Genomic DNA, 144179 nt, shown 5'->3' with positions numbered 1-144179 from the left:
CAATTAGCATGTTTGTGAGGCTAGATATTATTATTATTATTATTATTATTATTATTATATTTACACTTATTATATTCTAGATTTAAATTAAGCCTTGAACTTCTTAGAGAGACATTTTGTTACAAAGTTACATTTTCTATACGTACAGAAGAGGAAATAATTTAAATACATACGTAATGTTTATAAAATAAACCTTTGAGTAAACTTTTAGTAACTTTAAGGACTGCGTGTCCTCACTCACACTCTGTCTCTCTCACACACACACACACACACACACACACACACACACACACACACACACACACACACACACACACACACACACACACACACACACACACACACACACACACACACAGACAAATGTTAATATTTAAACACTGATACGTAGATTAGTTCAGCTAAAAACAGCTTTTCCACTGCTGCTCATGTACACACACACACGGGAGGGAGGGAGGGAGAGAGGTTATATTTGAATTAAACATGAAATATTCATTAATTTCATCACAACATTGTCAAATCATTTCAGCTTTTCAATCACTGTCAGGTGGAAACCTTGTATGTCCAAAACCACTTTCACTTAAAGTTAAAAGTATTCTTTTTATGTAGCAAAAATAGCAGATCTACAAGCTCCCATCGCATGATATTGTGACACATTGTGAGCTTGTAGATCTGCTATGCTATCTTTATATAACACTATAGTATGACAAAGTAGGACGTTCATTTACAAATAAAACAATTGTAAGAAGTTTAAATATGCATATTATATAAATATTATAGACACTGTATGGAGATTGATAGAATATGAACATTTAACCTCATAACCTCATGAGCTGTGTGTGAGTGTGAGTGTGAGTGTGTGTGTGTGTGTGTGTGTGTGTGTGTGTGTGTGTGTGTGTGTGTGTGTGTGTGTGTGTGTGTGTGTGTGTGTGTTTGTGTCTGTATTGTCGACTTTCCAAAGTGACACAAAGAAATAGCGATTTTCGCTATATTGAATATTTTGGGAAAATAATTTTATGAAATAAATTACAGACAATAAAATGAATTTTAAAATGTTGCCTGCAATGACATGCCCCCCCCTCTTCACACACACACACACACACACACACACACACACACACACACACACACACACACACACACACACACACACACACACACACACACACACACACACACACACACGTGTCAATCATTGACCTGCAGATGGTTTGACTTCTGGAGCACGATGCACAGATACAGCAGATCTACAAGCTCACATGGTGTTGTAATGTGACACGCTGTGAGCTTATAGATCTGCTATTTTTGCGGAATGTTCTCTCCAGACTAGTGAAGCTAGGGTTCAAGAGGTTAAAGCCCTCCCCTCCTTTTTTATATTTTATGAATAAATATTTTTAATTTAACTATAATACCTTTTATTTAATTTAACTATAATCCCTTTAATTTAACTATAATACCTTTAATTTAATTTAACTATAATCCCTTTAATTTAACTATAATACCTTTAATTTAATTTAACTATAATACCTTTAATTTAACTATAATACCTTTTATTTAATTTAACTATAATCCCTTTAATTTAACTATAATACCTTTAATTTAATTTAACTATAATCCCTTTAATTTAACTATAATACCTTTAATTTAATTTAACTATAATCCCTTTAATTTAACTATAATACCTTTAATTTAATTTAACTATAATACCTTTAATTTAACTATAATACCTTTAATTTAATTTAACTATAATACCTTTAATTTAACTATAATACCTTTTATTTAATTTAACTATAATACCCCTGAATGTCACTTGTCATTCATCGGTCAAATAGCAGGACTCTGTCTGTCTGTCATCCTGCGAGCCCGTCTGTCTGTCTGTCTTCCTGCGAGCCTGTCTGTCTGTCTGTCTTCCTGCGAGCCCGTCTGTCTGTCTGTCTTCCTGCGAGCCTGTCTGTCTGTCTGTCTTCCTGCGAGCCCGTCTGTCTATCTGTCTTCCTGCGAGTCTGTCTGTCTGTCTGTCGTCCTGCGAGCCTGTCTGTCTTCCTGCAAGCTTGTCTGTCTGTCTTCCTGCGAGCCTGTCTGCCTGTCTGTCTTCCTGCGAGCCTGTCTGCCTCTCTGTCTTCCTGCGAGCTCGTCTGTCTGTCTGTCTTCCTGCTTGCCTGTCTGTCTGCCTGTCTGTCTGTCTGCCTGCATAATATCTTCACCCAAAATAACTGATCTTACAACACTCACAACTTGTGGATCTGTTATGAATGAAGCTTGTAGATCTGATATTTTCACTGATGTGTGCAGAATGACATCATGTCCAGAACCAAGGATATCCTTACTGTCTTATCTCCATATTTTTATTTGTCATTATTATTTGTTTCATAAATTAATGTCTTACCTCGTCATCATAATACAGTGTCACACAAACGTAGCAACAATAGCCGATCTACAAGCTCAGGCTTGTAGATCGGCTATTGTTGAATTTTTGTTACATTTGAATTTGAATGCTGAAAAGTAACATGAGGTTTCCATACGACAGCAAGGATAAAAGGAGAGGACATGCTGCAGCATGCTCCATAGACACACTGGGAGGATATGTAAAGAAGGAGAGGACATACTGCAGCATGCACCATAGACACACTGGGAGGATATGTAAAGAAGGAGATGCCATACTGCAGCATGCTCCATAGACACACTGGGAGGATATGTAAAGAAGGAGAGGACATACTGCAGCATGCACCATAGACGTATGGGAGGATATGTAAAGAAGATCAACCCTAAAATGATTAACACAAAACCTGGGGGGAAAGAGCTGCCAAAGGCTCTCAATAAATAAATAGTAAACTCATATTTAAGATAAATGCTGGACTTGACACACAAGCACCTTTAAACAGAGAAAACAGAAAACATTTATACTTCATGTCTATTCAATGAATATCAAAGTATTTTAAAGTGATCATTAGAATAAATGTTAGTGTCATTTTGAGTGATCATTAGAATAAATATCAATCTATTATAAAGTGATCATTTGCTTCATGTGAACAACGTGTCAGTGAACACTCTAACCTCAGTGTCCTCACATGACAGCAGAAAAACAAGCCCACGCCGTTTATTGTAATAACAACAGCTGATTACCTTGAATATCTTCACAGCTGCTCTTTCCAGAGCCAGGGCGTACAGCCATGCCAGCTCTTATCGTGGACCACATGTTGGCGCTCTCAGACCTTGACTTTATTTAGGGTCCAGCTTGTAGATTAACTTTCCACTGGGCACCATGCCGTGTCCAATGCTAGTCTATGAGGAGGGAGAGTATAAAAGACGTGCTGGACCGTACAGTATTCAGTCACTCTGTTCCAGAATGAAGAGTGCTGGGGCTTTGCTTGTTCTACTGTTGTGTCTCTCTGAGGCTGGAGCTCAGGGGGAGAGAGGAGCGCTCAATGAGAGAGACAACAATGTAGAACCAGGTACCGTCTTAGAACCCAACATATGGGCTGAAATGAAGGAACTGAGGGACATGGTGGTAGTACAGGGAGAGAAGCTGAAGACCATGGAGGCCAAGGTGACAGCCAGCGAAGGAGAAGTCCAGGGGCTGAGAAACACAGTGGTAGAACAGCGACAGATGCTGAAGAACGTAGAGGAAGAAGCCATGGAGCAGAGAGACTTAGTGTCTGATCTTCGGGTGGAGTTGGCCATCAGCAAACGTGAGATGGAAGGTATGTTGAAACAAAATGCTGGTTAGAATGGTCAAGAGGCAACATGCTTGTTGTCCCAAAAATGGAGCTTGAAGAATGTGTAAAGGTAAAGGCTGAAATGTGTTTAAAATCTTTCTCTGTGATATGTTTTCCAGAAATGGCTGCCGAATTGACTGCCAGCCAGAACCAGGTTGAACTCTTCCAGACCAGACTCAGTACCAGTGAAGACCAGATCCAGAGCATCCAGACCAGACTCAGTACCACTGAAGACCAGGTTGAACTCCTCCAGACCAGACTCAGTACCACTGAAGACCAGGTTGAACTCCTCCAGACCAGACTCAGTACCAGTGAAGACCAGATCCAGAGCATCCAGCACAGACTCAGTACCACTGAAGACCAGGTCCAGAGCATCCAGACCAGACTCAGTACCACTGAAGACCAGGTTGAACTCCTCCAGACCAGACTCAGTACCAGTGAAGACCAGGTCCAGAGCATCCAGCACAGACTCAGTACCACTGAAGACCAGGTCCTGAGCATCCAGACCAGACTCAGTACCACTGAAGACCAGGTCCAGAGCATACAGACCAGACTCAGTACCACTGAAGACCAGGTCCAGAGCATACAGACCAGACTCAGTACCACTGAAGACCAGGTGGTGAACTTGAAGACAGAAAGTGAAGGTAATTAAACCAGAATGTTGTTCAGTCAATGCATGTATGAGAGGACAGTGTTGAAAAATGCCATACTTTACTTGTAATTCCTTCAGTTGATCTGATCATGTTTTCATCAAGTTATTTACTGTATGTTTGATCCATATAATCCACATGTAGGAGCATTTTTGATTGAATATGAATGTAGTATTGTTTTCATATTAATGTTGTATTGATTAGATATGAATTTTGAATTGATTTAATATTATTGTTTTATTAATGTTGTATTGATTTAATGTTAATGTTTTATTGATTTAATGTTAATGTTTTATTGATTTAATGTTAATGTTTTATTGATTTAATATTCATATTGTATTAATTTAATATTCATGTTGTATTGATTTCAGCTCATGATGCTCGGCTGTCCGCTGTAGAAACGAGGATGACTGTCATCGAGGACAAAGTATCGGAACTGTCCAGTAAGTATGTTTATCAAATATAAAAGTTGTAAATGTATTTCCCACCTGGTTATGTAATACCTGTTGTACCCGTCTGTCTGTCTGTCTGTCTGTCTGTCTGTCTGTCTGTCTGTCTGTCTGTCTGTCTGTCTGTCTGTCTGTCTGTTCCTTTTTATGCCCATATGGAGATCCATGATGTCATCACTATATGCCCATATATGGGTACACCCATATATGGTCATACCCAGTGTAAAGTAACTAAGTACTGAAGTACATTTACTCCAGTATTGTACTGTACCATTTTGAGGTATTCTTTTACTTCTACTCCACTACATCTCAGAGGCAAATATTGTACTTTTACTCCACTACAATTAATTGAAAACTTTAGTTAGCCTACTTGTTACTTTGCAGATATATAAATATATTACATTATAGAACATATATTAACCACTTTAGCCGTATTCTACCTAGGCTATTTGAAAAGAGCTGATCTACAAGCTCACAATGCGTCGCATTGTGACGCGTTGTGAGCGTGTAGATCTGCTATTTTCAAACATTTTAGTACTTTTACTTTTGGTACTTTAAGTACATTTTGTTACTTTTACTCAAGTACATTTTGAATTTCAGACTTTTATGTGTAACAGAGTACTTCTACATTGCAGTATTGATACTTTTACTTAAGAAAAACATTTGAGTACTTTTTCCACCACTGGTCATATGGGTGTGATCGGTGGTTCTAGACAAACGGTTCTTCATTTATGCATAAGACTGAATGAATGTTTATTTACTAAAAGTAAAACAAAAGTCCACAAACAACAAAAGTCCACACATAATGGACCTGTATATGGGCGTAGACCTATATATCAGTGGTTTTCAAAGTGGGGTCCGGGGACCCCCAGGGGTCCTTGAGGGGGTTCAAGGGGGTCCCCAGCAAAAGCAAACCTATCTACTATTGCTGGGGACCCCCTATAGCAATGGTTCTCAAACATATTTTGTGCCAGGGAATTTTTCAAAAATAGCAGATCTACAAGCACATAGTGAGCTTGTAGATCCACTTTAACATCTGTTAAAGTGGTTAAAATGATTGTGACGCTATATTAACTCATTTTGCTGGGGACCCCCTGGGGGTCCCTGGACCCCACTTTGAGAACCAATGCTCTATAGCATCACAATCATTTGAACCACTTTATCCATCTATACGTTAGCTATTCAAAAATAGCAGATCTACAAGCTCACAGTGTGTCTAAATAGTGAAAATAGCAGATCTACAAAGAGCTTATAGATATTTTCACTATTTTTGTGTGACACTCTTGTATGATAAAGTAAGGCATTCATTTAAAATATATATAAAAAGTCTAAATATGGAGATGCTTTTCTACCCGACAACAACGATATGTTAATATATAATGTGATAATTAATAGTATAATATAATGACTTTATAATTATTATAAATAAAGTGATAATAAATAGTAAAATATGCTTTTATCGTCACTGTCAGGTGTAAATGTATCCAAACCATTCCTTTTTTATTATTATTAAAATAATTTAGAATACTGAAAATACCAGATCTACAAGCTCACATTGCCACACACTGTGGGCTTGTAGATCTGCTATTTTCACTATTTTTGCAACACTCTTGTATGATGAAGTAGGGCATTAATTTGTCATAAAAAAACATAGAAAGTTGAAATATGGAGATATGAGGTTTCTGCCCGACAACAACTTTATAATTATATTAATAGTATCATAATTAATAGCATAATATATGCTTTTATTATCACATCATGTGATTATTAATAGTACAATATATGCTTTAACAATATCAATAATGTGATAATAGTATAATCTATGTTTTTATAATCATATAATAATGTGATAATGCTCCTGTGTTGACAGACCAACCAAAGGTGGCCTTCTCTGCTGCGTTGGGTATTAAAGGATATGTTGGACCATTTAGTTCTATAACCACTCTGGTTTATAAGAGAGTCTTCACTAACATCGGCAACGCCTACAATACATCTACAGGTAGGTGGTGATTATGTTAATTATGTTAATGAGCTGTACATTAAGTGATGAAGTTAATTATGTTAATGAGCTTTACATTAAGTGATGAAGTGAATTATGTTAATGAGCTTTACATTAAAGGACAACTTCACCACTTTTCAACATATCTTCATATAATAGGTCCTCACTAAATGCTCATGATAAAATGGTAAATTTTTTTGGGGCGGTGTAGCCGCCCCCTATAAGTGAGTTTTGGACACCGACCAAAAGATTTGTATACCCCCTAACCCTTCCATTGTTAATGCAAATCGATACTTTTGCAAAGTCAGCCAATCACATTACAGCTAGTGTCATCACCACTAACTGTAATGTGATTGGCTGACTTTGCAAATTCAGGACTGTGATTGGCTAGCGAAACACATGACACATGTGCAGCCCTATGAATAGCAGTATGGACTTTCAAAAAAGTCATTTATCCTTTTTTTAAAGTGAGTCACTTGTTGTGATGACCACACACCGCCCACTTCACACTGGGTGTGATTTTTTTCTAATCAGTCTGTGTCTCAGAGGAGGGCTGTAGACAGTTCAGAAACCCGTCTACCAGTGAACATCATCGATGGGGAATACAAGCTAATAGAAACTGCAGGCTTTGTATTCCTGGAAAGTTGCAATGCAATAATATATCCCATTGTTCTCGCCTTAATAAAAATCTGGGAAAAAAAAAAACTTTTTGGAAAAAAAAATCATGCCTAACGATGATGTCACTGGTAGACGGGTTTCTGGACTGTCCACAGCCCTCCTATGAGACACAGACCAAATAGAAAAAAATTGTATCATTTTATCATGAGCATTAGTGAGGACCTATTATATGAAGATAGGTTGAAAAGTGGTGAAGTCGTCCTTTAAGTGATGAAGTGAATTATGTTAATGAGCTTTACATTAAGTGATGAAGTGAATTATGTTAATGAGCTTTACATTAAGTGATGACATGAATTATGTTAACTAGCTTTACATTAAGTAATGAAGTTAATTATGTTAATGAGCTTTACATTAAGTGATGAAGTGAATTATGTTAATGAGCTACATTAAGTGATGACGTGAATTATGTTAATGAGCTTTACATTAAGTGATGAAGTGAATTATGTTAATGAGCTTTACATTAAGTGATGAAGTTAATTATGTTAAGTGATGAAGTTAATTATGTTAATGAGCTTTACATTAAGTGATGAAGTTAATTATGTTAATGAGCTTTACATTAAGTGATGAAGTTAATTATGTTAAGTGATGAAGTTAATTATGTTAATGAGCTTTACATTAAGTGATGAAGTTAATTATGTTAAGTGATGAAGTTAATTATGTTAATGAGCTTTACATTAAGTGATGAAGTCAATTATGTTAATGAGCTTTACATTAAGTGATGAAGTTAATTATGTTAATGAGCTTTACATTAAGTGATGAAGTTAATTATGTGAAGGGTCTGTGTCTCCTACCGGAGCCGCCGCCTACCGGTCCGCTGGTCATCAAATTGTTTTAATTAACTGCGTTTAAGCGTTATTGCGTGTGTGTGTGTGTGTGTGTGTGTGTGTGTGTGTGTGTGTGTGTGTGTGTGTGTGTGTGTGTGTGTGTGTGTGTGTGTGTGTGTGTGTGTGTGTGTGTGTGTGTGTGTGTGTGTGTCTCTTTGTTCTAGGTTTTTTTCGATCTCCAGTGAAAGGAGTTTATTACTTCAGATTCACTGCAGCTACCCTGGGATCATCAGAGTATATGCAGATCAGGATGCATAAAAATAATCAACAACTCATTGCTAACTCTGGACAGAATAATCATGGTGGTTATGAATACATGTCTAATGGAGTGATAGTAGAGATGGAGCAGGGAGACACAGTAGACATGAGGTTACCTGGTGGTCACAGGCTCTATGACTATGACTCAGAGAATCACAACACATTCAGTGGTTTTCTGCTCTATTCTATGTAACACTGCTCCTGACATGGCTGGAAACTCACTGAGTACATTTACTCAAATACTCTACTTAAGTACAATTTAGAGATACTTTTACTTTATTATTAATAATAATAATAATAACAATCACCACTATTTTATACTCACTATTCAGAAATAGCAGATCTACAAGTTCGCAGTGATGTGTTGTGAGCTTGTAGATCTGCTATTTAAAAATAATAATGTGTAATATTTTTTTAAATCTCAAATCTCCTCTTATGGGGGTCTCTGGCTCTAAATCTATTCAGATGGGGGTCTGCAGCCAAATACATATTAATGTGACAATCCATTACATCTCAGAGGCAAATATTATACTTTTTACTCCATTACAATTATCCAACTGCTTTATTTACTAGTTACTTTGTAGATTAACATTATCAATACAAATCATACATTAACCATTCAAGCCCTATTTTAGACTTTGGCTCTTCCAAAATAGCTACAATCTACAAGCTCACAACGTGTCGCAATGCATCGCGTTGTGATCTTGTAGATCTGCTATTTTTGAAAGATTTTCACACATTTTGACAAATGTGACAAAAAGTTAAATAGTCCATTCTGCATAATGAGTAATGTAAGTATTTTTTAATCACAATACTTTTGCATGTATTTAACTTGTAATAGAGTATTTCTACATTGTGGTTATACTTGTAAGTCATTGTGGATAAGAATGTAAATGTCTAAATTGTAACTTGTACTTGTAAATGGTATTTGTACTTTTACTCCAGTAAAAATGTGAGTACTTCTTCCACCACTGGTCCTGGTAGCATTACATTAAAGAGCTTCCATAATGCTCATATTCATGTTGTCAATAAAGACACATTCAAAAGCACCGTTGTGTGTCTATTGTATGTTTTTATTATTATTGTTATTATTATTATTATTATTATCATCATTATTATTATATTTTAAACTATTTGTATTCAGATTTTTAAGTTATTTTTCATAACAATCAACCACACAGACAACACATACTGTACACACTTAGATATGAAACAAAACACCATCGGCTTTGTTATATTATAACAAAGCCGAAAAACACAAGGAAAAAAAGAACATAGAAAAAGAAAATGAATTGCTTTGTAGGATGTATTATATTTTTGTATTGTATTATGTTTATTTTATATTATTTATTGTATTTTTACAGACACCTTGTATCTCCATATTTCTTCTTTATAAGTGTTACATTTTCTCTTGACTATTAATGTGGTTAAAATAGCCAATACAATAGCTGATCTATAAGCTTTTAATATTATAAAAACATTCATTAATATTGTCTAATATGATGGAATATTAATATGTAGATTATTAAATAATGTAGGTAGCAGAATATTAATGTAGATATTAATATTGTAGATATGTAGACCCTAGGGGTCCTTGAGTGGGCTCCAGGGGGTCCCCAGCAGAAGTAGTTAACTTAGCATCACAATCATGCTAACCACTTCATCCATTTATACGTTGACTATTCAAAAATATCAGATATACAAGCTCACAGCGCGTCACTTCGAAATTAGTAACCTGTTTTGGCCATAATTATCGTTGACATTTTCCACCAAACAATTTCATTAATTTGCTCTATTTTATTGCTTGAATGTTTATTGATGTATTCATGCATTCATTCATTATAAAATCTAAATAATACTGTTTTAAATTTGAATCACAATCCCAGAGTCAAAGGAACATTTGCAATGCAGGAGATGTGTTGTCCCATGGACTTGACCTTTATAGGGGGTCCTCAGAGTTACTACAGGGGTCCGCCAAATCGTTGTGTGATAGGAACTTTAATTTGTATTTTGTATTAACCAATAACCACTTGAACCCTAGCGTCCCTATTCTGGGGGCAACATTCACTGAAAACAGCTGATCTGTGGGCTTGTAGATCAGCTATATTTCGGCGAAGACGTTTGGTGCAGAGGGGAAAAAAGAGCGGGCCGGGAGCAGAGCCAAAGGTCAAGTTCACTATGAAGATTGAAGTGGTTAAATGTCTGAAAATATACATTAACATGAATCCAACACTTTAATAGAAAGGACAACATGTAAACAAACAAACATGAATGTACACAACACTGCTATCTACTGTATGAAATCTATGAACAAGTTGAATCTGCAACACAATTTGATACAATTTATGTTGTGGGGTCAGGCCCGGATCAACGCTCCTCAGCGCCGTGGGGGGCTACACCAAATCAAAGGGCCCCCCCCTCAACGTTAATCGGCGTTAGCACGCCCAGTGAATGAACGTGTGCGCTCGGTGCACGTGCCACCGCCAGCACGATCAGCGCTGACCATAGACTGTATAAAGAGATGGACAAAGCCAGACCACTGGTTTCTACAGACCGAAAATGAAGCCGATTGTTCAGGAATTTGAAACCCCCCCCCATCTTTAATATATGCCAAAGAGCAAGTCGGCAACAGGAAAACAATCCCCAAAGAATGCTATTGGTTGGGTAGCTTGTCAATCAAGAGAGGGGGCGGGGAATGAATGCTATTGGTTGTGTAGCTTGTCAATCAAATCATCCCCCCCCCCCCCCCCCCCCCGCGGAGCATAGACTACTTTATCGTCAATTTTAAAATAAATGGGACCATAATTTAGCAAAACGCATATCATGATGATTGAAAGGAGACTTGAAACTAACGACTGGAAGCATATAGTATTTATGACAATGTTTATTAAGGTAAGAAAATTTCGTTTAACGTCAAATCCGCTTACAATGAGAGAATATTCTTTCTGACACCAGCAGGGGTAAAACAGTGAAACTGCAGGCCATTCATATGAACTGTCGATGTAAAAATCTCAAGCTGGCCCCTTGGCGCTGACACAGGCACTGGGCACCAGTGGTTTTCAACCTTTTTCATGCCAAGGACCCCTAAATTGTTATACATTTGGCTGCGGACCACCACTTGATAATGTTTTGTGCCAGGGACCGCCAAAAGCAAAGATATCAGTTAATCTTTGCTTTAAAAAAATATAAATATTCAAAGATATGCACACTTTTTCAAGGTTTTTCCAAAATAGCAGATCTACAAGCTCATAGCGCGGCACTCGGTGCTTGTAGATCTGCTATTTTTGAATAGCCAAAGCTAAGCGGTTAAAATTATTGTGACGCTTATGTTAACTAATTTCGCTGGGGACCCCCTGTTACTCCCTCAAGGACCACTGGTGGTCCCCGGACCACTGGTTGAAAAAACAGCCTTTCCAACTTCAGTCTCTGCAGTGTCTATCATTTTACAAATGACATTTATTATTAAGGAGGTTACTTTATGGTTATTACAGTTGTAGGCCACAAGGAATATGGTGATGAGATGAGAAAACGCACAGCATATTGTACATACTGTATGAGCAACAAATGTACAAGCGGTGTATTGTTTTGTTTAAACTTTTTATTTATTTATATATATATATAACCCGAGTGCCGCGCCTCGGTGCCGAGTGCTGTGCTACGAGCTTGTAGATCTGTTCGTGAAAATGTGTGCAAATCTTTGAATATATAGTGTTTTAAAGAGAGCATTTTTAACTCAAATCTTTGGATGTTACACGGATGTTACATTTATGTACGGGCTCTCAGAAGTACCCATATCATCCGTATTGTTCAATAAAAAGCATTTTAATCTGATCGGTGGCCATTTTCTCCATATGCTTTCAACTGAGCGACCCTATCGGTTGGTAGGTCTATTGCACTCAAGTACATGAGAAAATGGCCACTGATTGTATTAAAATGCTTTTTATTGAACAATACAGAATATTCTGTGTTCAGTTGATCCATGACTGTAACAGGAGTTTTCATGTACCGCAGGGTAAGACTGCAGTAGCAGTTAATAAATAGACGAACAAATGAATTAATATACTTTAACGTGCGGAATCCGAAACAGGCAGCGCTGTGATTCTGAATTTTGTTACGATTACGGTGATTAGTAGCCTATTATTGACACCACCTGTGCGAGTGAGTCGTGTTGTGTAACTTTCCTGACGTTAAGCTGTGCATGTGTTCGACAACACAGCCATGCAGCCTTGAAGTCTAAGTGCAGATTTCAGCTTGGGAAAAGCAGCCTCCAACGGGTTTGGGTAGGCCTACGTGGTTCATAGTCACCATTGCGATATCGTGGTATTCCTATTCTTGCTATTATGTTGCAAATGATTGTGTGTGTGTGTGTGTGTGTGCGGGCGAAATAACATTGACAGCTATGGTAGGTGACGAAAGCTTGCCAGACCTATGCCAGGCTAACAACGGTTGCTAAGCTGGCATTGGACAATCGCTTTTGGGGTGGGGTTTAGCGAAGGGTCCATTGTGTGTTTGCCTCAGAAGGTTTTACAGGAGACAAAGATGTGAAAGTTGGTGAAGACTAAATGCAGAGATCTAAGGATACAAATGTAACCTCAGAGGATACACATGTAACCAAATGGACCCGACTCAGTGTTTTAGTTCATAGCATTTCTGACTCCCATGTGAACTATGCAGGTGCCCTTCCTATCAGTCTGTTTACAGTCTCTGCTAAGACCTCCATTCAACTATATTCATAACTATGTCTGATAGGACCCCCCCATTCAGCCACTCAGCCATATTCATAACTATGTCTGATAGGATGCCCCCATTCAACTATATTCATAACCATGTCTGATAGGACCCCCCCCATTCAGCCATATTCATAACAATGTGAACCTATAATGAACCAGTTCACAATGCAGTCTTATGAGAACAAAACAGAAATGAAACATGAATACATACAATAGGAAAATAAATGGTAGTATTCAGAATACGGTTCACAATTAAACTGAAATAAGATTAATAAATAAATAATAAAACAGGAATATAAATTGTACTGCCTTACAGATAGAAGTGAAAACTTTCAACAGTGTTTAAGTTAGTGATGCACATGTATTTTGTTACCACAATTTATAAATGAAGGCTTATTTAATCACTCTACCTCATTATAGATGCTTTATTTGTGTCACTGTGGTGATGGGCTAGTGTGGGAGAAAAGCAGAGGTTCCCTTCCTAATCCCCCCTTTTACCTTTCCTTGTATAGCTTTTAGCCTTTTAACTTGTTTTTCCTAATGAAGTTGTTTTTATTTCATTGCTGTTTTGTAAAGAGACTTTGAGTACTCAGAAAAGCACTATATAAAGTGTTTGTATTATTATTATTATTATTATTATTATCATCCAAATTTAAGAACATTCGACTATGAGAAAAACAAAGCGAACAAATAATGTAAAGTTTTTTTTTTTATTACAACAAACTTCAATATAGGAAAATTACATTTAACTGTAATTATACAAAAAAATAAAACAATGTAAAAACATGTAAACATAAAATACACAAAGTGAACACTTTCGGCATCAGCTGCAGGGGTTTGTGCTCATGGGTTTTGGCAGGTGCTGGTTCATGTAATCAATTCCCAACAGATCCCGTAAACCTCTCGTTTTAGGGAGTGCTGGTTTCATTCGATTCCACGTCCTCCTGGCTGGACAGGCGCTCTTTAGCGACACATATACTTAATACTGTAGCTGATATACAAGCTCACAAGGTGTTGCGAATGCGGCCACCGCTGTGAGCTTGGAGGTCTGCTATTCTCGTCCGTTATCTGCACCTGACACCTTTGTGCTACGGCCCATAAATTAGGCTTTAATGGCTGGGCTGCAGCTGTGCAAGCAGACAAGCTCTGCTGCCGTTATCATAGGGAGCGCTCCCTCTATTCTAATCAGGGACGTGCACAGATAGACTCTAGCTGGTGCTAGAGCACTTGCCTTTTGCCCTCTTGACCAGAAGTGCCCTTTTGAAAAAAAAGGGGAAAAAAAGTTGTTGTTTTTTTCAGTTTACAGCAGGGGTCTTCAACAGGGGGTCCGGGACCCCTAGGGGGTCCTCAGAGTTACTACAGGGGGTCCACCAAATCTTTTCTTTTTACCATAACTGTAATTCCCTCTAGGTAATGATCAGACAGCAACACGTTCTTTAATGCTACAGGTAGGATTTATTTAATCCGGACCGTGAGAACTGTGAGAAAAACATAAACAAATACAGAAAATCACAGATCAAACAATAAACAATAAATCAATACTTTACATAGTTTCATATGCTTCCAAATACTGTCAAAAACAAATAAACTTAATCACATACAAAACATTACCCTTAGCAAACTAAATAAGACAAATTACAACATCAACAACAATACACTTTGTAAACATTTAGTTAGCTCTTTAGCTTGGGTGAGTTAACATTACTTCACATAACATAACAACACAACACTAAAAACAAAGTAAAACTCTTTAAGCATAAACAACACACAAACATCAACAAACTGTACCTTATTGGCTGCATTACATATACATGAGGAAATTAAATAACTATGGCTCTTCTTCATCACAATGTCAACAGAAAACTGCGGAGAAATGGCATGTGTGTTACACCTTAAAACGCCCCCGTCTTTTTACCCCGTGTTTCGCGATAAAACGTCCCCGGAAACGGTGAATTAGAACAATTAGTTCCGCCCCATTCAAATTAGCAGCGCTGAACACAGAGGCAGTTACAATAACCACTCAAAACCTAGCATCCCTTTTCTGAGGAGAACTTTAGCCAAAAATAGCAGATCTACAAGCCCACAACGCCTCGCAGTGGGCTTGTAGATCGGCTATTTTTGGCAAAGAGGTATAGGTGTAGAGGGAAAAAAAGAGCAGACCAAGTAAACCAAAAAAAAGTGTAATTTACTTGAGCACCTGCCCCTCAAAATGTCTGTGCACGCCACCAGGGCCGTGTTAATGTCAGAATGGGACCTAGGCAAAGACGCATTTTCGGGCCCCCTCTGCAAGGACGCATGCACGGGCGTGCAAAAATGTGCGTTTTGTACCCGGGTTTGTTAACCGGGTACAAACAGGACATAGGCATTTGCCTACATTGCCTGTGCTTAAACACGGCCCTGCACGCCACTGATTCTAATGACAGCAAATGCAGGTGGGGTTTGGAGGACCACTGCTTTGAGAATGGCTATTATTGATTGCACACAACTGAAATCAAGGAGTATTTATTTCAAGAGTTACATCTCAGTAAACATCCTCAGCATTCTTCCTCCACACTGGGAGGAAAACAGCATTGCGAGTGCTGTGACCACTTTTCCATTACATCTGATGAGCGGTCAGGTTATTTAGGTTTCCCGCCTGTGCGCACATACTGGTTCTTATCAGTGTGACGTTGTCGGATAAGGCGTCTACACACACACACACAGACACACACACACACACACGCACGCACGCACGCACGCACGCACGCACGCACGCACGCACGCACACACACACACACACACACACACACACACACACACACACACACGCACAGTCACTTCTAGAAGTGGCTAGTAGTGCTCATTAACCACTTGAACCCCAGCTTCCATATTCTGGGGGGAACATTATCCCAAAATAGCTGATCAACAAGCTCACAACGCAATGCATTGTGAGATTGTAGAACGTTAGCGGATATAAGCGGTCAAAATGTAGCACACATGGGCAACATACAGACCGGAACCGGCCCTTTGACCATCTCAATCCGGCCCACAGTCCTCATGGAAAACCAAAATGAGGCCGCCACCCACCCAAAAAAACAAATAAAATAAGTAAAATAAAATCTGAAAGGCAGAATAATCTTACTGGCTTTCAGGCAAATTAATATAATGCAGCTAAAGATATAGGCCTACATCAATATATGAAATAAATACAACTAGGAGGGAAAAAAAACCTTATAATCCACTGAAATACAAATAAAAACAAGGCTTTACAAAAACTAACAAAAATTAACTGAAACTGTATCGTTTACAAAACTAAACTCAGAGATGGTTTTAGACTTTGTCAATATTTCTAGTATTTTGGATATAACATCTATCTTACTTTATACAATATTTTTGCTGTTCCCTTTATTTATTTATCTATCTTTATCCCACGACTTTTGCTTCTTATCACCTGACACGGGGGAGTTTCCCCCGGTAGGACGTAGCGCGTGGAAGGAACACGTTATTCCAACCAGTTCCGTTCCCCTCCATCAGGTGCCCGACTGACCAGGGGGAGGCAGTATAACATTACTGCATGTTTTTCGTGAGGCTACCTACCCTTGGGGACAAGGGGAGAAGCTTCTTGAACCAGAGTCACCTCCAAAGGAAAGAAGTCCTTCAAGTCAAAATAAATAAAGGCCTACTTCATTAAGAAATGGATCGTAAAAGTGTACAACCCCTCCTATGGAAAGCTCAACATGAGCAAAACCCCAGTCTGGGACCTCTGAGAGGAAGACCACCTTCTTTAGGAGCTCGGGCTAGTGGAGTGGGTTTAAAATCGTAAAAAGCAGCATCAGAGGATGTAACAGCCTCTTAGGAGGACTTTGACCATCTGACAAAATGAAGGACCCCAGACCGCTCCACGACAAATCCTATGTACAACAGCCCGTCAGGAGGTTGTGAGAGCTCCTCACAGAAAACGAGTACCCAGGAGGTGTGTCCACCAGAACCCCTCCAGGCCCCCCCTCCACCAAGGAGTTCCTCAAAACGTTTGAGTTCATTCACCAGCTGGTGGACCCAACTTTTGAGATGCCTAAATCCAAAGTGGAGGAGGAGGTACCTTGTTTGCTGAGAGACCTGGGATACTTTAACAATACCATGATATTTTACACTTGTATGAAAAGTATGGCATTCTTTGGACAATTGTTGTGAGGTAAAGGCTAAGAAGTGTTTGCATATATACACACCTCTATATTTGTATTGTTAAAGTACCAAAATTAAAAGTACTAAAATGTTTGAAAATAGCAGATCTACAAGCTCACAATCGCGACACGTTGTGAGCTTGTAGATCGGCTATTTTCAAATAGCCTATGTATAAAATAGGGCTTCAGTGGTTAATGTATATTTTATAATATAATAATTTATATCTGCAAAGTAATTAAAGTTTTCAAATAATTGTAGCTGAGTAAAAGTATAATATTTGCCTGCCTGCCTGCCTGCCTGTCTGTCTGTCTGTCTGTCTGTCTGTCTGTCTGTCTGATTGGGGTTAAAAAAAAAGCAAGTAGTGTCCAAATATAACACTGTGCGGTTTGTAAAACAGACCATGGCATGGAGGTCTGCTCTCATAGGCTTTAGTTTGTATTTATTTGACCAGAAGCAGAGACGTGTGTTTTAATGAGTCTATCAGGATTAAAATGGAGTTTTCGCTGTTAAGATGCCTCAATAAAATTACGTAGTGTGCTTGTGACGGTGGCCAGGTTGTCACATGTAACTTGCCACTTCTTTTTAGAATGCTGACACTCTTTACTTTGTCTCAATAATAAATAAATAACAATACACATTAAACTCACAACAATAAAATATCAGTTGCACGGTAAAGTGCGGGGTGCGTAATTACTGTGAGAATAATACTGTTTGTTAGGTACTGCAAGACTACGCCACCTTTTTATTTAAGAGGTAGGGTCCTCTGTAACACTCTTTCTTAGGCTATTCACAGGTTCGAGTTTACCCAGGTAAGTACAATACTTTTAAATGAGAACAACACTTCAACACATATCCCTTGGAGAAAGCTGGACGGAAACAGGTTTGTATAAAAAGGTAATCTATTTTATTAAGCTAATACAGTGGCGTCTATAAGCCATAAAATATTGAAAAGCATAAACAAAATATAACACTAATTCTAAAACCTCAACCTCCTAATGCGCCCACTAACTAACTAAAATACAGGAATACAGACAATCACCAAACACTAAAAACAGACAGGGCTTGTGCAAACTATAGCAAATAAATAAGGAATTTAGCGTTAAAGTGCCAACTATTACTGAAGCAGTAAAGTGCCAAGTGCCAATTCAATTGCTATATGTCATATACTCATCACGGTTCAATGCAAAAGGTGGGAATGTCCTTATATGGGGTTTAACTGGAGCGGGGGTTTAGGCCAGGAATCACTGTCTCTTCTTGTCTTCGTGCGTATTGCCTGCAATCATAGAAACTAGAACCAGTTCATCTGTTCAGGTATATTTCACATATGAGGTTTAGGACCGTGGGTTTATAAAGGTAACGTTGCATAGAATGACACTTACTCGCCCGCCAGACTGTACGTCTGGCTTTGAGGGTGTGAAGCGCGCAACGTTATCGCCACTGGACCTCTCCTCCGTTCCTTGGTTCGTCTGTCTGTCCTCCCCGTCTCTGCTGCTACTGCGCCGTCTGCTCACCGTCCGCTGCTGGTGGCTTGGTACGTGCCGCGATCACTGTATTCCCCACCTCTGCTCCGTGGTATGTCTGCTCCTCCTGTGCACAACCGTCCCTTCTGGCTGTCACTTCCACACTGCCCTGTATGCCTGTCTCTCTGCTGTCCAAGTGGCTCGCGCTCACTTTTGAATAAGGTGGGCCACACCCTACTCCGCCCTCATTCGCTCTGCCACCAGCGTGACCTGGGGACATTGGCCGTCCGCTGTCACAAGGCCAATGTCACACAGCCTATAGGGGAGTCCAATGTCAAGTGGCTCGGGGACCGGGGGGAAATACATTGTCAACCATAAAACATGCAGTGCAGAAATATAGTTAAGAGAATGATGTTTTTAAGTGCGTAATACAGGTTTTTCATCATCAATAAAAAATGTTACAATTTGGTTTCACCCCCCTGCTTTGACCCTGTCACATCCCCCCCCACTTTTCCGTTGCCAGTCCCTGCAACTGTCCCTAATCATGTCCATACCTCTGGGGTGGCTGGCCTATATTTGCTCTTCCCGAGCGCCGTGGCTCATCTGGTGCTCTCGGGACGGAGAGAAACCCATAATACTGCGGCGTTGTTGCTTCTACCTGCTCGGGCTGCACTACAGCTGGGGGGTCCTCGTGGGGCGACCTGGGGGCTACACACACTTTCAACGCATTTCTATGTATGGTCTTTTCTCGCCCCCCCTTCTCGGGTCTGACTCGGTACACCAACCCCGTAGCTCCCACCTGTTCCATCACTGCGTAAGGCTCGGGGTCCCACCACGTACTCAATTTCCCCTGGCCATCTCTCTTCCTATTTCGAATCCACACTCTCTCTCCTGGTAATAGGGGTGTAATACCGGCCCTACGGTCATAAACCTGCTTTCTCCTCTTGGCCGTTTCTCCCATCCTCTCCCCTGCGGTCCTATAAGCTGTCGCCATTCTCTGTTGGTGGTCCTGTACCCAGCCACCCACTCCCATGCGCTCTTGCGCTGACTGCACTCCTAACTGGACATCTATAGGGCGCCTCAAATGTCGGCCAAACATTAAGTAGGCGGGGGCATAACCCGTAGCACTATGGATCGTGTTGTTATAAGCATGAACTAACTCGGGTAAGTGCTCATTCCATCTTCCTTGTTTATCAGTGTCTAGTGATCGCAACATGTTCAGTAATGTCTGATTAAATCGTTCCACTCCACCGTTCCCAGCCGGGTGGTACGGAGTGGTGCGACTTTTTGCAATACCATAAGTCTGACATAAATGGTGCATTAACTCGGACTCGAAGTTGGGGCCTCGATCTGAGTGGAACCGGGCCGGACAGCCGAACGGCTGGATAATATGCGTCCATAACGCACGGACAGTGGTGTGCGCAGTCTGGTCTCGGGTGGCAATAGCCCAACTATAACGGGTGAATAAGTCAGTAGCTACCAGAATGTTTTGCCACGCATCAGCAGGCCTACCTAATGTGAGGAAATCAATGGCTATTACTTCTAGTGGATATGAGACTTCAAAGGGTTGTAAGGGGGCCCGAGGCTCTGACCTGTTCCTCTGCAGGCTGCAGGCGACACAACCCTGTTGTAACTGACGCACCGCTCCCTCCATGCCTGGCCAATAGAACCGACGTCGCAGCTGGGCCAAGGTCCTCTCCAACCCAGCATGCGCCGCGGCCGTGTGGATTCCTCTCCATACCTCCTCTCTGCGTGAACCTGGACAAATGATCTGTGAGTATTGTTCTTTGGTATAAGGATCGGTCACCTTCCTATATAACACATGATTTCGTATAATCAGTTTGTTCCACTGGCGTAACAGTTGCCGCGCTCCCCGAGTCCAATTCTTCCTCTCCACCATATTAGGGGCTCTCCCCCGTTCCACGCACCTCTTCACCACCTGCACATCTGGATCCCGATCCTGCGTCTCTCTCCACTCATCCTCCCGGGCTGCTGGCGTCGATTGTACAGCCGCCACATCTACAGGCTGCACTGGGAACCGCGATAGGGCATCAGCGTTGGCGTTGTTTTTGCCCGGTCGATACTTGATGTCGAAAGTAAACGACGCAAGTTGAGCAGCCCACCGTTGTTCCACAGCTCCCAATCTAGCCGTTTGGAGATGCGCAACAGGGTTATTGTCCGTGAATATTGTGAATCGAGCGCCAGTGAGATAATCTTTAAACTTCTCGGTCACGGCCCATTTAAGGGCCAAAAGCTCCAATTTGAACGAGCTATAATTTGCGTCATTCTGCTCGGTCGGGTGGAGACTGCGGCTTGCATAAGCTATTACACGTTCGTGACCGTCTTGGACCTGGGCTAGAACCGCTCCCAACCCACGGCCACTCGCATCAGTGTAAACCACAAAAGGCTGTGTATAATCCGCATACGCTAACACCGGGGCTTGTGTGAGGGCACTCTTTAACGCATCAAACGCCCGCTGGCACTCCGAAGTCCACTCGACTTTACACTGGTGGGATTTTACGTCATTTGGGATTCCTATCAATAAGTTGTTTAAGGGTCGTGCTATAGCAGCAAAAGAGGACACGAAACGCCTATAGTAACCCGCTAGACCTAGAAACGCGCGGACCTCGCGGACCGTTGAGGGTGGTGTCCAGTCCCGCACTGCCACCACTTTCTCCGGATCGGGCCGCACTCCCTCTTTGTCCACGACATGGCCCAGAAATTGCACTTCCCTCCGCAGAAGTTTGCATTTGTCTAACCGCAGCTTCAGTCCATGTCTCCACAGGCGTTGGAAGACGAGCTCGAGGTGCTGTAGATGAGAGGAGAAGTCAGGTGAATATACTATAATGTCATCAAGATATACCAGCAAGGATTCTGTCACCTGACCACTCAGACACTGCTGCATCAGCCTCTGGAACGTCGCGGGCGCATTACAAAGCCCGAACGGCATGCGTTGAAACTCGAACAGGCCCAGCGGGGTCGTAAAGGCGGTCTTCTCCCGGTCCCGGGGATCCATTCCTACTTGCCAATACCCGCTGGCCAGGTCTAACGTGGAGAACCATTGCGCCTTCGTCAGGCTGGTGAGCGTCTCTTCTATCCTGGGTAGGGGGAAGGCGTCCTTGTGCGTCACGGCGTTAAGTTTCCTGTAGTCGACGCAGAACCTCCAGCTGCCATCTTTCTTCTTGACCAGTACGATAGGTGCCGCCCACGGACTGCAACTCTCCTTGATGACTCCCTTCTCCAGCATCTCATTCAGGAGGGTCTTCATCTCCCGGTACATGGAGGGCGGCAACGGCCGGTGTCGCTCTCGTATGGGTGCCGCGTCTCCGGTCGGTATCTGGTGTTGCACGACGTCCGTCCGTCCGAAATCCTCGTCATGGATGGCGAACACCTTCTTCCACCGACACAACATCTCGTGTAACTCTCTCTTCTGCGCCTCCGGCAGGTCATCACGCTCCGTCAACACTTCCATCTCTTCGGGCAGGGTCTTCAGTGGTCCATCATCTTCCACACTGATTACGGCCACTTCCACCTCTCCGTCGGTCCCCAGGGACAGGCTCAGGTCCCTGCCGCCTCGGACATCCGCTTCTTCCACCGGGTACAGCCTCCCCAGCTTCTGGTGGCGGTCCAGGACCAGACTATATGCGTGTGGGTTGCACACTCGTATGGGAACACGTCCGTGGCGCACCGTGACGAGGGCACGGGCCACTCCCAAATCTTTTCCATCCGGCAAGGCTTCCATCAAGGCCTCGTAGTCCGCTCCATTTGGTCCTCTCCAAGCGCGGCCCCAGATCATCACTTCACTCTGCGCGGGGATTCGAATCTTCCGCCGGCCGACCGGCCACACATAACCGATGGACCCATCTTCGTTCGTCACTGCCTCCACCCTCCTACAGGTGGCGAATGCGTCCTTCCACAGCGTCCTTCCCTGCTGACATGGAAACACAGGCCTCCCAGGCCATTTAAAGAGGGCATGCCATACAGCGTTCACGACATTCATCCCAATAATCAGCGGTTGAGTACAATGTTCATCTTTCACGATTACAACTCCTCTCCCTGGGATCTTCATTCCCTCCAGCTCTAGGTCCAATATGGCATAGCCAGTGTACGGTAAGTCAAGACCATTAGCGGCGCGTAATTTAAAAACAAGGGGCCCATTTCCCAACGTTAGGTGTGAGAATTTTTCCTCAAATAAGCTTTGCTGCATTAATGTGACTTGTGACCCAGTATCCAGTAACCCCCTTAAGTGGACTCCTCCCATAGTGATCCCAATAGTCGGACAGTCCCCAATAAACACTTCATTAGCCCTTGATCTGGCGAGTGCGCGCTGCACCCCTGTCTCCCGGACCTCGGCGACAGGGCGTACTAGTTTAAATGATTGGGGTCAGATTTACAAAAGCGAGCAATGTGCCCAGACTGCCTACAGCTCCTACAGATCGGCCTACCTCCCTCATCCCACTCGTTGCGTTGGTACGGCTCCCGGCGTCGTTCAGATGGAGGCGAACCGCGAGGTCGTGTATCGGTGGTGTTGGGTCGAAGGAGCGGTCTGATCTCTTTCATGAGCTCCTGCGTAAACCCCTGCATTTGCGATTTGACGTCTTCCATAATCTCCTGTTTCAGTTTCTCTCTCCATTCAGATTCCTGTGAGGGTGTTGGGATAGAGACAGGTTTAACAGCATGGCACAAGATTTCAGCAGTCCCTTCTCTTCTATGTTCAGTGTCTAGTAGGAAGGCCTCATTTTTTAGGGCGGCGAAGTCTTCTGTGGGGTTTCGACGGGCATATATTCTTAAGGCTTGACCCAGAGGGCCTTCAGACAGTCCTACAAGTAACTGCTCTCGCAGAATGGCATCGGAGGGAGCGGTGTCTGGGTCGAGCCGCCGCAGCCCGCAGAACAACTCTCTAAGCCTCAAAATATAAGCCTGCACACTTTCGCCTGCGCGTTGCGCACAGCCATAGAACAAGGCACGAGCTTGGGAAGCAGAAACAGATGTTTTATACAACGTGTCTAAACATTTAAAGACTTTGGCCACTGTATTGCGATCTTCCTTGTCAATTACACTAATTTGTCGCTTAGCTTCCTCAGTAAGGGTCTGTACTACAAAAGCAACTTTTTTCTCCTCTGTTAAATCCTGAGTGCCCAATAATCCTTTAATCTGTTCTCTCCATTCCCTGTATTTCTCCTCACCTTCTATGCCCGAAAACTTAGGTAGCCACGGTGCCCCTGGATACACTGGCATCATCATCATTACTTTCTTGATTCAACCAAACAAAACAAAACAAAAAGCAGCAAAACAGCAAAATTTCAATACAGTTTCTCTTAGGGATTTTGTGTTGTTCTCTACCCAGTCCTGCCGCGCTACGCCAAATATGTGACGGTGGCCAGGTTGTCACATGTAACTTGCCACTTCTTTTTAGAATGCTGACACTCTTTACTTTGTCTCAATAATAAATAAATAACAATACACATTAAACTCACAACAATAAAATATCAGTTGCACGGTAAAGTGCGGGGTGCGTAATTACTGTGAGAATAATACTGTTTGTTAGGTACTGCAAGACTACGCCACCTTTTTATTTAAGAGGTAGGGTCCTCTGTAACACTCTTTCTTAGGCTATTCACAGGTTCGAGTTTACCCAGGTAAGTACAATACTTTTAAATGAGAACAACACTTCAACACATATCCCTTGGAGAAAGCTGGACGGAAACAGGTTTGTATAAAAAGGTAATCTATTTTATTAAGCTAATACAGTGGCGTCTATAAGCCATAAAATATTGAAAAGCATAAACAAAATATAACACTAATTCTAAAACCTCAACCTCCTAATGCGCCCACTAACTAACTAAAATACAGGAATACAGACAATCACCAAACACTAAAAACAGACAGGGCTTGTGCAAACTATAGCAAATAAATAATGAATTTAGCGTTAAAGTGCCAACTATTACTGAAGCAGTAAAGTGCCAAGTGCCAATTCAATTGCTATATGTCATATACTCATCACGGTTCAATGCAAAAGGTGGGAATGTCCTTATATGGGGTTTAACTGGAGCGGGGGTTTAGGCCAGGAATCACTGTCTCTTCTTGTCTTCGTGCGTATTGCCTGCAATCATAGAAACTAGAACCAGTTCATCTGTTCAGGTATATTTCACATATGAGGTTTAGGACCGTGGGTTTATAAAGGTAACGTTGCATAGAAGGACACTTACTCGCCCGCCAGACTGTACGTCTGGCTTTGAGGGTGTGAAGCGCGCAACGTTATCGCCACTGGACCTCTCCTCCGTTCCTTGGTTCGTCTGTCTGTCCTCCCCGTCTCTGCTGCTACTGCGCCGTCTGCTCACCGTCCGCTGCTGGTGGCTTGGTACGTGCCGCGATCACTGTATTCCCCACCTCTGCTCCGTGGTATGTCTGCTCCTCCTGTGCACAACCGTCCCTTCTGGCTGTCACTTCCACACTGCCCTGTATGCCTGTCTCTCTGCTGTCCAAGTGGCTCGCGCTCACTTTTGAATAAGGTGGGCCACACCCTACTCCGCCCTCATTCGCTCTGCCACCAGCGTGACCTGGGGACATTGGCCGTCCGCTGTCACAAGGCCAATGTCACACAGCCTATAGGGGAGTCCAATGTCAAGTGGCTCGGGGACCGGGGGGAAATACATTGTCAACCATAAAACATGCAGTGCAGAAATATAGTTAAGAGAATGATGTTTTTAAGTGCGTAATACAGGTTTTTCATCATCAATAAAAAATGTTACAATTTGGTTTCACCCCCCTGCTTTGACCCTGTCACACTTGTCAATTACACTAATTTGTCGCTTAGCTTCCTCAGTAAGGGTCTGTACTACAAAAGCAACTTTTTTCTCCTCTGTTAAATCCTGAGTGCCCAATAATCCTTTAATCTGTTCTCTCCATTCCCTGTATTTCTCCTCACCTTCTATGCCCGAAAACTTAGGTAGCCACGGTGCCCCTGGATACACTGGCATCATCATCATTACTTTCTTGATTCAACCAAACAAAACAAAACAAAAAGCAGCAAAACAGCAAAATTTCAATACAGTTTCTCTTAGGGATTTTGTGTTGTTCTCTACCCAGTCCTGCCGCGCTACGCCAAATATGTGACGGTGGCCAGGTTGTCACATGTAACTTGCCACTTCTTTTTAGAATGCTGACACTCTTTACTTTGTCTCAATAATAAATAAATAACAATACACATTAAACTCACAACAATAAAATATCAGTTGCACGGTAAAGTGCGGGGTGCGTAATTACTGTGAGAATAATACTGTTTGTTAGGTACTGCAAGACTACGCCACCTTTTTATTTAAGAGGTAGGGTCCTCTGTAACACTCTTTCTTAGGCTATTCACAGGTTCGAGTTTACCCAGGTAAGTACAATACTTTTAAATGAGAACAACACTTCAACACATATCCCTTGGAGAAAGCTGGACGGAAACAGGTTTGTATAAAAAGGTAATCTATTTTATTAAGCTAATACAGTGGCGTCTATAAGCCATAAAATATTGAAAAGCATAAACAAAATATAACACTAATTCTAAAACCTCAACCTCCTAATGCGCCCACTAACTAACTAAAATACAGGAATACAGACAATCACCAAACACTAAAAACAGACAGGGCTTGTGCAAACTATAGCAAATAAATAAGGAATTTAGCGTTAAAGTGCCAACTATTACTGAAGCAGTAAAGTGCCAAGTGCCAATTCAATTGCTATATGTCATATACTCATCACGGTTCAATGCAAAAGGTGGGAATGTCCTTATATGGGGTTTAACTGGAGCGGGGGTTTAGGCCAGGAATCACTGTCTCTTCTTGTCTTCGTGCGTATTGCCTGCAATCATAGAAACTAGAACCAGTTCATCTGTTCAGGTATATTTCACATATGAGGTTTAGGACCGTGGGTTTATAAAGGTAACGTTGCATAGAAGGACACTTACTCGCCCGCCAGACTGTACGTCTGGCTTTGAGGGTGTGAAGCGCGCAACGTTATCGCCACTGGACCTCTCCTCCGTTCCTTGGTTCGTCTGTCTGTCCTCCCCGTCTCTGCTGCTACTGCGCCGTCTGCTCACCGTCCGCTGCTGGTGGCTTGGTACGTGCCGCGATCACTGTATTCCCCACCTCTGCTCCGTGGTATGTCTGCTCCTCCTGTGCACAACCGTCCCTTCTGGCTGTCACTTCCACACTGCCCTGTATGCCTGTCTCTCTGCTGTCCAAGTGGCTCGCGCTCACTTTTGAATAAGGTGGGCCACACCCTACTCCGCCCTCATTCGCTCTGCCACCAGCGTGACCTGGGGACATTGGCCGTCCGCTGTCACAAGGCCAATGTCACACAGCCTATAGGGGAGTCCAATGTCAAGTGGCTCGGGGACCGGGGGGAAATACATTGTCAACCATAAAACATGCAGTGCAGAAATATAGTTAAGAGAATGATGTTTTTAAGTGCGTAATACAGGTTTTTCATCATCAATAAAAAATGTTACAATTTGGTTTCACCCCCCTGCTTTGACCCTGTCACATGCTCATCGAAAAGCCTGTGACTAGAAAACAACCTGTGATACAGTATGTCTTCTTTTATATTCCTGAACCGATTAACTGGCAAAGGACGTAATTGTTTTCAAAATAGTGTTTGTTCACAAGCCGGTCCAGCCACCTCTCATTTCACCAAACTTACGGATTCAGTTTACAGTTTGCCTCCCATGCGTATGTGAACTGGCCCATGGCCTGATCGTACCTTCATAAAAATACCTTGGGGTTGCTATGCTGAACAGTTTGCCATCGGGAAGCCGGTGTTTGTTGATCTAAACAGGTACTAGCTTCCCTGATTGGCCAACCCAACACACTCAGGGATTGGCCAGGATTCGTGTGATGTTTGTGCTGCTGGATATCTAAGTGGTACTGTGCATTGATACTCAATTCTCTTACAGGAGGCTATACCGGCCCGTTTTAAGCTATGGAGTCGCTGATATATAATATGTTACTTCAATCTCAAATCTACGGAGTTGCTGGTGTATAGAATGTTACTTTAATCTACTTGAATCTACAGAGTTCCTGGTGTACAGAATGCTCCACTGGGCGGTGCACCTGAGTCGTACTGGCACTCCAGTACGACCGTACAACAGCTCAGCAACTCTTGTGTTGGTGGGACACAACGTCTACTCCTTTGGGGGATATTTCAAGCACGACAACAGTGATGAAATTGCTGTGCACATCTTGAACACAGTGTCTTTGCGTTGGACGACGTTGCCCCCAGTGAAAACTGGGAGAGAACAATGTCCCCTTGAAGTTCCCCCCAGTCTCTTTGACCACACGGCTGTTCTGATAGAAGATACCGCCTACATCTGGGGGGGGCCACACCGGGGATCACGACTTTCCCTTCTCCAATGTACTCTACGTGTTTGATGTGGACACCCGCACATGGTTCAAGGCCAAGCATTCTGGGGTTGTTCAAGGGAGGATCTTTCACTCAGCCTGTGTCTTGGAGAAGGTCATGTATATCTGTGGAGGATTTGACACATTGAACACTTCTCAAAGTTATGTGCTCAGTAATGACATATGCAAGTTGGACACCAGTACAATGGTCTGGTCTTTAATTATTAGTAACACCGGAGCCACTCCACCACATATTCAAGATGGTCTCTCTACCACCATCATCGGGACAAAGATGTTTGTATTTGAGGGCAGGATGCTCTTTTTCAAAAGTAACATTGGCGTGTTCGACACAGAGACTAACTGCTGGCTGAGCATGTCTCCTGCAAATCCCTTTCCAGCAGTAATACATCATTCAGCCTTTGCCTACAATGGAGAGCTGTACATATTTTGTCGCAGAAGAGAGAAAGGGACCTGCATTGACCTGATTGATCCGATGGCGGACTTCAAAGGAGAGCCGCGCAGATATCCCGCTGACCCGATCATCAATGATCTGTGGAAATTCAATCTAGAGACCTTCTCCTGGAAGAAGGTTGAGCCCAAGGGGGACGGCCCGGGTCCAGGGTTTCATCATTTGTGCTGTTGTGTGGTGGGAGATCGTGTCATCCTCTTTGAAGGACATGACGAAGAGGCCGTAATCGCTGATGACTTGTACATCTTAGACTTTAATCCTGGTCTCAAGACGTTATGTAAACTAGCAGTCATTCAGCACGGTCTGGAGCAGTCAGGACTCACTCACGACGTCAGTTGGGAACTGGCAGCCATGATAAACAAACGGTGAGCCCATGAGGAACACGACGAAACAACACTCACATAAAGGTGTGAATGCTGAATGGGAGGAGTTGGGTTGCCAGATCTGCTTATCATAATTTCCCTGCAAGATTTTATTTGAAAATAGCCGATCTACAAGCTGGCAACACTGAGCCAGTAGCGTACAGCGGTACGTCCTCCCAGTGGGGGCTCCTCACTGGCAGGTGAGCCAGTAGGGTACAGTGGTACGTCCTCCCAGTGGGGGCTCCTCACTGGCAGGTGAGCCAGTAGGGTACAGCGGTACGTCCTCCCAGTGGGGTCTCCTCACTGGCAGGTGAGCCAGTAGGGTACAGCGGTACGTCCTCCCAGTGGGGGCTCCTCACTGGCAGGTGAGCCAGTAGGGTACAGCGGTAGGTCCTCCCAGTGGGGGCTCCTCACTGGCAGGTGAGCCAGTAGGGTACAGCGGTACGTCCTCCCAGTGGGGGCTCCTCACTGGCAGGTGGGCCAGTAGGGTACAGCGGTACGTCCTCCCAGTGGGGGCTCCTCACTGGGAGGTGAGCCAGTAGGGTACAGCGGTACGTCCTCCCAGTGGGGGCTCCTCACTGGCAGGTGAGCCAGTAGGGTAGAGTGGTACGTCCTCCCAGCGGGAGGGAGCCATTCTGCCTTGGTGCCTTTAAGCCTGGTGTGGGCGGGTTCACCTTGAGGGGGTTGTCCAGAAACCCGTCTACCAGAGACATCATCGTTAAGCATGATTTTTTTTTTAGGATTTCACATTTCTTATTTAGATTTTTATTAACACGAGAACAATGGCTTATTTTATTACATTGCAACTTTCCAGGAATAGAAAGCCTGCAGTTTCTATCAGCTTGGATTCCCCATTGATGATGTCACTGGTAGACGGGACTCTGAACTATCCACAGCCCTCCTCTGAGACACAGACCGAGTAGAAAAAAATTGTACCATTTTATCATGAGTATTAGTGAGGACCAATTATATGAAGATAGGTTGAAAATCGGTGAAGTCGTCCTTTAATGATGGCATGGTGGTTTGGGTACACAGGAGGAGATCACACGGTTTTTACCGTTCTTATTTTGCCTTCACACTGGACAAGTGGAGCGAGCGCCCTGGAAGAAGAGTTTTGATAGTTCCTGGACAACTTTGGGTCGCACCCACCGCCCCGCTGCCGCCGCTCCGCTCCACTGCTGGACCGCCGCCGCCCGCAAGCAACAGATTTCTGTGCTGGAAGGCAGGGATATTGGAGGAAAGGCCCATTCAAATGCAACAAGCTCTTATGTGAGCAAAGGACTTAGAAGGCAAGGCCTCACATTTAACCCAAAAGCACAGGAGTTTGTGCCAAAGGTGGACACCCTTATTTTAAATCAAGGCTCAACAGCGCCACCTTTTTCATCCACCCATGATGTGCGACCAAAAGTGAGAATGTACCCGCACACACAGGTTCAAGTGCAAGAACATGGGCCCTCAAATACAAAGGTTGCCACCCTCAGACAACAGCCACAACCAAACACTGGACTGCCCAGTTATGCCCAAAGATGGAGTCTATGATGTCAGTCTTGGATGTTTCGGTTAGCTCCATATATGGGTTTCCAGGACTGGTTCTCTGATGTCAGAGCTATAGGTATGTTAGTTATCTCCATGTATAGAAGTCTAGAAGAGAGTCTACGTCAGACTTGGGTATGTTGGTTTTCTCCATCTATGGGGATCTCTATTTATGGGATATATATTCAAACAGTCCTTGCTGCTGGAGGAAGTGAGGACAGGGGTACCCAGCCCGCCCGCTTCAGTCTCCTCAGGAAATACACACGTTGGTGGGCCTTCTTTATTAGGGAGGCTGAGTTGTACTTCCAGGTCAGGTCGTTTGCAATGTGCACTCCCAGGTACTTGAAACTAGAGACCAGCTCGACAGCATCTCCACCGATGAAGAGAGGGCTGAGGTGGTGCCACTCTTTCTGAAGTCCACAATCATCTCCTTTATTTTCTTAACATTGATGCAGAAGACATTTCTATCTCTCTGTCTGTAAAGTAATCGTCCTTTTTTGACACCGTCAGGGCATGACACCTCGACGCCCTGGGTAGGACAGTCAGGATCATGTTTATTGACTTATTGACAGACGAGGGAGACAGAAGAGAAGACGGCAAGGTAACATCGGAGAATGGACTCACTTGAAACTCAGTGAGGCAATGACTGTTGTGCCGCACGTCCCTGGGTCCCTCCCCTGCACGCCTTACAAGGGCATGGGCCGGGCGTCTCCCTCAGCCAGCAGCCAGCAGCCAGCTCAGGTGTGGCTGGTCCCAATCAGCCCAGCTGCACATCATCATCAACAGGAGCTGGCCAATATAAGCTGCTGAGAACCAACGCCTGACGCTTGCATATTGTCTACTGTGGTCAGTGTAACTGGCTGTTGTATACTGCGTCTCTACTAGCGTGCTGTAGAGAACTTCAATATTGTAGATCTGTGTAGATCTGAGAAGCGATGCGATGCATTGTGAGCTTGTAGATCTGCTATTTTCAAAAAAAATGTTATACATTTGAAAACTTGAAATGGGACATTCTGTGTAAGTCTTTTGCTTTCTACTTTTGATACTTTTAAGTACATTTTGATACCAATACTTTTGTACTTTTACTCAAGTACATTTAGAATTCCCGACTTTTACGTGTGTGAGTATTTCTACATAGCAGTATTGTTACTTTTACTTAGTAGTATTAGGATAATTTGGCCTCTCTTTGGGCAGCGTGGTCAACCTCTCCCTGAGTGCTTTACATACTATAGTGCATTGGTTCTCAAAGTGGAGTCCGGGGGCCCCCAGGGGTCCTTGAGGGAGTTCCAGGGGGTCCCCAGCTAAATGATAGTTTAGGCACCAAATGGACCCTTATGGGTCTTTAACTCTGAGAGTGTACAAATGGAACCAAATGGACCCTAACGGGTCCATTTGGTTCCATTTGTACACTCTCAGAGTTAAATTGACATAGATTTTACAATATAAATTGCGGTCCAAGTGATAGAAATGCCATCAAATGGGGGTCTGTAGCCCTAAAGCATGTCAAACTGGGGGTCCTTGAAATTAAAATGGTTGAGAATCACTGCTAGAGCCGTAAAAAAATCTTCTCTTATGGGGGTCCCTGGCATATCTTTTGAAATGGGGGTCCGTGGGCTAATAAGTGTCAATTTGGGGGTCCTTGACATGAAAAAGTTTGAGAACCCCTGGTGTAGGCCTACTGGTATAGGCTATATGAAACAAATGCAAAAGGCCAGATATGTGTAAGTCTGTCTGGTCTGTAGGCGCCTTTAGGCCTATTAGTTTTAAATTGAAATGAACAGGCTTGAAGCTGCTCTGGTCCTATACTTTAGGCTACTTCTAAAAGTTCCTCTGAATAAAGAGCCTCAGCTCTCAACATAGTACATTATATGTAATGGGTAAGGCAGAAAGTAACAAATGTGGGAACTGTGGGGAAATTGAGAATGTAGAACACATTCTATTGAAATGTGAAAGTTATATAGAGGAAAGGACAATATTTCGTGACAAAGTTCTTGAAGCAGGACGGGAATGGGATAGTATGGGGATTCTGGGAACAGAGGGAAAGGGAGTAGGTATGGCTATAAAAGGCACTGTTTACGTTTTTAAAGGACACTAGGTTGAGTAGCAGAATTTGAAGAGAGGGAGAAAAAAAGAAAAGAAAAAAAGGATGTGTGTGTGTGTATGTATGTATATATATATATGTATGTATGTATGTATGTATGTATGTATGTATGTATGTATGTATGTATGTATGTATGTATGTATGTATGTATGTATGTATGTATGTATGTATGTATGTATGTATGTATGTATGTATGTATATGTATATGTATATGTATATATATATATTACATGCCAGTAATGGGATATTTGATGTGATGCTACACACTCGTGTACAGTAGGTGGCGATATGCACCTTTAAGTTGGTTGCGAACGCCATTAAACAAGAGAAGAAGAAGAAGAAGAAGCAGCGGCTCTTTAAATCCTCAGGGTTTCGCGGGTCCCCCCCCCCCCCCCCCCAAACACACACACACACACACACACACACACACACACACACACACACACACACACACACACACACACACACAGAGTGGTTGATAGCTCCTTTACAAAGAAATAAACAACTTATAGCCTATAATGTAACGTTACACATAGGCTGCAGTGGAGTTGTCTCTTGTAAAACTACTATAAACCACAACTGTAACAGGCTGTTAGCTAACAGCTGAAAGACTATTGTCTTCACAACTAATGTCGTTTTCTGTCCAAATGAGGGGACATTCATATTCAGGTGAGTTTAGCTAAATACAGTTAGCTGCTTAGCATTAACATTAACATTTATATTAAAGCTGTTTATTACTTTGTGTGTTTTTTTTTTTTTACATTTTTCTATGGTAAAGCAAAAAAATAGTCAAGCTTATGCTACTATTATTTATGTGTTATGGGAATTGAATGTTATAAGAGCTGCTGTGTGTTTGATTGTGACGCAGCATACAGGGCTAAAGTGTGTGTGTGTGTGTGTGTGTGTGTGTGTGTGTTTCAGTTGTGGTTAAATCTGATGTGTAGGCCTACTGGTATAGGCTATGACGTTGGTTCTCAAAGTGGGGTCCGGGGACCCCCAGGGGTACTTGAGGGGGTTCCAGGGGGTCCCCAGCTAAATGATGGACAGGGACCAAATGGACCCTTATGGGTCTGTAACTCTGAAAGTGTACAAATGGAACCAAATGGACCCGTTAGGGTCCATTTGGTTCCATTTGTACACTCTCAGAGTTAAATTAACATTGATTTTACAATATGAATTGGGGTCCCAGAGACATAATGCCATTAAATGGGCGTAGCCTAATGCATGTCAAACTGGGGGTCCTTGAAATTAAAATGGTTGAAATCACTGCTAGAGCCGTAAAAATCTTCTATTATGGGGGTCCCTGGCTTATCTTTTCAAAAATAGCCAGTCTACAAGCTTTCTTAATTTGTGAATATACATTTTTCAAAAATATCCGATCTACAAACTCTTAACGTCTTGCATTGCTACAAGCTGGCTATTTTCTAATATCTGAAGTATGACATATATGGCTGAAGTGGTTAAATTGATCGCCATTTTGCTGGGGACCCTCTCGAACCCCGTCAAGGACCCCTGGGGGTCCCCTGACCCTACTTTGAGAACCATTGAAATAGATACAATGTTTCTACTGTATCCTGCCACAACCTCTGATAAAAAAAGACTCTGCTGCCACCTAGTGGAAACTGAAGTACAGTTCGTGAACAGACCAATATCCAAAGCCTACACAGGGCTCTATACTTTTTTCTGTATACACCAAATATCATGCAAGCTCATAACGCAGCAGGTTGTGAGCTTGTAGATCGACTATTTACGCTGAATGTTTGCTCTAGAACAGTGGTTTTCAACCTTTTTCATGCAAGGGACCCCTAAATTGATATACATTTGGCCGCGGACCACCATCTGAAAATGTTTTGTGCCAGGGACCCCCCCAGAAGCAAAGATTTGAGTTAATGTTCTCTTTGAAAACAATTTATATTCAAAGATTTGCACACATTTTCAAGATTAAAAAAAAAATAGCAGATCTACAAGCGCTATGAGCTTGTAGATCTGCTATTTTTGAATAGCCAAAGCTAACTGGTTAAAATGATTCTGAGGCTAGGTTAGCTAATTTAGCTGGGGACCCCCTGGTAGCCCCCCAAGGACCACTGGTGGTCCCCGGACCACTGGTTGAAAACCACTGCTCTAGAATAGGGTTCCTGTGGTTAAAGAGAAATGATTGAATATAAGATAGAAATATGTCAAACTACTTGTTATTGTGTCAGTAAATTAAACCATCATTGGTAACTTGATATTGGAGCTTTAATACAACCTAAGATTACAACCTATTTAATGTCAATGTACTTAGGTTACAGTATACCTAATACCTAGATGTCTAGTGTAGACATAAACAAATGTGTGCATGTTTAGAAGAAAGGGCAAAATAAAACAATATGTGTAGATTAGAGAATCATATTTACTATTATATTATTTACTATAGTTTCACATTCAACCCTTCTCACTTGAACGTCAAAGGACAAGTTACATGCTCAATCTCGGCATTATCACCTAGTTTTTTTTACAGTAATAAAAACATAGAAAGTAATACGATATTCTTGTAAAAATATTCAAAATATTTGATGAGAAATCTAAAGGATGTGCACACATCCCCCTGCACAATGTAGATGTATTTATTTTTTATTTTTGTTAGGGTCAATATCTCATTTGGTTTCTTCTTTCTTTCTTTTCTCAAGGCTTATGGTGTCTCTCCTAACCTACTCCGAACCGTAGGAGCCATGCACACGGGTACAGCAAGAGCCAAGGTGATGACCCCAGATGGCAACAGTGAGGACCAATACAATTTTGAGGTATTTTTTTTACTCTACTTGAGTATTTCCAATTTTCAGTACTTCTACTCCACTACGTCCAAGAGGCAAATATTGTACTTTTACTCCACTACAATTCATTGAAAACTTTAGTTGCTAGTTACTTTGCAGATATAAATTACTATATTATGAAACGTACATTAACCACTTTAGCCCTATTTTATACATGGGCTATTTGAAAATAGCCGATCTACAAGCTCACAACGCGTCGCGATGCGACGCGTTGTGAGCTTGTAGATCGGCTATTTTCAAACATGTTAATACTTTTACTTTTGGTGTATATTTTGATGCCAATACTTTTGCACTTTTACCCAAGTAACATTTTGAACACAGGCCTTTAACTTGTAACAGAGTATTTTTATAGTGTGGTTTCTGAGTACTTCTTCCACCACTGCACTTAGGAAGGCCATCGGTGGAGGGGAGAATGAAGCTTCACCATTACACCTAGGAGGTCTAGATGACTCCCTGCTGTAGCCCTAACAGACCTAGACTATATGCAGATGACACCTGCCTTGCTATCTGACCAGTGACCACACACATGGGTGCTCCTGACCAGAGTGGAGAGGGTGCCAACGTTGGTCACAACAAGACCAGATGGACATCTCAGGGTAGGAACATGCTTTACTTTTTCTTTGCTGCTGCTGCAGTTGCTGCTGATTGTGTTGTATGTTGTGTGCAGTGTTGCAATGCTGGATTGGAACGTGGTTGCACTGTATTTTAATGATGTGACGCGCGCACGTGGCTTAACACCTACACTACAGGTCACACAATGGACAATTGATATCCATCTAGGCTCATTTAGGGTGGCCATACGTCCTCTTTTACACAGACATGTCTTCTTTTGAGGGGCTGTCCGGCCTGTCTGGGGGTTTTTATAAAATCCTTCAAATTTCCGGGGTTTTGAGAGTTTGGGTGATATCCCCCACACTTCTGGGACGAAGAAAAAAGAAAAAAACTCGAGCCGGAGATTTCTACGGGTGGGAAACGGAACGCTCGTCCCAAAACACACTGCCCCATTTTTTCCGCAGGCAGAGACCGCCGAAATAAATCATGACTGATGACATGAAAGAAGACCCTTCACAGCTGATAGAGAATTTACATTTTTAAGAATCGGTTCAGAATTGAATGAGTACGGCTATAGTTAAATAGCGTGAAGTGTCCTCTTTTGGGGAATTCAGAATATGGTCTCATTCCTATGTTAATCCGCCTGGTGTGAGTCGGGAGCCTTTGTAAACTTTGTTGAGGTGTGAATTCTAAGTCGTTTTAAATCTATGCGTGTGCCTGCACGTGCTCCTGGTCAAATAGGTTCCTGCACGGCGCGCAAGGCCGTCCCATGAGCAATGCGACCCTGGTTGTGTGTATGTGATTCAAGCTGTTGCTGTATTGTTGTCAAAGTAGGACCCATTGACTGGGTGGCAATGAAACATCTACAGGAAGACTGATGTGAATCTGTAGTGTGTCAGTCGTCATTAAAGCATAATGAAACATTTGAAACACGTTTCCAATGTGGTCCTGCAACATACATACATAAATAGTCCAATAAAATGACATAGCATTGAGTAGGCCTGTCACAATTATTACATAATTGCCATTTTCTGGCTCTGGAATTGAAAGCTGATCTGGAACGTTGTGTTATGGTTATTGTTAGGTAAAGAGTTGAGACAGGGTACAGTGTACGTATAGGATGTTGTGTTGTTGAAAGTGAGTTGTGACATATTGTACGTATACTTGTATACAGTACATGTATGTGGGTCTTGGTCACTTCAATTAGCCCATGTGCGAGTTTACTATTTTCTTTCAAGTTGAAGCTAGAGTTTGTTTGGCCTCTGACCAGTGCAAAACATTTTAATTAAGCAAACATATACTAAGGCAGGCTATGGCAAATGTGCTTACATTTAGAGTGCCAGAACAACATTCAGCCACTAGATGTCGCTCTACACCTTCCCTCTCCACACTACTCTGTGATCTGTGACAGACAAGAGAGTTGCACAAGTGTACAATTTAGTCAAAACCAGCTATAGCTCTCTTCATACTCGTTTGGAAACATGCAATTAAGATTAATATTCAGAATCTGCACAAATAGCTTTACATCATTTAGAGTGCATCCTGTGTATGTCTTAAAAAAAAGAAGATATTCAAAGTAAACGTTTACGTGCATCTTTACATGTACACACAGAGAGCTCTTGTCTTGTCTGTCTGCATGACGTCTAATTTGTGCTAAGGACCCCCCTCGAAGATGAGATGGTGCATCTCAAGGGGTTTATTTATCCTTCTAATAAAGGTACTATGTATACAAGCTCTAAAACCCGCTGTTTGCTACTACTCAGATTTGGTCCAAAACTCACACAAATCGGTTACAAATGATCTCTGGGGTCACGTGATCAAGATGTATAACCCATTCAATCCGGAAACGCATCTCTGTTCAAAAATAGCAGATCTACAAGCTCATAGCGCGGCACAAGCGAACATTTTTAACTCATGTTACAACTTCTTGTGGGGTCCCTGGAACAACATATTTTGAGATGGGGGTCGGTGGCCATCATTTTGGGGGGTCCTTGACAGGTCCAAAACATTTGAGAACCACTGATATAGCAACATATGTTTTTTTAAATAACTGTTAGGACAGGGGTAGGCAATTGAGATAAGCCTAGGGCCAATATCACTCCCAGACATTCCATCGCGGGCCGGGCCTCCCCGCGCGTGCAAAATTTTTCGGGTCTAATTCGGGTCTAACTCGGTCTAATTCGGGTCTAATTTGGGTCTAATTCGGTTCTGTTTGACCAATATAAATCAACATTTTTTCCGGTTTAAATATCAGCACAGGCGATTTTTCTGGTGATTTTTTTTTTCTTCATTTTCCTCTAATCTAGCTATAAAATGTTATAAATCCTTTAAAATGCATCGTGTTTATGAGTGCATGATTTCAAAAGTGGGTTCAGGTTCTATGAAATAAGTATTTATAATTATTTTAACATTAATTTTTAATACTTTTTTTATAACACTTTTCAGTAAATCATTCATACTGTATCTTTCTGTATTTGGATATAATAGATATCGGTCTGATACTGTATAAAAATAAAATCCCTCTCCCCAAAAAAAAATCAAAAAATATAAAAAAAAAAAAAAAAAAAAAAAAAATCAAAATTATCTCACGGGCCAGATATTATTTCTGGGGGGCCAATTTCGGCCCGCGGGCCGCCTATTGCCGACCCCTGTGTTAGGATTTAGAAGACATTTGTAGAATCCCCAGAAGCAAAGATTTGAGTTACAAATGTTCGCTTTAAAAATATACATATTTGCAAAAAAAATCTTGTTTTTTTCAAAGAAATAGCAGATCTACAAGCTCCTATGAGCTTGTATATCTGCATTTATTTAATAGCCAAAGAAATCTAAAGTGACACAGATGCGTTCCTGGATTGAATGGGATAAGTCCGATTTTTCAGTTCCCATTCCAGTCGGCTATGACTGCCATCCAAAGTTTGTGGGCCCTGTAGTCAACCCAGCCTGGCAGAAACCTGTGCTCCTCGGAGCACACTTTTCTACTTACTAGTGAATTGATGTGCTTGTCGAACTGAAATGAGGCATCAAAGAGCACACCGTGATTTTTAACATGGGGCTCTAATGGGGCTTTTACAAGGGTGGACAGGTTGCCAAGAGCGTTTTGTATCATTGTCAAAAGGGACAAATAGTTCTACCTTGAACATGGTTTCATTCAGTATTGTGCAATGACATCCAGTGATGGAAGTACTCAAACGTGCTTTCATTTTAGTGTGTTCCCATGTTGTCATTTTTAGATTTGAGCTAAAAAGCATTATTTTACACTTTGGGCTATTCAAAAATAGCAGATCTACAAGCTCATAGCGCGGCACCGAGTGCCGCGCTACGAGCTTGTAGATCTGCTATTTTTTTTAAATTCGTGAAAATGTGTGCAGATCTTTGAATATATATATATATTTTTAAAGCGAACATTTTTAACTCAAATCTTTGCTTCTGGGGGGTCCCTGGAACAAAATATTTTGATGTGGGTCCGCGGCCAAATAGATATAATTTTTGGGGTCCTTGACATGAAAAAGATTGAGCACCACTGATATAGAAACATAACGTTTTTCAGAAAACTGTCGGGATTTAGGAGACGTGTAGAATCGGCTTCAGGTCTCAATGAGTCAGAAGATGAACACATGATGAACTTAAAACACATAGTTAGAGGATATTACAAAAAAACGAACCAGTTGCGGCTGCTGAAAGTTAGGGTACCCACAACTTGCAAACAAACAAATGTTGAAAATGTTTAATGTTGTGTTAAGTAGCATGTGAGGGGTTGTGAGGGGTCATAATTTGAGTCTTTCATGATTCTGAATCCATTGCAATCATTCATTTTGCACCAAAACCACTACTTGGGAGGAATAACGTCTACAGTATGCCCACATTTACCGCTCGTCGCAAACCCATTTTTATGTGTGAAACGATATATATTGCTGGGTGCATGCATTAACAAGACCGGGAGACCTGGTTCTGCCAGACCCAGAATAAATTCCTAGTACTTTATAAGGACTTCGTATGACGGACTTCGTATGACGTGTCAGCCTGTGTCCCTTTTATGCCCATGTATGGAGAAGAAAGGGTCCCTTTTATACAGCCGGTCTTTTTCGCCCATGTATGGACGAAAGGGGAGCCTCATGTAGGCCGACCCTGTGGGTCTGGCCAAAAGTGACTTTATTAGTTTCAGTTGTTGCAATACTGCGAGATACTGTCCGAGATACTGAGATAGAGGGGGGGGGGGGGTTATGGAGGACAGTGCAGTGCTGGGAAAACTCAAACATACCATGAAGGAATTTAAAGTTGCGTCCTGTGTATGTTTTAAATGTTGCCAAACTCATTGTTAAGTTAAATGTACTGATGTTTATGTATGATATTTTTGACAGATTAAATGCTTATTTTAATTTTAGGATTTGACTGATGGTGAATATGGTTATGATTACCGTAAATTTCGGACTATAAGCCGCGACTTTTTTCCCATTTTTCGACCCTGCGGCTTATATAACGGTGCGGCTTATCTATGGATTTTTATAGCTAACGGCCACTAGGGGACCTCCTAAATCTAGGGATTTTACACCCGCGGCTTATAGTCCAGTGCGGTTTATATATGTACAAATCATTCAATTTAGCTGCTGCGGCTTATATTCAGGTGCGGCTTATATTCAGGTGCGGCTTATAGTGTGAAAATTACGGTATTTTATGTGTTATTTTATGATTGTTATTTGTACTTTTTTAAAATTTGAATGAATATATAGAATGAATATAAAATGTTAAAAAAAATAAGCTACTAGGCTACATGGAGCTTCTGACAGATCTTCGTTCGGCTAATTCCCATCAGGGTTTAGGATCATCTGTTTCCATCTGCTTCTGCTCTCTGCATCTTCCCGGGTCACTCCAGCCAGGACCTGCATGTCCTCTCTCACCGCAGCCATGAACCTCCTCATTGGCCCTTCCTCTTACCTGGCATCTCCCAATGTCGCCCTCCTCATCCCTCCTCTGCACACGTCCTTGCCTTTCATGTTTTATCCCTAAACCTTCTAACCGTGGCTGATCCTCTAATGTATGGGGCGGCAGTGGCTCGGGGGTAGAGTGGCCGGGTAGAGTGAACTGGAAACTGCAATGTTCCCAGTTCGATCCCGGGCTGGGGCGCCCCCCCAGAGTTGGTGTCGGAAGTGTCCTTGAGCAAGACACTGAACCCCTAATTGCTCCCGATGAGCAGGTTGGTGCCTTGCATGGTTTCCTCCGCCATCGGTGTATGAATGTGTGTGTGAATGGGGTGAATGTAATGCACAATCTATGTAAAGCGCTTTGGATAAAAGCGCTATATAAATGCACCATTTACCATTTAGTGTAGTCATTTCTGATATTGTCCTTCCCTGTCACTCCTAATGAGAATCATAGCACCCTCAATTCTGCCATCTCCAGCTGCGCCTCCTGTCTTTTCGTCAGTGCCACCGTTTCCAAGCTGTATCACTCCTGACACTTTCCTCCATCCGTTCCACCCTGCGTGCACTTTGTTCTTCAACTCTCTTCTACAAGCTCACAAGCTTGTAGATCTGCTATTTTAGGTGTGTGACACCTTTGTACGACGTTTGTTTGTTTGTTTTTTGTGTCGCCAATTCATTTCTTTCTCCATTTACCTGCTCTAGCTCTTCCCTCCCTCCGTATAGGCTCTATGCAAAGCAGCCACATTGGAAAGAAATTGGGCCTATTCCTTACTTCCTTCACAGGTTTTTACCAATTGATACTAATTAAGGCTCTGTTCCATTTAGTGTAGCACAGTGGACCCCCATAACTCTGAGAGTGTACAAATGGAACCAAATGGACCCGTAACAGACTAACTGGCACCAGCACCCTCCATCACCTCTTGGGCCTGGTTCTGTCCCATGCAGAACTTTGCTACAGACTGGAGCAGCTTTTCAATCTCGGGGGCACAGTGCACAAAGTCATGGCTCCAGAACTTGAAGGCAGGATTCTTGAGCAACTCAATTAAGGTGATGAGGAGTCCCCAGGGGTGTGGCCTATTCACTATCAGCCTCTCTAACAGAACCCTGGTGATCTGCTCCTGAATAGCTTCAGCGTTCGCCTTGGCAAACAGGAAAAGCATGGTGCAGCTGAAGTAGTGGGTGTGACTGTTGGGGTAGCGCAGCTGATTGGCTATTGCGTTCAAGAACAGGTAGCGCCCCTCCGTGTCCAGTTCCACGGCCAGATGGTGGAAGATGTCCATGTGAGCAGAGTGGGTGATGGAGCTCATAGAGCGGCTGCTGGCCTTTTTGTTAATGTGATCAATGGCCTGCATCCCCACGTGCAGCACTAGCGCGTTGATCAGCTTGATGTTGTAACGGTTACCTGAGTCCTGTGAAACCTGCAGGCTGCTGTGCAGCTCCGAGAAGAAGGTGACCGGTGAGCGTGTCTTCAGATACGAGTCCAGGTCCTTCTTAAACTGGGAGGGCATGACTCCAGTGAAGTTGTCGATTATACGGGGAGAAATGTTGATGTCACTCAGCATGTCCACCTTCAGGTTGGGTGTGAAGGGGTCAGGCAGCCTCATTTTGCGCGGACACGCACTGAGGATGAGGTTGCGGAGCTGGATGCAGTTGGGCGGGATGACGTCGCAGAACAGATAATGGTAGTCACACAGGAACTCTGGGAAGTCATGCAACAGCACCAGGAGGACACGTAGGGTGCCCTTATAGAGCATTTGCATTGGTTTATTGAGCTCTACATTCCTTAGGAAGGGGGCCTGGTACTTAAAGAGCGCGTTAAGCAGATGAGCGTACATGGGCCAACCCTTCTGTTGTGGAGTGCGTGCCAGTATCCTGGCAATGAATATACGGTGGGAGATGAGCTCCAGCCAAGCATAGACAAAGCCAGGTACTTTAGTGGGCCGCAGGCTGTGGAAGGTGTTACAGAAGGCGGTGAGTGTGTGGAAGTTGATGTTCTCCAGGATGTGTTCTGGGGCATTGAGCTCCAGCATTAGCATGATAAAGATGCGATGGTAAGGCAGTTGCTGGAACTCAGTTTGACGCACTTCATGGTCCTTAATCAACACCCCTAGCACAATTCCCAGCACCTTGTTGAGCAGGTTGATCTTAGTAACCGTGTTGTTGGATTCTCCAGATTGTTTCACCAGCAGGGCAATGAGCCTGACAAAAGCATCCAGAACATGGTAGCACTTGGCCCTGATGGTGGCTGCACTGGCAGCGGGGTTGTGCTGCTGCTCTGCCTGGGCGCGGTAGCTGATCTCCACGCACATCTCTGTACAACGGCGGAAGAACCGTGAAATCAGGTCATCCGTTTTCAGGATACCTTGTCGGTGCATCTTTACAACAAAGGCAGAAAAGGCCTTGGTGCTGTCCCTGCCAGCAGCAGCAGAGTGGTACTGGTTAACCCACTCTCGCAGCAGGTACTCTGCATTCTCCTTTAGTCCTGGTGGGTCATCATACTCTGAAGCCTGTGAGATCCCGGAGTGCATCATGAAGTTGGGTCCACTATGAGCTTCGATCATGGCCTCATGGTTGGAGCGAACAACATCCATAAGCTGGGGACGACCTTCAGGTGCATTTGCCTTAGAGTGAGCAATGTTCCTCATCAGGGCCTTGATGGTGTGGGAGAGGTCTTCCGCGGTGATGTGGCTGACATTGCGCACATCCACCACCAGCAGCACATTCACCAACTGCATGGCAAACGCTACTGCCATGTCGTGCCCGTTCTCCATTGACTGTGCCAGGTGGCGGTCATACTGCTGCATGTTGACCAGATTGTTTCTGATCAGCAGCTCCACTGCTTCCACGTTGTACTTGTAATCATCATGGCACTCGATCAGACACCTTGTGATCTGCTTGTTGCACGACCGTGGTCCATAGGCATGTTCATCCTGCAGGGCTTTCAGGACCAACAGATGACTCTCTCTGTAGTGCTGCAGCAGGTCACTGTCAGACACATGTGTGGCATTCAAAAGACCCTTCACTGCTTTTTGCAGCAGGTCCAAAGCAGCAATTCCATCCTTGGAGTTCCTGGCCAAGGTCACAGTCTCCAGCAGGGTATGCAGGGCCTCGGTCCGGGGGTTCATGGCCAGGGCTGGAGGGATGGCATGGAGGTGTTGCTCCAAATCTGCGATGCACTTGTCAAAGATCTGAGGCATACGTTCAGCCTGATAATTCAACATCGTAGGGCAACGACGAGTCTCCTGTTGTGCATGCTTCCTTTTGTCAAACTCCATTGCCAGTCTCTTATCCATTTCTGGGCCAGCCTTCTCCATCGCTGTCTTCTGAATATAGCAGCAAGCTAGCTCACAGTTGTCCTGGGCGATCCTGGCTGCAGCCTCCTCCATCATCTCGCTCAGTTGGGGCGTTGGTGGTGCCCTAAGTGCAGCAGCAAAGCCCTCCTTGAGGTTGGTGGCGATGCTCGAGTTCAGCAGCTCGCGGAAGGTGATCTGGGCCAGATTGGGGATCATGTCGTGGACGGCAACGCGCATGCCGTCCACCGAGTCCGGAGTGCAGTCCTTCCTCTGCTCACAGGTCGTCATGGCAATTCTGATGGCGTGATCGACAACAGGATGAACCAGCTCCTGCACGGCCCGCTCCACTGCCTGACGCACACATTGCTTCAGCTGAGGGTGGGCTTGAAGCAGGGGGATATTAACGTTGATATTGATGTGTGGGGCCAGGCCTGCCAGGGCATACGCTTTGATGTCATGGTAACTGAACTGTGGCGTGGGGGTCCCAGTGGTTCTACAAGTGGTGGTGGTGGTGGTGGTGGCAGCAGGGCTGGATGGGGAAACTGTAGTAACTATAGAAAGCGTCTCTTCTGGAGGCTTTACCTCCTTCTTTGGTACAGAGAGCTGCTCCTCCAGGCTCTTCAGTTTGTCCTTGTCCTTCAGCAGGTTGCCAGGTTTGAGATCATTGATGTCCAGAGAGAGGTTCTTACATAGAAGTTCAATTTCAAATTTCAAGTTCAACTTGAGGTTGTGCAACTGATGCAACTCAGCCAGAACATTCATGATGTCCATGCTCCAGCGGCTCTGGGGGCTGAAGCTCAAGCTACGCAAACTGGACTCCAGGACTTTGGCCACAAAAGGAACCACATATATCAGCTCCTGCTGGCCTTTCACATAGGCCTCCAACAGAAGAGACTTCACTTCCAGGCCTGGGCAGAGGATAGGTTTGTTTTTAGCCAGGGTGATCATGCCCAGCCAGTTTCCCAGGTTTCTCAGCAGGGAGCGATTGGCAGCTGCCTTCTCTGAGGTCAATAGAACCTTGATGTGCCTATAGGTCTCAGTGAGGACCAACTTGAAAAACTCAGGGTTCCTGAGTGTGTCCAGGAAGTTGGAGTAGAGACCGTGGAAGTTGGGTTCAAGGAGGACACGCTTCACCAGGTACTGAGCCACCCAGGGCATGAATTCCTCATTCTCAACTGCTTTCAGCGCCACTGCATTGTGTGTCACGTTTGACTGAGATAGGTTGTTGAAGATGAAGGCAATCTTCTCCTGGACATTCTCAGGAGGCTCCACAATTCGTTTGGCCTGGTCTGTGGTCATGTTGGTCTTGTTCATTGAGAGTGGCAGATCTTTCTTGAAGATGCTGGGTGTGGGCCTGGTGATGATGGTGGTCTTGGCGGCAGTGGTGGTAGTTGTACTGGTGGTGACCAGGGTACTTGGGGGACCTTGCTGTGGGGCTTTGGGCACACTGGGCTCCCGAGACTGGACCCGGCATTGAACATTGGCCAGAGACAGGCTGTCAGGGGTGGTGATGGAGCCCTGTATCTTCCCCGGAGGATCCCTGGACTGCCGACCGCACTCGATAAACTCTTGTAAATGATGGGGAAATTGCAAGAAGTGACCGATTGAGGCCAAGTGTTGACAATACTGGGAATGGTCAGTTAGCTTGTTTTTAAATCTATCTAGAGCAGCAATGCCGAAATGATACATTTTGGATCCAAAAGGTTTTTGCAAGCATTCAAGGACATATCCAAGGACTGGGGCTAGGTGTTTGTCGCTGACCAGGTCCTTCTCAACAATACTGCCGAACAGGCAGGCGGTAATGTGAAGCGTCTCATCTGGGTGCTCAGGGAAAAAGCGGTGCTCTTCAAACAGGTTGTGCAACATGCAGTTGAACACCTCCCGCTCTTGTTTGATGGTTGAATCCTTAAACCCCTGCAGCATTTCAACCACGTCATCCACAGACATGGTGGGGCACATTGGAGGATTGTAGATACATTGGAAATAGTTGCTAGCTGCATCTTCTATCTCCTTACTAAAGTGCTGGTTTGCCCACACCTGAGAGAGGTCAGTCTGCTGAAAGGTGTCCGGATTCAGGCCTGGTATGCTCTTCTCCCTTGTGTCAGAAGGGTCACTGCTTAGTGCGGGCATCTCCGGACCAGAACCAATACCAGAGCCAGTGGCCAAACCTAGAGGACTAGGGAGGTTTGAGGAAAGGCTGCCGATGCCCCCAAGCGGTGTGCTGGGGTTGAGGTTGGGGTTGGAGAGAGGTGGGAAGGCCTTGCCATGAGAGACGCCTTTGAGGCTGCTGGTAATGGGAGCACGTCCCTTTGGCATCACTCCTAGTGATGGCTGAATGACTTTGTTCATTACATTACAAACACTCCCTGCACAAGACTGGTGCAAGCAGGCCAGCATTGTGTTCAACGTCTCATGGGGCAATTGGGTTCTTTTAGGCAGGTCCTTGTCTGGAGCCAGGCCCCCCATGATGGATGGGCAACGCCTCATTAGGAACATCACACAGGCTTGGAAAAAGGGCTTCCCATGCTCTCTAATTTTGTCAGTCAGCCATTTGTCAAGTTTGAGGTATTCACGGCAAGAGGAAAGTGCAGCGAGGTCAATAACAAAGGGAAGATTAGTACCATTCAGCAGCATGGATAGGGACTTCAAGTCCTGGGTCACATCCAGGATGCGAGACAGCTTGGCCTGGTCATACTGCTCCCCTCTCATGTACCACTCAGCCATTGAGTGCATGATTAGCTGGCGAATGGATTGGGACTGGCCCTGTCCGTACCAGGCATAGTGCAGGATGATGGAAGAGTTTGGATGGTTGCCCAGGAAGATGGGCATGAGGGTGGAGAGGAGCTCATGGCGGAGAGCGTGCCAGGAGGTGGAGATCTGCAGCAGTGCCAGCGCGAGCATGTCTGGACAATGCTTGATGGGAAAGCTGAACAACTGTTTGACCTGTTCATACTGCCCCAACTCAGACAGTCGCAACAGACTTTCCACCAGGTCCAGGCTCTTCCAGGCGGAAATCTCCCTATTATCGACTTCCGGTGGGGCCTTGAGTATGTCGATGGCCACTCTATGACAGGGGTAATCGGCAAAGCAAAACACCTCTGGGCTCATCAGGGAGTGCTGGATGAATAACAGCTGCCCCTCAGCATATTTCCATGGCCGATAAATGAGGTCAACAGGGAAAACCTCCATGCCCAGACCCCGTTGGATTCCACAGACCACCATCTTTAAACCCTTACTGTCCTGGATAATGAAACCAGGGTGATCCAACTCATAAGTCACCTCCTTGAAATTCAGATTGGGGTTCACTTCTCGAAACACATCAATGAGAACTTCAACATTCCAGGTGTGTGCCTGTGAGCTATCGTTGTTGTCCTTCCCATCACTCCAGATACAGCTTCCTGGAGCAGAGATGGACTGTAGTGGGATGCCATCAGCCAGTCCAGAGTGTGTGCGAGCCATCATGCTCAGAACTCTGGCCACCTGGCTAGCCGTCACCTCTCTCGCCCCATACTGAAGGATTATGTTTCGGCACTCGTCTAGACTTGCACAGAAACCATAGCCAACTTCCTGCATGAACTCTGCAAGAGAACCGTCCTCCTCGATCATTATGTTCTTAGCTAACTCTCCAGAGTCTGGCAGGATCCTTTCTATTAGAATGTCCCGTTTTTCAGGGTATAAAAGTGGTGCTAGCATCACGGGACAACGCTCCTGGGGAAGATATTTGCACAGTGTCATGAGAAAGATGTCAATCTGCTCTTGGTCTACACCACTGGCTCCCTTCTGGCCAAAGAGTAGGAGCGAGAGGAACAGGTGCAAGATCTCTATGGAAATGTCCAGGAAGCCACCTTCCCGGTTGCCAAGATCTGCGTTGTCCACGTACGACTGCAGGAGAGCCGGGAGGTTCCGCTTTATGAATTGCAACGCGAAACCTCGTAGGTCTCTGTCGCAAGAATTCAACAAAGAAAGGCCAAACATCACCTCTTGGACCTTGCTGAACTTAAGAATTTTACTTAGCTGAGTAAATAAGTGTGCCGATGGCTTCAAACTCTTCTGGTAGCACAATGGATTGTCGATGGCGTAGCAGAGGGTAGAGATCAGATTTGGCTTTGAGATCAGCGACACACACTCCTGGATCAAAAACTGTATTTGATGGAAATCCTTGCCACTGTTTATGCGATCGTCACTAAAATCCACCTGTGAGAAGAGACAGCGTAGTAGATGCCTGTCTGCCTCAGGACCGTGCCAGTTCACAATATGCTGTATTTCCTGCTGACTGCCCGTGTAGTTTTTCTTTGTTAAATTGTCCACCAGGTAGCTGATATGAGACAAAGCCAGGGAGAGCGAGTCAAGAGTCATTTGCTTGGTTGGGGTGGAAGCAGGCGACCGAGCCTGGCACAGAATCACCCTTTAGGTCACTTCAGTGATAGGTTATTTCTGATTCCCCCCCAAAGGTGTGGAAAATGTTCTAATTTCCAAATGTCAACTCCCAGGTATAGCTTCTGGTGAAGTTCTAGTTCCTCAAGTTTAATATTACAAACTCAGCATGCTGCTTCCAAGAAAGTCATTTAGTTGCTCATTCATCCCTTCATGCAATCATGGGGTCAAAACCACGGGTCGCTGATGTATCTGGACTATTATTGACCATATGTGGCGATCCTCCAACTCTCCCAAGCTGATTGGTTTAAATACTTGCCCATATATAGCGATCCCCGAACTCTCACGGCGATTGGTCAAAACACTTTACCATATATGGAGATTCCCGTCAGCCAATCTGCTTCACAATCTCTGTGCGTGGATGTGTGTGTCTGTGTCCCTTTTATGGTCATATACGTCATTAATATGACGACATCGTACTGATATCATGCTTCAGACTACTGAACTCTTGATGTCAAAACCACACCACCAGGATTATGAAGATGTTTCCCCCTTTTCTTTGAATATCACATAATATATGAACTGTGTTCCAAAAATAATGTTTTTTTCCCCACGTTTTTGAAATATTTCACTTAAATTTAATATAATATATAATATTGTTTATGTCGGGTGGAAACCTCACATGTCCAAAACTGTTTCTTTTCAGGATTCAAATTCAAAAGTAGCAAAAGTAGCAGATCTACACGCTCAAAACACGTCACTTCACGCCACGCTTCGAGCTTGTGGTTCTGCTACTTTTGATGTTTTCTTGTGACGCTGTAAGTGTGATCAAGTACGGCATTAATTTACGAAAAAAGAAATATGGATATAGGAGGTAATCGAAAAAATACGGCCCCATCACGTATTAGGAGGGCAGGATGAGTCACCAGAACCAAGGACGGGTGTTTTTGGTGAATCTAACATGGTTAAAATGGAGTTTTAAGTTATAATGGGTTTGTATAGGAAGGGGGCGTGTCTGATAAAATGAATATCAAATATCTAAATACTGAATCAAGCAACTTAAAAACTGTCTGGGGGGCTCACAAAAGCCTGAGTGGACGCTAAAATGACCCAATTTCATTTTTTAAAGTGAAATATCCCTGGTTAATGATCTATAATTATAGCCCAATGGTGAGCATATGATTCTGAAAAGGGCCATCATGCATAATGAGTACTTTTACTTTTACTACTTTAAGCATATTTAAGACATTAAGGTGGCCCATTAAGACCTAGAACGCATCTGTGTCACTTTGGATTTCTTTGGCTATTCAAAAATAGCAGATATACTAGCTCATGAGTGCCGCGCTATGAGCTTGTAGATCTGCTATTTTTGAAAAATCTTGGCCTTTTTTTTTTTTTTTCAAAAAAACGTTAGGATTTAGAAAACATTTTTAAGAATCGCCTCAGGTCTTAATGGGTTAAGTAGGTTTTTCGTATGCAGGACTTTTACTTGTATTGCTAAGTTGCATTTTTTTTTTTTTTTAACTCTGTGACTGTCGTATTGCTACTTTCACTACAAACATGAGTACTTCTTCCACCACTGTATGGGAGAGCCGTGCAGTTCTGAGACCCCCATCTTGTTTGAATTGACCCCCTGTAAAGCGGTGTGGCATTGCTGTTGATGTGTGACTGTGTGTGATGGTGATATTTATGAGCGCTGACAGGCACCAGATTCCGTTCCCATCTGCCCAGCATCCAGGGTTAAGCTGGGGATGTCCAGAGGCTCTCACCAGGGAATCTTGCACTGACCATCACTTATACTTGAGGGCCATGATGACGCAACCTTTTAAAAAAAAATGTTATTAAGTAAAAGTATCAATACTGCAATGCAGAAATACTCTGTTACAAGTAAAAGACAGAAATTGAAGATCTACTTAAAGTACCAAAAGTTGAAAGTACTCATTATGCAGAATGTCCCATTTCAAACGTCCCATTTTCAAACTTATGAAATGTATAAAAAAAATCTTTAGAAAATAGCAGATCTACAAGCTCGCGATGCGACGCGTTGCTCGCGATGCGACGCGTTGCGTGAGCTTGTAGATTGTCTATTTTCAAATGGCTGAAATGTGTACAGGGATGAAGTGTTTAATGTATGATTTGTAATAATAATCAAAATCCACAAGTTTTCAAATAATTGTAGTGGTTAAAGGAACAACATTTGCCTTTGAGATGTAGTGGAGTAGAAGTAAAAGTACTGAAAATTGGAAATACTCCAGTAAAGTAAAACAATACCTCAAAATTGTACTTACTTGAGTAAATGTACTTAGTTACTTTACACCACTGCCCATCTGTCTTGCTGTGCTGTGGTCAAACTCCACTGTTTTCACACAGCAGGACGGCCTGTAAAGTCTGTGTCTCTCTGGAGAAGAACAATGATTTACTTTTTGCACGAATCGGGGAAGTTTCGTGTCCTCTGTTGTTGCCCTGCACTTTATGACAACCCTGTTCCGTTAAATGTTTTTATTTTTCTTTAAATAACTGTTAAAAAAAAGCTCTGCATTCCCACAGTAATAATTGCTATTGTGTCTATAGAGTGTTTGTTCAGTAACAGAGGTCTCTACTAATATAGACTGAAGTCATTAAAGCGGGTCATGTTTGCTGCGTGTCTGGAATTATAACAGCTGAAATCTATAATATATCAGTATTCCCATATTAACCTGCGGGCCGCATTAAAGGAGACATCCGGGCATTTTCAGTGTTATCTTTAATGTGTTGCTTAGCACTCACCAACATTGAAAGGGTCGATGCGTTAATCTCATTGAGTCCGTTTCGTCCCGTCTAACGACCCCCTCCGTCGGCATAATGGAGGCGCGACGATAGCCCAAATTCGCCTATTTTAACAAATGCAAAGTCTGTTTTTTTTCTCCTAGTAGTCATTGTGGAGTCTCATGATACCCTAACAGGCGCTGAAAGTCCCGACGAGCTAACTGCTAATGCTAGTTGCTTATTTCCCTGCCTGGCAACACGAGTTGCCAGGTACTGGCAGGCAGTGGTTTTCAACCAGTGGTCCGGGGACCACCAGTGGTCCTTGAGGGAGTTCCAGGGGGTCCTCAGCTAAATCATGGATAGGAACCAAATGGACCCTTATTGGTCTGTCACTCTGAAAGTGTACAAATGGAACCAAATGGACCCTAACGGGTCCATTTGGTTCCATTTGTACACTTTCAGAGTTAAGTTAACATTGATTTTACAATATAAATTGGGGTCCCAGAGATAGAGATGCCAATAAATGGGGGTCTGTAGCCCTAATGCATGTTAAACTGGGGGTCCTTGAAATTAAAATGGTTGAAAATCACTGCTAGAGCCGTAAAAATAGTCTCTTATTGCGGGTCCCTGGCTTATCTTTTCAAATGGGGGTCCGTGGGCTAATGTGTGTCAATTTGGGGGTCCTTGACGCAAAAAAAGGTTGAAAACCACTGTCTTAGAGGATACAGGATAAACAAGTGAAATTGGAGGTGATGATACAAAGAAATGAGCAGACACAATTGGAAATGGAACACTATAAAATTTAAGCTGATGAATGGGTACTCTCTGCCGATTGGCACAAATTGCAGACCCACCCGAAAGTGCCTTTTCTGTTTGCTTTAAAGAGACGGAGAGACGAGGAGGGCCCGGCAGATTTGAAAACCGTCCCATGTGTTTCCATTTCAAATAGGCTGCTGGAGCCAATCGAAACAAAGCTAGGGGACAATGGCCCCGATTCACTAAGAAATGTACGACCATATTTTGATCTTACCGGCATTTAAGACAACAATTTGCATGAAGAAAATTGTCTTAAATGCCGGTAAGATCAAAATGTGGTTGTAAATTGCTTAGTGAATCGGGGCCATTGACTGGAAAATGAAACATCTATATGCCGTCTTCTGGAAACCCAGGATCATGTACATCAGTGGTTCTCAAACTTTTTCGTGCCAAGGACCCCCAAATAGACACTTATTAGACCGCGGACCCCCATTTGAAAAGATAAGCCAGGGACCCCCATAAGAGAAGATTTTTACGGCTCTCTAGCAGTGATTTCAACCATTTTAATTTCAAGGACCCCCAGTTTAACATGCATTAGGGCTACGGACCCCCATTTAATGACATGTATGTCTCTGGGACCCCAATTCATATTGTAAAATCAATGTTAATTTAACTCTGAGAGTGTGGGTCCATTTGGTTCCATTTGTACACTCTCAGAGTTACAGACCCATAAGGGTCCATTTGGTCCCTGTCCATCATTTAGCCGGGGACCCCCTGGAACCCCCTCAAGTACCCCTGGGGGTCCTCGGACCCCACTTTGAGAACCAATGATGTACATGATCAGACTGTTATGTCGCAGTCACAGCCAATTTTGCCTGCCGTGTATTTGCTGCACTTTACACTAACTACCTCCGGGGGGCAGTGACAAACAAACAAACAAACAAACAAACAAACAAACAAACAAACAATTTGAGACATTTCTACACTACATCAAACCAAAGCTAGACTCCAGTTCATACGTGATGAAGCGCTATCTTCTGATGCTTCTACAATCAAATTGATAGATCTGGATACTTTAACCACTTAAACCCCAGCATCCTTATTGTTGGCAAAGCTGATAAACTGCACAGCGTCACACACGGTTCCAAGTGCAGCCACAATGACGGCCTTTAACCCTTTAAGACCTGAGGTTGATTCTAAAAATGCTTTCCAAATCAATCGTTCTCAAAGTGTTTCGTGTCAAGGACCCCCAAAATGATATAGATTTGGCCGCGGACCCCCATCTGAAAATGTTTTGTGCCAGGGTCCATTAGGCAGAGTAGGCAATTGCCTATGGCGCCATTAGGCTGGGGGGGGGGCACCCACCAAGCCTAGATGTTGTTTTTAAGAATTGAAAAATATATATTTGTGTATTTTTTAATAGAACACAAAATATTAAAAAGAACTCTCAAATGTGTAGGTTTTAAGTATTTAAAAAACTAAAAGTTTAGGTGCGCCCAAACAATGCACCCCTCTCTTTCATACGTTTTTGGTTTCACCCAGCCATGTGTATCTAGACGGCTATGCTTTCAGTCTCAACAGTGTGGCAGGACTCACGGAGGATTCAAAAATAGCAGATGTACAAGCTCGCGGTGCGTCACTTCGTGCCGTACTGTGAGCTTGTATATCAGCTATGTTTGAATATAGCCAACGCTGAAATTTAAAAAGGACTCAGATACTTTCCCCGTTTTAATGGGTTAAATGCCTTGCTCAGGGACATCTGGATGGTAATTGTTGTGGGAAACTAAGGTTTTATTGACTCTCACACACCCCCCCCCCCCCCCAAAAAAAAATCAAACTGACATAAACATTCATGCCACCCACGTGTGTCTTAAAGTAAACTGTAGTTATTAGTTATTATTAGTAACATTTCATCACACATTACACACACACACACACACACACACACACACACACACACACACACACACACACACACACACACACACACACACACACACACACACACACACACACACACACACACATCATTCCTTCCAACTAGCATTAGGAATTCCCATGCATTCCCATGCATCTCATTCACATACTGTAACTCCCCACGCTGCCAGCTGTCAGCTCGTAGGGCTATTTTGGGCTCTAGAGTCGGGGTGAAAAATGGTAAATAATAGTAAAAGTGCCATTCATGAAGTGTGTGTGTGCGTGTGTGTGTGTGTTTGTATTACTATACTTGCGAGGACCAAGTATAGTAGAATTTGAAAAAATATACATTGTGAGGACAGTTTTCCTGGTCCTCACAAGACAAATGGTTGTTTTATAGTTAAAAAAAACATTTTTAGAGATTCGTTTACAATTAGAAAAACATTCAGGTCAGGATTAGACATTTAGGTGTCTTAGAGGTTAGGTTTAGGGATTGGAATTAGAGTTAAAGTTCAACATGATTTATACTTAGTTGCGCGCCAGTGTCATGCACCGAAAAACAGCCGATCTATAAGCCCACAACGCGTCGCAGCGCGACGCGTTGTGGGCTTGTAGATCTGCTGTTTTTCGGCTTTAGGCTTACGGTTAAAATTATTATTTTTAAATGGCATTCATAACATGGCTGTCCTAAAGTGTTGATGTCCTCACAAGTATAGTAATGCAAACATGTGTGTGTGTGTGTGTGTGTGTGTGTGTGTGTGTGTGTGTGTGTGTGTGTGTGTGTGTGTGTGTGTGTGTGTGTGTGTGTGTGTGTGTGTGTGTGTGTGTGTGTGTGTGTGTGTGTGTGTGTGTGTGTGTGTGTGTGTGTGTGGACGTTTGAGGGTGTGCGTGCACGGAAAAAGTCTCTCTCATTTTGTACTTACGTGAAAGTATCACTACTGTAGAAATACTCTGTTACAGGTAGAAGTCCGGCAATCAACATTTCCTTGAGTAAAAGTACAAAAGCATTGGCATAAAAAATATACTTCAAGTACCAAAAGTAAACATACTCATTTAGCAGAATGGCCCATTTTACAAGTTTTCAAATCTATAAAAATCATTTGAAAATGGCAGATCTACAAGCTCACAAAGTATTGTGAGCTTGTTGATCGGCTATTTTCAAATGCCAGAAATGTATATAGGGCTGAAGTGGTTAATGTATGTTTTGTGATAATAATAAAAATATACAAAGTAACTAGTAACTAAAGTTACTTTCAAATAATTGTAGTGGAGTAAAAGTACAATATCTGCCTCTGAGATGTAGTGGAGTAAGTAAGTAAAAGCACTGAAAATTGGAAATACTCCAGTAAAGTAAAAAAGACCTAAATAAAATTGTACTTAGTACAGTACTTGAGTAAATGTACTTAGTTACTTTACACCACTCTGTGTGTGTGTGTGTGTGTGTGTGTGTGTGTGTGTGTGTGTGTGTGTGTGTGTGTGTGTGTGTGTGTGTGTGTGTGTGTGTGTGTGTGTGTGTGTGTGTGTGTGTGTGTGTGTGTGTGTGTGTGTGTGTGTGTGTGAACATAATATGCATTAACTGCAGTCATCTGGGTGAAATCACGTCGTCAGGCATTTGGAAATGAGCCAGCCAGTCCAAACAACAGGATACAGAGTTGACAAGTGTATTTTCAGAGCTCAAAACAAGTCAGATGTTATTTGCATACAGTAGCACTTATTCACTGGAAAACGCCATTTTGTGGCTGTCGGCCAGAAACCTCTATTCTAACTGTTTGTGTGTTTTATCGTAAATTAATGACCTACTTGATCATAGTTGTAGATCTGCTGCTTTTGATGCTTTTGAATTTGAATCCTGAAAAGTAACGGTTTTGGACATATAAGGTGAAGTGTCTCTTTATAAGTTGCAATTGAGATGTAGTGGCGTAGAAGTTAAAGTATTGGAAATACTCAAGTAAAGTACAAATAGCTCAAAAGTGTACTTAAAGGTATAGGGTAAGTGATATTTTTTGGTTAAAACAAAAAGTATTTTGTTAAAAGGTTAAAGCACTATATTCTGATAGTAATCATTGCTATAGAGTGTTTGTTCAGTAACAGGAGTCTCCTCGTCTCTCCAGCTATTTAATAAACAGAAAATACATTTTCCGGTAGGTGTCAAAATCTCAGCCAATCAGGAGAAAGTACCCATTTTTAAGCTTAATTTGTATAGTGTTCCAGTTCCAATTTTGCCTGCTCATTTCTTTGTGTCATCACTTCCAATTTCACTTGTTTAATCTGTATCCTGATTGAGTTCTCTGTCCTGATTGGATAAAATTGGAAATGAAACTGAAACTGAAACGAAAATGCATTTTCTGTTTAATAAAGAGCTGGAGAGACAAGGAGACTCCTTTTACCGAACAAACACTCTATAGCAATGATTACTATCAGAATATAGAGCTATTTAACACTTATTTTAACCAAAGAAAATCACTTACCCTACCTTTAAAATAAACATTACAAAAATATATAGAACATACATTTAAAAAGTCATGGAAAATCATGGCCCCCTCATACATTAGAAGGACATTCTAATGTCTGAGGGGGCCATGATTATTCCATTACTTTTTTTAAATATAATTTTTCATATATTTTTTTAATGTTTATTTAATTTGAAAGTGAAATATCCCTTTAACCCTGCAAGGCCCAGATTATTTTCAAGTTGTGATGATTCCTGGCTCTGTGGGGGGTATTTATATGCAAATATCCTGGCCAAAGGCATTGTAAGACTAAACAATAGGACCCAATGAGGATTTAGAGGTGAAAAAAATAGAAAATAACAGAAAAGAAAAATGATTTAAACTCATTTCTTTATAAAATATACATGTGATCGTGCGATCACACTGGGCCTTGCAGGGTTAAGTACAGTCAGTCCTTGAGTAAATGTACTTAGTTACTTTCCATCACTGGGATTGAGAACCACTTTGCGAAATGCTTAAATTGTAAATTGATACTTTAACTTAAGTAAAAAAAAAAACTCTTCCATCACCAGTTGTTTTCTGGTCCTCAGGTGAGGACGACCGACAGGGGCCAATCCGGTCCGATCTGGTACCGATTTGTAATAGGCTCAATCTTCCTCACGATTCTACAGCTTTGATGTGACCGTCCTGAACTCAGTGGAACTCAATCCACCGCATCCACAGGACACCTGGCTCTGTCATCACACACACACACACACACACACACACACACACACACACACACACACACACACACACACACACACACACATCAAAGGCTCCTTTTAAGATTAATGAAACCTTCTCACTCTTTTGGAGGGAAAAAAAAGCTCTATCAAGAACACCTACATCCACATATAACCTATAAACAACATGACCTGAGCCACCGCGCTATATTAGCCGGCTGTCAGGAGCGCTTTGATGGATGATTACAGCCCGTTTTCAATCTAAATGTGTGTGTGGTTGGTTGTGAAACAGTGGTGGAAAGTAACTAAGTACATGTATTCAACATGTATACATGTATTCAAAATTGTACTTAAGTACAATGTTGAGGTGGTTGTACTTTACTTAGTATTTCCAATTTCCAATGCTTTTACTTCTACTCCACTACATCTCAGAGGCAAATATTGTACTTTTACTACAATTATTTGAAAACTTTAGTTATTAGTTACTTTGTAGATTTTGATTATTATTACAAAACATACATTACAGCCCTATACATCCCGGCCATTTGAAAATAGCCGATCTACAAGCTCACAATGCGTCGTGATGCGACGCATTGTGAGCTTGTAGATCTGCTATTTTCAAAAGATTGTTATACATTTGAAAACTTGAAATGGGACATTATGCATAATGAGTGCTTTTTTATACCAATACTTTTGTACTTTTACGTAAATTACGCAAGTACATTTTGAATTCCGGACTTTTACTTGTAACAGAGTATTTCTATATTGCAGCATTGATACTTTTACTTAAGTAAAAACATTTGAGTACCTTTTCCACCACTGGTTGTGAAACACCAGCTGCTCTTCATTTATCAACCTGTTTAGCCAGTGGTGGATTCTTTTTTTTTTTTTACTTAAAGTAGCAATATCACAAGTACCAGCGGTGAAAAGTAACTATGTACATTTACTCAAATAATACAAATCTACAAAGTAACTAAACTATCAAATAATTGCAGTGGAGTATTTACTCCACTGCAATTATTTGCAGTGGACACTCTGTTTAAAGGAGAATTTTGGACTAAGGTTTTCTTACCTTACATATTTTAATAGCTTTTTTTTCGCTTTTTTTTTGTGAGATCTGACGTTCATAGTGACAGAACAATATGCAATAAATAAATAAAAAAATAATAAATCCCCATGTCTCGCTAGACGAGATTTCAATCTCGTCTAGCGAGACTTATTTTTTTATTATTTTTTTTTGGGGGGGGGGTTGCATAGTGTTCTGTCACTATGAACGTCAGATCTCACAGAAAAAAAAAAAAAAGCTATTAAAATATGCAATCTAGCGCAAGGCCTATCCGCACACGTTTTACGCTGTGGCGGACCCGGGATGGAGTTATGACATTTTTCTACTGTACCATTCATCCTAAGATATATCATGACATCATAGAAAAGGTAAGAAAACTTTAGTCCAAAATTCTCCTTTAACAAACGGCGCCTTATGCCTAAACTTCTTAGCCCTTTTTCCATTACTTTGCAAAAGATTTTAAAACAGTGAAAATAGACGATCTACATCTACGCGTTGTGAGCTTGTAGATCGGATATTTTCCACTATTTTAAGATGTTTTGCGAAATGATAAAACATGCCTAAGAAGTGTAGGCATAAGGTACTGTATGAAGTGTCAAAAAAAGGAAATAATCAAGTAAAGAAAAAGTACCTCAAAATGGTATTTAAGTACAGTGCCTTGAGTAAATGTACTCAGTTACTTTCCATCACTGCCTACACACTACACTATCTCACCAGAAGCAGCAGCAGCTGTATGTCATTGGATTCAGTTCAACATTTCATTCCAGGAAAGTTCAGCCTTCCAGGAATTCAGACCCCATGCAGGGTTTCTAGGAAACCACAATGTATGGATGTGGCGTACATGTATAAGCCTCACTCCAGTGGTGGAAGAAGTACTCAAGATATGTTACTTAAGTAAAAGTACTCAATACCACAATATTAAAATACTCTGTTACAAGTCTAAAAGGCTTGTGTTCAAAATGTTTCTTGAGTAAAAAAAGTACAAAAGTATTGGCATCAAAATATACTTAAAGTACCAAAAATAAAAGTACTAAAATGTTTGAAAATATCAGATCTACAAGAGCTTGTAGATCTGATATTTTCAAATAGCCTATGTATAAAATAGGGGTTAATGTATGTTTTATAATATAATAGTTTATATCTACAAAGTAACTAGTAACTAAAGTTTTCAAATAATTGTAGTGGAGTAAAAGTACAATATTTGCCTCTGAGATGTACTGGAGTAGAAGTAAAAGTACAGAAAATTGGAAGTACTCCAGTAAAGTAAAAATACCTCCAAATTGTGCTTAAGTACATGTACTTAGTTACTTTACACCATTGCGTGCATGTAAGCCTCACTCAAACAAATATAGCATGCTGCCGCTTGGGGAATTTGGGAAACCACAAACTTGTGTGTGTGTGTGTGTGTGTGTGTGTGTGTGTGTGTGTGTGTGTGTGTGTGTGTGTGTGTGTGTGTGTGTGTGTGTGTGTGTGTGTGTGTGTGTGCACTGCATATGTGAAACAGCTGGTGAAAAAAAGCACGCTCAGCAGCAGACCTCCTTTAAACAATAGATAAAAATATGCTGCTAAGCTCTAAAGATATCCGTGTGGAGGTTGTTAATGTTTCCTCAGGGGACTCGTATTAAAAATGAGCAGTAAGTGATATTTGTTGTTAAAAGAAGTGATAAATAGCTCTATATATTCTGCTATATCATTGCTATAGAGTGTTTGTTCGGTAACAGAGGACTATAGTAGCCTCTCTCTCTCCAGCTCTTTAGTAAACAGAAAATACATTTTCAGGTTGGGATACCACTTTTATCCAGTCATGAGAGAGAACTTATGCAGAATATAGGATAAACAGGTGAAATTGGAAGTGATGTAACAATGAAATGAGGGAGGGAAACAATTTAACTGAAAATTGGTGAGCCACCTAAATGTTTTATATTTACACCTCACACTTAAGTTCAGACTTAGCCTAGTTATAGCTATAAACACAATCAATCCGGGAAAGTATTTCTGTCATTTTAGATTTCTTTGGCTATTCTTAAATAGCAGATCTACAAGCTCATAGCACGGCACCGAGTGCCGCGCTATGAGCTTGTAGATCTGCTATTTTTTGAAAAATCGTGAAAATGAGTGCAAATCTTTGAATATATATATATAAAAGAAAAAAGAAAAAAAAAAATATATATATAAAGATTTGCACAAATTTTCACATAAAAAAACTAAAAAATAGCAGATCTACAAGCTCATAGCGCGGCACTCGGTGCCGCGCTATGAGCTTGTAGATCTGCTATTTTTGAATAGCCAAAGAAATCTAAAAATGACACAGATACTTTCCCAGCTATATGGTTTAAATGGCTTTTTTTTAAAGCCATTTAAGCTATAACTAGGCTAAGTTTGAACTTAGTGTGGGGTGGTGCCACTGGCCCCCCAGGAGAGACTTTGTGACCCCTTACTAAACAAACTAACAAAGTAACAAAGTAACTAAAGTTGTCAAATAATTGTAGTGGAGTAAAAGTACAATATTTGCCTCTGAGATGTAGTGGAGTAGAAGTAAAAGTATTGGAAATGGGAAATACTCCAGTAAAGTAAAAAATAAAATCCTCAAAAGTGTACTTAAGTACAGTAGTTGAGTAAATGTACTTAGTTACTTTACACCACTGCTGACACGATGAGTTTCGATTCTGATTTCTGCTGTCTCATCCGTTATATTATTCACACAAGCCTGTTTGTTTATGCCACTGTACTGTACTGTACTGTACTGTACTGTACTGTACTGTACTGTACTGTACTGTACTGTACTGTACACACAGAAAAAAAAAGGTTCTTTGGTTCTTTAAAATGGTTCTTTAAAACCCTATATGGTTCTTTGAAGAACCATCACCTGCTAAAGAACCATTTTATATAGCAAATGGTTCTTTAGATTCTTAAATGGTTCTTTAAAACGCTATATGGTTCTTTGAAGAACCATCACCTAATAGAGAACCATTTTATAGAGCAAATGGTTCTCCAGATTCCTCATATGATTCTCAAGATTTAAAAGGTTCAAGGAAGGGGGAATTATTTTCCAAACCATTTTATATTACAAATAGTTCTTCATATTCCTCATATGGTTCTATGGGATTTGAAAGGTTCTTATTGGTAGGGGATTTTGCAACTGTAAATTATAACCTGTATAAAACAATTACAAATTATTATTTTAGTAGACGCTCTTATTTCAGAGTTATTCACAAAAAGCAAGGGTAATACATCAAATGCATTACATGGAGATTGTAGTTTTAGGATAGGTAACCCGAGAGTCTATTGTCAGTCTAATCATATTATATAATATGGGGGGAAACAAGCCTTATCTCTGATGTCAAATTCAGCCTTAAAGGACAACTTTAGTTTTTTACAACCAAGGTTTATATTTTAGCTTGTAATTAAAGTAAATAAAAGATGAGCGTAATTTTTTTTTAATTTACTGCTTTCTATAGTTTTAACAATTTTTGCGATATTTTTTACAGTGGGCGGGGGCATTCTGTCCGGTGGCTAAATATGCCTTTTTTACACAATAAAAAAGGTCCTGTGGTCTTTGATGGCCAGATGTGAGTTATTGGGGGCTAGAAGAGCTACTGTAAATAATATTAAAGAAAACACCGGGTTACTGTGTAAAGAAAATCCTATTTAGCCACCGGACAGAATGCCCCCGCCCACTGTAAAAAAGATCACGAAAATTGCTAAAACTATAGAAAGCAGTACATTTTAAAATTTTAACACTCATCTTTTATTTACTTTAATTACAATCTAAAACATAAACCTTGGTTGTAAAAAACTAAAGTTGTCCTTTAACCACCCTGCTGAAAAAAACAGCACAAACCAGCTTATGAAGGTTGCTGGTTTTAGCTGGTATGAGCTGGTCTTGGCTGGTCTTAAGCTGGTTTAGATGGCATACCAGGCTGGACAAGCTGGTCAGGCTGGTCAGGCTGGTTTGCCAGTGTAGTTGGTTAGCTGGTCACTAAGCTGGATTCTGCTGGTCTTTGCTGGTCAGCCAGCTGGCTGGCTGGACTGACCAGCAAAGCCAAGCTGGTAGCTGGTCTTTGCTGGTCAAATGGGTGGACAGACCAGCAAAGACCAGCTTAGCAGCTGGTAAAGTTTGGTTAGATCAGTGGTTCTCAACATGTGGATCGGGACTCCCAGGGGGGTCCCCACGTGATTTGGGGGTGGTCCCCAGATGACAGTGAAGTGACAATTTAAGGACCTTTAAGACCTGTTTAGTACCAAAAAAAACCCCACCATTACTGCATCAAAAGCTATATCAACAAACTATACTATAAAAACATTGAAAATAGCAGATCTACAAGCTCACAACACCTTCCTTGCGAGGCGTTGTGAGCTTGAAGATCTGCTATTTTCACAATAGAGTCAAACTAAACGTAAATGCATCAACTCCTACATTCCAAGTGCTTATCAGGGTGGGGGGTCCCCAGCTCAAATATGATTATATAAAAATCTAAAATATATAATATAATATTATATTATATTATATATAATATTTTTAAAAAAATATTCCATCAATTAATAAAAAAAAACAGCAGATCTACAAGAGTTGTGAGCTTGCAGATCTGCTATTTTAACTAGTTTGGATCCCGGGGAGACATCTTACCTGCCATTAGACTGTGAAGATTTTCACAGTCTAATGGTCTAATTGCCCCCCCCCCCCCCCAGTATATACAGTATATTTTACATTACATCTTGTTGCATTCGACGCGTTGTGAGCTTTGTGATCTGTTTTTACAGAGAAGTGGGCCCTTTATGGGCCCTGAGTAGTGTTGCCATATCTGCTTATTATAAGCGACTTTGGGCTTGTTTTTTTTTTTATTCTTTTTGAAAATAGCAGATCTACAAGCTCACAATGCGTTGCAAATGCGACGCACTGTGAGCTTGTAGATAAAGCTCTATAAACCTATGTAGGTGTCGCTTCTTTTGGGCTTAATTGTTTTCACAGACCTGGCTGCTTATTTCTCTCACAAAATCTGGCAACAATGTCTCAGCTGGCTCGCGACCCTTGAACTCTATGCTCCCGACCGCTCGCGACGCGCGGGGAGAATGAATGCTGTCTCGAGTCAAGCTGCCTGCTCTCACTTCATAGAAAGTTAAATCAATTGCATTGCTTTAGATTCATAAAAAATAATTATAAACCGGCTTCAGAGAAGATAAAAGAAAGAAGAAGAAGCGGCGGACATTTTAGGTGAGTGTTGACACACAGAAATACTGTTTATGTAGGCTTTTTAGCCTACTATTACTGACTGTATTTATAAGTGCGTAGGCTGCTGTGTTCTAAGTCAATCACAAGTCATGACCCAACATTGTTTAGTTATATAATGTGTCTTGATAAAGGGATTATGACAATAATTACAAGAAATTACAGTGGGAATATACAATATAATTTTTAATATAGGCCACTATCTGTACTGCTTGCCTGTGTGCTGCTCAAAACTAAATTCAAAATCTGGCGTGTGTGTGTGTGTGTGTGTGTGTGGCTTTCAGTGATGAAGCTACAGAGTGTTTTAATATCCTGTGAACTCTGAACATTAATGATTCGCTTGTCTGTCTGTCTGTCTGTCTGTCTGTCTGTCTGTCTGTCTGTCTGTGTGTGTGTGTGTGTGTGTGTGTGTGTGTGTGTGTGTGTTATTATTACACATTTCTTTGGCTGCAGTGGCCAAAACGAATGGTTTGCAGGCAGCCCTACTAAAACAGAAAAAGGAACCCAAGAAGAGAGAACCATTATGTGTTATGCCCCCCCCCCCCCCCTCCCCTCCCACAAAGAAAAGAAAACAGTTTGAAGGTAAAGTGATATTGTTTTGTGTAATATTAAAGTAATCATTGCTTCAAACTGTTCAGTAACAGGGGTCTCCCAGACTCTCCACCTCTTTAGTAAGCCGAAAATGCATTTCCAGGAATACCAAATTTAATCAGAACTCTGGATACAGGATAAATAAGTGCAATTGGAAGTGATGACACAAAGAAGTGGGCATGCAACATTGGAACAGGAACACTTAACATTGAAGCTAATGAATAGGTACTCTCTCCTGAAATTGGCAACCCATCTGAAACTGAATTGTCTACTTATTAAAGAGATTGAGAGACCCCTGCTTATTAAGACCGGGAACGCATCTGTGTCATTTTTTTTTATTTCTTTGGCCATTCAAAAACTTGGCCATTTCTTTGGCCATTCAAAAACAGCAGATCTACAAGCTCATAGCGCGGCACTCGGTGTCACGCTATGAGCTTGTAGATTGCTATTTTTGAAAATCTTTGAATATATATTTTTTAAAGCGAACATTTGTACCTCAAATCTTTTTCCTTTTATTTTCAAAAAACTTTTAGGATTTAGAGAACATTTTTAGAATCGGCCTCAGGTCTTAATGGGTTAAAGCTGCACTATGTAACTTTCCTCTTCTCCCCCGGATTTGAACCCGGTTTCCTGAGCAAGTGCTTTTACCATTGAGCTAATAGAGCGTGCCAACGACTCGTCACCATGGGGCGCGTGGCATAGTAGCTGCAGACATACTTGAGGGGGGCAATGTTAAGTCAACCTGTTTTATACCCCTCAAAGATGTCCGCCGCTACCAAATGACACTTGTTGACGCCCCCTTCAGGATTTTTGGCACGCTCTATAGAGCCTGCCTGCTTGCTCAGGTGATACATTGAACCTTGACCATCAGATCAAAATTCATGTCAGATCCTGTGTCTAGGTGAGACATGACCTTTGACACTAAATGTCTCAATAGAAGAGCAGGCGAGACGAAATGCAACCACCCCAATTATATAAGTTATATAGTATTATTTGTATTAACATACTCTAACATACAGATTGTATAAGTTATTGTATTAATATACTCTACGATACAGATTGCATAAAATTACATTTTATTCCACTTTAACTTTATAACAAAAAATATCTTGTTTTATCCAAAATATATCACTTGCACTACCTTTAGACTCTGACTCGTCTGAATATGGTGGAGATGCTGTTGTACCCCAAGCTATCCACGACGAAATGTCAAGTACAGTCGTACCCAGAAGAAGGCCAAAGAGTTGGAGCTGGACCTACAGCACCTTAAAACTAAGTAAGCAATGACTAATTTTAACGAAACAGTTGCATGAGGTTGCTCTTCTCAAGTATATATCTATATGTTGGTTAATTGTTCTCATGTTCTTTTTTACTTAGATCTTGACCACAAATGTTAAAAAAAACATTATATAGAAAGCATGTTATATGGAGTGGACAGATGCTAGGTTCATTATTAAACTGTTATCCTACTAACGCATACATCAATTCATTTGTTTTTTCTTTTTTTTCTCCGTACCCTGTTCATGCTTTAAGATGCAACAAATTAGAGATTGCAAAACAGAAACTGGAGGAAGGGCCCCAATATAGCTCTGCAGCAAAGCCTGACATCCCTGCTGCAGATAAGCAAACCAGTGACAGCATAGGTTTGTTTAGACAGTCATACTGTTCTACGGAAAATGGTGACAATGTGTACAATATAAGTACTGTGATACTGCCAAAAGGAGCTTAAATGTGATTCTCTACATTTTCAGTTGCAACTTCCTCCATTTCCTCTTCCCCCCGAGTCAGACGATTTGGCATCGACACCTGGGATGTTTGACACCAACGGTGACAAGGTATTGAAGAAACATACTGTGTAGGACAGTGGTTCATAAAAGTGGGGTCCCCAGGGGGTTCCACAGTGTCCCCAGCTAAATAAGAAACAGTTAAGCACAAAAGCACTATTTCAAAAATAGGCAACGGGTCATGATGCATCGTGAGCTTGTAGATCAGCTAGGTTTTGCTATTTCTGAACTATTTTTGAACAGTTTTGCCTATAGATACACACGGAGATAGACGGGAACGCCCATTCGATTTTGGCTCGGGGGAAAACACAACGATCTGCCTCATAGAGTTACATCATACACGATCGTTTGGATAACTTTCAGAGCTATTTTATGGACGATAGAAACATTGTCAGCCAAGAAAAAATCTTATTTTTAAGATATATGTGACTAAAAAGACCAAACATTGACAATCTATGAGCTCACAGCGCGTCGGAACGCGACGCGTTGTAACTGTGAGCTAGATTGGCAATGTTTGGTTTATGTTCCCCCCAGAATACGTAAACTGGGGTTCATGTGGTTTATCACTGATCAGATTATCCTTATATTTTATTGCATTAGTCAAGTTTCAGCACAAGCACCACCTAGACCGGAGATGTTTCCCTCTTTACATCTCCGTCTGAATACTAAAACACTCGCCCCAAAACACAGTCGCCCCGGGGCAAACCCGCCGGTATTCACCTGGTATTCCTAAACATAACCTCAGTAAAACTATGTCTAACCCTGAACTTATTTCAAACCGTAATACAGATGCAAGAATACAAGAACCGCTGGTCGGTGGAAATGGGGGCGAGCGTGTTTTGGGGCGAGTTTTCTGGTTACCACCCGTCTCCCTCCGTGTTGCCAAACATGTTTACATATGCACAGTGTTTAATCGCCTGGTAGAGACACTATTACAAGATATGATCAATTAAACTTACCATTATATCGAAACCCAACAGCCATTAAGTCATCAATAATGTTTATAGTGAATTTGAAGTACAATTTAGAGACTGTTTTGTGAACGGCACGTACCGACACCATTATCATTTGGCGACATGCATCATTTGATATCATGCAGGATTTACACACTGCTTTAGCTCCGTGTTCATTGCCAGATTAACAATTGTGTTTTCTGTAGGTTTTTAAACGAGGATAGGTTAGGGTTTGGCTTGTTTTGTGTGTAAATCGCTGCATGTTGCGTTTCCAAACTGTAATGGCGTCGATGTCTCCTGTACTAGGAATTCACTAAAACGTGTTCTATAAACATCATTGATGAATGAATGACTTTTGCTTTTTGATATTATGATAAGTTTAATTGATCATATCTATAGAAAATGTAATAGTGTCTCTTACCAGGCGATTAAATCAGATAACCTCGGGCCATTGTGTTGTGTTGGATCCTCTGTCCAGTCAGGACAACATTCCAATCGGACTCTTGTTTAATTTGCTAATGTAACGTTCCTTGTCGAGTGGCAACAAGGTTCTGTGCCTGTGATCTGGCAAGCCATGACGCCTGCTTTTTAAATTGGTATACTTTTACAGCATGTGAGTTTGAAAACCCCACATCCCTCTGTCTATACCAGCTGGGGGAAATTTGTGTTTTCCCCCGAGCGCGCCTCCGCCTCCGTAGGTACGGCCCACTGATGATGACACTACCCCGTGTGGATGTATGGCATGCACAATATAGGGATGCCAGGCACAAAGGGTTATTTCACTACTGTTTTACCAGCTAGTATGTAATCCAATGACATTGTACTGTATAATAATTACTTTAACTCTCCCCACCTACAGTATAGACAGTTGTAGAATTCTGTACTAAATTTAATCCAACAATTAACATCTTCTCTATTGGAGGTCCATGGCACCAACTCTTTTCCAAATAGGGTCCACATTTGGGGGTCCTTGACATGAAAATGTCATTTCTTTACAGTAGACTGTTTGAAGTGTGCCTGCTTTTGTCCAAAATGAAAGTCTGGGAAATGTCATGGTAAAATGTGTTTTCATTTCTAAAACATGTCTTGCTTTCTTCTGTTTCAGGTCCACATTGGCTCTGGTGTGTGGCTCCAAAAGGAGATCTGGAAGATGGTGGCAGCAAACACCAAGGACTCCCTGTTCATGAATGAGCTTGCTGTTGCCATTTGGGGGACAAGAACCCTGAAGACCATGAGCCTTACAGACAAAGAATGCCCCCACTAGCCCCCCAAAAGTTTCTAAAGATTTAAATCTAAATGTGTTAAGTTCATGTTTAATGTTCAAATATGGAGATATGTGGGCTTATTTATTAATAAATTCAAATGATAAAATCTTGTGTCCATCTTTTCCAGTAAATCTAATATATTTTAATGTGTAATGAAACATTTATTATCCAAAGAACCTTTTTTTTCTGAAGAACCATTATAAAACGGTTCTTTATTGAATTAATTGGATCCTCAAAGAACCACTTTAGAAAAGGTTCTTCAGAGAACCATTTTTTTACATGGTTCTTTGAGGAACCAGAAACGGTTCCTCAAAGAACCATTTTTTGATGGTTCTTTAATGCACCTTTAATGGTTCCTTATTGAACCATTCGAATAAATGGTTCTTTAAAGAACCTTAGTGTAAAAGGTTCTTTCTGGAACCAAATATGGTTCTTCTATGGAATCACTCTGAAGAACCATTTTTGGTTCCAGATCGAACCGTTATTTTTCTGTGTGTACTGTACTGTGAGCCAGGGTTCCCACGGTCATGAAATTCCTGGAAATATTTTGAAATTAGAAAAACAGTTTTCCAGGCCCAGGAAAAGGTTTGGAATTAATCAAATGTTTTGGAAAATGTTCAAAACTGTTAGTTTTCAGGATTCAAATTCTAAAAGGGCAAAAGTAGCAGATCTACAAGCTCGAAACGCGTCGCTTCGCGCCGCGTTTCGAGCTTGTAGATCTGCTACTTTTGACGCTTTTGTGTGACGCTGTAGATGAGAGGTTTCTCCCCGACAGCAACAAAATACATTGTTTTTGTCAAACATTACGTGAAAGACAGGTAAAATGTGGTAAAATGCAGTGCTACTTGATACGTTGTTAGCTTGTAGATCTGTTCTTTTTGTCACGTGACACCTTCGCTCGAGTCCGTCTTGGGGCATTGATGGCAGACTGGTTTAAGAGTCTCATTATTGCACTGTATGATTTCTATAGTCCTGGAAATGGGGTAAAATACTTTGGAAAAGTTATGGAAAAGCTTTGAAAATTCATTGTTAAAAATGTGTGGGAACCCTGTGTGAGCACTGAGCAGGAATGAAAAGTTATAATGTTGACTAGGTTGACATGTTATTGTGAGGATGATTCACAGAGAACAATAGGACAGGAAGAGCGTGGAGGCAGGGTGATGTGGAAGCGGAACCTCAGACCACTTCCAGCCATCATAAGACCAACAGGCCACTGGCATTTCCTCTATTAATCTAATGGACTCGCTGTTGTCCAGTAGTGGAAAGTAATTATACATTTACTCAAGTATTGCCAGTGCAATTTTGATGTACTTTTACTTTACTTGATACTGTTCTACTCCACTACGTCTCAGAATCCAATCCTGTGCTTTTTTATTTTTACTCCACTACATTTATTTGACAGCTTTAGTTACTTTACAGATTTAGATTATTCATAATTAAAGGTAGGGTGATGTTTTTTGGTTAAAACAAAAAGTATTCTGTTAAAAGGTTAAAGCACTATATTCTGATAGTAATCATTGCTATAGAGTGTGTGTTCAGTAACAGGAGTCTCCCCGTCTCTCCAGCTCTTTAATAAACAGAAAATACATTCCGGTAGGTGTCAAAATCTCAGCCAATCAGGAGAAAGTACCCATTTTTAAGCTTCATTTTTATAGTGTTCCAGTTCCAATTTTGCCTGCTCATTTCTTAGTGTCATCATTTCACATTTCACTTGTTTAATCTATATCCTGATTGAGTTCTCTATCCTGATTGGATAAAATTGGAAATGAAACTGAAACTGAAACGAAAATGCATTTTCTGTTAAATAAAGAGGTGGAGAGACAAGGAGACTCCTAATACTGAACAAACACTCTATAGCAATGATTACTATCACAATATAGAGCTATTTAACACTTATTTTAACCAAAGAAAATCACTTACCCTACCTTTAATTACATTATTTATCAAAAAAAAATAATATATATATATTGTATATGGTATATGATTCTGAAATGGCCATTCTGCATAATCAGTACTTTTACTTTTGCTACTTCAAGTATGTCTTGATGCTAATATGTTGGTATGCAGGACTTTTACTTGTAAAAAAATGATTTTTTTTGTTGTTGGTATTGCTAAGTCCAAAAGTTCTTCTTCCAGCACGGCCAATCACAACAAGCCAGCAGAATGTTGAGTCTGTGTGTCTGGTCTGCTTTCCTCTCTGTCTGTGTCTGAGAGACTGATCACAAATACAACCCTTTATCTAGCTGCAGGAAAACAGTGTGCTATTGTTAGAATTAGGAAATTATAAATATACAATAATACTAGAAACAAAATTTCTTAGACATTTTAAGTGTGCCTGCAGCACGCTAAGTCTGTGCAACCTAGTGTTGGAGAGGTACTGTAGGGTGAAATAAATGTCTTGTTTTAACCAAGATCGTACAAACCTAGCTCTACAGACCTAGCTAAAGCAAAGCAAAGTTTGTTGTTTACCCAGGGTGTCGGACTAAGCACGAAGCTTGTTTCCAGCCGGACCCTGCATGGAAGCCTTGCTCAAGGGCTATTCAGCGGTGATTCATGATTGATGTGATGAATTGGGGAATCGAACTAGGGACCTTCCGGTATCAAGGCCGCCCCTCTAACCACTAGGCCACCGCTGCCACTAAAGCTTATTCCCTAGCTCAGTGAAATGTTATGGACCCAAAATAGTGTCACTACAAAGTACCACCAATCGACTCCAAATGGCCTGAAACGTGCTCCTAACGTTTTTTTTGGGTGGTCAATTTTGGCAGGGTAAAAAAAAAGCAGGAAAAATGAATTTAAAAATTAATTTAAAAAAATTACCGAACGGTGATAAAAGAAAATGTCTGTTTAGTTGACAACTTAAAGGAGTAGTTCACCCCAAAAAAATCTTATTTTCTATCAATTACACACCCCATAAAGCCTTGAATTCATGGATATTTTTTTTTTGTCACATTCCTGAGCCAATAATTTGATGACCGGGTCATCAATCAGTAGGAGACTCAGTGCTACCGGACTTCGCCAGTCATCAAATTATTGACTTAGGAATGCGACCAAAAACGAGAAAATATTCATGACCCACCACTACATATTGTACTCATTTAACCCCTCTAGACCTCTAGTCAACTGGACCTGAGTTGGCTCTGTACTTGGACTGTTTAATTTCAGTCTACTCCAAATCTCTCTTGTAAAAAATAGCCTGTACAATACTGCAGTGGTGCTCAAACGTTTTCATGCCAAGGACCCCCAAATTGATATGTATGTGGCCCGCGGACCCCCACCTGAAAATATGTTGTGCCCAGGGACCCCCAGAAGCAAAGATTTGTGCTAAAAATGTTCGGCATTTAATACAAATTAAAAAAAGATATCCATACATTTTCATGTTTTTTCAAAAATAGCAGATCTACAAGCTCGCTACAAGTTTGTGTATCCGCTATTTTTGAATAGCCAAAGTAAAAAAATATGGATACATGGGTTAAAATGATTGTGACTCTTTATTTATTAACACATTTTGCTGGGGAAATTGTAAATTGTGTTGCAGATTAAACTTTTCCATAGATTTCATAGATAGCTTGAGCTTAATGTGTATTTTCAGATATTTAACCAAACCGTCAATACTTAGTAAACTTGACCTTTCACTCTGTACTTGGTCTGCTCTTTTCTTCCCTCTACACCACCAAACCTCCTGGCAGATCTGCAAGATAGATAGATCTGCTATTTTTGCCTAAAGTTCTCCTCAGAATAGGGACGCTAGGGTTAATGATCCTATCACACAAATATTTGGCGCCCCCCCTGCAATAACTCTGAAGGACCCCCTAGGGGCCTCGGACCCCCTGCCGTACAGTACAAAGGGCTTTGGTTCCTGAGGAAGTTGGACTGCCTCACACACCTTTTGTCAGAAGCATGCGTCTTTGTTCTTGCTTTCATCTGACTTCCTCATTGATCATGTTTCTATGAATGAGAGATGACATCATATGATGGAGCGGCCAAACCTCAGAACCTGAGTACATGTCTCTGTGTTTGTCATGGAAAAAGAACCAGTGTTCCGCAGTGTTGATTTTGACAGCAAAAACGTTTTTTTCGTCATAGTTTTAGTCGACGAAAACAACACTGTGCCGCAGTGGATGCAACAAGTACTCAGATTTGTTACGTAAGTAAAAGTAGCAATACCGTAAGGTAGAAATACTCCGTCACTAGTTGAAGATCATGTATTGAAAATGTTACTTGAGTAAAAGTGAGAAAGTAGTTGCGTCAAAATGTACTTAAAGTAGGCTTAGCGTCAAAGTAGTCATACACACATTTATTTTTTAAGATAATTTCAAAATTTGTCAAATTTCCTTTTAAGAAAAAAAAATCAGTGGAGTAGAAGTATAAAGCAGGGGTCCTCACTCAACGTTTTTCGGCCCAAGGACCCCCTAGCTGAGAGAGCAGGGACCCCCACTACATATTGTACTACATTGTGTTGCAGATTAAACTTTTTCATATTTCATATAGCTTTGTTTGCCAGCACTGTCATCAGTGTATGTTGGATTCATGTCCATGTCCTGACATTTAACCACTTAAACCATCAATACCTAGTAAACGTGACCTTTCACCCTGTACTTGGCCTGCTCTCCCCCCCCCCCCTCTACACCAAGCCTCTTTACCGCAAATAGCCGATCTACAAGCTCACACAGATCTGCTATTTTTGGCTAAAGTTCTCTTCAGAATAGGGACTATACAGTATATAGGGACGAAGTATCCGATCACACAAAGATTTGGCGCCTCCCCTGTAGTAACTCTGAGGACCCCCTAAAGGGGTCCCGGACCCCCTGTTGAAGACCCATGGTACTATAAACTATCAAAAAAAAAAGTAAAAGTACCTCAAAGTTGTACTGTACAGTATATATACTTAGTTACTTTCCACAACATAGTTTGCATATTATCTAAAAATCCCACCTCCCACGTTGGCAGGTATTCCAGTGTGTTGCGTTGGTATTTGATTTCTAAATCACTATTTGAACGTTGCACACGTGTTTGTTTTCTTAATCTATTCAGTCTGTTCACCAAACCTCTGCACGGTGTTGTAATTGTGCTCACGGCTCGACTCCATCCCAGCATCTGTATAACATCTGCATCATAATCACTCTTATTAGGCTGTGTTTGTGTATGGAGTCGTCCTTATCACATTATGTGTGTGTGTGTCCAGCGATACAGTTACGTACCACACACCTGTCCTGTCCTTTATCTCGATAACTTCTGACTCACATTAACCCTATAGAATGGCTGATATTCCACACCGTTGCATGCATGGAATATCAGCCATTCTATAGGGCTAGACTTGCATTATCTTCCGGCCACTTAACCCATTAAGACCGGGAACGCACCTGTGTCATTTTTAGATTTCTTTGGCTATTCAAAAATAGCCAGATACACAAGCTCATAGTGCGGCACTCGGTGAGATCTGCTATTTTTGAAAAATCTTGACAATTTGTCCAAATCTTTTTTTTTAAAGCAAACATTTGTAACTCAAATCTTTGCTTCTATATCAGTGGTTCTCAAACCTTTTCATGTCAAGGACCACCAAAATGTATTTGGCCGCGGACCCCCATCTCAAAATGTTTTGTTCCAGGGACCCCCAGAAGCAAAGATTGTATTTTGATACCAATACCTTTGCACGTATTACTCAAGTAAAATTGTGTATATAGGCCTTTTACTTATAACAGTATAGTATATTGAGTATATTGAGCGGTATTGCTACTTTTACTAACTGTATGTAAAAGAATCTGAGTATTTCTTCCATCGCCCACATCACATTCCTCCTCCATCTAGAATGTTTTAGTCATATAGATTTTTGAGCTATAGTTTCTCATACTTCTCTTTTATCAGCTGGTTTATCATCATCTGATTATTATTCACGTCACGGTCAAACGGGTCCCTGTAGGGGGAACTTAAAGCAGGCGATATCTTATCTTATCTTATCTGCCCTTTGGAAAATGTCTGCTCCTTCTCCTAAATAAACCTTAAGAGAAACCAGCATGGAATCTTCAAAGACAAGAGGGCAAGGGGTGCCATCTCTGGGGGGGGGCGGGGCGTGTCCCTCAGGGCTTACACCCTGACCCCTTCACACTTTGTCACAGTGCTGCAGGAGGAAATACTCGCATTGTGTAAGTAATTGAAAAGTATAGGTAAAAGTATAGCTACGATGCTGTAGCTGTGCTGTCCAAAACTGCTACTTTTCAGGATACAAATTCGAAAGCATCAAAAGTAGCAGATCTACAAGCTCGAAACGCGGCGCGAAGCGACGCGTTTCGAGCTTGTAGATCTGCTACTTTTGATGCTTTTGTGTGACACTGTAGTGTGATCAAGTAGGGCGTTAATTTACGAAAAAACTCAAAAAATAAGAGATTTTTTAAGAGGTTTCCCGACGGCAACAATATAAAAATGTATTAATTAGTAAAATGATACGAGTAAAAGTACAAAAATACTGGCATCAAAATATACTTAAAGTGTCAAAGTAAAAGTACTAAAATGTTTCAAAAATGGACGATCTGCAAGCTCACAATGCTGTCAAACAACTGCAGTGGGAGTTTAAAAAAGTACGATATTTGTTTTACGTATATATTTCAAGTATAAAAGTGCCTCAAACTTGTACGAGTAAAGGTACTTAGTTACTTAGTTTCCACCGCTGCGTGGTCAAGGTCTGCTTATCTTGTCGTTTCCTCCTTCTCAGGTTCACTTCTCAGTGAGGTTGGATTGAGTCCGGAGTCATGTGGCGACTTTAGTTTACATAAGTAATTAATCTATACACAAATTATGTGTATATTTTTACATAAGACGATAAGAAAGATAACATGGAGTGGTGAGGGAAAACATGCCTTGTGAAACCCTTCAACTACATGAACCCTAGAGTACCGGTTCTCAAACTTTATATTAATAACTTTGTATTTGGCCCCCGGACCCCCCCATCTGATTTTTTTTTTGACCCCCAGAAGAGAAGATTTGGGGGGGGGGGGAAAGAAAGTAGAAAAAGAGTTCAAAAATAGCAGATGTATCTGATATTTTTGAACAGCCAACGTATAAAATATGGTAAAGGAGTTAGAATGATTGTGATGCTGTAATAACACATTTCGCTGGGGGACCCCCTGGTACCCCTCAAGGACCCCTGGGGGTCCCCGGACCCCACTTTGAGAACCACTGCCCCAGAGTCCCTATTCTGGGCATATAACAGGCCAACACGTTCGCCCAATAGAGCCGATCTACACAAGCTCAAAACCCATCATAACGAGATAGCTTGTGAGCTGGTTAGTTGGCTATTTTCAATAGATTTGGTGGGAAAACAACGAGGGGGGCCCTGTACAAACCCTTAGGGGACCCCGGTCAACGAAACAGTAGTATTCAGAATTCTGGCTTAACAAGTCTCAAATGAGCATATCTTCTAATAATAGTTTCAGATTTTCAATGAATGACATCACGTGGCACAAAGCATTGAACTGGATCACATACCGTATAGGGGTTTTCACAAGGTTAACTTCAAGCTATGAAAAATCAAGAGGCCAGCACCTTGTACGGTCACCTCTCACCAATGGGAGAAGATTTCAACACGTCATGTGATGCCGCGCGTGAGACCAAGGGGTCTGTTTGTGAGAAAAAAACACTTTTAAAACTCAGCACAATTCCTTCCGATCACACCCTCCCCCCAAACACAATGTTTGACATCCACTCCTGATTAATGGCACACACATACTGGAGCTATACAATCTGCTGTTTCCTCTGCACAGGAACTGATAGTGGATTGTGCACGACAACAAACACATACTGGGGTTTGGTTTGACGTTCCATTATTCTCATAGAAACTACAAATAAATATGGAACAGTTTATGTTGACAGTAAGCTCTTAATTTGGAGCAGGATCGGCCGAGTTTGAAGTCGATCTGTCGGGCGGTTCTTCCGATACGGGAAGGACAGGTGCACTGACGCGCACCTACACAGAGATTATGTGAATTTATTGAAGGCCATTAGCTGTGAACTGGGACTTTTTTAATGTGGCAGCTTGATCAAAAGCTGAGACAAATCTGTGGAGCTTCCTACGGAAGTCTGGTTCTGCCACTGAGAAGAAATCATAAAAATATCTAAATTGTGATTTATTTTTTTGTCACAATTCCAACTTCATACATGCACAATTATTTTTTCCCAAGACTAAAGGCAATATAGTTGGAATTGTAAGAAAAAGCCTTCAGAATGATAAAACCTTCTCTTTTTTGACAAGAAATAATTCTGAAGTCTGCAACGATCACTGACTCACCATCTACTGTACCTGTAAAAATCACTGCCAGTCAAAGTTTATTAACGAAGAAACTATTTTCATTTATTTGAAGGAAGAAAATGGCTCAGAATCAGAAGTTCAGTCAGTGGGTGTTTGTAATGGGATTTGAGTATCAAACACACTTCCTTCAGAATCAACACATATGGTTGACCGGAGTCGCTCAGGGCTCTATACCAGTGTCTTTTCTGTTATGGTGGGGGAAAGCTTTCGCTGAAATTAGCCGATCGACAAGGTCACAACGCGTCGCATTGCGACGCGTTGTGAGCTTGTCGATCGGCTATTTTCAGCAAAAGCTTTCTCCACAATAACGGAAAACAGAAAGGACACTATAGCATAGAGCGCTGAGGGGGTTTAAGTGGTTAGAATAATAGTATCAAGTGGGGGTTGCCTAATAATGCATGTCACACTGGGGGGTGCTTGAAATGGAAAAAGGCTTGGGGTATCAGTGACGTACATGCGTTTACGCAGGACCCTCCAACCTTCCCATGTTATCATTAAAGTGAATTCCAACTAAACGAGGACAGTGACCTCTGTCTTAACCCATTACGACCGGGAACGCATCTCTGTCATTTTAGATGCACTTTGGCTATTAATATACAAGCTCATAGCGCAGCACTCGGTGCCGATTTTGAAAAATCGTGAAAATGTGTGCAAATCTTTGAATATATATATATATTTTAAACATTTCTAAAATATGTTGTTCCAGGGGACCCCCCAGAAGCACAAGATTTGAGTTACAAATGTTCGCTTAGAAATATATATATTCAAAGATTTGCACATATTGTTAACGATTTTTCAAAAATAGCACAAGTTCCAAGAGCCGCGCTATGAACTTGTGCTATTTTTGATGAGCTTGTATATCTGCTAATTTTAAATATATTTTTGATGAGCTTGTATATCCGCTATTTTTGAATATATTTTTGATGAGCTTGTATATCTGCTATTTTTGAATATATTTTTGATGAGCTTGTATATCTGCTATTTTTGAATATATTTTTGATGAGCTTGTATATCTGCTATTTTTAAATATATTTTTGATGAGCTTGTATATCTGCTATTTTTGCATATATTTTTGATGAGCTTGTATATCTGCTATTTTTGCATATATTTTTGATGAGCTTGTATATCTGCTATTTTTGAATATATATTTTGATGAGCTTGTATATCTGCTATTTTTGAATATATTTTTGATGAGCTTGTATATCTGCTATTTTTAAATATATTTTTGATGAGCTTGCATATCCGCTATATTTGAATAGCCAAAAATAAATCTAAAATGACACAGATGCGTTTCGTGGACTGAATGGGTTAAAGTCTGCACCGCCATGGTCCCTGCGCGCTCATACACAGGACATCACATGCAGGATGTGGGATTGTCTTTCCAATTAATTAGGATGCATTCTGTGCCAGAGGGGGGAGGGGGGGGGGGGGGCTACGTCAAAGCTGAGTGGGTAAGAGAGAGGATGTCTGGGAAACGGGAAGGTCACCAGTTTAGTTTGACCCTCAGCTCACCACGTCTTCGTGTGGAAGTGTCCCTGATGCCGTGGCCTCCTCACTCTCAGAACACATTTCGGGGGTGTTCTCGCATCCCGCCGAGATGTTGTAGCTGTATGGGGACGATAATGTAATCGTATCGCGGAGATTTAAATTTATCGTGAAATATAGGCTCTATATGCACAGCAGCCATATTGGAAAGAAATTGGGCCTCTTCTTACTTCCTTCACAGGTGTTACCAATGATACTAATGAAGGCTCTGTTCCATTCTGGTCAGGGTGCTGATATCGTGCATGTTGGCTCACTAGAAACACTACATTTTGCTTCCCAAATGGCCCCTTAAGGTGGGTGTGTAACTCTGAGAGTGTACAAATGGAACCAAATGGACCCTTACGGGTCCATTTGGTTCCATTTGTACACTCTCAGAGTTATGGGGGTCCTTGAAAATAAGACAACCACTATGCCACACTAAATGGAACAGAGCCTTAATTAGTATCATTAAGTAACACCTGTGAAGGAAGTAAGGAAGGGGCCCAATTCATTCCCAATATGGCTGCTGTGCATAGAGCCTATTGTCCTCCGTCATACACTATAGTAATCAGCTTTTTGTTGAGCTGCAAATTCAGCACCACTTAAACCCGTGTTATAAAACAGACCTAGTAAAGAGCACACTCTTATTTCACTCTACACTCTTCCGGGGACCACCAGTGGTCCTTGGGGGGGTATCAGGGGGTCCCCAGCAAAATTAGTTAACATAGCCTCAGAATCATTTTAACCACTTAGCCTTGGCTATTCAAAAATAGCAGATATACAAGCTCATAGCGCGGCACCGAGTGCCTACTGTAGATCGCCTATTTTTGACAACGTTCCCCCCAGAATAGGGATGCTGGGTGTTTGTCCAGGTTGACAAAAGTGGCATTTTAAGCTTTAAGCTTATTTTGATTATTGCGATAATATCGTTAATCGCAATTATTTTTGCCACAATAATCGTGACATGTCATTTTCATATTGTCCAGTTGTAACTGCTCGCCTGGTCTCAACCGGCCAAAATATTCACGTCTCCCCACTTCTCCACTCCCTCCATTGACTTTGACTCCCAGTACAAAACACTGATGTTGGCCTACAAAGCAACCAGTGTTAATTTTGACAGCAAATTTTGATTTAGTCTTAGTCTTAGTCTTTTGAATAACACACCATTTAGTTTTAGTCCTATTTTAGTCTTCTGAAAATTGTCATAGTCTAGTCGACTAAATATCAAAAACCTTAGTTTTTTTTGTCTTAGTCATAGTCGACAAAATTAACACTGAAAGCAAACCCCCCCCCCCCCCCCCCCCCCCCAATACCTTTAAACCCCTCCCCGGCCCACCACAGGGGCAGCTGTACATGTTTGGAGGAGACAGACCCAGGATATCTTTGTACTTATCTGGTTTCACTAAACCCTAACGACCACAATCACACTTAATCGCTCACACCAACTCCAACTCGCGCTTATCAACTCATTAAGATAACAACCCAGGTTTTCCCAAGCTTATTACTACAGTAGTGTATTCACAATTTAAACGGAGGCACAGTGGTTGTTGTATAAACGACCACATCGCAAACATGGACAATTCTACTGGCGGCAGATTTCACAGACAAAGAACAAACTAGTATTGTAGATAAATATTGACAATTCAAAGGCATGTTCCAGACTAAAAACAACACCGTTGGATAGCAGGACAGCTGGCAAAAATAAGAACCACTGACAGTGAGCATGCATAAGTTCTCTAGTCTAGACCGGGAGTTTTCAACGTTTTCAGGCCAAGGACCCCCTAGCTGAGAGAGAGAGATGAAGCAGGGACCCCCTACTCTATATTGTATAAAATTGTGTTTCATATTAAAGTTTTTTTTTACTTAGTCTGCTATTTTTTCCCTCTACACCTATAGCATCTTTGCCAAAAATAGCCGATCTACAAGCTCTCAACGCCTCGCAGCGCGAGGCGTTGAGAGCTTGTAGATCTGCTATTTTCGGCTAATGTTCCCCTCAGAAAAGGAATTCTAGGGTTGAAGTGGTTAATGTAAAAAAAACTAAATCCTATCACACAAAGATTTGGCGGACCCCCTATAGTAGCTCTGAGGACCCCCTAGGGGTCCCGGACCCCCTGTCGAAGACCCCTGGTCTAGACTCTAATGACCGTCGCCCCAATCAAGTTAAGCCAACCTGGCGTCCCTGGACATTTAAAAGAAAACATGAGATCACGTAGATAAGGTTTCATAAGCTTTCTTAGACATACAGTAACGACGCATTCTGACAGTAAGTACCACATGATTGGCACGTCTAATGCTAAACAGAGCGGTTGCTAGGTAGAGTAACCTGAGACGTCCATCAAAGCCTGCGGCGTAATTGCCTCCAAACACCCAATCACAGCGCCCGATCAAAGGACCCCAACGGTCCAGTGTCTGTCAAGTGCACCCCATCACCCCCCCCGCACCCCTTACCCCCCTCACCCCCCTCACCCCTCGTCACGTTTTCTCTCAGAGGATGACAACGCTGTGGTTCTCAAAGTGGAGTATGGGGGCCCCCCAGGGGTCCTTAAGTGGATACCCAGATGGTCCCCAGCAAAATGAGGAACAGTTTACCAGTGGTGTAAAGTAACTAAGTACATTTACTGTACTTCAGTACAATTTTGAGGTACTTTTACTTTAATGGAGTATTTCCAATCGTCTATACTTTTACTTCTACTCCACTGCATCTCAGAGGCAAATATTGTACTTTTACTCCACTACAATTATTTGAAAGCTTTGCAGTTTTTTTTCCCCATAAATCAGTGCTGTTGAACACCCTTTACGTCTTAGCCTGGTAAACCCTCCCTCCGGAAATCTCATTTCCATGTTCCATGTTCCTCTAGGAGTGAGTCTGGCCTGATTGCCCATTGTGGGAGTTTCTAGCGGAATTAAAAACTAACCGAGCCAATCAGCGTCCTCGCTCATTGTTTTGTGATTGACAGCGGGGGTAGGCCAATCAGGTGGAACCAGAGTGGTTCACACGTCATTAATCAATACACCTTTCATACAAGCTGCTCATTAATATCAAAGACAAACCAATTACTCCTGGTGATAATCACTGCAGCCTAAAGTGGCTTAATTGGACATCAAAGGCCCACTTGGACATCAAAGCTACATTACTCGCGCCCATCTCCAGCCCACAGCCAAATTGCCCATATAGGTCTGCAGGCCAGACTCACTCATGAAATAAAATACAATTGAGATTTCTGGACGGAGGGTTTACCAGGCTATTTACGTCTGTGTGTTGATTAAAAACATATTGAACCAATGAAAAGTATTAAAGAGCGCTTCTGACAAAAGCAGCTAACTCCATTGGATCCAGCTAACTCCACCCTTTGGTGGAGTTAGCTGGTTTAGCAGAACGTTTGAGCTTGGAGGTCCATTCAGCTGTTCTTATCATAAGGATGAACACTGAACCACTGAGCCACTGCACCGGGCTAATCTGATAAGGCTAATTAAGGTCTTGTTCAGCCTCATTTAACACACAATCACACAAAAAAATGTCCGCTCCACCCATGTGTTTTTTATGATCTATAGCTGCCATGAAGCACGTCCGCTTGCTCCTTTCTTTCTGCCTGGTAGTAGAGGGCGAAGCAGTGGTGTAAAGTAACTAAGTACATTTACTCAAGTACTGTACTCAAGTACACTTTTGAGGATTTTTTTTACAATTTTCTGTACTTTTACTTCTACTCCACTACATCTCAGAGGCAAATATTATACTTTTACTCCACTACAATTATTTGACAGCTTTAGTTACTATATTATCACAAAACATACATTAACCACTTCAGCCCTATATGTATATATATATATATTTCGGCCATTTGAAAATAGCAGATCTACAAGCTCACAATGAGCTTGTAGATCTGCTATTTCCAAAAGATTTTGTATACATTTTGAACTTGTGAAATGAGACATTCTGCACAATGAGTACTTTTACTTTTGGTACATTAAGTATATTTTGATGCCAATACTTTTGTACTTTTACTCAAGCAAATTTTGATTACCGGACTTTTACTTGTAACAGAGTATTTCTACACTGCAGTATTGATACTTTTACTTAAGTAAAAGATGTGCGTATACTTTTTCCACCACTGGGGCGGAGGTGGGGGGGGTTAGTGTCAGAGGTCACAGATAAGGGCCGCAGTAGTGGACGGGAAATGGGGGTGGGGGGGTCAAAGTTGTTGTGAGAACCTCAGCGGGACCCCTTCCTCACTGTGTGTGTGTGTGTGTGTGTGTGTGTGTGTGTGTGTGTGTGTGTGTGTGTGTGTGTGTGTGTGTGTGTGTGTGTGTGTGTGTGTGTGTGTGTGTGTGTGTGTGTGTGTGTGTGCGTGCGTGCGTGCGTGCGTGCGTGCGTGCGTGCGTGCGTGCGAGTGTGTGTGTGTGTGTGTGTGTGTGTGTGCCATGGTCTTTGTGTCCACTTAGCTGGGGTCAGGGTTTCCAGGAATGACTTGTTTTTCCACTCACTGTAATTACTCTCCATGTTTAGCCTGATTCATACCTCAACGTGTACACACACACACACACACACACACACACACACACACACACACACACACACACACACACACACACACACACACACACACACACACACACACAGTGTGTTTATATATCGTTGCCGTCGGGCAGAACCCTCTTATCTCCACAATCTCCATTTTTGTGTTTTCTTCGTAAATTAACGTTCTACTCGATCATACTACAGAGTCACACACAAGCATCAACAGTAGCAGATCTACAAGCTCTCGAGCATTGTAGATCTGCTACTGTTGATGCTTGTGTTTTGTTTTTAATCCTGAAAAGTAACAGTTGTGACACACACACACACACACACACACACACACACACACACACACACACACACACACACGCAATAAAAGCCACACAGTCACAAGAACAAGATTTACATAAATCACTTATATTTACAGATATATTCGCCATCAAAAAAGTGCCTTTCTATGTACAGTACGAGTAGGATGTGTGTATTATATATACTTATAAACCTATACACGTATGCATAAACAACTTATGAACAACTTATAAACAAATACCTTTTCTCCCCACAATACAAATGTATTGTGTATTGTGTTCACTGTAATGTATTCACCATGTTGTGGTGTTTTCTTTGTATTGCCACTAGTGCAGCTTGACACATATTTGTTTATATTTACAGTTTGCGTGTTACTGCACAGCACATACTCTGGCACAGTGGTTCTCAATCTTTTCAGGTTGCGACCCCCCCCCCCCCCCCCCCCCCAAAAAATAATCATATTTAAACTGGGGAGTGGGGACCCCCAACCCTGACAAGCACTTGGAATTGTAGGAATCGAGGCGTTTACATTTAGTTTGACTCGGTTCCCACAGATTAAATATTGTGGAAAATAGCCGATCTACAAGCTCACAACGCGAGGCGTTGTGAGCTTGTAGATCGGCTATTTTCACAATGTTTGCCTCTTTCTTATATGACTTGACAATTTGGCCAATGTTTGACCAGCTTTTATAATATTGTTTGTTGACCACTTTTGATGCAGTAATGGTCATTTTCCCCCTTTTTGTAGGGGTATTAAAAAGGTCTTAAAAGTCCTGAAATTCTCACTTCACTGTCATTCTGGGGGACCCCCCTGGGTCGGTCCCGACCCACAGGTTGAGAACCACTGCTCTAGCATTAAAAGATCACAGGGGTCAGTTGCACCACCTCACACTTAAGTTCAAACTTAGCCTGGTTATAGTTTAAACACATTCAATCCGGGAAAGTATCTGTGTCATTTTAGATTTATTTGGCTATTCAAAAATAGCAGATATACAAGCTCATAGCGCGGCACCGAGTGCCGCGCTATGAGCTTGTAGATCTGCTATTTTTGTAAAATCGTGAAAATGAGTGCAAATCTTTGAATATATATTAAAAAAATACATATATATATTTAAAGATTTGCAAAAATGTTAACATAAAAAACAAAAAAATTGCAGATCTACAAGCTCATAGCACGGCACTCGGTGCCGTGCTATGAGCTTGTATGTCTGCTATTTTTTAATAGCCAAAGAAATCTAAAAATGACACAGATACTTTCCCGACTAAATGGGTTAAACGGCTTTTTTAAAAGCCATTTAAGCTATAACTATAGGCCAAGTTTGACCTTAGTGTGAGGTGGTGCAACTGACTCCTGGTGTAGACAGATGGAGGTTACAGCGGTAACTCGGGTCGTTCATACAGGAATAGAGGGGTTTTAAGTGGTTTAATGTACAACAAGGTCTTCAGCTTCTGGAGTCCCTCATGAAGTCAAAACACACACAGCCTCCACTGAGCAGGAACCTCAGGAAGCGCTTTGACGCAGTGTGTGTGGAATGTGAGGGCTTTTCCCCCTGCGTACTGTGTGTGTGTGTGTGTGTGTGTGTGTGTGTGTGTGTGTAACCTTGCATTACTATTTTTGCGAGGGCCAAATAAAGGGGGGGGGGCGCCGAGACTGATCGGACTGATTCCTATAAAGATACGTATGGATACGCGGCACGCAATGTACACATTTATATACAGCATCGCTGTTGTCGGGCAGAAACCTTGTATCTCTACATTTAAACTATTCATCCTTTCTGTCGGGTGTAAACCTCATATGTCCAAAACGGTATACTTTTCAGGATTCAAATTCAAAAACGGCAAAAGTAGCAGATCTACTAGTTTCGAGCTTGTAGATCTGCTACTTTTGATGCTTTTGTGTGAGGCTGTAGGGTGATCAAGCGGGGTGTTCATTTACAACAAAAAAAACTAACCCAAACAAAATAGAATATGGAGATAATTTCTGCCCGACAGCAACAATATGTTTTTTGTTGTAGATCAGTGGTTTTCAACCTTTTTCATGCCAAGGACCCCTAAATTGATATGTATTTGGCTGCGGACCCTCATCTGAAAATGTTTTGTGCCAGGGGACCCCCATAAGCAGAGATTTGAGTTAAAAAATGTTCACTTTAAAAACATATATATAATCAAAGATATACACTAATTTTCAAGAATTTCAAGACTATTCAAAAATAGCAGATCTACAAGCTCATAGCGCGGCACTCGGTGCCGCGCTATGAGCTTGTATATCTGCTATTTTTTAATAGCCAAAGCTAAGTGGTTAAAAATTATTATGACACTATGTTAACTAATTTAGCTGGGGACCCCCTGGTACCCCCTCAAGGACCACTGGTGGTCCCCGGACCACTGGTTGAAAACCACTGTTGTAGATGAATGTCCTACTTCCACGTTCAAGAGTGTCTCAGCAAAGTAGCAAAAAACGCTGATCTACAAGCTTGTAGATCACGCACTCACGCACACGTACACACTTCCCATGCTTGCTGATTTATGGGAATTTAGTAAATCTTTCAAATTGGGGGCTGGGTTCAGAGTGATTTCAGCAATAGGAACTCCCAAATGAAATCCATTTGGCTACAGCCCTGGTTTCGGCTATTAATCTAAACCAGTGATTCCCAAACGTTTTAGCTCGAGACCCAAAAGAGAAACTTGATGTCTCCCTGGGACCCAAACTAGTGATAATAGTGATCGTGTAGATCGGCTATTATCACAAGTATTTTTCTTTCCACGGAATTTCTTAGATTTAGACCCAAACATGGGGTCCCAGTGCTTGGGAAACACTGATCTAAACTGATTGCAGAAACTTAAACGATCAACATAAAGAGACGGATGTAGAAGAAAAATATCCGCAAACAACATATATTTGCTGTGGCAATATATATATATATATATATACAGTATGTTAAAACACATTAACATTCCTCATAACAGCTTTTCAGTGTTCACATATTGTCCTTAAACTTTGTTACATTTTAGGTGTGTGTGTGTGTGTGTGTGTGTGTGTGTGTGTGTGTGTGTGTGTGTGTGTGAGTGTGAGTGTGTGTGTGTGCTCGCACGCTCACACATCTGAGTCACTTTCAGTAGTGTCCATTTTTAACCACTTGAACCTATAAGCATCCATATTCTGGGGGTTAAGATTAGCCGATTTAGAGCTTGTAGATCGGTTATTTTTCATTCCATTCCATTTTGCTTACATTCCAAAGTCTTAAAGAGCCAGCCATTGGGCACATCAGTGGATTGTCCATGCATTGTTACAGAGAAACTCGCCTTTAGCCAAGCGTGAAATGGTTCCAGGTGTGAATTGGCCTCTTTTCACACCTGGCAAATCTGGTACAACAATGGGGGTGGGGGGGGGGGGGGCATACTTTACAGCATTGGTTCTTAAAGTGGGGACCCCCAGGGGTCCTTGAGGGAGTTCCAGGGGGTCCCCAGCTAAATGATGGATAGTTAGGAACCGAATGGACCCTTATGGGTCTGTAAATCTGAGAGTGTACAAATGAGTACACAGAGTTAAATTAACATTGATTTTACAATATAAATTGAGGTGCTAGAGATAGAAATGTCATTAAATGGGGGGTCCGTAGCCTATAATGCATGTCAAACTGTAGATCCTTGAAATTAAAATGGTTGAGAATCACTGCTAGAGCCGTATGGGGGGGGGTCCATGGCATTATCTTTTCAAATGGTGGTCCGCGCGGGCTACTAAGTGTCAATTTCGGGGTCTTTGACATGAAAAAGTTTGACAACCACTGCTTTTACAGGGAAAAGATCAGGAAAAGTGAAGAAAAGAGGTCAGATTGTCATAGTGGCGTGCACAGACATTTTGAGGGGCAGGTGCTCAAGTAAATTATACTTTTTTTTGTTGACTTGGTCTGCTCTTTTTTCCCTCTACACCTATACCTCTTTGCCAAAAATAGCAGATCTACAAGCCCACAACGCCTCGCAGCGCGAGGCGTTGTGAGCTTGTAGATCTGCTATTTTTGGCTAAAGTTCTCCTCAGAAAAGGAATGCTAGGTTTCGAGTGGTTATGGTAAAAAGAAAAATCATATCACATAAAGATTTGGCGGACCCCCTGTAGTAACTCTGAGGACCCCCTAGGGGTCCCGGACCCCCTGTTGAAGACCCCTGCTGTAAACTGAAGAAAAAAACGTTTTTTTCCTTTTTTTCAAAAGGGCACTTCTGGTCAAGAGGGCAAAGGGCAGGTACTCTAGCACCACCTAGAGTCTATCTGTGCACGTCCCTGGTGTCCCGTACAGTATATATTCCCGTTTCAAAGTTTTCACTCATTCCGCCTGTATGGACGGAATGGAGGACTTGGGAGAGTGATTGTCCAGCTCTCTCCAGGTGCCCGAGGAGCACGTGGGGCTGGTCCGGTTCGTGGTCATTCTGGTCAACAGCGTGGTCCTCCTGAGGCTGCTGTCCGAGTCCTCCTTCTTGTTGAAGTCCTGGTTGATGCGACGGCAGCACAGGTGGAGGCAGTGGGTGAAGTCCTGGAGGAGGTGGCCGCTGAAGATCATGTAGATCCAGGGGTTGCAGCAGCTGTTGAGGCTGGCCAGCAGCGCGGAGAGAGTGACCGCCGTGTTCTCTGACTCTGAGATGGAGAGAGAGAGAGAGAGGAAGAGGTGTCATTTTAAGGATAAAAAAAATAAATAGCAGATCTACAAGCTCGTAGCGCGGCACTCGGTGCCGCGCTACGAGCTTGTAGATCTGCTATTTTTGAATAGCCCAAACATCCAAAGTTTCTGGAGAAAAAATAAATAAAAATCAAACGCTTTCAAGATTTTTCTAAAATGTTCAAAAATAGCAGATATACAAGCTTGTCGATCTGCTATTTTTTACGTATAAATGGATGAAGTAGATAAAATGATTGTGATGCTACGTTAACTACTTTAGCTGGGGGACCCCTGGTACACCCCCCCCCCCCCCTTGGACTTCACTTTGAGAACCACTGAAATAGGGCTGCAAAAATAACTTTTTATTTTTTTATGAAATTCAAGTTAAAATTATTGTGACGCTATGTTAACTAATTTTGCTGGGGACCCCCTGGTACCCCCCAAGGGACCACTGGTGGTCCCCGGACCACTGGTTGAGAACCGCTGTTATAGTAGGTATACGCACAGAAAGGGGAGGAGTCAAACCAAGTTCCTGTTTCTATACACCTGAGGACGCATCTGTGTGTCATTTTTTGATTTGAGCTAAAAAAGCACTATTTTACACTTTGGGCTATTCAAAAATAGCAGATCTACAAGCTTGTAGATCTGCTATTTTTGAAAAATCGTGAAAATATGTGCAAATCTTTGAATACATATATTTTTAAAGCGAACATTTTTAACTCAAATCGTTGCTTTTGGGGGGTCCCTGGAACAAAAATATTTTGATGGGGGTCCGCGGCCAAATACATATCATTTTGGGGGTCCTTGACATGAAAAAGATTGAACACCACTGATATAGAAGCATACGTTTTTCAGAATACTGTTGAGATTTAGGAGACATGTAGAATCGGCTTCAGGTCTCAATGGGTTAAACCTCCAGTTTATTTGCCAACAATCATACCCAACCACTCACCATCCCACTGGAAGTTGTCATCCCACACCGACCACATCTGCACGATAAAGAACGGCGCCCAGCACACGATGTACGCCAGGACGATCACGACGGTCATCTTGACCGTCCTCAGCTTGGCTCTGGATATGGTGGTGACGCTGCTGACCGAATTCTTCCCGATCAGCCGGTTCTTGGCGGCTCCGGCGGCGGCAGCGGCTCCTCCTCCCGCCCCCGCGGGCGTTTTCCTGGTCTTGTACTTGATGTTCTTCCAGATGCTGTGGCAGATGAAGCCGTAGCACAGCATCAGGACGGCCACGGGGACGAGGAAGATGCCCACGGTGATCCAGGTGATGTAGGCCTTCACCCCCCACGGCCCCACGAAGTGGCCCCAGCAGTCGTAGACCTCGGAGCCGTGCTTGACCTCGCTGAGGGAGAAGATGAAGTACTGGGGCGTGCTGAGCGCCAGGCTGCACAGCCAGGTGGAGATGATCATGATGTAGGAGCGCCTGGTGGACTGCTGCAGGGTCTTCAGAGGGTGGCAGATGGCGATGTAGCGGTCCAGCGTCATCATCACCATCATGTAGGTGGAGGCGAACATCCCCATCACCTGCAGAGGGTGTGTGTGTGTGGAGGACGGTTACTCAGGTCGTGCGACATTGTGCAATAATACAGGTTGGTCTTCCCTCTCAGAGAGGAGAAATAGGCACTGGTATAAGTTTATTTTTAAAGACTGGGTGCCGTGATTTTCAGTGATTCCCCCCCCTAAAATGTTTTTATGTGGACACGCCTCCAGTTCATTAAGTATACCTGGTTCTCACCTTAGCAACTCCTCCACCACCTTAGCACCACTCACCTGTCCTAGTCCCTCCTCCCCCTCATGCCCACACCTGTTGTGTTATGATAATGAGGGGGAGGGTATATTTTTTACTATGTCACTAAAGGGCTGTTTTTCTATTGGCACGTTGGACCCTCAAGGTTTCAGCCTCCAGGTAGAAACTCAAAATAGTCAGAGAAGACATAAAACACCATAAAAACACCACCAGGGGGCTTAATGAAGTTGTATCAACCTCATAGACACATGAAAAACAGAAAAGGTGCAAAACCATGGCACCACCTCTTTAAGGATATATTGATGGGAAGTTACCACCATGTATCACACTGCTGTTAAAGAGTGGGAAAATAGCACAACAGCACAGTAGAAAGTACTCATTATGCAGGAGGTCCCATTTCACAAGTTTTCAAATGTATACAAATCTTTTGAAAATAGCAGATCTACAAGCTCACAATGTGTCGCATCGCGACGCATTGTGAGCTTGTAGATCGGCTATTTTCAAATGGCCGAAATGTATATATAGGGCTGAAGTGGTTAATGTATGTTTTGATATTAATCAAAATCTACAAAGTAACTAGTAACTAAAGTTTTCAAATAATTGTAGTGGAGTAAAAGCCTCTGATATGTAGTGGAGTAGAAGTAAAAGTACTGAAAATTGGAAATATTAACACTCCTCATTAACAAAATAAATATCACTTACCCTCCCGTTTAAGATTGAGTTGTAGTGATCAGTTCTAAATCAATTATATTCCAGGTTAATAGTAATAGCCCATGCAGTCAGTCCTACTACTGATGTACCCAACCTTTAAGATTGAGTTGGTGATTATAGTTCTAAATCGATATATTCCAGGTTAATTGCCCATGCAGTCCTAGTGGTTTTCAACCAGTGGTCTGTGGACCATCAGTGGTCCTTGGGGGGGGGGGGGTACCAGGGGGTCCCCAGCAAAATCAGTTAACATTGCGTCAGAATCATTTTAACCACTTAGTTTTGGCTATTCAAAAATAGCAGATATACAAGCTCATAGCGCGGCACTCGGTGCTTGTAGATCTGCTATTTTTTTTTAAAAACCTTGAAAAAGTGTGCATAATCTTTGAATATTAATATTTTTTTAAAGCAAAAATTAACTGATATCTTTGCTTCTGGCGGTCCCTGGCACAAAACATTTTCAAATGGTGGTCCGCAGCCTAAATGTATATCAATTTAAGGGGTCCTTGGCATGAAAAAAGGTTGAAAACCACTGCTATAGGCTACACTGACGCAGACAAGCCTATACCTGCAGGTGTTTGACTATCCTGCAGAGGAAGTCCGGTCCATAGAAGCGGTAGGTGATCTCCCAGCACAGCTGGGGCAGAACCTGGAAGAAGGCGACCACCAGGTCGGCCAGGCTGAGGTGTTTGATGAACAGATGCATGCGGGAAGCCTTCTTCTTGGTGTGATACATGGCGAGCAGCACGCTCACGTTCCCCACCACGGCCACCACGAAGCTGACGCTGAGCACGGTGATCTCCAGCTTGGCCACCTCCTCGTTCCGGGCGAACGGGTCCGTCGTGGTGGCGGCACTGCTGGCGTTGGAGTTGGAGTTGTTGACCAACTCGGCCTGGAGGACGGTGTAGTTGTTGTCGTCGGCGGGAGGAGAAGTCCACGTCGTCATGGTGACCGTGGTGGGGCTGAACATCACGGACTGGTTGAGGAGTCCGTTTAGGAGCAGAGCGCGCGGTTAGGAGGACTGCTGTGCATGGCGCGGCAACAATCCTCCCTTTTACGCGCTGCGGTAACGTGAGCCGTCTCTCGCGAAACCCCCCCGCGCCAGCAGCAGCGCCGTGCTCCAAGCGCTGTGTTGTCTCTCTCTCTTATCTCTCTCTTTCTCTGTGTGTCCGTGTGTGTGTGTGTGTGTGTGTGTGTGTGAGACGTGTGTGTGTGTGTGTGTGTGGGGGGAAACAACCTGCCTTAAACACACAGGAGACCCAGCTCTCTCTCCTCTCTCTCTGTCTGCTGTAGAGACTGTGTCACAGCCTTTTAAAGTCGAGTCAGATTTCACAGAGCGTGTGTGCGTAATGTGGACACACGGCCAGAGCCAGCCGGCGTTGCCATGTCGGGCTTATTATAAGTGACTTTGGGGCTGCTTTTTCTTTGATCGATTGAATACTTTATTTAGAAGTTTGCAGAGAGAAAAAGCACATGGATGTAGGCTACAGTTTAAAATACACGGTCAGCTGAAAAGGAAGAAAAGACAAAAAACAAAGAAGCCTTTTGGCTTGATTCAATAGGGGTCCTCACATACTCAATTCATAAGAAGAAGTTAAGTTGCTGTAAAGTTGCTTGTAAATATTGGTGGTTGCAGGGTTTTTTTTTGGGGGGGGGGATTTTACAGTGTAGTTGCTTATTTAGGGCTTGCTTCCACATTTTTTTTAAATTATTATTTAAACCGGTGGGTCCTCAAATATTTTTCATGAAAGTGTTTTGTGCTGGGGCTAATTTGTGTTGTTAGAATGTTTTGAAAAAAAATCCAAATATCCATATTTTATTACAAGGGTTTTTGAAAATAGCAGATCTACAAGCTCACGACGCGTTGTGAGCTTGTAGAGCGGCTATTTTCAAATAGCCGATGCATATAATGTTTAAAGTGCCCAATAAGTTACTTCTTTTGGGCTTGTTTTCCTAGACCTTGCTGCTTATTTCTCTCACAAGATATGGCAACGCTGAAGCCAGCCCCCTAGTACTCAAACAGCCAGTGAGGATGTGTGAAGCGGACCCAACCCCCCCCCCAATCACACACACACACACACACACACACACACACACACACACACACCACCACCACCATGACTACACTGTCAACATAGTAATTTCCCCCACCCCCCCTGCTAAATAAACATAAGACAGTTATCTTTAAATGGTCTAGACAAGGAGGACCCCTTAGCTGAGAGAGAGAGATGAAGCAGGGGCCCCCAACCCCACTACATATTGGATGTTAAATGTGTGTTTTCAGACATTTAAGACTTAAACCCTCAATGCTTTGTAAACTTGCCCTTTTAGCTCAGTACTTGGTCCGCTCTTTTTCCCTTCTAAACCAAACACCTCTTTGCCGAAAATAGCCGATATACAAGCTCACAACAACCACAATGTTCCCCCCAGAATAAGGATGCGAGGGTTCAAGTGGTTAATGTAAAAAATAAAAAATAAAAAAGTCCCTATGGCGGCCCCCCTGCAGTATCTCTGAGAACCCCCTAGGGGCCCGGACCCCCTGTTGAAGACCCCTGAGTCTAGAGACCATTGGTTCTCAAACTTTTTCATGTCATGACCCACAAATTAATGTTTTTGGCCACAGACAGGACCCCCATCCTAAAATTTGTTGTGCCAGGGACCTCCATACAACACTTGTGTTGTTTCAAAAATATTCATAATTTTTCATTTTACATTTCTTTGGCTATTCAAAAATAGCAGTGCCGCGCTATGAGCTTGTAGATCTGCTATTTCTGAAAAATCGTGAAAATTATTTTTTTTATACTGTTTTCCGAAAAACTGTTAGGATTTAGATTTTTTTTTAGAAGCGGCCTCAGGTCTTAATGGGTTAATCTTTCGCAGACACCTTCATGTTCTGTATATTGTGGATTTTGCATTCCTTAGGGTTTACCGAACACATTAATGAAGTAGTTGTCATGGGCCTAACTTTTGCTGCTGTATTAGCTTCAAAGTTTCTAAAATTTCTATGAAAATAATTTGAAAATTCTACGACATGCCCAAAATTAGCATGCCAGGTTGAAAGTGGTTACTGAATGTGTCTATATCAGTGGCTCTCAAAGTGGGGACCTCTAGGGGTCCTTGAGGGGGTTCCAGGGGGTCCCCAGCAAAAGTAGTTAACATAGCATCACAGTCATTTGAACCACTTTATCTATTTATACGTTGGCTGTTGAAGATAGATGGGGGTCCGTGGCCAAAAACATATCAATTTGGTGGTCGTTGACATGAAAAAGTTTGAGAACCACTGCTCTATATAACATGTGTGTCACATGTTGAAGAAACAGCCATGGATTGAGATTCACTCCTCTGCGATTTGCAAAAAAAAAAAAAAAACAAGTTGAGTGGTGGAGAAAATAAATGATGTCTAAAATAACTGCATTGTGACTGCTAGCGGGTGGCAATTGCCACATCCCCTGGGACAAAGAATGTCCCCCCTGCTGCTGACAGAGTTTCTGTGCAAATTGAAAGTCTGTCTTGAGAGATCAAACTAATAATAACATTCAGACAAAATTAATGTGTGTAATTTTGTTTGTCTGTTATCTCAAGACAGACTTTCAATTTGCTCTGCAGACCTGTCAGCAACATGGCTGTTTAGTTGTGCCTTATCAGCAGTCACTGAAGTGACATGTAAAATACCCAAACGCAACAAAAACCATGTTAGAGACGCACGCACGCACACACACACGCACGCACGCACGCACGGCTCTACACAAAACAAGAGAATTGCTGTAAACAAAACACACAACACTGCCTATTAAGTTGTTCATCAAAGCCACTTTTTTTTTGTCTCATCAGTGTGAGGGTTATTCACTTTATTATTTTCTTGTCCAACACACCGAAACTACAAACACTTTTATGTAAGGGATAATTGTCGCCGCGCCGGTAGTTGTTGAGAAATAACACAATGAAAACGCTGAGGAGTTTAATGATCCTGCTTATTACACGGCAACTTAATAAATACATTAATACATTGACCCAAAAGTAACAACAAAACAAAGTATTTCCTTGCTTACGGCAATGAAAGTGTTCCATATTGCGCTGGCCGTCCGGCCATGCAGCGCAACACGGTCGCCTCGGAAAACAAGGAAGTGTTGATTAAATAGAATACATTTTCGGTTATTGCATCGTCTATTTCTCGCTTAAAACGTTTTAAAAAACCTTATTGAGAGCAACGTTTAGTTGTAAATGACATGGTGTGTTTGTTTACATGGTTGTCATGTCGGATACAGCATACATTTCAAGCAGTGCAGCGGGTGCTCTGTAGCCGTGTGTAGCCAGACTATATCACTGTGTGGATATGAGTCTGGTGCCTCTATGAGGAAGTTTTTTTTTTCCAAGGGGGCGGGATCAACACAATGGCTCTGTACGCAATTGGTTAGACCTACAACCAACTACCAATCACAGTCTCCCATATTTTAATACTGGGCCCTGATTGGTTACCCACGTCTTCTGGAGCAGGAAATGGATTCTCTATGGAGACCCAAATCTCAGAGTGCAATTTATTTTTGCACTCGCAGATTCGTCTGGTCCCAGGCTAGGTGCTCTGAGTCTTTGATTAGACAGCGGTCTGTTATTGAGCTCATTGGTCGTTATTAAAAAATAACACACAGCTTAATTCAGCGACCGATCGATCAGAATCAAGCATTCAGCCAAGCCGTGTAATAAATCAAAATAAAACATCTGAAAAATATCTTCCAACACCAAGTTTGCACTGAGGTGAGAGAGTGACGATCAACAACTGTCTGTGTGGCGCGCAGCATTCTGCATTCTCTATCTGTTACACTGAAAGTACAACTCCCTGCAACTGTGATGTCACATGACGTTTATGACGTTGGTGTAAGTAGCAATACCACAATGTACTGTACATAATACTCTGTTACACATGTTTCAACTATAATGACCAATACAGGGGGACTTCAAGTTGTTGAAATATAAGTCTATCAAACTTTTGGAGAAAAAACAAATGGGTCAAAACGTGGGTAATCTGTGGTCTAGTACTCTTCAAGATTGTGATTGCATCTGGCACAAAAAATCAGGCATACTGTAGTAGGTCAGGCTCTTATAGATAACAGTATCTTACACTGCCATGAGGAGGGACATTTAGCTCTCTCTCTCTCTCTCTCTCTCTCTCTCTCTCTCTCTCTCTCTCTCTCTCTCTCTCTCTCTCTCTCTCTCTCTCTCTCTCTCTCTCATTATGCATATATTCGCATTCATATAAACATCTACTATACCAGGGGTCTTCAACGGGGGGTCCGGGACCCCTAGGGGGTCCTCAGAGTTACTACAGGGGGTCGGCCAAATCTTTGTGTGATAGGATTTTGTATTTTACCTTAACCACTTGAACCCTAGCATCCCTTTTCTGAGGAGAACTTTGGCCAAAAAATAGCAGATCTACAAGCTCACAACGCCTCGCGCTGCGAGGCGTTGAGAGCTTGTAGATCGGCTATTTTTTGGCAAAGAGGCTATAGGTGTAGAGGGGAAAAAAGAGCAGACCACGTAAACAAAAAATGTTGAATCTGAAACACAATTTTATACGATATTGAGGGGGTCCCTGCTTCATCTCTCTCTCAGTTAGGGGGTCCTTGGCCTGAAAACTCTCTCTGTCTCTCTCTCTCTCTCTCTCTCTCTCTCTCTCTCTCTCTCTGCTAGCTCGGCCGTCCCTCCAGTGTCCTCCATTGGACATTATTTGCTAGTCCAGACATGTCCGAAGTCCGTCCCGGGGGCCACTCGTGGCACAAGGGCACATGTTATATGGCCCCTCCGGCTTCTGTCCTAAAATGTATTATTTATGGCCCAGTGGCCCACCAGTATAGTCATGTGACATTCATACATTGAAGTTTCGGAGTGACTCGGAATGAACCTGCACAGATAGGCTATTTCTCAGGCCTGGCTCTCACAGTTAAAACAATCGTTTTTGTGCCTTACGTGAGGCATAAGGCTGTTTCAATTCATTCCCTATGGAAGTCACATGGTTTGCTGTTTTATGCGTGCCTCACGGCTCTCTGGCTTTACCCCCCCCCTCCTCCTCTAAGGCAAGTCAGCCTTATCAAACCACGTGACTTCCATAGGGAACTAGAAACAGTGCTCCTCGGAGCACAGGTCTCCGCCAGGTCAGGTACGTTATTGTGGCCTCCTGGTGGCGCTATAATAGGGCAATGTGAAAAGGGTGCCATTTATTCTTAGGCCTTTCTCGGCAATCGGACGCTGCATTCATGATTTGAGGCTTTTTCTTCCAAAAATGTGTTTTGCTAAATTAGACCTGCTGGTGGCGCTATAACAGGCCAATGTGAAAAGGGTGGCATTTCTTCCTGGGCCTAGTGGGAATGTGCGTGTGAAATTTCACGGAAATTGCAAGCTGCGTGCATAATTTGGGGCATTTTGTTCAAAACGGACCAATCCTGCAAACTTTAGAAGCCAACCTTAGCCAATCAGGATGGAATATGGGAAATTGGGCAGATCTGTGTTGATCACATGACTAAAGAGATACTGTGTACCAATTTGCATGACGTTTGGAGGACGGACGGACGGACGGACAGGGGGTAAAACATACTGTCTCGCCATGCCTTTCGGCCTGGCGGAGACAATGAGTTGAAACGGCCTCATGCCTCACGTAAGGCATAAGGCAGTGACAAAACGATCGTTTTAACTGTGTGAGCCAGGCCTCAGTACAATTTGTAACGATTCTTAACTGCTTGTTCCTGTGTCGTTTCATTCTCGACATGCAGTGTAGTAAAAAGTAGTCGTAAAAAATGTCAGTCAGGACCTGGTCAAGTGTGTCTTACGTGTAAAAAAAAAAAAAATCATTATTCCAAAACGGCAGTTGGAAGCCAGCAGCTGTTGAGCTAATTGGAAGCATGTGGTGATTGTAAGAATAGCGTTATCTTTATTGGTCATCAGTGCGACACTGTCCTGGACTCTGGTCCATCCTCAGTCATATCGGATGCCCTGCAGATAGACCAGGCCAAACAGGAAGTTAAGCCCCAAATATCCTGCTGAGGACTACTACTGGATGTAATTATAGGAGTTTTTTCCCCTGTTTTTCCACTGTCATCAGCTGGCTGCTAGGTAGAAGTACTCAGATTGTGGACTTTTTGTCTCTGCGATGTAGTGGAGAATAAGTATAAAACATTACAATACTTGAGTAAATGTACTTATATCATAAGAGCTGCAGACTTCTGATGAGTAGCAGTTAACGTCATGACCTGCGACCTTACTGTTTCTACCCATCAGGGGGCAAGCAAGCATGAGAAACAGGAAATGGTTTTAGTGTCTGTTTTTGTTATAATAGTGTGTTGTGTGTGAGGGTTTGTACCAATACAAGAACAGTCCATACAACAACCTAGTCGGACCCGGGCAAATCCGGCGACCTCGAAGCGGTCGGCACCAGGTATTTCCCAAACTTAACCTACGTAAAACTATGGCTACGCGAGGCTACATTTGACCGCTCTCAGTCGTTGTTCTAGTTAAAGGGATCATTTGCATTTCACTGTCAGCTCGAAACCTGGCAAAGCGAACTCCCTCTAAATAAAATAAAAATGACAACTGTGTTTATAATAACTCCAACCCGAACCCAAAAACCCAACCTCTAAATGTCGTGTTTCGTCTGAGTCAGGCGAGTGTTCACGGACCACAATGGAAATGAGCCTTTGGCTATTTTTTTTCCTCGTCCATTTGCCTCGTATTGTTTTTTTTACTTGTTGTACTTCTGTACTTACAAAAGAATTGTCAATAAAATATTCGATCAATCAATGAAAATGTTTGGAAAAAATACAATAGGGTTTAAAGGGTTTAAACTGTCCTTTTGGTCCAACGCGATGCGACGCGTTGTGAGCCTGTAGGTTTACTGTTAAAAATGGCAAAAAATAAAATGCCATTCATAAAGTCGCCGACCGAAAATGTTTGTCCTCTCAAATCAGACTGTGTGTGTGTGTGTGTGTGTGTGTGTGTGTGGTGTGTGTGTGTGTGTGTGTGTGTGTGTGTGTGTGTGTGGTGTGCGTGTGTGTGTGGTGTGTGGTGTGTGGTGTGTGGTGTGTGGTGTGTGGTGTGTGTGTGTGTGTGTGTGTGTGTGTGTGGGTGTGCGCGCGTCGAGCTAATCTCACAAACCAGACAGTGGACCGATATCAGCCCCAAATATCTTGCACAGCGACAGCATGACTTACTGTAGTACCTCCCCCGTTTCACCACATATGTTTGATATATTTCAAATCTATCTATCTATCCATTTTTCCTAATGGAAGTCACTGGCGCTCAGACTGGGCTGAAACACACATTTAGAGTCATACGTCATTATGACGTCATCATTATTTACCGGTGTACTTTAACCCATTAAGACCTGAGGCGATTCTTTAAAATGTTTTCTAAATCCTACAGTTTTTTGAAAAAAAAAAATCACGATTTTTCAAAAATAGCAGATCTACAAGCTCATAGCGCGGCACTCGGTGCCGCGCTATGAGCTTGTAGATCTGCTATTTTTGAATAGCCAAAGAAATCTAAAGTGACACGGATGCGTTCCAACTTCCAGGTCTTAATGGGTTAATGTCTATAAAGTTTAATAAAAGAATATAATTGAATATTGATGGGAAAGACTTTGTACCAATCACAGCCCTGCCTGCAGTACATCTGAAACGGCAGTGAGTCAAATCGATTGATGAAATATGTTGAATCCATCCAATTTATATGCATCGAGCTGCATATAAATTGCAAATTAACGAGCGCTCTGGGGGAAACGGAGGAGGAGGCACTTAACTCCTCTCTAACCACCTGTAATGATCAGTTGTGGACAACAAAAGAGCTGTGTTGCAAAAATGATGACTTTTAAAGGACAACTTTGGTTTTTTACAACCAATGTTTATGTTTTAGATTGTAATTAAAGTAAATAAAAGATGAGTGTTAAAAATTTTAAATTTACTGCTTTCTATAGTTTTAGCAATTTTCACAATTTTTTTTTACAGTGTTTTCACAGTGGGCGGGGGCATTCTGTCCGGTGGCTAAATATGCATTTTTTTAACACATTAACCCGGCGTTTTCTTTATTATTATTTACAGTAGCTCTTCTAGCCCCCAATAACTCACATCTGGCCATCTCAGACAGCCGGACCTTTTTTATTGTGTAAAAAAGGCATATTTAGCCACCGGACAGAATGCCCCCGCCCACTGTAAAAAATATCGCAAAAAATGCTAAAACTATAGAAAGCAGTAAATGAAAAAAAAATTACACTCATCATTTATTTACTTTAATTACAAGCTAAAATATAAACCTTGGTTGTAAAAAACCAAAGTTGTCCTTTAAGTTGTGCAAGCATGAAAAGTAGATCGCATAAGAGAAGACACATCCTCCTTTGCTGTGGAGAGGACTATACTTTCCAAGGTCTGCTTACTACTTTTAGTATATCTTAGGTAAAACCTTACCTTATCTTGACCTTATCTTAGTTGTTTTTGCACAATAGATTGACCTCACAAAATTGCATTTTGGCTTCTTGTACCTTCAATGTAAATATGTCAGGCTGGCCCCTTGGTCCCAAACTGATACTTTTCAGGAAATGGAGAAAAAAAAAGAACCTAGAGTGTCTATTCGAAAATAGCAGATCTACTTGTAGATCTGCTATTTTCGCTACTTTTTGCGACAAAGTAGGGCATTGGTTCTCAAAGTGTGGTCTGGGGACCCCCAGGGGTCCTTGGGTAGGTTCCAGGGGGCTCTCAGCTAAATGTGTTAATATAGCATCGCAATCATTCTAACCGCTTTAACCTTTTTATACTATTCAAAAATAGCTATTCAAAAATAGCAGATATTCAAGCGCACATCGCGTCACTTCATGCCGTGCTATGAGCTTGTAGATCTGCTATTTTTCTAAAATCTTGAACATTAGTGACTTTTTTTTTAACACATATATATTTTTATAAGCAAACATTTTAATACAAATCTTTGCTTCTGGGGGTCCCTGGCACAACAGGTTTTCAGATGGGGGTCCACGGGCCAAATATATATATATCGATTTGGGGGTCCCTGGCATGAAAAAGTAGGGCATTCATTTATGAAGAAAAAAAGAAGGTCAAAAGTTGCTACATGGAGATACAAGGTTTCTGACTAACGACTAACAGGAACAATATCAACCCTAGGGCTGTAATAACAGATCAGACTGTCCCGCCATCAGTCCCGCAACAAAAAAAAAAAAGAGGAAAGAAATAGTACAGGAACACAAACAAGAACTAAAGCCAACGCTGGCCTAGGGGTCAGTGGTTCTCAAAGTGGGGTCCGGGGACCCCCAGGGGTCCTTGAGGGAGTTGTAGGGGGTCCCCGGAAAAAAATAAGGAACAGTTTGACCACTAAAAACACCTATTCCATGAAATAGCGACAATAGCTGATCTACATTGTTGTGAGATTGTAATGTAGATCGCCTATTTTCACTATATTTGAAATAGGGCTTAATTGGTTAAAGGTGGGGTTATAGTTATATGTTTTGGTTAACACAAAAAAAAGTTAAAAAATTAAGCACCATATTGTGATAGTAATCATTGCTATAGAGTGTTTGTTCAGTAACAGGGAGTCTCCGTGTCTCTCCAGCTCTTTAATGAACACAAAATGCATTTTCAGGTAGGTGACACATTTTCAGCCAATCAGGAGAGAGTACCCAAATAGTTCCAGTTCCAATTTTGTCTGTTCATTTCTTAGTGTCATCACTTCCAATTTCACTTGTTTAATCTGTATCCTGTGTGAGTTCTCTATCCTGATTGGATAAAAATGATATCCCGACCTGAAAATGCATTTTCTGTTTATTAAAGAGCTGGAGAGACATGGAGCCTCCTGTTACTGAACAAACACTCTATAGCAATGATTAGTATCAGAATATACAGCTATTTAACACTTGTAGTGGAGTGAAATGTACAATATTTGTCTTTGCACTGTACAGTAGTGGAGTGAAAAGTGTCCAAGTATCCAAAAATACAAATACTCGAGTAAAGTACAGATACGCCAAAACATTTACTTAAGTACTGTAAAGTACTCAAATAAATGTACTTGGTTGCTGTCTGTCCACCACAGCGTTTATGTAAGGTTCTTCTGTAGGTTTATGGTTGCGTTAATTTGTCCCCAGGTGATACGAGTGTCTCAGCAAACACATTATTATGGTTTATAACCTCATGGAGCCGCGCCCGGTGCATGTGGGTTGTTGCGCAAGACGTGAGAACGACCTCTTTTATTTGACTGTGGTGGTCTATATGTCTGTAGCCCAGTGGTTCTCAAAGTGAGGTCACCGAGTGTAGCGCTATGAGCTTGTAGATCTGCTATTTTTTAATAGCCAAAGTGTAAAAATAATGCTTTTTAGCTCAAATCCAAAAGTGACACAAATGCGTTCCAGGTCTTAATGGGTTAAGTTGATTGATTCAGTATTTAAATATTCGATATTCATTTCATGAGACACACCCTCTTCCCATATAGACCCATTGTAACTTCAAAGTCCATTTTAACCATGTTAGATTCATTGAAAACACACGTCCTTGGTTCTGGTGACTGATACTGTCCATCTAATATGTGAGGAGACCGTGTTTTTTCATTCATTTGTTTGGGACATTTTAAAAATGTGAATTAAAAAAAGCTCGTAGATCTGCTATTTTCAGAAAGTCTTGAAACATGTTGAATAATTGGGGAATATTTTTGAAACATTTTCACACAACAGAAATCTTGTACCCTGTCCCTGTCCCTGGCAGAAACATATTTTCAGATGGGGGGGGTCGGCGACCAAATACATATTCATTTTTGACTGCGAGTCCTTGATTGATTGGTGTACTTTATTTAGTAAGACGTGAGAAACAGTACATGGAAGTACAAATTCACAATACAAGGTCTACTTAACTGGATCGCTCATAAAGCACTATAAGCTTGTTTAAAATGTGTTCCCACGCACACAAATCATGATGACATTTTTTCATCATGATAATCTAAGACATGAAAGACTATAGGTTGCTGTGAAAATGTTGTGAAAAGACCTGCCTTTTTTTTCTCTCTCTTATTACTTAAGTCCTCTCCATACTTCTAACCCTGCCAGTGGACTTTATATGATTAGTATTTAAGAGACGGCAAGCGCATCAAAAAAATGTGAACAAGCAACCGTTGTGGTAATAAAAACGTATTAAACAGCAACAGAACAGCATTACCCCTGGGTCAAACTCTATGAAGAGGGCTGTATTATTCTATAGGTCAATTGCATTTAATAGTCTTCCATGTGATGTCCCTGGCATCCCTCACCCCTCCTCCCTCTCCTGTCCTTTTCCTGCACTTTAAACCACCGCGCATCTGTGTCATTTTAGATTTTATCTATAACCATTATTTCTATACTTCGGCTATTAAAAAATAGCAGATCTACAAGCTCATAGCGCGGCACAGAGTGCCGCGCTATGAGCTTGTAGATCTGCTATTTTTGAAAAATCTTCAACGTCTTTGAATACCTATATTTTACAAATTCACAATTTTTCAAAAATTGCAGATCTACAAGCTGATAGCGCTACACTCGGAGCCGCGCTATGAGCTTGTAGATCTGCTATTTTTGAATAGCCAAAGAAACCTAAAATTACACACTGCTGTATATAAAAGATAGTGTGAAGTTGCTTACATAAAGTAATGTGGCAGCTACTGAAAAGATGCTGTTGGTGTATAAAATATACCAAGATCATAAATAATGCACGTGTACATACGCTGATATCTGGATATTGTTTTACGATTTTATTATTATTATTATTTGTAATATTACCTATGCTGTCTGAAGGAAGCCGCACAACATTAAGTTTTACTCTTACTGTACCTGTACACAAGATGTAACAAGAAAGCACAAGCTTTGAACTCAAAAGAAAGGGCCGTTTTAAAGGGAAAATGGGTTATATTCCTGTTGTTTGTTTCTTTTTAAAATCTATGTTCTTATGTTATTAATGACTTGTGATATGCTTCTTTGACTATTAGTCAAAGAAGCATATAAGCGAACCCCAAAATTGAGCCAGATATTGAATATTCCCTCGTTTAAAACCTTTGACTCTCGGGCATATCATCCTAATTCCTAATTTGCATATTGCAATATACAATTTCAGAAAACTTGTAATACAATAAATCATTGTCTTCATGTAAGTAATCAACTGGGGAAGTTTCATTATGATAACTATTTTTTTTAATTTTGTGATTTTTTTTCACCTGTCATGTACGTATGGGGAAAATAACGAAATGTGTGATAACTATGAAAAAGCTACTCCTGTGGAAATGTTATCATATATGTATTTACTTATATTGACCCTATGAACAATTTAATATAGGTATGGTTTTGCCCACTCTTTCGGTAATGAAATCTTGTCTGGCTCATGGACTATATGTTTTGTAATACATTGAGAATGCAATGTTCTCTCTTTTTGTAGATATAATTGTTAATGTATGTTGTTGTCTTGGACGCCAGCATGCTGCTGTTCAGACGGCGGTTAATGGGTTTTCTGTCCCAAATAAACAAATAAACAAATTGGAGAACAGAACAGAACAGAACAGCCAAATGACATGTTTAGTCTGAGTGCTGCCGTTGTTGGCAATCACTCAGTGATTGCTCTGCAATTACTTTGCTTTGTTCCAGCTTATAATTTTGGATCCGTTAGATATCGTCTCTGTCGGGTGGAAACATCATGTGTTACTTTTCGGTATTGAAATTCAAAATTAGTAGATCTACAAGCTTGAATTGTGGCAACGATATAACCTTTGCTGCTATAGTGCATTGGTTCTCAAAGTGGGGTCCGGGGAACCCCAGGGGTCCTTGAGGGAGTTCCAGGGGGTCCCCAGCTAAATGATAGATAGTTAGGAGCCAAATAGACCCTTATGGGTCTGTAACTCAGAGAGTGTACAAATGGAACCAAATGGACCCTTATGGGTCTGTAACTCTGAGAGTGTACAAATGGAACCAAATGGACCCTTATGGGTCTGTAACTCTGAGAGTGTACAAATGGAACCAAATGGACCCTTATGGGTCTGTAACTCTGAGAGTGTACAGATGGAACCAAATGGACCCGTTAAACGGGTCCATTTGGTTCCATTTGTACACTCTCAGAGTTACACAACCATGAGGGTCCATTTGGTTCCTAACTGTCATTAACGGTTAGGGTCCATTTGGTTCCATTTGTACACTCTCAGAGTTAAATTAACATTGATTTTACAATATAAATTGGGGTCCCAGAGATAGAAATTCCATTAAATGGGGGTCTGTAGCCTAATGCATGTCAAACTGGGGGTCCTTGAAATTAAAATGGTTGAGAATCACTGCTAGACCCGTAAAAAATCTTCAAATGGGGGTCAGCGGGCTAATAATGAAGTGTCAATTTGAGGGTCTTCGACATGAAAAAGTTTTTAGAACCACGGCTGTAGTGTACTGTACACTACACGGCTAGGCTGTCTCTCGTTAGGCTAATTGGCTGGATGACCTTTCGTCTGGCTCTTTCTCAGGCTCTCCGAAAACAAGCGATGCGTGATTCGTTTCTCATCGCAAGACGTTTAAAATCTACTCACTGGAGGGAAAACAAAAGTCATTTCCCTCTGTTTTCATTGTAAGTATACACAGCCTAAGTATAGCAGTTTGTTCTCAAAGTGGGGGATTATTTAATCTGTGGAATAATAATTCAAACGGAGATTAAATAACAACCATATGGGGAGAGAGAGTTTGTAGATCTCGAGATATAGCTATACCCCACACCCACAGTTCCATCGCTAATAACATGTTTGACCTCAAATAGTCGGGCCAGAGCTAAATGTCTCACGAATTGTGCATGACTCACTGCAGATGTAGGAGATAAATGTCATGGCATTTGGATGGGAGGGCGATGGGACCTTGTTCCTGTACGGGCAGAAACCTCTTATATCCATATTCTATTTTTTTGTGTTTTTTCGTAAATCAACGTTCTACTTGATCATACCACAAAAAAACCTGACATCATTAAGACAAAACCTTCATGTCTCCTTTAAAAGTTTCTTTGTCGGAGAGTCTCATTATTCTCTGTTTGCTTGTAAGCCAGTGGTTCTCAAAAAGTGGGGGTCCGGGGAAACCCAGGGGTCCTTGAGTGGGTCCCCCAGCAGCAAAATGAGGAACAGTTCCAACCACTGTACTCTTATTTTATTCTTCAGCTTCATGGCAAAAGTAGCAGATCTACAAGCTCGAAACGTGACCGCGTTTCGAGCTTGTAGATCTGCTACTTTTGATGCTTGTGTGTGACGCTGTAGTGTGATCGAGTAGGCGTTAATTTATGAAAAAAAACACAAAAATATGGAGATGAGAGGTTTCAGCTCGACTGCAATGAAATGCCACCTCACTTCATAAGAGGGAACAACAGTGTTGCATCATACATCGTGTTCACGTTGTTATAAAGCCCTCTTGACTAGAGGGCTTACTAAACACCGTGACCAGACACAAGGACGTGATCAAAGTGTCATTTTCAAGTACATTATCTAATACATACAGCGTTCCGAGCCAGCCATAGCAGACAGCTATGTTGTGCACAAAGTACTCACCACCAGTACTTCAGTCAAAGTATAGATACTCCATGGTCAAATATATTACTCGACTACAAGTGAGCGTTGTGCTCTGTCAAATCTGTGCTCGAGTCCGCATAAAACACTCTCTTTTGGGGCCTTTTGGTCCCAATATGGGCATATCGGTCAGATCTGTGGTTCTGGACAACCGGATCTCCATGTATGTCGAACGCTTCTTCAGATACGTGAACTACAGGGGCACGGACGGGCGGGCGGGCAGGCAGAGATTTTGCGCAATTATTGTACTTTTACTCAAGTAACATTTTTGAGAACTTGTAAAAGAGTATTTCTACATTGTGGTATTGCTACTGTACTTTTGCTCAGTGGTGGAAAGTAACTACATTACTCGAGTATTTTCCGATTTTCAATACTTTGACTTCTACTCCACTACATTGTACTTTAAATTCTACTATTATTTGAAAACTTTAGCTACTTGTTACTTTGTAGATTTTGATAATTTTTTACAAAACATACATTAGTCACTTCAGTCCTACTGTACATATACTTTGGTTATTTGAAAATAGCATATCTACAAGCTGTGAGCTTATGCCTATACTGTTTTTTTACTTTTACTCAAGTAAATGTTGAATACCAGACTTTTACTCATAACAAAATAATTCTACATTGTGGTATTGATACTTTAACTCAAGTAAAAAAAAAAAAATAGTACTTCTTCCACCACTGCTTTTACTTGAGTAAAAGAAAAGCTGATTACTTCCTCCTCCACTTCCCCAAGAGGAAGAACACCAAAGCGTGATCTTTTTCCTGACAAAGAGGAATGATCTCATTAGCAGCTGATCCTCATGTTTGTTTCTGCTCGTGGCTGCAGGTACCAGGGACGGGGGGGTGGAAGAGACAAGCATCACAGTGTTTTCATATCATTTGATACATGCAGCTGATAGGGCACGTTATCAGCAATATAAACTGTGAACCCAAAGGCGCGGCTATTTATTGCGACCGTAGGTCGCATTTACTATAGAAACCTGCTCCAGGTGTCCGTGCGTCCCTCCGTCACACACGTCCCGTCCCTCCGTCACACACGTCCCGTCCCTCCGTCACACACGTCCCGTCACACTTTTGCCCTGCTCATATCTCCGCACCCGTTGCCCCGATCCATGCCAGATTTTGCACACACACTCCTTACCTGCCAAACTACACCCTCCACCCTCCACCCCCGGAGCTCCAGGGACCCCCAGCTGCCTCGGGGACCCCCAAGTGTAAAAAATTAGCACATGTGGACAAATTACCAAATGACCACCCCAACGGGGCTGCTCACGGGGCATTCCCGGGGACCACCCACTCCTGGTGCTCCAGAACGGATGCAAAAGTGGTGGCGCCCCCAGTGGAGGACCCCCTGCCACTGCAGCTCACATAAAATGCCGTAACTCGGGCTAGGAGCGTCCGGGAGAGCCGCGGCCGGTACCTATTCGTCCGCCAAGGCAACGCGGACACCCCACCCCTAATTTCTCACATGGCCCTCTTCTAGCGCCACCTTCAGGCCGCTTTTCACAACACATTTTTGCCCACTACTCCTACAGTTTTGCCCCTAAAAACACGCAAATTGCTACACACTACACAGTATGTGTACACTCATGTCATCAACATGCCTGCCACCACATTTCTTAGACCACCAAACAAAACTATACATTGCCCACACAACTAGGAACCAATCGCCGTTGCAGCCCTCTTCTGTATACATGTGACCTACGGTCGCTTATCTCCCGATTAGGGAGTCTTACTGGTAATACGAGATAGATGAGCTCACTGGAAACTCTGTGTGTGTGTGTGTGTGTGTGTGTGTGTGTGTGTGTGTGTGTGAGATTGTTTGTGTGTGCACACGTGCATCTATGTGCATTAATGGGTCTACTACCGTATGTGTGTATGGGTCTGTGTCATAGAGTTAAAAATAATAGTAAATCCCCTCCCATCCAGCCCAGCGCATGGGCTTCTTCCGGGTTGGAAAATGTGATGGGCGAGGCCTATTTGGGGCCACGGTGACACGTTTTGTGTCACAGAGCTAACACGTTTTGTGTCACAGAGCTAACACGTTTTGTGTCACAGAGGTGACACGTTTTGTGTCACAGAGCTAACACGTTTTGTGTCACAGAGGTGACGCGTTTTGTGTCACAGAGGTGACACGTTTTGCGTCACAGAGGTGACACGTTTTGTGTCACAGAGGTGACACGTTTTGTGACACGTTTTGCATCACAGAGGTGACGCGTTTTGTGACACGTTTTGCATCACAGAGGTGACGCGTTTTGTGTCACAGAGGTGAGGCTTTTGCGTCACAGAGGTGAGCGTTTTGCGTCACAGAGGTGAGGCTTTTGCGTCACAGAGGTGAGCGTTTTGTGTCACAGAGGTGAGCGTTTTGCGTCACAGAGGTGACACGTTTTGTGTCACAGAGGTGACACGTTTTGTGTCACAGAGGTGACACGTTTTGTGACACGTTTTGCATCACAGAGGTGACACGTTTTGTGTCACAGAGGTGAGCGTTTTGCGTCACAGAGGTGACACGTTTTGTGTCACAGAGGTGACACGTTTTGTGTCACAGAGGTGACACGTTTTGTGACACGTTTTGCATCACAGAGGTGACACGTTTTGTGTCACAGAGGTGACACGTTTTGTGTCACAGAGGTGACACGTTTTGTGACACGTTTTGCATCACAGAGGTGACGCGTTTTGTGACACGTTTTGCATCACAGAGGTGACGCGTTTTGTGTCACAGAGGTGAGGCTTTTGCGTCACAGAGGTGAGCGTTTTGCGTCACAGAGGTGAGGCTTTTGCGTCACAGAGGTGAGCGTTTTGCGTCACAGAGGTGAGGCTTTTGCGTCACAGAGGTGAGCGTTTTGCGTCACAGAGGTGAGGCTTTTGCGTCACAGAGGTGAGGCTTTTGCGTCACAGAGGTGAGGCTTTTGCGTCACAGAGGTGAGCGTTTTGTGTCACAGAGGTGAGCGTTTTGTGTCACAGAGGTGAGCGTTTTGTGTCACAGAGGTGAGCGTTTTGTGTCACAGAGGTGAGCGTTTTGTGTCACAGAGGTGAGCGTTTTGCGTCACAGAGGTGAGGCTTTTGCGTCACAGAGGTGAGCGTTTTGCGTCACAGAGGTGAGCGTTTTGTGTCACAGAGGTGAGCGTTTTGTGTCACAGAGGTGAGCGTTTTGTGTCACAGAGGTGAGCGTTTTGTGTCACAGAGGTGAGCGTTTTGTGTCACAGAGGTGAGCGTTTTGTGTCACAGAGGTGAGCGTTTTGTGTCACAGAGGTGAGCGTTTTGTGTCACAGAGGTGAGCGTTTTGCGTCACAGAGGTGAGGCTTTTGCGTCACAGAGGTGAGCGTTTTGTGTCACAGAGGTGAGGCTTTTGCGTCACAGAGGTGAGCGTTTTGTGTCACAGAGGTGAGGCTTTTGCGTCACAGAGGTGAGCGTTTTGTGTCACAGAGGTGACACGTTTTGCGTCACAGAGGTGAGCGTTTTGCGTCACAGAGGTGAGCGTTTTGCGTCACAGAGGTGAGCGTTTTGCGTCACAGAGGTGAGCGTTTTGTGTCACAGAGGTGAGCGTTTTGCGTCACAGAGGTGAGGCTTTTGCGTCACAGAGGTGAGCGTTTTGTGTCACAGAGGTGAGCGTTTTGTGTCACAGAGGTGAGGCTTTTGCGTCACAGAGGTGAGCGTTTTGTGTCACAGAGGTGAGCGTTTTGTGTCACAGAGGTGAGCGTTTTGTGTCACAGAGGTGAGCGTTTTGTGTCACAGAGGTGAGCGTTTTGTGTCACAGAGGTGAGCGTTTTGTGTCACAGAGGTGAGCGTTTTGTGTCACAGAGGTGAGCGTTTTGTGTCACAGAGGTGAGCGTTTTGCGTCACAGAGGTGAGCGTTTTGTGTCACAGAGGTGAGCGTTTTGTGTCACAGAGGTGAGCGTTTTGTGTCACAGAGGTGAGCGTTTTGTGTCACAGAGGTGAGCGTTTTGCGTCACAGAGGTGACACGACGCGTTTTGTGTCACAGAGGTGAGCGTTTTGCGTCACAGAGGTGATGCGTTTTGCGTCACAGAGGTGACACGTTTTGCGTCACAGAGGTGACGCGTTTTGCGTCACAGAGGTGACACGTTTTGCGTCACAGAGGTGCGCAGCCCCGTGCGCAAACTCGTGCGCAAGTCGAGCCCATTGGCAAACCGTGTCGCTTCGCACCGCGTTTCGACGTGACGATTTGTATGGCATCATGGCATGTGTGTCCATGTGTTCCACAAATGCATCTGGGTGTGTGTGCGTACATGAACGTGAGTGCGTTTGTGTGTGTATGTGTGTGTATACGCACGCACGCATGCGCGCACACACACACACACACACACACACACACACACGCACACACGCACACGCTCAATTGTTGCATGCTTGCTGTGTTTGTGTTCCTGCAGCAATCAGAGCTGATGGAGCCTTCATCAGGAGAGAGGATAGGCTCCATGGTGTGTTTCCTTTGAAGCGCGTTTTGCCCTGTCCAGCTCTCATTGTCCTCTGGGGGATATGATCAAGGCTACGGCCAAGGCTCTGATTCACACTCATTAATCTTTGCACAGAAGCCGTGCTGTTATTAGCAGGCAGCGCTGTGGAGGATGAATCTACTGGGAAATGTCACATGCTCTCTCTCATTCATTAGCTTGTCCCTTTGTCCATTCTTTGTCATTATGGCATGTTATTGGTATGTTGTTTACGACGAATGGTCCTCGCTGCTATAGGTGGACCTAGTTAGATGTGTTGTTTGCGTGTCCATAGGTACTGTGTGCCATTTAAGAGTATATTATTTAGATAGGGTTTATCTCACTGTTATCCCAGGTTATTTAGATAACAAACCAATTACCCTGTTGACCAGTGTTCATGCCACTTCATCCAAACTAAACTAAACTCACACACAATGATTTAATACTTTGTCGTAAAAAGGCAAAAATATCTAATCTTCAAGCTTTGACGTGTTACAGTATGTGCTTTGTATATATATTTTTTAGTTTTTTGCAAATTTTGAACATTTAAAAAGAAATCGGAAAAGTTGTGCTACTGTATGATGATTGTGTCCAAAGTAGACTTTCCAAATGAAAGTGGTTAAATTGTAAATTGTCCTGACACTGCCCACAGTCTCTTTGGAAAACTGTTTTTGATCTCAGCAAAACTATCCTGGAAAAATGATAGGTATTATGTACATCATAATGCATAAATCACTGCTCCGATAGCACTGAATGTTCCCCTTAAGCTGCTGTTTACATTTTTAGCTCTACTATCTCCAGGATACGGATGGAAGCACATGTATCTCACACTGTTCATAAACACTGTTTCATGCTATATTGTAAGGTGTGTGTGTGCACACGCACGCACGCACGCACGCACGCACGCACGCACGCACGCACGCACGCACGCACGCACACACACACACACACACACACACACACACACACACACACACACACACACACACACACACACACAATGAGGTAATTGGGTTCATTTGACTCCTGTTAATAAAACAAACTCCAGGATTCAGCAGAATCCGGTCTACCATTTCTTTAATTTGTAATACTTTGTTTTATTTGACCTTATAAAAAGGATCTTATATCCAGTGTATAAATAAATGAGTGAGATTGAACGAGCTGTATGACAGTACATTGTGGAGATGAATGCATTGAGCCATGCTGGACATACTGTCATCTATCCAGCAGTGGACTATATCAGTGGTTCTCAAACTTTTTCATGCCAGGGACCCCCAAATTGATATGTATTTGGCCGCGGACCCCCATCTAAAAATATTTCATTCCAGGGACCCCCCCCCAGAAGCAAAGATTTGAGTTACAAATGTTCGCTTTCAAAAATATATATATTCAAAGATTTGCAAAAATGTTCAAGATTTTTCAAAAATAGCAGATCTACAAGCTCATAGCGCGGCACTCGGTGCCGCGCTATGAGCTTGTAGATCTGCTATTTTTGAATAGCCAAAGTATAAAAGGTCATAATTATTCTGATGCTATATTTACACATTTTGCTGGGTACCCCCTGGAACCCCCTCAAGTACCCCTGGGGGTCCCCGGACCCCACTTTGAGAACCAATGGACCATATACTCCATATAAAAGGTTATCTTTATGCAAGTCAAATATGGATAGGTTTAGTCATTATATTTTAGATGAATACATTTTATTTGGATAAACTACTCCCATTCTTCTTCTTCATGACATGTGCGTCCTCTCCACGGATGGTGTCGCACGCCTACACACACTTACACACTGGATGACTTTTAAAGTGGTCAGGGAGTCATCAGATCATTAAGCATTTCACATTACACAAGTCTCTTACTTGAAATGTGCTGTCATATCTTTTTTATTTTTTACTTTTTCCTTAAAATTTAGAGTGGACAATTATTTTCTCCCCAATTTAGTCGCCAATTTCTGTGTTGTCGTTGCTGTTGTAGTGACTGCTATTCTATTAGTCCACATCAATGCCTGAGACGGTCACACTTGACATAACAAACAGGATGTTTTCCACTTGCAGGTATGCTTGACTAACACTCACACACACATGGTAAATAGTAAACACATCAAACATGACGCTAAACACATGTCAGAGAGAGAGAGAGAGAGAGAGAGAGAGAGAGAGAGAGAGAGAGAGAGAGAGAGAGAGAGAGAATTCCTGTGTGGGACAGTCCAGTCCACTTGTGAACTTCAATAATTCTCTCCCAAAGACCGACCACATGCAGCACAAATGGCTTCAAACACAACAACATGAGGATGATGATGGTTGCATAGTGTGTGTGTGGGGGGGGGGGGGGGTGAACAGACGTGGGGCTCAAATGTTCCTGGATGTGCAAATCTGTTTCGTTTTTCATCTGTGGAGCAGCGTTGTAAAAAATCCTACAGTACCATAACCATTAAGACCTGAGGCCCATTCTACAAATGGTGGTTCTCACCCTTTTTCATGCCGCGGACTTCCATCTGAAAATGTTTTGTGCCAGGAGACCCCCCTGAATTCTGCCTGAAGAGAAGATTTGTGTTGAAAAATGCAAAAGTATTAAAAAAAAAACACTTTCATAATAATAGAATAACATGTTCCTTCCACGCGCTACGTCCTACCGGGGAAACTCCGCCCCTGTCAGGTGATACTGCAGGTAGCGGCCTGCTAACTCCTCATGCATTGGAGAGAGAGAGAGAGAGAGAGAGAGAGAGAGAGAGAGAGAGAGAGAGAGAGAGAGAGAGAGAGAGAGAGAGAGAGAGAGAGAGAGAGAGAGAGAGAGAGAGAGAGAGAGAGAGAGAGAGAGAGAGAGAGAGAGAGCCCAGTGGTGATGTGGTTTGAAGGAGCCCAGTGGTGATGTGGTTTGAAGAATTCCTGTGTGGGACAGTCCAGTCCACTTGTGAACTTCAATAATTCTCTCCCAAAGACCAACCACATGCAGCACAAATGGCTTCAAACACAACAACATGAGGATTAAGACCTGAGGCCCATTCTACGGTGGTTCTCAACCTTTTTCATGCCGCGGACTTCCATCTGAAAATGTTTTGTGCCAGGAGACCCCCCTGAATTCTGCCTGAAGAGTTGTGTTGAAAAATGCAAAAGTATTAACACATCGTGTGCCAGAGGTTTATTAAAAATAGGGTACGTTCAGTGCCTGCATATCTTCCATCCACTTACGTTGATATGTTTCGTGCTGTACGAAACCCTGGTGCTAGCCTATAGGGCAGTGAAAGGAACAGCTCCTTCTTACCTCCGGGCTATGGTCGAGGCTTACACACCTGCCCGACCACTTCGGTCTGCCACCTCGGGCGACTGATTGCCTCGTCACTCAAGGGTCCTTCTGGTCGATCGACACGGTCACGACTTTTTTCTGTTCTGGCCCCACAGTGGTGGAATGAACTTCCCACTGATGTCAGGACAGCAGAGTCACTGCCCATCTTTCACCGCAGGCTGAAAACCCACCTCTTCAGGAAACACTACCCTTCCTCTTTGCCTGGCTTACTTGTTGTTAACTAGTTGTACGAACTCTTGTTTTATTGTTGTATTGTTTTATTGGATCTTGTTTAGTCGATACACTTGTTTGTATTAGCTCGTGCTCATTTGATTTTGCTATTTTGTCTCATCTGTTTAAGAAAGTAGGTAGCTGATATATTGTACTTTTACCTTAGCGCTAGGTATACTCTTGGTTGCTTGTTTTTGCAGGAAATGTGTGACGGTGGCCAGGTTGTCACATGTAACTTGCCACTTCTTTTTAGAATGCTGACACTCTTTACTTTGTCTCAATAATAAATAAATAACAATACACATTAAACTCACAACAATAAAATATCAGTTGCACGGTAAAGTGCGGGGTGCGTAATTACTGTGAGAATAATACTGTTTGTTAGGTACTGCAAGACTACGCCACCTTTTTATTTAAGAGGTAGGGTCCTCTGTAACACTCTTTCTTAGGCTATTCACAGGTTCGAGTTTACCCAGGTAAGTACAATACTTTTAAATGAGAACAACACTTCAACACATATCCCTTGGAGAAAGCTGGACGGAAACAGGTTTGTATAAAAAGGTAATCTATTTTATTAAGCTAATACAGTGGCGTCTATAAGCCATAAAATATTGAAAAGCATAAACAAAATATAACACTAATTCTAAAACCTCAACCTCCTAATGCGCCCACTAACTAACTAAAATACAGGAATACAGACAATCACCAAACACTAAAAACAGACAGGGCTTGTGCAAACTATAGCAAATAAATAATGAATTTAGCGTTAAAGTGCCAACTATTACTGAAGCAGTAAAGTGCCAAGTGCCAATTCAATTGCTATATGTCATATACTCATCACGGTTCAATGCAAAAGGTGGGAATGTCCTTATATGGGGTTTAACTGGAGCGGGGGTTTAGGCCAGGAATCACTGTCTCTTCTTGTCTTCGTGCGTATTGCCTGCAATCATAGAAACTAGAACCAGTTCATCTGTTCAGGTATATTTCACATATGAGGTTTAGGACCGTGGGTTTATAAAGGTAACGTTGCATAGAAGGACACTTACTCGCCCGCCAGACTGTACGTCTGGCTTTGAGGGTGTGAAGCGCGCAACGTTATCGCCACTGGACCTCTCCTCCGTTCCTTGGTTCGTCTGTCTGTCCTCCCCGTCTCTGCTGCTACTGCGCCGTCTGCTCACCGTCCGCTGCTGGTGGCTTGGTACGTGCCGCGATCACTGTATTCCCCACCTCTGCTCCGTGGTATGTCTGCTCCTCCTGTGCACAACCGTCCCTTCTGGCTGTCACTTCCACACTGCCCTGTATGCCTGTCTCTCTGCTGTCCAAGTGGCTCGCGCTCACTTTTGAATAAGGTGGGCCACACCCTACTCCGCCCTCATTCGCTCTGCCACCAGCGTGACCTGGGGACATTGGCCGTCCGCTGTCACAAGGCCAATGTCACACAGCCTATAGGGGAGTCCAATGTCAAGTGGCTCGGGGACCGGGGGGAAATACATTGTCAACCATAAAACATGCAGTGCAGAAATATAGTTAAGAGAATGATGTTTTTAAGTGCGTAATACAGGTTTTTCATCATCAATAAAAAATGTTACAATTTGGTTTCACCCCCCTGCTTTGACCCTGTCACACCCCCCCCCACTTTTCCGTTGCCAGTCCCTGCAACTGTCCCTAATCATGTCCATACCTCTGGGGTGGCTGGCCTATATTTGCTCTTCCCGAGCGCCGTGGCTCATCTGGTGCTCTCGGGACGGAGAGAAACCCATAATACTGCGGCGTTGTTGCTTCTACCTGCTCGGGCTGCACTACAGCTGGGGGGTCCTCGTGGGGCGACCTGGGGGCTACACACACTTTCAACGCATTTCTATGTATGGTCTTTTCTCGCCCCCCCTTCTCGGGTCTGACTCGGTACACCAACCCCGTAGCTCCCACCTGTTCCATCACTGCGTAAGGCTCGGGGTCCCACCACGTACTCAATTTCCCCTGGCCATCTCTCTTCCTATTTCGAATCCACACTCTCTCTCCTGGTAATAGGGGTGTAATACCGGCCCTACGGTCATAAACCTGCTTTCTCCTCTTGGCCGTTTCTCCCATCCTCTCCCCTGCGGTCCTATAAGCTGTCGCCATTCTCTGTTGGTGGTCCTGTACCCAGCCACCCACTCCCATGCGCTCTTGCGCTGACTGCACTCCTAACTGGACATCTATAGGGCGCCTCAAATGTCGGCCAAACATTAAGTAGGCGGGGGCATAACCCGTAGCACTATGGATCGTGTTGTTATAAGCATGAACTAACTCGGGTAAGTGCTCATTCCATCTTCCTTGTTTATCAGTGTCTAGTGATCGCAACATGTTCAGTAATGTCTGATTAAATCGTTCCACTCCACCGTTCCCAGCCGGGTGGTACGGAGTGGTGCGACTTTTTGCAATACCATAAGTCTGACATAAATGGTGCATTAACTCGGACTCGAAGTTGGGGCCTCGATCTGAGTGGAACCGGGCCGGACAGCCGAACGGCTGGATAATATGCGTCCATAACGCACGGACAGTGGTGTGCGCAGTCTGGTCTCGGGTGGCAATAGCCCAACTATAACGGGTGAATAAGTCAGTAGCTACCAGAATGTTTTGCCACGCATCAGCAGGCCTACCTAATGTGAGGAAATCAATGGCTATTACTTCTAGTGGATATGAGACTTCAAAGGGTTGTAAGGGGGCCCGAGGCTCTGACCTGTTCCTCTGCAGGCTGCAGGCGACACAACCCTGTTGTAACTGACGCACCGCTCCCTCCATGCCTGGCCAATAGAACCGACGTCGCAGCTGGGCCAAGGTCCTCTCCAACCCAGCATGCGCCGCGGCCGTGTGGATTCCTCTCCATACCTCCTCTCTGCGTGAACCTGGACAAATGATCTGTGAGTATTGTTCTTTGGTATAAGGATCGGTCACCTTCCTATATAACACATGATTTCGTATAATCAGTTTGTTCCACTGGCGTAACAGTTGCCGCGCTCCCCGAGTCCAATTCTTCCTCTCCACCATATTAGGGGCTCTCCCCCGTTCCACGCACCTCTTCACCACCTGCACATCTGGATCCCGATCCTGCGTCTCTCTCCACTCATCCTCCCGGGCTGCTGGCGTCGATTGTACAGCCGCCACATCTACAGGCTGCACTGGGAACCGCGATAGGGCATCAGCGTTGGCGTTGTTTTTGCCCGGTCGATACTTGATGTCGAAAGTAAACGACGCAAGTTGAGCAGCCCACCGTTGTTCCACAGCTCCCAATCTAGCCGTTTGGAGATGCGCAACAGGGTTATTGTCCGTGAATATTGTGAATCGAGCGCCAGTGAGATAATCTTTAAACTTCTCGGTCACGGCCCATTTAAGGGCCAAAAGCTCCAATTTGAACGAGCTATAATTTGCGTCATTCTGCTCGGTCGGGTGGAGACTGCGGCTTGCATAAGCTATTACACGTTCGTGACCGTCTTGGACCTGGGCTAGAACCGCTCCCAACCCACGGCCACTCGCATCAGTGTAAACCACAAAAGGCTGTGTATAATCCGCATACGCTAACACCGGGGCTTGTGTGAGGGCACTCTTTAACGCATCAAACGCCCGCTGGCACTCCGAAGTCCACTCGACTTTACACTGGTGGGATTTTACGTCATTTGGGATTCCTATCAATAAGTTGTTTAAGGGTCGTGCTATAGCAGCAAAAGAGGACACGAAACGCCTATAGTAACCCGCTAGACCTAGAAACGCGCGGACCTCGCGGACCGTTGAGGGTGGTGTCCAGTCCCGCACTGCCACCACTTTCTCCGGATCGGGCCGCACTCCCTCTTTGTCCACGACATGGCCCAGAAATTGCACTTCCCTCCGCAGAAGTTTGCATTTGTCTAACCGCAGCTTCAGTCCATGTCTCCACAGGCGTTGGAAGACGAGCTCGAGGTGCTGTAGATGAGAGGAGAAGTCAGGTGAATATACTATAATGTCATCAAGATATACCAGCAAGGATTCTGTCACCTGACCACTCAGACACTGCTGCATCAGCCTCTGGAACGTCGCGGGCGCATTACAAAGCCCGAACGGCATGCGTTGAAACTCGAACAGGCCCAGCGGGGTCGTAAAGGCGGTCTTCTCCCGGTCCCGGGGATCCATTCCTACTTGCCAATACCCGCTGGCCAGGTCTAACGTGGAGAACCATTGCGCCTTCGTCAGGCTGGTGAGCGTCTCTTCTATCCTGGGTAGGGGGAAGGCGTCCTTGTGCGTCACGGCGTTAAGTTTCCTGTAGTCGACGCAGAACCTCCAGCTGCCATCTTTCTTCTTGACCAGTACGATAGGTGCCGCCCACGGACTGCAACTCTCCTTGATGACTCCCTTCTCCAGCATCTCATTCAGGAGGGTCTTCATCTCCCGGTACATGGAGGGCGGCAACGGCCGGTGTCGCTCTCGTATGGGTGCCGCGTCTCCGGTCGGTATCTGGTGTTGCACGACGTCCGTCCGTCCGAAATCCTCGTCATGGATGGCGAACACCTTCTTCCACCGACACAACATCTCGTGTAACTCTCTCTTCTGCGCCTCCGGCAGGTCATCACGCTCCGTCAACACTTCCATCTCTTCGGGCAGGGTCTTCAGTGGTCCATCATCTTCCACACTGATTACGGCCACTTCCACCTCTCCGTCGGTCCCCAGGGACAGGCTCAGGTCCCTGCCGCCTCGGACATCCGCTTCTTCCACCGGGTACAGCCTCCCCAGCTTCTGGTGGCGGTCCAGGACCAGACTATATGCGTGTGGGTTGCACACTCGTATGGGAACACGTCCGTGGCGCACCGTGACGAGGGCACGGGCCACTCCCAAATCTTTTCCATCCGGCAAGGCTTCCATCAAGGCCTCGTAGTCCGCTCCATTTGGTCCTCTCCAAGCGCGGCCCCAGATCATCACTTCACTCTGCGCGGGGATTCGAATCTTCCGCCGGCCGACCGGCCACACATAACCGATGGACCCATCTTCGTTCGTCACTGCCTCCACCCTCCTACAGGTGGCGAATGCGTCCTTCCACAGCGTCCTTCCCTGCTGACATGGAAACACAGGCCTCCCAGGCCATTTAAAGAGGGCATGCCATACAGCGTTCACGACATTCATCCCAATAATCAGCGGTTGAGTACAATGTTCATCTTTCACGATTACAACTCCTCTCCCTGGGATCTTCATTCCCTCCAGCTCTAGGTCCAATATGGCATAGCCAGTGTACGGTAAGTCAAGACCATTAGCGGCGCGTAATTTAAAAACAAGGGGCCCATTTCCCAACGTTAGGTGTGAGAATTTTTCCTCAAATAAGCTTTGCTGCATTAATGTGACTTGTGACCCAGTATCCAGTAACCCCCTTAAGTGGACTCCTCCCATAGTGATCCCAATAGTCGGACAGTCCCCAATAAACACTTCATTAGCCCTTGATCTGGCGAGTGCGCGCTGCACCCCTGTCTCCCGGACCTCGGCGACAGGGCGTACTAGTTTAAATGATTGGGGTCAGATTTACAAAAGCGAGCAATGTGCCCAGACTGCCTACAGCTCCTACAGATCGGCCTACCTCCCTCATCCCACTCGTTGCGTTGGTACGGCTCCCGGCGTCGTTCAGATGGAGGCGAACCGCGAGGTCGTGTATCGGTGGTGTTGGGTCGAAGGAGCGGTCTGATCTCTTTCATGAGCTCCTGCGTAAACCCCTGCATTTGCGATTTGACGTCTTCCATAATCTCCTGTTTCAGTTTCTCTCTCCATTCAGATTCCTGTGAGGGTGTTGGGATAGAGACAGGTTTAACAGCATGGCACAAGATTTCAGCAGTCCCTTCTCTTCTATGTTCAGTGTCTAGTAGGAAGGCCTCATTTTTTAGGGCGGCGAAGTCTTCTGTGGGGTTTCGACGGGCATATATTCTTAAGGCTTGACCCAGAGGGCCTTCAGACAGTCCTACAAGTAACTGCTCTCGCAGAATGGCATCGGAGGGAGCGGTGTCTGGGTCGAGCCGCCGCAGCCCGCAGAACAACTCTCTAAGCCTCAAAATATAAGCCTGCACACTTTCGCCTGCGCGTTGCGCACAGCCATAGAACAAGGCACGAGCTTGGGAAGCAGAAACAGATGTTTTATACAACGTGTCTAAACATTTAAAGACTTTGGCCACTGTATTGCGATCTTCCTTGTCAATTACACTAATTTGTCGCTTAGCTTCCTCAGTAAGGGTCTGTACTACAAAAGCAACTTTTTTCTCCTCTGTTAAATCCTGAGTGCCCAATAATCCTTTAATCTGTTCTCTCCATTCCCTGTATTTCTCCTCACCTTCTATGCCCGAAAACTTAGGTAGCCACGGTGCCCCTGGATACACTGGCATCATCATCATTACTTTCTTGATTCAACCAAACAAAACAAAACAAAAAGCAGCAAAACAGCAAAATTTCAATACAGTTTCTCTTAGGGATTTTGTGTTGTTCTCTACCCAGTCCTGCCGCGCTACGCCAAATATGTGACGGTGGCCAGGTTGTCACATGTAACTTGCCACTTCTTTTTAGAATGCTGACACTCTTTACTTTGTCTCAATAATAAATAAATAACAATACACATTAAACTCACAACAATAAAATATCAGTTGCACGGTAAAGTGCGGGGTGCGTAATTACTGTGAGAATAATACTGTTTGTTAGGTACTGCAAGACTACGCCACCTTTTTATTTAAGAGGTAGGGTCCTCTGTAACACTCTTTCTTAGGCTATTCACAGGTTCGAGTTTACCCAGGTAAGTACAATACTTTTAAATGAGAACAACACTTCAACACATATCCCTTGGAGAAAGCTGGACGGAAACAGGTTTGTATAAAAAGGTAATCTATTTTATTAAGCTAATACAGTGGCGTCTATAAGCCATAAAATATTGAAAAGCATAAACAAAATATAACACTAATTCTAAAACCTCAACCTCCTAATGCGCCCACTAACTAACTAAAATACAGGAATACAGACAATCACCAAACACTAAAAACAGACAGGGCTTGTGCAAACTATAGCAAATAAATAATGAATTTAGCGTTAAAGTGCCAACTATTACTGAAGCAGTAAAGTGCCAAGTGCCAATTCAATTGCTATTTGTCATATACTCATCACGGTTCAATGCAAAAGGTGGGAATGTCCTTATATGGGGTTTAACTGGAGCGGGGGTTTAGGCCAGGAATCACTGTCTCTTCTTGTCTTCGTGCGTATTGCCTGCAATCATAGAAACTAGAACCAGTTCATCTGTTCAGGTATATTTCACATATGAGGTTTAGGACCGTGGGTTTATAAAGGTAACGTTGCATAGAAGGACACTTACTCGCCCGCCAGACTGTACGTCTGGCTTTGAGGGTGTGAAGCGCGCAACGTTATCGCCACTGGACCTCTCCTCCGTTCCTTGGTTCGTCTGTCTGTCCTCCCCGTCTCTGCTGCTACTGCGCCGTCTGCTCACCGTCCGCTGCTGGTGGCTTGGTACGTGCCGCGATCACTGTATTCCCCACCTCTGCTCCGTGGTATGTCTGCTCCTCCTGTGCACAACCGTCCCTTCTGGCTGTCACTTCCACACTGCCCTGTATGCCTGTCTCTCTGCTGTCCAAGTGGCTCGCGCTCACTTTTGAATAAGGTGGGCCACACCCTACTCCGCCCTCATTCGCTCTGCCACCAGCGTGACCTGGGGACATTGGCCGTCCGCTGTCACAAGGCCAATGTCACACAGCCTATAGGGGAGTCCAATGTCAAGTGGCTCGGGGACCGGGGGGAAATACATTGTCAACCATAAAACATGCAGTGCAGAAATATAGTTAAGAGAATGATGTTTTTAAGTGCGTAATACAGGTTTTTCATCATCAATAAAAAATGTTACAATTTGGTTTCACCCCCCTGCTTTGACCCTGTCACAAATGCACTTAAGACTTCTGGTGATTAGTAGTTTTGTTCCCTACCTATGTTGAATGCACTTATTGTAAGTCGCTTTGGATAAAAGCGTCTGCTAAATGACTGTAATGTAGCCTAATGCTGTAGAAGCCCCGATGCGGAAGTGCATGTAAACAAAGTGTGCGTGCGAGACGGCGGAGGGTCCCGACTACCGCCTGGAACAATAATATTTGACTAACGCGATCCTCCATTGCGATCACCAAGTGATCGCCGATCAAAAACGGCTCACTTCCACCACGTTAAAAAGAAATGGAGATATTAAGCTTTTAGTCAAGGAGTTAACAAAGATCTGCTATTTTCAAAAGATTTTTAGACATTTTGCCCATTTGAAAACTTACACTTTGAAAAATACACTTTCTAATTTTGATACCAATACTCTGTACTTTTACCCAAGTCAATTTTGAATTCCAGACTTTTTTAGTTGTAACAGAGTACTTACTACATTGCAGTATTGATACTATTACTTCAGTAAAAAGAAAATTAGTACTTTTTCCACCACTGGTCATGCAGTGGTGTTGCAGTACATTTATCTGTCATTTATCAGCCAAGCAGCCCCAGACCTGCAGCGCTTTATTTGTGTTCTCCTCGTCACTGGTTGACAGCAGGCAACACCAATAGCAATGACGTATTTGGCTTTAATGAAACCAGGGTTACTGTATGTATTTGGATGGTTGCGGGTGTGTATTTGACAGAATGACAAATGAGAAATGGAATGTGGAAGGTCTCCGTTTGGATGGTGGACGGGTTGAGTGTGGCACGCAAGTGAGACCCCCACTGGGTACACTAGATAAGTGGTTCTCAAACTTTTTCGTGCCAAGGACCGCCAAATAGACACTTATTAGCCCGCAGACCCCCATTTGAAAAGATAAGCCAGGGACCCCCATAATAGAAGATTTGTACGGCTCTTTAGCAGTGATTTTCAACCATTTTAATTTCAAGGACCCCCAGTTTGACATGCATTAGGCTACGGACCCCCATTAAATGGCATGTATGTCTCTGGGAACCCAATTCATATTGTAAAATCAATGTTAATGTAACTCTGAGAGTGTACAAATGGAACCAAATGGACGGGTCCATTTGGTTCCATTTGTACACTCTCAGAGTTACAGACCCATAAGGGTCCATTTGGTCCCTGTCCATCATTTAGCTGGGGACCCCCTGGAACCCCCTCAAGTACCCCTGGGGGTCCTCGGACCCCACTTTGAGAACCAATGCACTAGATACTATCTATACAGTACGAGTTGTCTACATATATTATGTACAGTATTACTGCTGTGGTTCACTGCTTTCATAATGTCTCAAGACAGATTTCCCCCCATTTCTTTCTGCCGATGGGTTCCTAGATTTCTGCTTTCACGGAAGGAACACGTAACTGAAATGTGTTGTTTGCTTCTCTTGCTTAACATTGTATTGTGTAATTCAGTCGTAGCTCCTGTCATGAATATATCTAACTATTTATCGCAACGCATGAAATGCAGTTATATATTTGGCGTCGACATATTACAGTTTATATTCGGCTCCGCTCTTACGATCTTCCACGTTTTGTTCTCCTGAATTCACCTTCATCCCCTGAGCCATGATGCCGTAATCCAGGGGTCTTCAACAGGGGGTCCGGGACCCCTAGGGGGTCCTCAGAGTTACTACAAGGGGGCCGCCAAATCTTTGTGTGATATGATTTTTTAGTTTTTACATTAACCCTATGATTCCTTTTCTGAGGAGAACTTTAGCCAAAAAATAGCAGATCTACAAGCTCACAACGCCTCGCAGCGCGAGGCGTTGTGAGCTTGTAGATCGGCTATTTTTTGGCAAAGAGGTATAGGTGTAGAGGGAAAAAAGAGCAGACCACGTTAAAAAAAAGACGTTTTTTCTGAAACACAATTTTATACGATATAGAGGGGGTCCCTGCTTCATCTCTCTCTCAGCTAGGGGGTCCTTGGCCTGAAAACGTTGGAAGACCCCTGGCGTAATCTCTGGCACGGTTCCCTTATTCACGTGGACAACCATGCAAAGTACGCCATGTCTGCTCAACTTAACCACTTCAACTCTAGTGTCCCTGTTCTGGGCCGGTTCATAATGGGCACATCTACACATGTGAGCTTGTAGATCGCGTTATTTGGTTGGGCCAAGGATAGAGCCCTGGGGGACCCGGACGGTCAAAGAAATGAATAACCTACAGTAAACTTTTACACTAAATTGTTTTACTTAAGTAAAAGTATCAGTATTGCAATGTAGAAATTCTCTGTTACAAGTAAAAGTACAGAAAATTGGAAATACGCCAGTTAAGTAAGAATACCTCAAAATTATACTTAAGTACAGTACTTGAGTAAATGTACTTAGTTACTTTACACCACTGGTTATAAATAGAATGCATGTTTTTACGCACGCACGCACGCACGCACGCACGCACGCGCACGCACGCACGCACGCACACGCACACGCACACGCGCACACACACACACACACACACACACACACACACACACACACACACACACACACACACACACACACAGTGAGTTTGCTGGCCCCTGACAGTGACCCATTGGCTGTGGTTCACACAGTAAAAGAGGCCTGCTGGTCTTTATGTTGGATGGCCCTCAGAGGGGCTCTAACGGCCCCCCTGTAGACACAATATTTATCATCTTAAAAAGGAACATACATAAAGAAGTATTGCAGGGTCCCCAGGGGGGGGGGGGGACCATCTGGCCCTTCACCCAGCAGATGGTTTGTTCCCTAATGGCCACTCAGCTGGGGGGCTGTTAGGTTCTTCTAAGTTCCGCTCATACAGCTGGGGGGGGGTATAGGATGGAAAGTAACCAAGTACATTTACTCAAGTACATGTACTTAAAAGAGCACTTCGCACATTTTCAAACGAATTAAAAGCTAGCCTTTCTCTTCCTGAAAAGTTAGCGCCAGTGGTGTGCACAGACATTTTGAGGGGCAGGTGCTCAAGTAAATCATACTTTTTTTTGTTTACTTGGTCCGCTCTTTTTTCCCTCTACACCTATACCTCTTTGCCAAAAAAAAATGCTATTTTTGGCTAAGGTTCTCCTCAGAAAAGGGATGCTAGGTTTCGAGTGGTTATGGTAAAAAGAAAAATCATGTCACATAAAGATTTGGCAGACCCCCTGTAGTAACTCTGAGGACCCCCTAGGGGTCCCGGACCCCCTGTTGAAGACCCCTGCTGTAAACTGAAAAACGAAAAAAAAAAAAATCGTCTTTTTTTCAAAAGGGCACTTCTGGTCAAGAGGGCAAAGGGCAGGGGCTCTAGCACCACCTAGAGTCTATCTGTGCACGTCCCTGGTTAGCACACTGAAATAGACTTTATTCTTGCAATGATTATTAGTGCTGTCAAACGATCGCAATTAATCGCACGCTTTGTCATAGTTAATCGCGCGTTTAATCGCAAATAAGTCATCAGTTTTGTATCTGTTCTAATGTACGTTGGAGGTATATTTCTCAAGTATTGTATACTATACCCCTATTATCATGGGAGTGGAAAAGTATGCTTGCTACTGTATATGCAAAAGTATGTCTTATTTATTATTGGAAGTCAATTAAAAAGCCAAAAGAAATGAAACTATCCCTTTATGTAATTTAGCTGGGGACCCCCCTGGAATCCCCCCCCAAAGGACCCCACTTTGAGAACCACAGCTCTGGGGGGGACAAAGGTTAACCAATTCTAGGGTTTTACGTTTAGGATGGGGACGTTAAAGTCTGTGTGGAAGAACCTGTGTGGATCTGCAGATTAGAGATGAAGAACCTGTGTGGATCTGCAGAGTAGAGATGAAGAACCTGTGTGGAACTGCAGATTAGAGATGAAGAACCTGTGTGGAACTGCAGATTAGAGATGAAGAACCTGTGTGGATCTGCAGATTAGAGATGAAGAACCTGTGTGGAACTGCAGATTAGAGATGAAGAACCTGTGTGGAACTGCAGATTAGAGATGAAGAACCTGTGTGGAACTGCAGATTAGAGATGAAGAACCTGTGTGGAACTGCAGATTAGAGATGAAGAACCTGTGTGGATCTGCAGATTAGAGATGAAGAACCTGTGTGGAACTGCAGATTAGAGATGAAGAACCTGTGTGGAACTGCAGATTAGAGATGAAGAACCTGTGTGGAACTGCAGATTAGAGATGAAGAACCTGTGTGGATCTGCAGATTAGAGATGAAGAACCTGTGTGGATCTGCAGATTAGAGATGAAGAACCTGTGTGGATCTGCAGATTAGAGATGAAGAACCTGTGTGGATCTGCAGATTAGAGATGAAGAACCTGTGTGGATCTGCAGATTAGAGATGAAGAACCTGTGTGGATCTGCAGATTAGAGATGTCCTTGTGTCTGGCTCTTTGCTAAATAGCTCTATAAAGAGCCATAGTCAAATATAGAGAAGCCATAGGATACGCACGGCTTGCTTCTAAGTTTGGACTTGTCTAATTGAATGAGGCTTAGCCTGTCTTGTCAGTGGAACTTACTGTAATATCCTGCTAAAGTGGATTTAGTGTTCTGACGTGAAGACTTTATTAACCTATTAGGACCGGGAACGCATCTGTGTCATTTATAGATTTTTTTGGCTATTCAAAAATAGCAGATCTACAAACTCATAGAGCTTGTAGATCTGCTACTTTTTGAAAAATCGTGAAAATGTGTGGAAATCTTTGAATATATATATATTTTTAAAGCGAACATTTGTAACTCAAATCTTTGCCTCTGGGAGGTCCCTGGAACAACATATTTGACAAATGTTAGCTTAAAAAAAGTAAATATAATCAAAGATTTGCACAAATTCTCATGATTTTTCTAAAATAGCAGATCTACAAGCTCATAGCTATGCAGCTTGTAGATCTGCTATTTTTTGAATAGCCAAAGAAATCTAAAATGACAGAGATGCGTTCGTGGATTTGAATGGGTTAATGTATCTCCCACTTGAGTAAATACTGTTCCTTTCCACACTGCGGATATCTTGCCTTAAATCTAAGAAAACAAACCAACAAACAAACACAAACTAGTGCACCCCTCCTGTATATGAGGGCTTCCTGGCGGCACAAAATGTTTTCAGATGGGGGTTTGCGGCCAAATACATATTAATGTAGGGGTCCTTGACATGAAAAAGAACCACTGGACATTACATTACACAGACTCAGAGTACAACACCCTTACGCAAAAAAAAAAATATGATTAAACCTGAGAGTCAGCGGGTCTTTTCTGTAGCTTTTCTTTTAAACTAACCATTCCATTCCATGAGGTGGTGTTGACAGCTATACTCTGAATAGTTGGCATTCCTGTTGCCTTGATACTGTGAATAAGTGGATCTGTGAATGTACTGTACGCACGTCTGACGTCTTCACGAGTCACGACATGTAAAGATTTTAACCCATTAAGATCGGGAACGCATCTGTGTTATTTTTAGATTTTGTTGGGGCTATTCAAACATAACAGATATACAAGCTATGAGCTTATAGATCTGCTATTTTTGGAGGAAAAAAAAAACAATCGTGAAAATGTGTGCAAATATTTATATATAATACACATTTTTAACTCACATCTTTGCTTCTGCGGGGTCCCTGGAACAAGAATAGTTTGAGATGGGGGTCCGCGTACAAAATACATATCATTTTGGGTGGTCCTTGACATCAAAAAAGTTTGAGAACCACTGATATTATAGCAACATAGTTTTTTTTCAAAAAACTGTTAGGATTTAGAACACATTTGTATAATCCCCCAGAAGCAAAGATTTTAGTTAAAATGTTTGCTTAAGAACTATATATATATATATATTCAAAGATTTGCACAAAATTAATGTTCACGATTTTTTTCTTGCCGGTTAGTTAAAATAGCAGATTTACAAGCTCATAGCGTGGCACTCGGTGCCGCGCTATGAGCTTGTAGATCTGCTATTTTTGGAATAGCCAAAGGAATCTAAAACGACAGAGATGCGTTCCCAGTCTCAAAGAGTTAAGAGGACTCAAGACACAAACCTCTTCAGCCTCTTGAATTCTTCTTCCACCCACAAAGTCCAGTCGAACCCGTAGCGTTATGCAAACGGAAGGAGACCTTTTGACCCAAACTGTACATGCCGTTAGTGGATTCATGGTGCTTTAAAAAAAACACTCAACTGTACAGTTGTGTTGATTATTATTTCGAAAGAAATAATGCCACTATAGACTCACAGTAGTGCAGTGGAGTAAAGTAACTAAGTACATTTACTCAAGTACTGTACTTAAGTACACTCCCCCCCCCCCCCCCCCCCATTTTCAGTACTTTTACTTCTACTCCACTACATCTCAGAGGCAAATATTGTACTTTTACTCCACTGCAATTATTTGAAAACTTTAGTTACTTTTCAGATATAAGTTATTGTGGAAATAATCTATGATTATGAAAGATAATTGTGGATTATTATTAATGATATAGTAATGTACTTTGTCATCTGTCCTGTGGGAGAATACATGTCCCTTTAAGTTGAGTCTAGCAGGCCAGATTAGACCCCCTGGTGAGGTAGCTGCTTCAAAGGGCCCCTCGCATACCAAGCGGGGGAAGGTTGTGAGATAAGAGCCTTTGGTTGACTGAGCAGGGCCAGAGCTAGCCGGCCCTTGTGTGATGTGTAACAAGAGACAGGACCAAGCGCAAAGCCTTGTGGGTAACCAGAACTTCCTGTTGCTTAAAGATCTGCCCTAAAGGCGGACCTTATGTGTGATATAATAGGCTGCCTGAGCACAGGATTTTAGATTCAGAAGGAACAGTGCCGTGGGTTACCTGAAATATGGGTTTTAAGTAACTTACCGAGATCCTACAAGAGAGTGAGAGACCAATAGTGAGTAACATTGTAATTTTGTACTTGTGATGTGTACGTCTGATGTGAAGTCATATCCTTAATACTCTGTATGTTATGTGCTTATTCTCTCTCTCAGGTTTTATTACCTAACCACTAACTACCGGTGCCTAAAGTGCTAACCGTTGCTAACTGGTAACTAAGTTTTAGACTAGATTATGTTTGTAATGTTTGTATAGTAAATAAAAAACCATCAAAGACACCAGGTATGAGTAATGTGCTTACAACTCTCTCCACTCTTCTTGAACCCTTTCAATGGGTCTAGCGATTGTAGCTTAGCTGCATCAAACGCAGAAAGTGCGATTTGCTACAAAATTGAACAGTAATAAAACTAATGGTGTCCCCGGAGGGGACAACCTAGAGTTTTAAGCAGATTACAGTATTAAACTGTGCTGGCCTTTAATAAGGCCTTCAGAGTTGTTTATTACTAAAGTAATAAAACTACTGATGCCTCCGGAGGAGGCATGTTTGAGTTTTAAGCATTGAATTATGAAGTTATTAAACTGTAGAGTCTCTTATAGAAGAGACATCTATCAGTTTTAAGTTTAATCACAAGTTATTAAACTTTAGTAGTCTCCGGAGGGGACTTTTCTACTAAGTTTAAGCGGCCTTTAATAAGGCCTTTAACACAGTACTAGTTTGTCTGAGAGGGACAACTAGGTATAAGTATAATTACAAAGTCATTAACAAAGTTTAAGTGTTACATAGTAATCAACCACTAGTGTGTCTGAGAGGGACAACTAGTTGTGTGTATTGGTTACATAGTCATTAAACAGTGATTAAATGTTACAGAGTAATTAAACAATTATAAACCCGTGGTAGCCTTGGTAAACTCTAAGAAAGTATTTGGCCATAGAAGCGGATGAACCTTGAGAAAAGGTCCCGTGGTAGCTTCTGTAATTCTAGGAAAGAGAGAGGCCTTGGAAGCGGATGTTATGCATGTTATATAAAGAATAACAAACTCCTATAGCCATAGGAATGAAGAAGCACGGTCTCTTTAAGATGAGACGTGAGTTGTAATAATAAAATAATTATAAGGCCTGGTATGGGACAGGTTTAAATAGGCTCACAGAACTAACGCTGGCTTAATGAACCAGTGCTAGTTGTGTGAACAAAGGGGACAAAGGGCCTCAACTAACACAAACTGAAGGAAGTCATCTGTCCACGGAGGCGAAGGGAGATACACGGAGCCGGCGGCCTACACGACGCTAGGACCGAGGCAGTAATACCGTACGGGCCCGAGGAACCACCGGGAAGAGACTCGCTATCAGGTTGCTATGAACAAAGCCCCACAGTTCTGCGAAGACCGTGGAGGACAAAGAGACTGTAGATTGTGAAACGCTGCGTGCTAAGAATAAGGAGCTGAGGGAGAAGCTAGAAGCTAACCACAGGTTATGTAGCTAGGCTACCGTTAAAAGTTTGATTAGCGTACCAATAAGGGGGTTTAGAAAGCTAACAGTCCTGAGAGCTACTCTTAGTGTCGCTAGCTCACAGTGCTAACAGATCTATTGTCTAGCATAAAGTGCTAGCTGCTAGCTAACTGCCACTCGAAAGAGGGGTTGCTGCCCCTGGCTAGAGGGTGGGGGAGTGAAATTAGCATTGTCTTTGTTCACTGACAAGACAGTGCTAAGCTAACCGCCAAATTCTAACACGCCTTGAGAGGAGAAGTAGTCAGGTTTGGTTAATAATCTAATCATAGATGCTTGCTTTAAGCTGATTAGACAAACTTTAAAATAGTATTCATGGTTTAACTAGGCTTTATGAGAGACCAGCCACTGCAATATAGCTATAAATTAGACTAAAAGACAGTGTTTATGAGGTGATCTTATGATTGGGAGTTAAGGCCATTGTTTACTGATAAGGGGTGGGGGAGGTTTTTCTACCACTAGTGTAATACCATGTTGAACCAGACTTTATGATTGACTAAACTGTGAGCAACTAGATGAGTAGTTACGATAGCAGTGGATAAGTCATCATTGTGGGTTAAATGCTATTATTTACTTTGGTAGAGCTAAATGAATCCTGCCAGTATTAATTAACAAATAACTAAATGTGAATAGACCATTAACAGGCTTCTTGCATAGAATGCTACAGGGTGGGTGCTATTACAGGTTAAACACAGTGTTAATTAATTATTGTTGTTATTAGCTAAAGGCTGAACAACACTACTACTTGCTAAAAGAACTGACGATAGCTTTCACAGCCTATTGAATTAAGACTAACTAAAAGGCCTACCTAAAGTCCTGTAGATGCCAAGAAGGCCAGGTAAAAAAGGGGAATGGAAGTGTTAGCTGAGTTACTAGAGAGGTGTGAAGCAGCTCAAGCAGGTTTTAGGAGAAATGCAGAGTTTATTCTTTGTGGTCTACCAAGCGAAAGGCTGGCATGGGAGCTAAAAGCTGATTTAGATAGATTCCTGGAGGTTGTTACATTTTCTATCGCCATACTGGAAGTTGTCGGCATCGATTCATCTGTGATCTGCAGGATACAGGATGTCTGTTGCCTTGAGTATGACGAGACTATAGAGAGAATCAAGGAGGCAACTTTGGCCAGATGGGCAAAGGCCGAAGTGAGTGAAGACCCCCCTGCTGTGAGGGAAAAGCGAGTGACTATCTCCACAGATAAGAGAGCAGCTGGAGGTTGGAATGTCACACCTGGGCCAGCAGTTCTCAGAGTCAACCCAGATGGCACCACTCCAGGGAGGAACGCAGGGTCCTGCCCGGGGGTCCCATTCTACGCTGCAGAGGGGGGTGAGAAAATTACTCCCACTGTACAAGCAGCCATCGCTGAGAAGAAAGTCCGTCCAGGGGGCCATCCGGAGGGAGTGGCATCAGAGGTCAAACCAGGCGTTGCTGTTCCTGCAGACGAAGCTGCGAACGCAGAGACCCCACTCTACGCTGCAGAGGGAGGTGAGAAAGTTACTCCCACTGTGCAAGCGGCTGAACCAGAAGCTGCTACTGCTCCAGAAGACGACGCTGAGAAGGTTCCAGAGGGAGTCAACGTCGCAGAGGAGTCGGCGGCCGAGGAGGGAGTGCCATCGGAGGTCGAACCAGCTCCTGGAGACAAGGCCACGGGTGACGTGGCGGTCGAGGCAGAGGCGTCAATCGTGACAGTCACGGAGGAGGACCCACTCAACGCAGAGGGACACCATCCACCAGAGGCCGCAGGAGAGGCGCCGGCGAGGGCGTCAGAGGACGTCGTCGTGACAACTGGAGGAGAGGAACCGTTGACGGCTGAGAAGGAGGTGCCATCAGACAGCGTTGCTGCTCCCGCAGACCAAGCTGTGGGCGCGGTGGAGCTGCCACTGGAGGTCGCGAGAGAAGCTGCAAGGGAGATGGTCGATGGAGCCGCGCAGGCGAGGGCGTCAGAGGACGTCGCCACCGAACCATTCAATGCAGAGGGGTGCCAGCCGCTGGAGGTCGCTACTGGAGAAGCTGCACCAGGAGAGGCACCGTCGGAGGTGTCAGCCACAACAGCTGCCATGGAGGACCGTCCAGAGGGCGCCGCTATGACGGACGTCGACACCAGCCCACCCAAGATGGAGGGGAAGCACACCACTACGCCAGGGCGGAGAGCCATGGCCAGCCAGCTGGGTGGTCCTACGGAGCCTCGGGGTAACCAAGGTGGCAGGCTACCTGCTGAAAGCGGCGTGTCCTCTGAGCCACCAGTTCACAACGGTGGCAGGCGACCAGCTAAAAGCAGACTGGTGGCGTTCGAGAAGGGCGGCGTTTGCCCCAAGCCTGCGTGTCACAAAGGTGGCAGGCGACAAGCTAAAGGCAGACCAGGGTCTGTCCGAGATCGGGGGCTGGGCGCCAACCCAGCACCCCCAAAACCACTCAGAAGGAAGTCTGAGTGGGTGTGGCCTGACATGCGAGCGCCCGCTCGGAAAGAGAGGGGCGGGGTGCTACGTCAGGTCACTTCAGTTCTTACCGCCAGGATCCAGGCAGAGAGAATGCTTCGTCCTGGTGGGGCTGGAATAATTAGAAAAAAGAAGGTGAAGATAAAAGATGAGCCTTCTTCACCCTCTGCGGAGGAAAGCAAAGTCCCACGCTCTTTCTTGGCAGCGGCCAAGAAAAGCCCGCAGATGGGTGCTGCTGGAAAAGCAGTCCCACTGGCGGCTGGTGGTGCCAGCAACGTGACACTGGCGAACGGACTGACACTTGCGCTGCCACCCTCAGAGTAGGGGAGCAGTGCGGACGAGGAGCGAAAAGACGCCATGCGAGGTGTCTAAAAAATCGAAATGTCTTATTTGAGCGACTGTTTACATAGGAATTTCGAGATATATTTTGTAAATGAATGTATCATTTCTAGGTTGGCAATATACCACAGAAGAAAAACTTAACGCATAATGAAATGTATTAAGCTACTTGTAACTTCCAAAACTATGCCACTAAGTTCAAAATGCAACATAAGTTGGGAGGTTCTTCCGCACAACAACAATTATTCTCTACTGATGTTTGACTCATGGTATGAGCAATCAGACCTGTTTGAATTATTATTTGTTGATTGTCTAAAAAGCGTTTTTGTATGTGTGCTTGAAGTTTAAGTTAAGGTTTCTTAAGGTGAAATTGTAGATCAACTATTTTAATAATCTTTTAACCCTTTTGCCCAAATTGCAATGTCAGTTACCATGGCAAAATGCCCTAAAATAGGACATTGACTTAGTGGTAGGAGAGAAGAAAAGACAAGACACGTGGGTGTCAAACAAATGGGCCCTGGAGGGTTCATGCGTAAATGTAGATAATAACTACAATTAAAGTTAATTTGTCCTGGGATTTAGGAAAAATCTCAGGGATAAACTAGTGCAAAAGAATTGTTGCTAAATTAAATTGGTCATGATTTACTGTGAAGTAAAGTCAATTTGAGATCAAATATTAGCCACAATGTCCAAAAAGTATTTCAAACAAATTGAACATTAAGTTGAACTGTTAATTGTTTCAAAATATGGGTTTGGAGCCACTGAGAGACAATGTGTGTTGAAAATGTAACCTGTATGAGTATGGGATCAAAGCAGTTTACAGAGAGCCATACTAAATAATTGTTTTACCGAGCCGTTATCTAAAGAGCCAAAAAGCTCACGAGGAATGTTTTGTGTGTGTCCTGGATCCTAGATCAGACACACAGGTGGCAGGTGTGGAAATAATCTATGATTATGAAAGATAATTGTGGATTATTATTAATGATATAGTAATGTACTTTGTCATCTGTCCTGTGGGAGAATACATGTCCCTTTAAGTTGAGTCTAGCAGGCCAGATTAGACCCCCTGGTGAGGTAGCTGCTTCAAAGGGCCCCTCGCATACCAAGCGGGGGAAGGTTGTGAGATAAGAGCCTTTGGTTGACTGAGCAGGGCCAGAGCTAGCCGGCCCTTGTGTGATGTGTAACAAGAGACAGGACCAAGCGCAAAGCCTTGTGGGTAACCAGAACTTCCTGTTGCTTAAAGATCTGCCCTAAAGGCGGACCTTATGTGTGATATAATAGGCTGCCTGAGCACAGGATTTTAGATTCAGAAGGAACAGTGCCGTGGGTTACCTGAAATATGGGTTTTAAGTAACTTACCGAGATCCTACAAGAGAGTGAGAGACCAATAGTGAGTAACATTGTAATTTTGTACTTGTGATGTGTACGTCTGATGTGAAGTCATATCCTTAATACTCTGTATGTTATGTGCTTATTCTCTCTCTCAGGTTTTATTACCTAACCACTAACTACCGGTGCCTAAAGTGCTAACCGTTGCTAACTGGTAACTAAGTTTTAGACTAGATTATGTTTGTAATGTTTGTATAGTAAATAAAAAACCATCAAAGACACCAGGTATGAGTAATGTGCTTACAACTCTCTCCACTCTTCTTGAACCCTTTCAATGGGTCTAGCGATTGTAGCTTAGCTGCATCAAACGCAGAAAGTGCGATTTGCTACAAAATTGAACAGTTATGATATCATGAAACATACATTAACCACTTCAGCCCTATTTAATACCTATAGGCTATTTGAAAATAGCAGATCTACAAGCCCACAACGCGTCGTATCGCGACGCGTTGTGAGCTTGTAGATCTGCTATTTTCAAACATTTTAGTACTTTTACTTTTGGTGACATTTTTGATGCCAATACTTTTGTACTTTTACTAAAGTAAATTTTGAAATCTGGACTTTGACTTGGAACAGAGTATTTCTATACTGCAGTATTGATACTTTTACTTACGTAAAGAAGAATTTGAGTGCACCTGCACCACCCAAGAGCCTATGCATGTCAACATCAGAAAGAAATAGCCACAGATAATGCAGTTTTATGCACGTCTACAGCAGATAAAGCTCTGATATCACACGTTACACGCAACCTGTGGCTCTAAACCAACAACTATACATCAAGCCTTTGACAGCTTTACTGTCATATGGTTGATACCCTGCTGGCTGCCACGTGGTACTGCACGCGTACAGTAAAACTCCTGTCCCTTATCAGCAGATAGAGGCTTATGACGTATAGCCTACCGTATTGTTGTTGCATGTTGTTGCATTTTGGGGGTCCTTGACGTGAAAAATGCTTGAGAACCACTGATATACAGCAACATGATTATTATTATTTCTTTACTGTCAGGATTTTTAAGACGTTATTTGTAGAATCCCCCAGAAGCAAAGATTTTAGTTAAAGATGTTCGCTTTGAAATATATATATATTCAAAGATTTGCACACATTTTCAAAATTTGTCTAGAAACTAGATCTACAAGCACATAGCGCGGCACTCGGTGAGCTTGTAGATCTGCTATTTTTGAATTGCCAAAGAAATCTACAAATGAGACACAGATGCGTTCCCGGTCTTAATGAGTTATGGTGAACGTATGTGTCGTAAAGCAGTGGTTTTCAACCAGTGGTCCGGGGACCACCAGTGGTCCTTGGGGGGGGGGGGGGTACCAGGGGGTCCCCAGAGAAATTAGATAACATAGTGTCACAATCATTTCAACCACTTAGCTTTGGCTATTCAAAAATAGCAGATCTACAAGCTCATAGCGCGGAGCTTGTAGATCTGCTATTTTTGAAAAACCTTGAAAAAGTGTGCATATCTTTGAATATCGATATTTTTTAAAGCGAAAATTAACTGACCCCCAGAACTGATAGCTTCTGGGGGTCCCTGGCACAAACGATTTTCAAATGGTTGTCCGCGGCCAAATGTATATCAATTTAGGGGTTGAAAACCAAAGGACAGTAAATATTGTTCGTAAAGGAAAAAGGTGGTAAAGGACAGTAAATATTGCTGGCTGGAGGTGGAGGTGGAGCAGGGTACTGCGGGTCACGTTTAAGCAGCTCTGCTGTGTTTCTGATAAAAAGAGAAACGGCACACGGCCCCACCAGTGTGGGGAAAGGTCAACGGTGTTTGTCCATTAGAACAGCAGATAAGCAGTGGTGTAAAGTAACTAAGTACATGTACTCAAGTATAAATTTTGAGGTCATTTTACTTTCCTGGAGTATTTCCAATTGTCTATGATTTTACTTCTACTTCTACTTTTAGGGCTTTTACTTTTGGTACTTTAAGTACATTTTGATACCAATACTTTTGTACTTTCACTCTCAAGTACATTTTAAATTCGGGACTTTTACTTGTAACCGAGTGCTTCTACATTGCAGTATTGATACTTTTACTTAAGTCAAACATTTGAGTACTTTTTCCACCACTGCAGAGAAGAGGGAATGTTCCACCACACGGATATCTCAATCTCTGGGATCTCTGCCCTTATATTGGAGGGTTATGTAACTGCTGGGACGGACGGACGCCTGTAAACCTGTGACGTGACAATTAAGATGATTCTGAGAATAAAAGGAATAAGGGAATAAAGAGAATAAAGAGAATAAGAGAATTAAGAGAATTAAGAGAATTAGTGAATAAAGTTCACATTCATTAATGTATCTGTCTCCCTTGAGGGTTTGCTGAGCGCTTGGTGGTGATGTAAGGACTTGAATTTTATTTTATTGAATTTTGAATTTAATATTTGTATTGACCTTATTAAAACAGTATTAAAACAGCCACCAAATACTTCAATTTTTGGGTTGTTGATGTTTGAGAACCACTGCTTTACACCACAGGTTTCAGGCTATTTCCCAGTGATTTCATGGGTCACGTCACGGCCCTCTGTGTGAGGGATTGACGTCAGCCAAAAATGCCAACATCCTGTCAGCCCCGTGGAACCATAAATATTCCCAGTCTAATGTGACACACACACTAATGTAATACTAATGACACAATTCTTCACAAGACAATGTCAGAATGAAAGGCATCTGGACAAGAATGAAACCATTGCTTCTGCATGGCCAGTGTTTTTTACCCACCTACAACTTAAGAATAAGAATAATACATGTTTATTTATAACGCACTTTACATTTCCGCAAACCTCAAAGTGCTACAGCAGTGGTTTTCAACCTTTTTTTGCGTCAAGGACCCCCATAAATGACACATATTAGCCCAGGGACCCCCATCGGAAAAGATATGCCATGGGACTCGAACATTTAGGTTTATTGGGGGTCCCAATCTACACTGTAGTATCATCATCAGTGTTCATTTAACTCTGAGAGTGTACAAATGGAACCAAATGGACCTGTTAGGGTCCATTTGGTTCCATTTGTACATTCTCAGAGTTACAGACATATAAGGGTCAATTTGGTTCCTAACTATATTAATTTGGCTGGGGACCCCCTGGAACCCTCCTCAAGGACCACTGGTGGTCCCCGGACCACTGGTTGAAACCCCCTGTGCTACAGGGTTTAAAAACAATGGCATATAAAACGGCAAAGGCAACGAAACAAACTATGTGGGACCCTACTAGGGATAAAGAGTCCATTTAAAAACTATACGGTAGGTAAAATCTAGCCTGGTAAACCCTCCCTCCGGAAATCTCATTTCCATTTGATTTCAGGAGTGAGTCTGGCCTGATCGCCCATTGTGGGGGTTTCTAGTGGAATTACCAACTAACCGAGCCTATCAGCGTCGTCGCTCATCGTTCTGTGATTGACACCGACAGTTGGCCAATCAGGTGGCGAGTACGAGTGAGCCCGAATGGGACCGTGTGCAGCCTGAATGCAGCCGACAAAAATGGAACGATCCGCCATTGTTTCTGTGGCCAGTTACACTTTTTACTTTCGGTTTTAAAACGCTCTCAAACTTCTGTTTTGAGGCACGGAATTTACTTTTAAGATATCGTTTGGATAGAATTTAGTTGTTTAACTTCATATATGTGGTCAATTAATCATGACAGAGCCTATTTAAAAATAAAAATTTAGAGAACCGGCAGGGGCGGGCAGTGCCACGCATGTATCCGAATAAGGCAACCTATTTTGGGCATGGCCGTCTCAAAAGTCCCGTTGCGTCACATTAGTCTGGAGGTCTGCTGATTGGCTGAAGGGGGACAACGATCATTGGCTGAAGGGGTTGTCAGTCAACGGGTTATTACTCCCGCTCAACTCCAGCCCACAGCCAATATTGCAGAATGGGCGATCAGGCCAGACTCACTCCTGAAATCAAATGGAAATGAGATTTCCAGAGGGACGGTTTACCAGGCTAGGTAAAATCAGGGCATAGAAAATATAATGGCAGAGCAGCAAACTGTAACTTGTTACCCCCCTGACGATTTAAAAATTATTTTAACTACTTATAAAGCATTACACGGGGCTGGCCCCACCTTATATTTCGGACCTACTGCTACCCTAAGGACAATGTGAGATCCCTATCAGGTCCTCTGACAAAGGCCTTCTTAAAATACCTGCGTCCAACCTCAAAACAAAGGGTGACCGGGCTTTTGCAGTGGTTGCTCCCACACTGTGGAACGCCCTACCATTGGCCCTAAAAAATGCAGAGTCTGTTGAAGGTTTTACGAGGATGTTAAAAACACATTTGTTCCGTAAGCATTTTTTTACCCGGTAACCGCCTTCCATTCCGACATCCCACTACTCCGACTACGTGGCTTCCGCGTGCGGTTAGGGTTAGGGTTAGTAACCGTCGGAAAGGCGACATGTAACCTTTTTACCCATGAAGTTCTACCTGACTTTCATGGACAAATTGCTTTGTTTTAATCCTTGTTGTATTGTTTTATTACTCTATTTATATACCTTTATACTCTGTTGTTAACTTGTTAATTTTGTCTAATCGTGTTCCATTGTACAGCGCTTTGTAACCTTGTTTTGAGCTTTTGTGCTTTATAAATAAAATGTACTTACTTACTTACTTACTAAAGAGCACTAGTAGGACTCGCGGTTTAAAAAATGTTGCAGAATACCACGGTCACTTGTTTAACTTATTTTATTCATGCTGTCAACAGTTTTTAGTTCTAGAATGTTTCGTTCATGTTGTAGTTTTTGACCACAATGGAAATGAGTCGCTGAACCTTATTGTGTGTTTTATCCTCGACGTCTCTGTGAGAGGCATGTGACATGTGTTTTTCTTTTATCAAGTCAAATCCAATATATTTCAGTGAAGGTACTACAGTTATGTAGCAGTGTTGCATTCTCCCTTTTTTTTCTTTAAGTGGAACTGTGTCATTTTTAGATTTGAGGTAAAAAGCATTATTTTACACTTTGGGCTATTCAAAAATAGCAGATCTACAAGCTCATAGCGCGGCACCGAGTGCCGCGCTACGAGCTTGTAGATCTGCTATTTTTGAAAAATCGTGAAAATGTGTGCAAATCTTTGAATATATATATTTTTAAAGCGAACCGTTTTTAACTCAAATCTTTGCTTCTGGGGGGTCCCTGGAACAAAATATTTTGATGGGGGTCCGCGGCCAAATACATATAATTTTGGGGGTCCTGGACATGAAAAAGATTGAGCACCACTGATATAGAAACATACGTTTTTCAGAAAACTGTTGGGATTTAGGAGACATGTAGAATTGGCTTCAGGTCTCAATGGGTTAATATATATTTTTAGGGCCTTTCTGCCTTTATTTATAGTATATAGTGGAGATGGACAGGAAACGGGGAAAGAGAGAGATTTGGAGAGACATGCAGCAAAGAACGTCGGGAACGGGACTCGAACCCGCGATGCGCAGTCAGGCTACATTAGAGCCTAAGTGCCCGGACCGCTGGGCCCTGCATTGCATTCTCACTGCAGCAAACACACCTCACCTGTTCTTACATTTAGCCGTTCTACAATAGCCGATCTACAAGCTCACGGCCCGTTCCGTCGGGAGCTTGTACAGTAGGCGTGCTATTTTCCCCAAAAAAATCGTAAAAATATTGGAATAGTTGGAATATAAAACAGTATAAATAATAACAGAAATCTTGTATGGGGGCTCCTGGCACAAGATATTCTCAGATGGAGCACCGTGACATTGAAAACGTCATGTTGCCCTGTGTACGACATGTTCTGTACAAATAGAACTATACACTCATTTTGACCATTTGCAACAGATTTAAGCAGATAAACATAGCAGTGACACCACGGACGTCCTCTGTCTTCAAGAGAAGTGATCTAATAAAGATCATTGAACCATCCCAGTGTGTGTGTGTGTGTGTGTGTGTGTGTGTGTGTGTGTGTGTGTGTGTGTGTGTGTGTGTGTGTGTGTGTGTGTGTGTGTGTGTGTGTGTGTGTGTGTGTGTGTGTGTGTGTGTGTGTGTGTGTAGATCTCCCGGGGCTCTTTTAATATCTGTGAGACGTTGGAAAAACTGAACAGAAATGCTATTTATCAAAACCTTGTTTTCCAGACGAGGCGACTTTACACATCGATTTAGGAAATGGAATATCATACATGGTGCTTGAGGGATGGAACTAGTTTTTATCACCATTTTTTCTTTATTTCATTCATTCATAAAGTCAATCATTCATTCATAAAGTCAATCATTCATTCATAATTTCATTCATTCATAAAGTCATTCATTCATTCATAAAGTCAATCATTCATTCATAATTCCATTCATTCATAATTTCATTCATTCATAAAGTCATTCATTCATTCATAAAGTCAATCATTCATTCATTCCTCTTAGTAAGACTATGCTGTTCCTAACCTGAACCATAATAACCCTAAATTATGGCAAATGTTCCAAAATAATAATATGATAATAATAACATAATGTATTATTGTCTCCGCCAGGCCGAAGGCATGGCAAGAGAGTATGTTTTACCCTCCGTCCGTCCGTCCGTCCGTCCGTGTGTGTGTCCGTCCTGTCCGTGTGTTACCACCAAATCTCCGGCACCGTTGGCCCGGTCGCTGCGAAACTGTGCACATACGGGGTGCTCCTTCCATTCCGACATCTCACCACTCCGACTAGTGGCTTCCGCGTGCGGTTAAGGTTAGGGTTAGGTATAGGGTTAGTCAACGTCGGAAAGGCGACATGTCGGAAAGGAGAAATGCACCCGCACACACACTCCCTGGATGCCAATTCAGAACCTCTGCCTCAAATCTTTCACATGGGCCTGTTATAGCGCCACCAGGAGGCCGATTTGTGCAAAACCCATTTTTTCACATTACTCCTACAGTTTTTAACCAAACGTCATGCAAATCGGTACACAGTATCTCTATAGTCATGTGATCAACCCTGATCTGTCCGATTTCCCATATTCCATCCTCATTGGTTAAGGTTGCCATCCAAAGTTTGCAGGATTGGTCCGTTTTGAACAAACTTCCTCAAATCATGAACGCAGCTTGCGATTTCCGTGAAATTTCACACGCACATTCCCACTAGGCCGAGGACAAAAAAATCACATTGGCCTGTTATAGCGCCACCAGCAGGTCTAATTTAGCAAAACACATTTTTGGAACAAAATGCCTCAAATCATGAATGCTGTGTCTGATTGCCCTGAAAGACCTAAGAATAAATGGCACCATTTTCACATTGGCCTATTATAGCGCCACCAGGAGGACAGAATAACGTACCTGACCTGGCGGAGACCTGTGCTCCGAGGAGCACTTTTTCTAGTTTTGTATTATTATTTAGTTTTCTCATTTTTGAAAATAGCAGATCTACAAGACGACGACACACCGCATCCGCGAAGCGATTTTGTGAGCTTGAAGATCTGCTATTTCAAGAATCAAGGATGTTTAATAGCTGAGAGACAGAGATGAAGCAGAAACCCCCACTACATAATACATGAAATAAAATTGTGTCGCAGATTCAACTTTTTCATATCTCACAGATAGCTTCGTGGACTTGTTTGACGTCACTATCATCGGTGTTGGCTTTGTACTTGGTCTGGTCTTTCCCCCCCCCCCCTTTACACCAAATCTCTTCTTTGTCCATTGGCTGTTTTCACATATTACCCCCAGAATAAGGATGCTCGGGTTCAAGTGGTTAATGTATAAAAAAAAATCAGCCAATCACATTACAGTTAGTGGTGATGACACTAGCTGTAATGTGATTGGCTGACTTTGCAAAAGTATCGATTTGCATTAACAATGGAAGGGTTAGGGGTGTAGACTGCGTTGTAGACTATTGGCCAATCACCGCCCCAAAAATAAAAAAAGAGTTCCAATCGCACAAACATTTTGGCTCCCCCCCGCCCTTGTAGTAACTCTGAGCGCCCCCTAGGGGTCCCGGACCCCCTGTTGAAGACCTCTGGGTCAAGTTGTTAATCTGCATTCATTGAGGTCTCGGACGCGAGGCCATGTAGAGGACGGCAGGATGGATGGATTACCCCACTAACAGAATAACCTCAAGCTACGCAAAGCAAAGCAAAGTTTGTTGTTTACCCAGGGTGTCGGACTAAGCACGAAGCTTGTTTCCAGCCGGACCCTGCATGGAAGCCTTGCTCAAGGGCTATTCAGCGGTGATTCATGATTCATGATTGATGTGATGAATTGGGGAATCGAACTAGGGACCTTCCGGTATCAAGGCCGCCCCTCTAACCACTAAGCCACCGCTGCCACAGAAAACACACACGCAGTTTTCTGACTTCCTGGGTTATGTAACATGTTGTAACCTCATGGTTATGCCGTATCTAACACAACTATATATGCTTCCATTCTCCATGAGATGAAACAACCTTTTCCATTTCCTTACTGCCAGAGGCACAGTTTGTTCTATCAGAGAGAAAATGCATTCTGTCATGAAAGATGTATCTGAAGACTTTATCGTTGCTGTCGGGCAGAAACCTCTTATCTCCAACTTGAAATTAAAAAAAGTAAATTAAAGGGAGGGTAAGTGTATAGTGTATATGTGTATATGGTTAAAGTACTAAATTGTGATAGTAATCATTGCTACAGGGCGTTTGTTCGGTCACAGGGGTCTCTCCAGCTCTTTAGCAAACAGAATATAGTACATTTTCAGGTATGGGTGACACAATTTAAGCCAATCAGGAGAGAGCACTGAAAATGCATTTTCTGTTTTAATAAAGAGCTGGAGAGACATGGAGACTCCTTTTACTGAACACACACTCTATAGCAATGATTACTATCACAATATAGAGCTATTTAACTCTGTTACTGAACAAACACTCTATAGCAATGATTACTATCACAATATAGAGCTATTCAACTCTGTTACTGAACAAACACTCTATAGCAATGATTACTATCACAATATAGAGCTATTTAACTCTGTTACTGAACAAACACTCTATAGCAATGAGTACTATCACAATATAGAGCTATTCAACTCTGTTACTGAACAAACACTCTATAGAAATGAGTACTATCACAATATAGAGCTATTTAACTCTGTTACTGAACAAACACTCTATAGAAATGAGTACTATCACAATATAGAGCTATTTAACTCTGTTACTGAACAAACACTCTATAGCAATGAGTACTATCACAATATAGAACTATTCAACTCCTATTTTAACCAAAGTAAATCACTTACCCTATACCCTTAACGCCCCACTTGATCATACTACAGCCTCACACACAAGCATCAAAAGTAGCAGATCTACAAGCTCAAAACGCGGCGCGAAGCGACGCGTTTTGAGCTTGTAGATCTGCTACTTTTGATGCTTTTGAATTTGAATCCGTAAAAGTAACAGCTTTGGACACATGAGGTTTCCACCCGACAGAGACGGATATGAAATGATACCTCTACTTGTTGCTTCTTGGACCCGACGTTGAGAAACGTACGCCGTATGCCAAACACAGCCACCATTCATTCCTTATATAGTTTGTGGGGGGAAAATAAATAACAATGTTTGCATTCTAAGTTCTCGTGTAATTTTTCCTCTTTTGTCCAACGTGTCACACGTTGGCTCTCAGTGTGCGCATGCTGTGTGCGTGCGTGGGGGGGGGGGGGGGGGGGTGTAGATCCAATGCACAGCCTGTCTGGCTGCCATTCAAGGCCTTAAAAAGTACTACTAGTTTACCCCCGTTTTAGGATAGATATAACGTACATATCATTGCCGTCGGGCAAAAAGCTTGTATCTCTACTAGGGTTGTTGTCGAGACCACCTACAGCGAGTCCAAGTCAAGACCAGGGGGGGGGGGGGGGGGGCGAGTCCGAGTCAAGCCGAGTCCGGAAGGCCAGGGAGAGGGGGTCGAGTCCGAGACGAGACCGAGACCGACAGGGGGCGAGACGGAGTCGAGACCGAGACCACTTTTTAAAAATGTATTATTATTTGATAGCTGTCCATAAGCACCAGACAGCTCTCTTATAATGTTAATGTGACTGGGCTCCTCATAATATGGGTTTAAAGGAGCTACACCATGAATTTAAAAAATAATAATAATATTTAATATCATATTGTTTATGTCCCTCAAACGTTTTTCAAAAGGTTTGAGCCTAAATCAAGCCTCAGATCATCACTCATTCTGACTAACTTCTCTCTGGCTTATAAAGCACTTTCACCTGCAATACCACATTGTCCTGTTTGGCACGGGGCGCTATTGAGCTAGTTTGTATGCATGTTATCTCCTGGTTCTGTGTGGAAAAAGTAAAAAAATAAAAAAATAAAAAAAAATTAAAAAAAAAATATATAT

At 42.8% G+C, this 144179-nt stretch overlaps 4 protein-coding genes and 1 long non-coding RNA gene across 5 annotated transcripts in view; 2 read left to right on the top strand and 3 right to left on the bottom strand.

The window, feature by feature from the left end:
* Nucleotides 1-3196, bottom strand: part of LOC311047838 (engulfment and cell motility protein 2-like) — a gene marked incomplete at its 5' end in the record, with an annotated part of 69326 nt that extends 66130 nt beyond the window's left edge. Inside the window, 2 exons of the mRNA XM_084060789.1 lie at nt 2575-2683; nt 3124-3196. Of these exons, the coding sequence (XP_083916915.1) occupies nt 2575-2683; nt 3124-3196 (182 nt within the window). The remainder of the gene's footprint in view (nt 1-2574; nt 2684-3123) is intronic.
* LOC311047414 (cerebellin-1-like) overlaps nt 1-8868 on the top strand; it is an 878463-nt gene extending 869595 nt beyond the window's left edge. The window contains exons 5-6 of the mRNA XM_084060120.1: nt 6686-6814; nt 8481-8868. Of these exons, the coding sequence (XP_083916246.1) occupies nt 6686-6814; nt 8481-8767 (416 nt within the window). The 3' untranslated portion in view covers nt 8768-8868. The remainder of the gene's footprint in view (nt 1-6685; nt 6815-8480) is intronic.
* Nucleotides 8869-41947: 33079 nt separating this feature from the next.
* On the bottom strand, nt 41948-48706 carry LOC311046733 (CCR4-NOT transcription complex subunit 1-like; the record flags this gene model as incomplete). Its single annotated transcript, XM_084059250.1, has 1 exon — nt 41948-48706. The coding sequence occupies one exon, from the start codon at nt 48704-48706 to the stop codon at nt 41948-41950; it is 6759 nt and encodes a 2252-aa protein (XP_083915376.1).
* Nucleotides 48707-63408: 14702 nt separating this feature from the next.
* On the top strand, nt 63409-68303 carry LOC311046829. Its single transcript, XR_014600931.1, has 6 exons — nt 63409-63595; nt 64064-64192; nt 65349-65477; nt 65735-65844; nt 65953-66036; nt 68044-68303. It is a non-coding gene; the product is annotated as an uncharacterized lncRNA (long non-coding RNA).
* An 18836-nt stretch (nt 68304-87139) lies between these two features.
* LOC311047230 (arg8-vasotocin receptor-like) lies at nt 87140-90997 on the bottom strand. Its single transcript, XM_084059877.1, has 3 exons — nt 90541-90997; nt 88456-89041; nt 87140-87481 (listed from the first exon to the last, which is right to left on the bottom strand). The coding sequence occupies exons 1-3, from the start codon at nt 90940-90942 to the stop codon at nt 87174-87176; spliced, it is 1296 nt and encodes a 431-aa protein (XP_083916003.1). The 5' UTR covers nt 90943-90997; the 3' UTR covers nt 87140-87173.
* Between the last annotated feature and the right edge of the window lie 53182 nt (nt 90998-144179).

This window comes from Gymnoscopelus microlampas (genome assembly GCF_963454915.1).
Source record: "Gymnoscopelus microlampas genome assembly, chromosome: 6".
Lineage (NCBI taxonomy): Eukaryota > Metazoa > Chordata > Actinopteri > Myctophiformes > Myctophidae > Gymnoscopelus > Gymnoscopelus microlampas.
This window is presented reverse-complemented; position numbering and strand designations above follow the sequence as displayed.

Bases quoted from the DNA above. Each gene is read 5' to 3' on its own strand.
- LOC311047230 (XM_084059877.1), bottom strand. From the start codon at position 90,942: ATGTTCAGCCCCACCACGGTCACCATGACGACGTGGACTTCTCCTCCC. The intron at 89,042-90,540 runs GTATAGGCTTGT...CACCCTCTGCAG, and splicing joins GGATAGTCAAACACCTGCAG to GTGATGGGGATGTTCGCCTC. The intron at 87,482-88,455 runs GTGAGTGGTTGG...TCTCCATCTCAG, and splicing joins TGACAACTTCCAGTGGGATG to AGTCAGAGAACACGGCGGTC.